The sequence below is a fragment of the Ictalurus furcatus genome, chromosome 18 (genome assembly GCF_023375685.1).
Source record: "Ictalurus furcatus strain D&B chromosome 18, Billie_1.0, whole genome shotgun sequence".
Lineage (NCBI taxonomy): Eukaryota > Metazoa > Chordata > Actinopteri > Siluriformes > Ictaluridae > Ictalurus > Ictalurus furcatus.
The window spans coordinates 20131681-20275859 of record NC_071272.1 but is presented as its reverse complement, the minus strand read 5'-3'; the positions used below and the strand labels follow the sequence as shown (position 1 = coordinate 20275859).

Genomic DNA, 144179 nt, shown 5'->3' with positions numbered 1-144179 from the left:
ACTTATCACACTCTGTGGGACATTTCCTGCCAACAGAGAGGGAGTAACAGCTAACCAAAAGGACATACATGCTTAGAAATAAAGTACTGAATCGAATTTAAAGGTGCAGTCAGTGAGTGTTAAACCTAAATATTACTGAGTGTAAGATGTGGGAAAATTTTCATCTCTCAACACTTTAGTAACAGTACAATAATATGATTAGGGTACAAAATATGTATTTAATTTCACTCGCACAATCAAGTTATGCTTATTTAAAAAAATATTTTTTTTTTGCTTCTTCAGCTTAGCACTCAAGGTATAAAGCGAGTGTAGCAGTTTAGAAGCACATTTTTAATAAATAAGCAAAATACATCTGTATGTAATAATTCAAATTATACCACAGCGCTATTGATGTCTGGATTCTGATTGGTCAGAAGGTATTGATTCATTTTGACAGTAGTGCAGTACTTTCTATAGTAACAGCTCATTCACAGGGACTTGTCTGGCAGATGCTTCACATAAATGGATTAAAAAACTTGTGTAATTGTTGATAAGGTGAACTTTTCTGTAAGGAGACATGTACTGAAAATTTATGGAAGGAGTGTCCAGTCTCAGTGCTTTGTAACACTCAGAGGTAAAGCTGTTTTCCGACATGGGAAAGTCTTAGGACAGAGAAGTTTACACTTTTTGGATTCTTGGTACAATGACAAGCTTCTTTTTTTTTTTTTTTCTCAATATCTTGAAGAGAGAGAATAAAGATGACTGAATGACTGTTTATAGTTGCAATAATGTAAGTGATAACAGGAACTAATTTTTTTGTGGACATTATACAACGTTAAACGTAACTATAAATGTATAGAAAGTAAGTCTTTCTTCAATAAATAAAAAAATTGTGATCTTTGATAAATTACTATAGTATAAGAGGAATAAAACAATTGGGGACATTGTTTCATAGGAAAATAATAGACTACTGGGTGGTATAAGTAACTTCACTCACTCATCTTCATCCGCTTTATCCTTTCTCAGGGTCACGGGGAACCTGGAGCCTATCCCAGGAAGCATCGGGATAGCATTTTTCCTTACGTACAACTCGAATCAGATCTACTGATATCATCCAAATCACTTCGAACATACAATCTCTTCCTTAAAACTTTAAGCCACGCCCACTACCTGAATTTGCTGGTGTGCAGTAACACCAAAGCGGAAGAAAGAAAGTGATTTGGCTTTGAAAGTGGCTGCTACTACATTTGAGGTGAGAGTGTGATGATTGAGGTATGGAGTTTTGCCAAATTTAAGCGTCCTTTACATGTTAAAGGTAACGATTTTCATAATAATTTGAAGGAATATTTCAACGCAGTCTCTAAGCTCAATATATGCCACTTGGCTTTAGTATAAACAGTAGGGTTTGAAGTAAAGACGGTAGAGTTTGAAGAGAAGTTGTGATGCCTTTGGAGGCTGTTTTGTGGTATGTTTATGTAAAAATTGTGGTGTAATACTTGTGGAAGGCATCTGCCACCTCAGGATGTACTTTAAGATCAGATTAATGAGGCAAAGTGCCAACACCAAACTCCATCAGGAGAGCTGATATGGTATTGGAGGATCAGAGAAATATTAGTATGTTTATACATTTAGTGCATAATGCAAAAATAGAGCATTTTCTAGTCAAAGAAAATTCTCCAAGAGTTTTAAAACCATTCCTGTCCATTCACGCAGTTATTATTGTTTGCACGTGTCTGTCATTTTTTTTAACGAACTTGGTTGGCTTTAATGATCAAATTAGTAATTAAAAAAATACCATGACCCTGACCAGGATAAAGCATTTACTAAATATTATCCAATGAAAGCAATAAATGTGTCATCATATTAACGAACCTTTCTTTGTCCCATTAGCTTCATATCTGACTGGAGCATAAAAACAAACGCAACTTTTTTGGTGATGTCCTGCAGAATCCCAGTCCTGATGAACACCTCTACAGAGCAGAAGCTATTACCCAGCTAGTAAAAGGCAGCCAGATACCAAATGCTGATAAATTTGGTTTGGCCAAATGATCACTGTTATATTTTAATAGTTATTGTTCAGAGGGTTCCACCACCCTTTTTTTTCTTCTTTTCTTTTAAAAAAACTTTAATACTGATGATGGTTTAAAAGGGAGACTAGCCAAGAGCAGGTGAGTACAGAGTGCCATTCACAGAGATAACCTGTCTGCAGAGGGATTTGTGAAAGGGGAGAATATGAGAAAGCTGAAGGATTTTTCCCAGCCAGACTCTGCCACTGAATGTCTCGCAGTGTTTTTCATTGTTTGCCGCCTCACAGGAGATGGCCGAGAGAGCCTGAGAAAAAGCACCAAACAGCACTATTTAACGGAATTCAATCTGTCCCAATAGATTCAAATCGCTAACTTACATGTCTGAGTGTAGATTCTATCTGGCTAATGAGGGGTCTGAATCCTTCTCTGTTACTTCAAAGGGGATGAAATTCTACCTTTCCTGCAGTGAGAACTGTCGCCTGGTCTCTCTCTCTCTCTCTCTCTCTCTCTCTCTTTCTCTGTGTTTTACCTTGCTGAAAGCAAAAAGAGAGAGTTTTCAGGCAATAAGGGCCTATTTGTTTCCTAAATTCAATGTTGAAAGCTAAATATGAGTAAATATACAGCCTGCTTTCAAAGCCCAGCATTTATTTGACACCGAACTTGATCCAAGATTTCAATTAATTTAAATGGCAAACACAATATTTAATCGCAAATTATTACCACGCAGGCATGACCTCAGTACCCGATCTGCCGTACAAATCCGCATTTCCACATATTACTCAATAACGCAATCAATCAATTAACAGATAAACGCTGAAGGTTTTCCAGGGGGAGCCTAGCCAGGCTGGTGTGCCAATATTTTTGAGAAATATAGATAGTCCAAGGGCACACAGTGGCTTAGTGGTTAGCACGTTCGCCTCACACCTCCAGGGTTGGGGGTTCGATTCCCACCGTGACCATGTGTGTGCGGAGTTTGCATGTTTTCCCCGAGGGTACTCCGGTTTCCTCCCCCAGTCCAAAGACATGTGTGGTAGGCTGATTGGTGTGTCCATAGTGTGTGAATGTGTGTATGTGTTTGTGTGCCCTGTGATGGATTGGCACCCTGTCCAGGGTGTACCCTGCCTTGTGCCCGATGCTCCCTGGGATAGGCTCCAGGTTCCTGTGACCCTGAAAAGGATAAAGCGGTATAGAAGATGTATGGATGGATGGATAGATGGTCCATAAATCAGGGCTTGTCCAATAAACATGTGATACAGATTTTTTTATTTTGAAAATGTAATGATACAAAAACTGAAATCATTAAGCTGCTGCATAATTAGCTGCCAGTTTATCAGGTCCAGTTATCCAATTAACATATACTGAACTGTCCATCATTGGAAAGGGATCACCAAAGGAGCGAAATTATTCAAGTGGTGGTGTGTTCTCAGCACAGCTGTGACACGTATGCTTGTTGGTATGCAGTATGGTGTACAATTAAATGCTAGAGCTACATGTTTTCCATGCACTGTGAATGTTAAAGAAATACTTCAGATTTATTTATTTTTAATTTTTTTTTACATAATCCCTCTCCACTGTATCTGTAGCTCGTGTGTGATTTCCCTGTACTAGGGGGTGTAATACAATTCCACTCTCTTTATCTGGTTAGTGCTCTAAATATGTGTATCTGTATTTGGATTCGAACTAGAAGTGGCTGTGGGTTGTTTTTTTTTTGTTTTTTTTTTGTTTTTGTTTTTTTAACCCTACCACTATGCCCCCATACGTCAACTGTCATTCACAAAGTATAACAACAAATAGCACTTTGCAGAACATAACTTTATATTTACCTCCTGAACGTCTACAGATTCTCAACCAAATCATATTATATCAAAATTGTGATATTGAGGTGTTTAAAAACGTAATAACGTTCCAGCACCATGCTCACTCACTACTACGTCAGTGTCACTGTTGGGACTGAGAAACACGACCTGAGTAGTGCTATCTGCTACAGTAGGTGGTAGTCTTAAGATGGGGTCTTTTCCCACTGATGGATGTGGGAGAAGGGATCCAAATAGATTGTGCGGAGGAGTTGTTTTACAATAAACGGTAGCTGGACCTGATCAAAACAATGTCCGATATTACAGCTTGTGTATATATGCTATAAATACATCTGCGTACAGTGACAATAGCATTGACCTTTTGATCCTTTGAACCTGCTGTTACCCTCCAAACCCATTCAATACAATTCAAGGAAATAAAAACACTGGCTGCCCAATGTTGAAAAATTTATAACGTGACTGTTCATAAATGATGAATGATGCATGGACAGGATTAGTTTTGGTTTCAGGGAAAGCGAGGCCTGGATGAATAAATGATCACGGTAGATACCAGCATCTCAGTATCAGCAACGCAGCCAGCACACACTGTTATATATATCAAGCCTGATTATATATTCTGCCTGACCCCACATGTACAGGCACCCTGTATTCAATTAACCTAAATCAAATCAACGGGCAAGTAAGAATGTATTTAAGGACATCTGAACTCTATTTCAGAAAAAGAAGAACAGTGTAATTATACTGCATAATACTATAGAAATTCGATTACCCCTCTTATATACAGTGCTGCCCAGAGACACTATAAACACACTAGGGTACAGGGGTCAAAGTTCAATACTCTGTGCTCTGTATTCAGCACACAGTAGTCAGAGTTTAATACTTAGTGTTCAGTACTTTATGCTCAGTACTCAATTCAATTCAATTTTATTTGTATAGTGCTTTTTTTAAATTTTATTTACAATGGACATTGACTCAAAGCAGCTTTACAGAAACATATAAACACAGGATACAGATTTTAAATGTGTGAATTTATCCCTATTGAGCAAGCCGGTGGCGACAGTTGCAAGAAAAAACTCCCTAAGATGGTATGAGGAAGAAACCTTGAGAGGAACCAGACTCCTCATCTGGGTAACAACGGATAGTGCGAAAGTACTCAGTAATCAATATTCAGTACTCATTCGTCAGTGTTCAGTAATTGCTGATCAATACTCAGTACTCAGTAGTCATTATTCAGTACTCATTCGTCAGTGTTCAGTAATTGCTGATCAATACTCAGTACTCAGTAATCAATATTCAGTATTCATTCGTCAGTGTTCAGTAATTGCTGATCAATACTCAGTACTCAGTAATCAATATTCAGTATTCATTCGTCAGTGTTCAGTAATTGCTGATCAATACTCAGTACTCAGTAATCAATATTCAGTACTCATTCGTCAGTGTTCAGTAATTGCTGATCAATATTCAGTACTCAGTAATCAATATTCAGTACTCATTCGTCAGTGTTCAGTAATTGCTGATCAATACTCAGTACTCAGTGATCAATACTCAGTACTCATTGCTCAGCACCTCAGTGTATACTTCTCAGGCCTCACAGCTCAGTGTTCAGTGTTCATTTTTCAGAGTTTAATACTCAGTAATCAGTACTCAGAGTACTCAGTTGTCAGTAATCGGTACTCAGTGTTCAGTGCTCAGTACTCAGTGTTCAGTACTCAGTACTCAGTGTTCAGTCCTTTGTACTCAGGATTCAGTTCTCAATCCTTAGTGTTAAGTATGCAATGCTCAGTATTGAGTGTTCAGTGCTCAGTAGTCAGTGATCTGTACTCAGTGTTCAGTAACGACCTTGTCGGGAAACTAATCTCAGTCTCCCGTGAGTTTGAATAAGCCGTTAAGCTTTTTGTAGGCTGCATATGTTTGTACCTTCAGGTGGTCTGTGAGTTTTATCAGGTGTTTTGAGAGATATGCAGTGGAGGAGAGGAAGAGAGGAAATGAGGCCCAGGTGCCACTAAATGGGAAGAGACTACAGGCGATTAGGACAGAAGTTCTCCCAGACCTTTTAGGACAAGCCTGGCTTATTTCTGTCTATATCAACACATTTACTGATTCAGTGCTGGGCCTGGAAATGTTCACATGATTCATGTTAAACTTAACATAACTTATATGTAAGTAGTTATTTATCCTTGCACTTTATGTGATGTCACACGGACTGTCTGTGTTTCATTAAGATTCAGTTAGATTTACACTGATATACTCAATGGGCCTAATACACTTCACTACATGCATCTTCAACAACAGCAGTGCAGTGCATCCTTCTTGTCAAGCTGCCTCATTGCTATGTTAGCTAGCTAGCTATATTATGGGACAACGTCAGAGCAGCATGTATTGATAACAATAGCAGAAGTTAGTTAGTTAGCTAATGTCAACTTCCCCTCCATATAATGACAAAGTTTTCACTCCTCCTAATGAAACAACCTTGGGTACTTACCTTACTCACCTGGATGTGAAGTATATATATATTTCACTCATCAGCCACTTAATTAGAAATACCATACTAGTATGGATTCATGCTGTTGATGCCAAATTCTGATGCTACCATCTGCACGGCACAGCAGAAATCAAGATTCATCAGACAAGGGTATGTATTGAACAAGTGAACATGTGCCCACTTTACCTTAGATTCCTGTTCTTGACTGACAGGAGTGGAACCCGAGGTGGTCTTCTGCTGTTGTAGCCCATCCACCTCAAGGTTGTAGCCCATGCATTTTAAATGTCCACTGGGTGTCTGGCTCAGGATTTGAATAAAGTTATGTTCTTCAACTTACTATTTGTTACTTATAGTTGATGAATAACTTTCTAGGCAATAGTAGCAGGGTTGGCATTAAAAAAATAAACAAAACTACAACAACAACAACAACAACAAAAACACCTTCCAGTACAGACCACATTGATTTCCAGCGGACGGAAAGCTTACCGTAACTCCAATAACCACTCTGTACAATTGTGATAAGCAGAAAAGGATCTCAGAATGCAAAACTCCAAAGCTTGAGGCAGATGGGGACAATAGCACAAGACCATGTAGGGTTCCACTTCTGTCAGCCAAGAACAGAAAGCTGAGAAGAAAAAACCTGCATTTGTGACATAGATTACAGCAGAGCACAGTGAAATTTTTTTTATTTGCATATCCCTGCTTGCTAGGAAGTTGGTGTCAGGGCAGAGGGTCAGCCATGATATGGTGCCCCTGGAGCAGAGAGGGTTGCTCAAGAGCCCAGCTTGGCGTGGCTGAAGCTTGAAGCCCAATCTCCTGATCAGTAACCCAAAGCCTTAACCATTGAGCCACGACTGCACACAAACTGACAGGCAACTGACAGAGGCAGCAGTGAACACAGACTCACCAAAACTGGACCACTGATGAATGGAAAAACATAGCCTGTTCTGATGAATCTTGATTTCTACTGAGGCACACAGATGACAGGGTCAGAATTTGTGTCAACAGTCCAGGCTGGTGGAGGTGGTGTAATGGTGTGGGGAATGCTTTCTTGGCACACTTTGGGCCTGTTAATACCAATCAATCATTGCTTGAATGCCACAGCCGACAGTATTTGCAAAAAACCTGCAGAAATTGTGTGATGCTCTCATGTCAACACAGACCAGAATCTCAAAGGAATGTTTCCACTATCTTGTGGAATTGTGGCTGTTTTGGGAACAAAAGGAGGCCCTAACCAGTATTAGTATAGCATTCCTAATAAAGTGTTTCGTGAGTGTAGATTTTCAGTCATTGTTGAAGCACCCCTAAAGTTCTTACAGCACTCGTCTCCATTTCTCTCATCCATGACAACATTCTTCACACGTCTGTTCTTTGCATTCTTGACACTAAGAAGCATTGTTAGCGGAGGCTATCGCATCCATTCTTAAACCTCGCATGCATACTTTGGGTCATTAGTGACCCATGACCTCTTTTCCTCCCCTGAAATTGTCTTTTTTTCCCCTCTCTCGAGTATTGTTAGTCAATAACATTGTCAAGTTATCAATGCTGGAAAATTGCAAAATAGTTAATAGTTTTCTTTGACAAATGTTTGACAAAATAACATGGATATTAGCTCAGTATGCGTTTAATACAGTCTAGTAAATGACAAACGATCTGTCTAAAAGTAATTATCAGCCACATTCAGTTATTTGTAGCAAAAAAAAAATTCTAATTCTAATTTTTTTATTTAAATGTCAATAAAACATTTTAAAATGTTTACCTCATTATTAATTTTTGTAGAAGGATTAGTCTTGGGTATAAGGATTTAGCTTGAGTATAAACAAACAAACAAACAAACAAACAAACAAATAAAGCCCTAAAGAGCTATTTCATCCTACATTCATAGAGTTGTATTTGGGTTTTGATCTAATTAAAAAAAATCATAATGAAATAAATTTTGTGAGCATGTTCCGAATGCCGTCTAACTTCCACCCCATCTTTTGTCCTTTTTTTCTGTAAACCAAATTATACAACAGTTAGTTCCAGTCCACTAATTTTATTGGACAAGTGGCATTCCAAGTGTGCTGATATTTAGTATAACACCACTGGTATGTTTCACTGTTTGTATCACTCTGCTTGTCTGTGCACACTACATTTAAACCATTTCTACATTCAATATGAGTTGTCAGTCAGTCTGTATTGCATGGCAACACACAACTCTTCATCCAGCTGTGGCTTCTTTGGGGACTATTTTGCATTCACGGTGCAAAAATAAACAAAATATTTGGTCATATTGTGTCTGAAATGTCAGTGACTTGATATTATTTTATGTCTATAGAACTGTTGTGTAAAAGCAATGTCACACTCGCAATCATGCTGTTGTACTGAATATCAGCACAGCTGTTATTACCTGTGGCTGAATCACATCTGTGCTGATATATAGTACAACAGCACTCAGTTCAGCATTACTGCTTAATTATTCTGTTATAGTCAGTGGGGTTGAACGAACACCTGATGCAATTTGCAATTTGATTATTTTGTAAAAGATCTTTTTAAAAATAAAATAACAATGTACACCGATCATCCTGTTCAAAAGTTTACACCCCCCTGGCTCTTAATGTATCGTGTCGCCTTCTTGAGCATCAGTGAATGTTTGCACCTTTCGTAATAGCTGTGTACGAGTCCTTCAGTTGTCCTCTGTGTGAAAAGATGGATTTCGACATCATAGAGCCGCTATTGGAAAGATGTCAAATATGCAGAAGAAAAGCAACGAAAAGCAAAGAATGTGCAGGACCTGGAGGATGTTTCTGAAGAACAGTGGGCAGTTTAACTGCTCAGGACAAATAAAGGATTCATGAACAACTCTCACAAAACATAAAAACAGTCGTTGATCATCCAGGTAACAACACACAGTATTAAGGATCAAGCGTATGTTAACGTTTGAACTGGTTCGTTTGTATAAATTCAGTTATTATTATATACTCTTGTTGACTATACAGTGTGTAAACATCTGTTATGAGAAATAGCTTATTTGAGGGCAGTACTAAATGAAAAACATGCTCCCTTTTTCATTTTTATGATCCCTCTTATTTTTTAAATTAAATTATTAACATTTTGCAGATTCTGGAAGGCGTATGTAAACTTTTGACCTCCACTGTATGTTCGATACTACATAGAAAATATTATTACAGTCTTACACAATGACCTGTGCTTGGCACGGACCTGTTTATATAGAAAGCCCTCACTAATAGGATCCCCATCAGAGGTGCACACAAAGTGAACCACTTGATTCTTGGTGTAATGGTGAGCTGTAATAGCCCCGGGTCTGGTGTATGCCGTCACCTTCATTGCTGTGGCTAACGTCTGCCTAGGTGCATACCAGCCTGCACTAGGTGAGGTGTCGGGTTCCCATTCATGAACATCAAATACTCAACAAACAAGGCCGAGGGTCAGGAAAGGTCTTTGTACTCTGGCTCTCAGACACGTATCCGGTTTCGTATCTATATTATCCTTGTAAAACACATCGTTCGCCACTTATAAATGTTCTTTCAGTGATTAGCTTTTATCGCTAACAGAATTTGGATTTAAAGACGAAACATTAACTTTTTTTTTTTTTTTCCATCATGCTGACCTGTTCAACTTATGTCTCATAATGACATGAGACAGGGGAGAGTTGAAAGGGTTGCACAGAGATCAGAGCGTGCAAAGGCTAACAAAAGCAGTTCAAGGCTCTGATGTGGTAAAAACATCTCTACAGCCAGACAATGAGTCCTCCATTCATAACCAAGCCCTAGTCTGTCTCTCTGTCTGTCTCTCTGTCTCTCTGTCTGTCTGTCTGTCTATTGTCCAGTGGGGATATGAATGAGTATGTGATATTTTTTTCGCCTCCAGGAACCGAGAATCCAGAAATGTTTTGCAAAGGATGAAGGGTTTGTAGCGCCATCACACCAGCTCACATTCGCTTTTGAAAGAATGAATATGAAGATGCCAAAAGTGCTTGGACCCCTCTGCACCACCACACCACCCATCTAACACACTGACCTCACCCTGACCTCAATATAAAACAATCAAAATTTTCCATATCTGTAATACACGGTGGTGAATGTATGTAGAGTTTGCACCACCCTTTGTTGTTCTTTACTGGATGAATAAAGATATCTCTATTTTACAGTGGATCATTTCAGCATGTTTTCTTATTGAATCTATATGTCATATTTCGATGTCTTCAGATGCTTGATAACTTCTCTAACCACCGTGCAGTTGTTGTTGGTTTTACTATTTTGAACAGTGGGCAAACTTTTCCACTCAACCTTATATGCAAATGACAGTCAATGACAAGACTTTATTGTTAAACTTCGCATTAGGTCTCAATACAATGTTGAACTATGATAACAATAACAGGACAAACACTACTCTACACACTCAAGAACTGTTTTAGATGCTACATGAATGCAATTTACACAACAGCGTGATATTCAGCATCACCCTTTCACATGAAATAAAATACTGCAAGCCCATTGTTTCTGAACATCTTTTGCAAAAAGCCAGTGTTGTCTGCACATAACATGCACATATTTATCTACATTAGCACAGTGAAGTAATTAAGTACAGTTTTATATTTAATGAGAAATATGCCTCATATATCAAATCTCGTGTCATTTCCTAGAATATGACGAGTAAATAAAGAACAAATACTCCATATGGAGAGAAATAGCCTTTGATGGTCATACGTATGCCATATGTCACATGTCAGCAGTATGCACAAACAGAAGGGAGCTGGAATTGTGGGGACAATTTCATGCACGTCTTACTGGATCTGAAGGAAGCTTATTAAGCACTATAAACAAAAAAGCTTAATGAATATATTTTTGGGGAAAAGCAGAAAAATGACATTTTCTGACAGTTTCATTTACAAAATATAGTCGCTAAATTGCTAAGTAAACTAAAAGTCATTTTAAAAATCTAAATTGCCTAAAAATTGTGATTTGACCTCTATATTAAATACACTACACGGTATGGTCAAAAGCTTATGGACGCCTAACAATAACACTCATATATGCTTTTAAACATCCCATTCCAGATTTAGAACCCCTTTGTTGTTATAATAAGCTCTACTCTTCTGGGAAGGCTTTCCACTAGATTTTGGACTACGGCTGTGGGGATCATTAGTGAGGTTGGGCAGTGATGTTGGGAGGCCTGGGGTGCAGTCAAAGTTCCAGTTCATCACAAAGGTGTTCAGTGGGGTTAAGGTCAGGGCTCTGTGCTGGTCACATGAATTCTTCCACTCCAGCTTTGGCAAAGCCAAAGTTTACTTATTGTATAATTAATATATACACATACAGCTCTGGAAAAAAATTAAGAGACCACTGCAAAATTTTCTTAAATCAGCATGTCTGCATGTATGGCAGCCACTCCATTCCAGGGTCCTTTGAATTCCTCCAAAGGCACACCTCATTCTACTTAATGAGGTACTGATTAGTTGATCACCTGAACCAAATCTTATTTAATGAGCGAAACTATTTTTTTTAAAAAAAGACTGCTGTGGTCATCACTATCCTCTTGCAATAAGACCAGCTGGATGGCAAAGAAAGTGCTAAAAATACCTCAAAAGTAATTGGAATTAAAAAAAAACAAAGAAAACAAAAAAACTATTGACAATGCCAAAAGAGTTTTGAGTGAGGAAAAGAAGGGTTCAATTCTGGCTTTACTGGCATAGGGATACAGTGAGCATCGGGTTGCTTCCATACTTAAAATTTCAAAGACTGAAGTTGATAAGAACAAGGTCAAGCAGCAGACATTGGGGACAACAAAGTTACAGACAGGCAGAGGACGAAAACGACTCTCCACTGACCGGGATGTCTGCCAACTCATTCGAATGTCACTCAACACCTGTAGGATGACATCAAGTGACCTACTAAAAGAATGGCAAGCCATGAAAAGCTAGAAAAAAGCCCTTCATCAATGAGAAGCAAAGAAGAGCCATGCTGAGGTTTGCAAAAGACCATAAGGATTGGACCGTAGAAGACTGGAATATGGTCATCTTCTCTGATGAGTCCAATTTTCAGCTTTTCCCAACACCTGGTCATCTAATGGTTAGATGGAGACCTGGAGAGGCCTACAAGCCACAGTGTCTCGCACCCACTGTAACATTTGGTGGAGGATCGGTGATGATCTGGGGGTGCTTCAGCAAGGCTGGAATCAGGCAGATTTGTCTTTGTGGAGGACGCACGAATCAAGCAAATATAAGGTTGTCCTGGAATAAAACTTGCTTCATTCTGCTCTGACAATGTTCCCCAACTCTGAGGATTGGTTTTTCCAGCAGGACAATGCTCCATGCCACACAGCCAGGTCAATCAAGTTGTGGATGGAGGACCAGATCAAGACCCTGTCACAGCCAGCCCAATCTCCAGAACTGAACCCTGTTGAAAACCTCTGGAATGTGATCAAGAGGAAGATGGATGGTCACAAGCCATCAAACAAAGCAGAGGTGCTTGAATTTTTGTGTTTGTGCCAGGGGTACACAACATCAACGTGAAAGACTGGTGGAGAGCATGCCGAGACGCATGAAAGCTGTGATTGAAAATCAGGGTTATTCCACCAAATATTGATTTCTGAACTATTCCTAAGTTAAAACATTAGTATTGTGTTGTTTAAATTGTTTCTACAACAAAACCCCAAGATGGAGCCTGAATTGTTCCCCAACTCAGGTTACATAACAGAATTCAACAGTGCTGTGGTATGAATAAATTTATTTCCAGTATTTTAAAAGACAGTATATATTAGCATCCTTGTCTGAACACTATGTCTGAATGCTATGTTAGCTAGCTACAGATAACTAATGGGCATATCATGTCTGGGTCTAGGAGTCTATCAGTTTGCAGTTTGCGTCTCCTTTCACGGTGTTGCATGAACAACAGTTTCTCAGAAGAAACAGAACATGTCAACATTCACCTACATGTTTACAAATAAATTAGAGGAGAAAATTGGGCAGAAATCTGTAAAAAATAAAAGACATTAAAGCATCTTTCTGCTTCAAAAAAATTAAAACTGACAGTATAAGGCACCATTATTGTCCCTGTAATTGGTGTAAAGGCACTTTTTAGTGGATTTCTTTGGAAGAGGAAGCTTCTTTCATCGTCTATTACTCTCTGGAGTTAAAATAAGTACTTAGGATTTGTTTTCTGGTTCTGAAATGCTAAACTATAAAGCTGTTTTTTTAAAAATTGTTAAGTGAGCGTCTGATGAAAATCGAGAGGTAGTGTGTTCCAGATTTTCGGAGCATGAAAACAAAAGGCCGCTTCACCAATTTTTCATGTGTTTTAGCCTTAGGATGTTGAGAAAGACAAGCATTGATCTTCAAATCTGGAACATGGGTCTGTAAGACCACATGAATGCGAGACTTTGGTTACAGTAAAAGTGCCTCTGATCTGCCGTTACAGATAAATGAACGGATCAGAGCCACAACCCGGATCAGAATTTTAGTGAGGTCCACATTGCAGAAATGTGTCACAGTTACTATATCACAATGATGAATGTGTATTACATGAAGCTGACTCTAGTTAGACTGTTTAATTTGATTTGAATTGAATTGAATTTTATTCGCTTTAAGTCCAATATTTTGGGTTATAAGACAGCTTAATTTACCTGTCACAGTGTCACAGTGAGCTGACTTCATATTTAAAAAAAAACAAAACAAAACAGTAATGAGATCTTATCATCATCTATTTTGTCAAGTTAGTGTAAATTAGAGAACTGAGAAATTCCTTGTTTTGAATATTTCAATTTTCAATGTAAATTTAATGTAAAATAAAATTATATATTTACATAAAAATGGATATTTTTCATTGAGCAAGCTTATACATAACAAATAATCTATTCTAGGAAAGACTTTAGGTGCGGTATTTAATAAGAATATTGGCATATAACCTTTACCAGTGGCTACGTTTTTGCAAAAACAGATGAGTGCCATGGGGCAGAAATCAGACATAGAAAAAAGTCAGAATGGGAAGAAATCCACAAATAAACCCCATAAGGTATGCTTATGAAACCCTCGGAATTTCAGCATAAAACATTTTAGATCACGTGCAAGAATGAATCAATGTAATGAACTTGGAGCTTTTCATGTCATACCCATATTCACATGCCAATGCATTGTGTGTTAGAGTGATTGCCTTTTCTGTGAAGCGCTCTCTATTCTTGGAGGAAAAAACAACATTCTAAGTGGTGATAGTTGGTGATAGGGGGTGCTGCGTTGTCTCAGATCAACAGGGCTGTACCTCATCCTGACAGGTCTTGCACTCCTCAAGCACCCTCCCTCTGTCTCATCACTCCCCCGTGCCGATCCGCTCCGCCTGGTACAGTCCTAGAGGCCCCCTTTTCCCCTTGAAACAAAGCATGGCCATATCCATGCCTTATTCATGATACCATGTTACCTGTTCAGACAGCTGTGAACAGCATTGGCAGGCTGACAGGCTCCTCAGAGCGGCGAAGGGAAACCAACGCTATCTGGCTGTCCATCCCTCACACACACTTCACTTTCTCCCACACATACACACGTCTCCTCCATATGTAACTTCAGCTGCTTTAAAATGCATTGGCTTTATGATCTCTCTGACCTGTGGTCAGGTTGTATATACAGTAAAAAAAATGACATACTTTCTGCAATCAACAAATCAAACAAAAGCAACTGAAATAGATCAACACAATAAATACTTCAAGTGGTTTCTCCAAAGTCAACGGAAAATGCAACTTATAATGACTTTTCCAGTTTCAAAATTATTCAACCCCCTGAATAGAATCCCTCACAACAGCACAAATATGCAAAACAGGTGTTGTCTCAAGCATACCTGGTGCAGCTAATCAAGGACTTCATTAGTTGCAACAGGTGTGCTTGAGCTGGAACAGATGAAATACCTGAACTGGCTAGAGGCAGAAAAAGGAAGCTATCTACGGCTGCAAGCAGATTTCTGAGAAGGCAGGTTGTGAAAAACCCACAAGTGACTGCAAAAGACCTGCAGCAAGACCTGGTGGCAATAGACACTGAGGTTTCAGTGAGCACAGTATGGCACATACTAAACGCAGAAGGTTTCCATGCCAGAACTCCAAGACGTGCACCATTATTGACCCAAAAGCACAAGAAAAGTCGGCTCAAACTCATGTAAATAAGCCACAGAAGTTCTGGGATTCTGTTCTGTGGAGCGATGAAACAAAACTGGAACTTTTCGGCACCATGGATCAGCGGTATGTCTGGAAGAAGAAGAATAAAGAAAGAACACTCTGTCCACAGTCAAGCATGGTGGTGGCGCGGTGATGCTCTGGGGCTGCTTTGCATCCTCTGGCACTGGAAACCTGCAGCGTGTGGAAGGCAAGATGGATTCATTGAAGTATCAGGAAATCTTAGAACAAAACGTCATGCCATCTGTGAGGAAGCTGAAATTTGGGAATCAATGGAGCTTCCAACAAGACAATGATCCAAAGCATACCTCAAATTCCATCAAAGCTTGGTTGCAGAAGAAGTCCTGGAAGATTCTACAGGGCCATCACAGTCACCTGACTTGAACCCCATAGAAAATCTCTGGTGGGATGTGAAGAAGACGGTTGGAGCACGAAAACACAAGAATATTACTGAACTGGAGCACATTGCTCATGAGGAATCGGCTCATAATTCCTCAGGAACGCTGCCCGAAGCTATGCGTCTCGTTTGCAGCAGGTCATAACAGCATAAGGGTGCTCTACTAAATACTAAAGATGCTTGCCATGAAGGGGTTGGATAATTTTGAAACTGGAGAAGTCATTATAAGTTGCATTTTCAGTTAAATTTGGGGAAACCACTTGAAGCATTTGTTGTGTTGAATTATTTCCATTGATTTTGTTTGATTTGTTGATTGCAAACAGCTGAAAGTCTGTAAATTTTGACAATAAACCATAAATGATTTGCAACGGGGGTTGAATCATTTTGAATGCAACTGTAAATCCAGCAGATCCTCTGGTGGAGTCGTGACCACACAGTTGCTCCAGACTGCTCCGTTCAACTTCCACTGTTTATTATGCGGAATCTTTTTTGTCAGAAACGAAATGTTCAATTCACAGTTACCATTCCCCTGTCTTTATTTACATGTATTTCATTAGGGCTGCACAACAAATGCTAAAAATGTTAATCCCGACTTGAAAACGCTTCAACAAAAAGGGACATAACATGAATGACATCACTGTTTGCATCAGTCGTTGAACTCATCTACACTCTCAGCAAATTGGAGCCTCATGGAATGAATGTTAGGTTTGGAGAACAGCTATTACATCAACCATTTCCAATATTAACTGGTTTGAGCACCTAAATCTTCAGAAGCACTTTGCTCGCACAACTGATTAATGACATTCATCTAAAATGTCATTTTTCTTGGGAAAATATGCATATAGTATATAGACAATGTCACAAGGCAGCTTTACAGAAATAGGGAGGTAGATTTAGATTCCTACATCAAGCCAAATACAACAACATGAGGAAGAAATCCTGAGATCAACCAAACTCAAAAGGAAACCATAACAGTATATAGTCATAAAGCAAGCATGACAACCCTGCCCCCTGCCTAAGTAGTCATAACTAATATACTTTCTTCATCCAAACAGTATGCCTAGGCCAGATGTTCTTCTGTGGTTCTATGTTGTGGTGTGGTTTGTGGAGCTGGTTGAACATGTTGTTATACCACAAACCAGTCTGATTTCATCAGACCAGGGTTATGGTGGGGTGACTAGAGTGAGCTGTTCCATTATACACAGCACTGAGAATATCTTTCACAATTCTGTGGTGACTTAGAAACTTTTTGAGCAAGAGGGGCTGTCCAAAATCTTTTGATCAGCAATGTATGTATATACTTTGTATATTAGGGGTGTAACATAATGCCACTATTTGTATCTGTATGTTTAGTGCTCTAAATATGTGTATCTGTATGTGAACTCTGATTTAAACCAGAAGTGGGTGTGGCCTCAACAGGAAGTTGTACTTGGTTGCATTTCCCAAAGTATAAACAAAGTAGTGGCCTCAAAAGGTTCTTTAGGTGCAGGCTCTTTATTAGTACCTAAAATAATGAAGACTAAAGCAGGGGGCAGATGCCTGACCCAGAAAAGGATGGGTTCCCTATTGAGTCTGGTTCCTCTCAAGGTTTCTTCCTCATGTCTGCTCGTAAGGGATCTAAATCAAAATCCATATCTGGATTTCTGTCAAGCTACTTTGTGATAATGTTCATTGTCAAAAGTACTATATAAATACAATATAATTGAACTGAATTGCACAGCGACTCATGTTTGTGTTAAGGGACATGGTCTTTCTTCATCCTGTGTGATCCCAGTCCTGATGTCTCAGTCAGATGCCTGTGAACATTTCTGGCAATCTTTAAAAAATAAAAAAATAAAAAACTAATAGTTTGCCTCATGAGTGTGCCTCAACAAATTATGTATCTAACAAATGATCTGTTCATTCTCAATAATGTATTTGTATTTGGTTACATCACAAGTATATATAAATAAATAGACAGATAGACTTAGTTGTCTAAGACTAACTCTCACCCCCACCAAAGACCATAAAAGACATCTAGCATTATCTATGGCTGCCAACACTGCGGTCACCATGAAATTGTGAGGAGACTATCTGATGCTTGGCACTGCGAGGGAGTGAATTATACTAAAAAGGTTTATGAGAGTCAGTGGGATCAGTTTTCCATGAGAGAAATTAGGTGCATTCCAAGAGCACACTGACTGACATGACAAAACACTCATGGATGTTTTTTCCTTTTTATTGGATCAGCCTGACCTGACCACACTGGGTTACACAGAGAGATGCAGTTAGTGGTCCATTTTACTCCTGGCTTAATTTGGCTTGTGTTCCAAAATGGTTCTTTTTTTGTATTTACTTGACGTCTCGTGTATGAAGTGTAAGACTCATGTTGTAATGAGATGAAACTACTTTCAAATCTGATTAAATTAGAATAAAAAAGCAATTGAATGTAAACATATGATTTACTATAATACAGTGCTGTTGGATTCTAGACTCTGATTGGTCAGAAGGTGTTGATTAATTTTCTATAACAGCAGCTCAGACAGTAGTGTATCTACAAATCACAGGTATATATTAATGTGCTCGTTTTAATACATGATCGTTTCTGTAGTAACAGCTCATTCACAGCGACTTGTGTGGTGGATGCTGTGCATAAACAGCTTAGAAAACGTGTGTAATTGTTAATAAGGTGAAGTTTTCTGTAAGGAGACATTTAATTAACATTTATGAAGGAGTCAAACATTTGTGTGTGTGTGTGTGTGTGTGTGTGTGTGCTTTGTCTTATTAACTTCAAGAAAGAGAAAAAAGGGAGGCTGGTAAGTTAAGGACTGGTTATAGCTGTTATAATGTACAAGATATTATTCTTTAATTAATAAGACATTGTAATCTGTTGGAGATTGCTGTTGTATAAGAGGAATATAACACTTCAGGATGTGCTGTTATAGTCAACTTCTCGGCGATGACAGTAAGTCCGATTCATCATACGACGCTCACTTGATTATTTTCCTAGAAAAGCATGACACTGAGTGTTTTATTCCTCATGCATTACATGCTGACAGTCATGAGCTTTTCATGGAGTGGGGGGGGGGGGGTACGACACTACTATAAGTCTATTCTATAGTGGCCTGTCAAGATTATTTATTTATTTAGCTAGTTAGTTATTTATTCAGAACATGTCTGGCAGAATTTGAACCATATTTCAATTGATTCATCATTTACTAACTATGTTTGACTTTGCTTAACTTGATTTATCATCTTACAAAAACATCCAAATCCCAGAGGTTAGTCATCTTGTTAGAGCTGATCTCATGCCCAGGATAGCATTCTTATTTGGGCCAAATATAGTTTTTAAAAAAAAACAACAATTTAAAAAAAAAAAAAATTTTATTGTTGTATTGTATTTTCACAATGATGATCAAACCACAGGAGAACTGACAATACCCTAATACCTCAAGCTTAATTCTTGGTTTTGTGCCAAGAAGAAAAAAAAAGTCAAAACTGTAAATAACTGGACTGTAACTGGTGAACGGTTTTGGGTCTGTGATTCAAAGAGGAAACGGAACGTATAGACAAGATGTAGGTGTCTGTGACATTCGCACTCACAGATCCACTGTTTACAGGCCTACAGCATAAAAAAGTGCACACAGCTAAGCCTAAAGCTTTACCCCATGCACTTATGGGATGACTCTGATTTGTGCTGAGTAGCTTGATAAAACAGCAGGGAATCCACATATGACCAGAGGGTGAACAGTAAAGACCATGTGTTCTCCATTGTATGATACTGTAAAAAAAAAAAAAAAAATTAGAGAGAGAGAGAGAGAGAGAGAGAGAGAGAAGAGTGACAGAGAGAGAGAGTATATGAAGTGAGGATGTTGAATTTCTATTACAGAAAACTATCAATGCTCATAAAAAGGTCCATGAGTGTGTATGGAAGAGAACATAGAAAGAAAATGCTTTCATTTGTGGTCATATTAGAGAATGTTTTTAAGAGATGAGAAGTTGCTTTCTGGAGTTTATGATCAAACTAATCATGTTTAATACTAAAGCTAAATATTTGTCTGATGATCTAAACAACCTGGATTTAAATGCCAAAAAATCGTACATCTCAGAACTACATTCGTAGGGGGAAAAAAGAGTTTCTGAGGGGTTATTTGCTTCCTTATGGGTTTTCTTCCAAAATCTCTGTTGTAAGAGATAGAAAGTTGTCTTGTTGAATCATGTGGCTACTTTTACAATTTCATCAAGTCACAGGCATCTGTGGCTCAACAAGGACAGAGCTTAAGCAAATTTGTGTAACCGATCACAGACTTGATATATGACCATGAGTCGTCCATACGGTTTAGCAGAAATCATTTTAAAGGCAAAACATAAAGGTTTAGCAATATTTGCTAAGCTATTTGACCATCTACTTAAACACATTACTGTGCCAAAGAAAGAAAGAAAGAATAAGGAAGGGTGGGCAGGAGAAAGGGACAGACAAAAAGAAAGAAAGAAAGAAAGAAAGAAAGAAAGAAAGAGGACAGAATAAATAAAGAGAGTGATAAAGAGAGAAATAAAGATAGAGAGAAAGAACAAACCAGTCAAAAATCTGACTAGCAAGCTATAGTAAGAAGTGTGGGAAATGTGTGGTAATAAATCTTCCCTTTCACTCACTCTTCAAGGTTAGATAATCCCTCCCCCCTTATGATGCTAATTTCTCAGCATCTTAAACAGCACCGACCTGATTAGGAGGCATGATCTCGCTGATCTGCTTTATCATCTCCAGTCGTACAACATTTAAGTGATTGTGAGGGATAAATGCAGGTGCACTGAGAAAAAAAAAACAGCCTCAGGACTCCGCATTGCATTCAAATCATGAGAAACACATGGTGTTAGCCCCGTGTGATGGTTTCTGTTCAGGAATAGTTTGAGGAACATGACAAAGAGTTCAAGGATTTGACTTGGGATCCTATTTCCAGTGATCTCAATCTGATCGAGCATCTGAGGGATGTGCTGGACAAACAAGTCCAATCCACCCCACCTTGCAACTGTCTTGGTGCCAGATACCACAGCACACCTTCAGAGGTTTTGTGAAGTCCATGCCTCATTCGGTCTGTTCTGGTGTTTTGATTTTAGATTATCATTACCTTCAGTTGGAACCATTTACATAGTGCCATCTCCTCCCCAGGTAAGCAATGCACATGCACCTGGCCACGTGACTCATTAGACAAGCCCACCTTCTTCCATTGCTCCATGGTCCAGTTCTGATGCTCACCTGCCTATTGTAGGCACTATTGGTGGTAGACGGGGGTCAGCATGGGCATTATGTGCTCTGACACCTTTCTACTATAGTCAGCATTAGCTTATTCAGCAAGTTGTGCTACAATAGGTCTTCTGTGGGTTCGACCAGACAGTCTAGCCTTTGCTCCCCACATGCATCAAGGAGCCTTGGGAGCACTTGACCCTGTTTCCAGTTCACCGGTTGTCCTTCCTTGGACCACTTTTGGTAGGTACTAACCACTGCATACTGAGAACACCCCACAAGCTCTGTCATTTTGGAGATGCTCTGACCCAGTCGTCTAGCCATCACAATTTGGCCAGTTTGCTAAAGGTTGTTTGCAATGAACCAATCAAATGAAAGCAATTGAAATAGTTCAACAAAACAAATGCTTCAAGTGGTTTCCCCAAATTCAACTGAAAATGCAACTTAAAATGATTTCTCTAGTCAGTTTCAAATTATTCAACCCCTTCAAGCATCTTTAGTATTTAGTAGAGCTCCCTTTTGCTGTTATGACCTGCTGCAAACGAGATGCATAGCTTCTGGCAATGTTCCTGAGGAATCTTAGCCCATTCCTCATGAGCAATGGCCTCCAGTTCAGTAATATTCTTGGGTTTGTGTGCTGCAACCGCCTTCTTCAAATCCCACCAGAGATTTTCTATGGGGTTCAAGTCAGGTGACTGTGATGGCCCTGTAGAATCTTCCAGGACTTCTTCTGCAACCAAGCCTTGGTGGAATTTGAGGTATACTTGGGATCATTGTCCTGTTGGAAGGTCCACTGATGCCCAAGCTTCAGCTTCCTCACAGACAGCATGACGTTTTCTCCTAGGATTTCCTGATACTTCAATGAATTCATCTTGCCTTCCACACGCTGCAGGTTTCCAGTGCCAGAGGATGCAAAGCAGCCCCAGAGCATCGCCGCGCCACCACCATGCTTGTCTATGGACAGAGTGTTCTGATCCATCGTGCCGAAAAGTTCCAGTTTTGTTTCATCGCTCCACAGAACAGAATCCCAAACCTTCTGTGGATTATTTATATGAGTTTGAGCCGACTTTTCTTGTTCTTTTGGGTCAGTAGTGGTATACGCCTTGGAGTTCTGCATTGGAAACCTTCTGCGTTTAGTACGTGCCAGACTGTGCTCAGTGAAACCTCAGTGCCTGTTGCCACTAAGTCTTGTTGCAGGTCTTTTGCAGTCACTCGCGGGTTTTTCACAACCTGCCTTCTCAGAAATCTGGCTGCAGCCGTAGATAGCTTCCTTTTCTGCCCAGTCCAGGTATTTCAATAATTTTCTACACCTAGCCAGTTCAGCTATTTCATGTGTTCCATCTCAAGCACACCTGCTGCAACTAATGAAGCCCTTGATTAGCTGCATAAATTGTGCTTGAGACAACACCTGTTTTGCATATTTGTGCTGTTGTGAGGGATTCTATCCAGGGGGTTGAATAATTGTGAAATTGGAGAAGTCATTATAAGTTGCATTTTCAGTTGAATTTGGGGAAACCACTTGAAGGATTCGTTGTGTTGAACTATTTCAATTGCTTTTGTTTTATTTGTTCATTGAAACAGCTCAAAGTCTGTCAATTTTGACAATACATTTGATTTGCAATGGTGGTTGAATAATATTGATTGCAACTGTGTGTGTGTGTATATATATATATATATATATATATATATATATATATAGTGAGAGAGAGAGAGGTACAAAAAAATAGAAATGGGAAATAAAAGCCTCTAAGAGAAGGAGAGAAGAAGTACAGTATCATGTCATCAGCACAGTGCATGCGCTCTGAGCAATTTGATGAGGAAAAATGGGAAACCCACACAAGCATGTCATGTTTTTCCTATAAATGGCCTCTAATGTGCATGTTTTACTTTGCAATTAAGACATCTCGGTTACAACAACAATGTGCAAGAAAAGGTCTTGAACCCTTACAGGCAAATGAAAAAATGGAGCCATTTATCTTCCCTAATTATTATCAGATTCCTGTTGAAAAAAGTTCTTTCAACTGCTCAAAGGGTTCAAGTAATGACGATAAAGGATGAGACGTTCTGATGAGGAAATAATAAAAGGGACAGCCCGTGGCTCTGAAGGAAAAGCTGATGGGAGTTAATGTAATTCAGATGGAGAGATTTGTTAACTGAACATTTGTAGGGAAGGGAAGAGGAAAAAACTGTTCCAGTAACAGTTTTAGTCATTCCAGTCCCAAACTTCAGGGAGAATATGGTAATGTTCTCACAGATTCTCAAGAAGCAAGTGCATGTGGGGCATGCTGGAAGAAATAAAGGATGGGCGTGAGACATACTGTTTGGAAAGTATTCAGACCCCTTCACTTTTTGCACATTATTGTGTTATAGATTTCATTTAAAATGCAATAAACAGATTTTTTTTTCGGCCATTAAATGATGAATCACTCTAACCAGCGTTTTGATTCTATCTACTGTTTGTTAACCCTTGTTTGTGTGTATTTTTCTTCTCTTGTCTTTCTTATTAGTGAACATAACTACTGATTTTATCTTTCTCGCTAGTGTTTTGTCTTTCTCTCTTCATAACACTCTTCTTTCCTTTTTTCTGCCTCTGTCCATCCATATACAGTGGGTTCAGACCCTTTCAATTTTTGCATACTTTATTGTGTTATATCCATCCATCTTCTACCACTTACTCCTTCTTCAGGGTCGCAGGGGAACCTGGAGCCAATCCCTGGCACAAGGCGGGGCCAGGCACAATCACATACCCATTCATACACTACGTGACACTTTAGACACGCCAATCAGCAGAATCCAGAGTTCCCAGAGGAAACCCCCGCAGCACGGGGAGAACATGCAAACTTCGCACACACATGGCCCCGGCGGGAATCGAACCCCGGACGTGTGAGGCGAACGTGCTAACCACTAAGCCACCGTGCACCCTATTGTGTTATATATTTAGTAAAAAGTGGATTAAATTGACATGCAATAACCCATAAAGTCAAAGTATAAACAATTTTTTAGAATTTGTTCTTGTAAATTTATTAAAAATCAAAAACTGAAATGTCTCATTTGGCTAAGTATTAAGACCCGTTATTCAGTACTTTGTTCGGTACTCCTGGCAGCTCTTCTCAATCTCAAGCTGAATGGATGAGGAGCGTCTGTGACTTGCCATCTACAGGTATCTCCACAGATGTTCTAAGGGGTTCAGGTTTGGTCTTTGGCTGGGCCACTCAACCACATTCAGAGACTTGTGCTGTAACCTTTCCAGTATTATCTAGGCTGTGTGCTTCAGGTCTTTATTTGTCTGCATTTATCTGTCCCTGAATTCTGACCAGTCTCCCTATTCCTGCTTCTAAGATGTGTGCCCATAGCATGATGATGACACCACAATGCTCCACCGTCGCAGACATAGAGCTTGGACTTTCTCTCTCTGCCTTTCTCCAGAATGCCTTCTATCTATCCATTCAACCATAAAGGCCTGATTGATGTCTGAAATGGTTGTCCTTCTGGCAGGTTCTCAAATATCCGCAGGTCTTCTGAAGCTCTTTTGGCTGCTTGGTCATAGAAAAGAACCCAGTGGCTACTGGGTTCTTGGACATCTCCCTCACCAAGTCCCTTCTAGCCCCATTACTGAAGCTGACCAGATGACCAGGTCTAGGAAGAGTCTTGGTGGTTCCAAACCGCTTTCCTTTCACAATGATCATGGAACATTCAAAGCTTAAGAAATGGTTTCCCAGATCTGTGTTTTGACACAATTTGATCACAGAAGACTACAGAGAATTCCTTGGACTTAATGACTTGGTTTTTGGTCTGACGTGCACTGTGAATTGTGCGAACTTATACACACAGGTCTGTGTCTTTCTAAATCATTTCCAATCGGTTGAATTTGCCGTAGGTGGACTCCAGTCAATTTCTAGAGACGTCTCATGGTAAAGCAAACAGGATGTACCAGAGCTCAGTCTGGAGTGGTGTCTGAATACTTATCTTAATGGAGTATTTACATTTTTTAGTTTTTAAATACATTTACAAAAAAATTCTAAAAACATTTTCGCTTTGTCATTATGGACTATCATATGTAGATTAGCATACAAAATCTTTAATAATAGATAGTAATCTTCTGCAGATATGCCTCTGAATGGTCTCAGACTTTGTTATACTAATGAATTACTTAAAAAACGTCATATTTCTGAATACCCCATTCATAGTGATCACTGTCATAGACGACAATAATATCTAGCTAGCAGCATATTCCCATCCAAATATTTGCATCAACAAATAAATAATAATAATTACATTACATTAAATACATAATGTCATTAATATTATGCTTCATTGTTTCCTGAGGGCTGCTGGTGGCCTGTGGGCCTCACAATGAAGAATACACACGTGAGTGAACAATGGCCACACTTCTTCCTTTTGTTTTTACTGCGTTACTTTGTTTCCACTGAGTCCACTTTGATGTACAACAGTGCATTCACTCTACCTTAAAAGATCTGCATAGGTAATTTTGGTATCTTCCAGGGGACGTTCTGATGCCACATTATCTCCTTCGCATCTGTTCTCTTGTGCCAAGAATAAACTCACAGAGAACAACTAATCCCTGCTGAACCTGGGGCCAAGCGTTGCAAAGGAAGCCTGGTTTGGTGCCAGATGCAACAGACCTCCTGGCACTTTCAGTTATAGATTCAGACTCTGTCCTGACCAAAAATAGCAATATTTTACTGCAGAGAGCGCAGACAATTAGCACACTATTATCCTAACCATAAACCATTGCTTTATAATCAGATTATAATGAATGTTACTCTCACTATCTGTTGTAGAGTGTCAGAATAAAATTTCTCCCCTTTCAGTGAAAAGTGGGCCTGGCTAATCTTGGGATAAGTTTGCGTAAGCTTCACCCTCACCAGTCACAAGGCTAAGCTTGCTCGATGGGCCCTCATAGCGTTTGTCAAAATGATGCATTCAAATTTGATCGTATTTTCAAGTCTGAGTGACCTAGGGAGTGAAAACTAACCCAGAGAGTGAAAAAATTTCATAGCAAGTAAAATTTCACTTAGCAAGTGAAATCTAACCTAGCAAGTTAAAGTTAACCTAGTAAGAAAAGCCTCACCTAGAACAAAAGCTAACCTAGTGAGTGAAATCTAACCTAGTAAGAAAAGCCTCATCCATCCACTCATCTATTCATCCATCCATCCATCCATTTTCTATACGGCTTATTCTACACGGGGTTGCGGGAAGCCTGGAGTCTATCCAAGGGGACTATGGGCACAAGGCGGGGGACAGCCTGGATGGGTGCTAACCCATCGTAGGGCACAATCGCGCACACATTCACACACTCATTCACACTTTACAGACAATTTGGAAATGCCAATCAGCCTACCACACATGTTTTTGCACTGCTGTAGGACACTGGAGTATCTGGAGGAAACCACCGAAGCATGGGGAAACATGCAAACTCCATGCACACAGGGCGGAGGCTGGAATCAAGCCCCCAACCCTGGAGGTGCTGGGTAAATGTGCTAACCACTAAGCCACCATGTCCCCCCAGAAAAGCCTCACCTAGAGAAAAGTTAACCTAGCAAGTGACATCTAACCTAATGAGTGAAAGATAACCTACTGAGTTAACTCTAACTCTAAACTAGCCAGTGAAAGATAACCTAGTAAGTGAAAGGCAACTAGAGAGTAAAATTTAATATAGTAAGTTAAAGTTAACCTAGTGAGTGAGCAAAAGCTGCTGTGTAACTGTATATTTGGGTGTTTGCTACATGGAGCTTGAACAATCCTGATTCTGTGCCATGTTTGACAGCTTGATAGACATCACAGTCAGTTTATTATGTTTTTGTTTCTTTTTTTATTCAAACTTTATTCCCTGGTACTTTAAGACAGATATATGGCATACATAGCCTTTAAAGTGTCTAGGAAAATCAGCATTAAGCTTTATTTTCACAGTGCCATGAACAAGCCAGTGAGCTGACCTTGCTAGGATGTGTCAGGAACACATTACAAGAGCCAAACCAAATATTAGTCCAAGCCAAGCTCAAGAAGTGTTTGCATCCCAGTAGCTGAAACCACAGAAGGGATGCGAATGTGCTCCACATAAACGGATGGCCGTGTGAGGACAGTGAGACATGTGGCGTACACAGCTCCTCAGTCGGGGGAGAGCAGACGGTTTGATCCAGCATCTGCAGAAAGAGATGCAAGCCCTCGTGAGCCACTTCCTCTTTGGGCTTTCTTCATGGATTGCTAACGGTTCTCAAGTGGCATGACTGGCCTTTTGAAGTCGCTTTTAAGAGCACAATTATTTCCCCCTGTCCAGACAGTACAGTCACTTCTCACCTTTTTAATAAGCCACTCTTAGACCAGGGTTTGACTTTTTTTTCTCCTCCTCATTCTTACTCCACAAGATGCCAAAGTGCTCCCATAAATTCCCGGTCACTTGGCTGTGAACATGCCTCACCAACCGCCCCCTAACCCCTCCGGCATCTTCCCGAGCCGGCTCTCCTGCTACATTTCAAGCCACTCTGAATGTGGCTTCTGTTCTTTTGATTCTTGACGTATCTTGTGCGACCGATCCATTAGCTCGCCAGATCATAGGAAGTTCAAACGCGCCGTCCGTGTGTTTTAAAAAAAAAAAAAAGCCACCTTTCCTGAACCAGATCCGAGAACTTTCATTCTTTCAGGTTTTTTTTTTAAAGCCCTGACGCGTTAAGGAAAGCAGGGAGAGAGAAAGGGATCTTGATGTACTGTGTCATTAATAACACAATCCCATCTGTTTTGAAATATATTTTACCCCCATCTGGTTCCATTTAGCTTCATAGGAACCTGATGTGGACCCCGTTAGGGAGACAGTTTGGAGCGTGTTGGTGGCAGGTCAAGACGGGGCACGCTGACACAGCCAGAAAGCTCTCAGGTTTGTATGGAAGACCCTTGGGTCAGAGCATAGACCACCTGGACCCTGGACCCATAACCCAGTTAAAACCATCATCACGATCGTGTTGTTCAAAATAAATAAAAATATACATTGTTTCCGTTTCATAATATATCAACATGTGGCTTGTTCTAATATGTTGTCGTTTCTATATGAGCTCAGTCACAGGAACTTGTGTAGTGGATGCTTCATATAATCTAATCCTAATAATAATCTGATTTTAAATAACGTTAATTTAACACGTATGTATAATCATTTACGTAGTGAAGTTTTCTGTGAACTGACGGTTAATAAACCTTTATGGAAGGAGTCTCTAGTTTCAGAGCTTTGTGATGGTCAGTAAGTTTTTCTACCATGAAAGAGTCTTTCTGCTTTCTTTTAACATGAAAACATGCAGGGTTTTTTTTTTTGTCTTATTAATTGCAAAAGAGTGAAAGAACGGCTGGTGTGGGAACGACTGTAAGTGATAACAGGAACAAACTTGTCTTACTAATGTTTAAATTATACGATAAACATTTAACATATTTGAAAAAGTGTACCTTTTATGCCTTGTGTACTTAAGGTAATTAATCTGAGGGTTTTATTGCAGTGTCATACTTTATTTGAGTTAATTAGCTGTGTTAGACTGATGGACATGATTTTTTAAGTCGGTAATTATATACACAGTCTGGCCAAAAGTATGTGGACACCCGACCAGCCCACCTATATGAGAGCTTGTTGGACATCCCATTCCAAAACCATGAGCATTAATATGGAGATACCCCGCCACCCCCCTTCTATTTTTCCAAAACTCAAATGTGAAAGTGCAAAATAAGAGTTATTAAAATTAAAATAATATCAAAATAAAAGTTTGAGTTAATAAAATAACCCAAAGGTGGAACTAATTCATTACAATGTACTTTATGGAACAATGCTTAAAGTAAAAAATGCACATAAAAGCTACAATGGTAATGTATAGCTGATACGTTTGGGAAGCTTATAACTATCCCTTCTGGAATTGTGCTGCTTTTCAGATTAAGAAACATTGAATTTGTATTTACAGGTAAAGTTTTCATTTTTTTCATTCAAAATTTTCATTTCAATTTTTATTTTTTTACAATACAGACTACATCCATTACATGTTAGCTATATTAGCATTGTAGCTCCAGTTAAACACTAAAGAAGAGATATTCCGACACTAAACATGTCTTGGTTGATTGACTCCATTCGGGGTAAAGTGGGAAAATGTCTACATTTCATTTTTGCCAAAAACCTCAAATATAGCAGTCAACAGTGTGGAGCTGAAGCATAATCGTGTCCACATGAGGGCCTCTAACATCAAATTTACAATGACTGGATAGATCTATCTTTCACTGGCTTGTCTGTATCATTCACACTCAGTGATGTCTTTCTACCAAGACTGAAGCATGATAAGGTTTTATCTGCAGAAAATAGCTTTTTACATTATGGCAGCGATAGTTATTCCCTAAACCAGCGTCTCTTTTTTCTGTCTCTTGAAATTAGGAAGACAAATTAAAAATGAACCACAAAGTGTCAACTCTTCTGTCCTGAAGACGTTCCTGTGCTGGAAAACACTGTCACTGGAGACTCCTTCCATAAATGTTAAATAAACGTCTCCTTACAGAAAACATTGCCATATTTTTCATATTGTCCATTGTACAAGTCACTGTGAATGAGCTGTTACAACATAAACTATAATGTATTAGAATTAGTGTATATATTTAAAAACAGTATACCCATCATGTACAGCTGGTAGGTGGAGCTCATTTCTGAACAAGAAAAACATCAACAAAAGCCTGAAATGAAAAAAGTAGCCATTTTTGTTTTTCTGCAATATTATGAATAATGTCTTAAGGGTGTCTTGAATTTATGAGTATTGCAGCTCCATCCATCCATCCATCCATTCATCCATTTTCTGTACAGTTTATCCTACACAGGGTGGCGGGAGAGCCTGGAGCCTTGCCCAGGGAACTCGAGGCACAAGGCATGAGACACCCTGGACGGGGGCCAACCCATCACAGGGCACAATTGCACGCACATTCACACACTACGGACTATTTGAGATACCAATCAGACTACAACACATGTTGTAGGGGGACTGGGGGAGAAAACCAGAGTACCCGGAGAAACCCCCAAAGCATGAGGACAACATGTAAGCTCCGTGCTCACAGGGCAGAGGCAGGATTTGAACCCCCAACCCCACAGGTGTGAGGCAAATGTACTCACCACTAAACCACCATGTCACCCAATACAGCTCTAGTTATACTTTAAAAAAATGAAAAATGTTTATAGATTAAGGAATGTTGACTAAATAAAGCCACGTTTATTTATTTATTTATTTAACTGAAATCTGCAACTTTGTATTGTTTACTATTCAATACAAGAAATAAATTAAGACGATTATACATTTTAATTTATTATAAATGATCTTTTTTGTGGTGTGTGTTGGCTCCTGCAGTATCAGTATTTGCAATAATGTTTAAAAAATGATATATTGTGCAGCCCTCATCAGTGGATGGATGGAGACGATTTTCCAAGATTATTTCAGCAAAGCAAGACAACATGGTCACACTGCCACCTAGTGAATCCTCAGCGAACTGCATATATAGGTGTCTACGGTTTGGCACTAACCTTGTTTATGGGCTATTTTGTTAACACAAAAAACAAAAACAACAACAACAACAACAAAAAAAAAAACAAACGTGTGAAATTTATTCCAAAACAAAATTCACAAATACAAAAAAAGGTTAGGGTTCTGAAGAATATTTCAAAATCTAATTTGTGGTTTTATATTTGAGGTCAATTGTCATTCAAAGAGTGGTAAGATGCATGGCATCGGAATATGTATGCATATTATAATTTTATGTAAGAAAAAGATCGGCCTCTGGATGCAAAAGTATTATAGATAGTGAAAATGAAATGACAGCCTTTTTTGTTTTCAGTCCTCCAGATTTACATAATTTATGTTCTGGATATAAATGTTTATAAACTAATGAAATCATTAATTATTAAAATCAAATTTTACTTTTAAAAAAAATTCCTTATTTAGAATTTTTACATTGAAGACACACGAACACATTCATATGCTTTATTAACTACGAAAAATAAACATGCCTCTAATATTATTTATTTCGTGGTGTTGTTGAAGAAAAATCTTTAATAGTGTTCAAGATCATTTTTGTTCAAAGAAAAAAAATGTGTGAAATTTATTATAAAACTAAAACTCAGTGTTAGACTACTTAAGTGATCCCATAATTCCACCTACATTAAAAAAAAAAAAAAAAAAAAAAAAAAAAGTACTAATGAAATAGAGCTATTTCTCATTCATTTCAGTTTTGGACCTGACATGAAGTCAAGCATGCTACAAACATCTCAGTATGAGCAGATCCGATTTGATTTCCTGATTTCTGGCTGGAGCAGATGGTCTGAACCTGTAAACCACGCTACTGGCAACTGAAGTATAAAGCTGACCTTACCGGGAATTCATCTTGGCACCACATCTGAGTAGAAAACAGGCCAATTTGTGGATTTCTACACATGCATAGTGAACACGACAGGTCAGTACGAGCCTGAAGGCACAGCTGTGCCACTCTTTACTAACTGAAAGGAAATGACACTCAGGTCGAAACTGGCAAATGTTACAATTTCTCCTTAAGCATTGCCTAAAAGAATCCATGAGCAGTGTATTAGGAGATATGAAAAGCACTTCAGGCCTGAGCTCCTGGAGCCTCGACTCGCTGCTATTCATCATTTATTGATGGTCCATCGCCTTGGGCTACAGGCAAACACATGGGTCCTATTGCAGTAATTGGTCTTCCTGGAAAGACTTAGTTGTAAAAGGTCTGACTATGAGTATTGCAGAATTATCACACAGGTAACAGAGAGAAGCACCGAACCCCAGGAAATTACTACCATTTAAAACTAATTAAATAATTGAAATAACTGTTCTTCTTGATGCGCATCCTTTCAGATAAACGGCATTTGTAACATTTGCAGAAATCCTAAAATATCAAAGTAAAACAATATCAAAAACACACTTGGGCCTCATTTGGCAAACTTTTAGATTAGATAGAAAACAGAAACAGAAAGCTGGAGTTTATTCGTTCTAATTAAGCGCAGTTCTTCACTTTCTCAGTGGGCTCTACATAGAACCTTTTAACACAAAGCTGCTAAATGGGAAACATGACCTGATGTGTTCATTTAGATGTCATTTTAATAAGAGCAAAATTTATTATTTAAAAAAAAAAAAGTCAGATTTGATTGTGTATGTAGTTCTATATTCGATGTTGATTTAATATATACACGAATTTTTCACTTTAGTACTTGAATCCTTCCTTAATAGGTATTTATCTGTAAGCAAATGAGACAACAGAGTAGTAAAAATGAAAGCAAGAAATGCATGAGAACAGAATATTTATCCATAATGAATAATTTACAATAGAAAAAAAAATAGCTTTCAGATTAAAAAAATTAAAACAACCCCCAAAACACCCTTAAGCTTTGATTATAGGTTAACGCTTGATCAGTTTGGTTGAAATTATTATAATTTGAAAAGCATAACATTTTTGTGCTTAATTAGGTTGGAAATTGTAAACACATGCACCTGTAATACGTTTTAAGTTTGAGATGCACCTGTAAAAGTTTAGATTTTGGGCCTAAATTATGTTTTTTTGTTTGTTTGTTTTTTTTTGTTTTTTTTTTTAAAAATAATCAACATATAGTGCCGTAATATTTCAAGTTGTCTGAAAAGTCAGGAACCAATGAGAGTAAAACTACATATACAGTTCCCTTCACTAATATTCGCACCCTTGGTAAATATGAGCAAATAAGGCTGTGAAAAATTGTCTTTATTGTTTAACCTTTTGATCTTTTGTTGAAAAATTTTTTAAAAAATCTCAATGGATATCTGCTCTCATGGATATCAACAACTGCAACCACAACACAGGTTTATCAAAATATATATATATATCTTTGTTAAATATAGGTGTGCAACAATTATTGCTTACTGGTTAATGGTTTACTGACCGCAAAATCAAGGTCCTGCCATGGCCATCCCAGTCCCCTGATCTGAACCCCAGAGAAAACCTGTGAGGTGAACTGAAGAGGCGAGTCCACCAGCATTGACCTAGAAATGTGAAGGATCTGGAGAGATTCTGTATGGAGGAACGGTCTCAGATCCCTTGCCATGTATTCTCCAGCCTCATCAGGCATTATAGGAGAAGACTCAGAGCTGTTATCTTGGCAAAGGGAGATAGCACAAAGTATTGACTAAAAGGGTGCCAATAATTTTTTTGTTGTTGTTTAACAAAAGATCAAAAGGTTAAACAATAAAGACAAATGTTCACAGCCTTACTTTGCTCATATTTACCAAGAGTGCCAATATTAGTGGAGGACACTGTACTTAATTTTATATTAATTCTTTACAACATTCACTCACTGAACACTTTATTAGTAACACTATACTAATACTTGGCTACTGAGATTCTGATCCAAGTTGACATGATTGCATCACACAATTCCTGCAGATTTTTCAGGTGTTCTTTTATGCTGTAAATCTCCTGCTCTACCACATGCTAACGATATTCTCTTGAATTCAGATCAGACTGGGAAGGCCACTGTAGAACACTGACCTCATTGTCACGCTCATGAAACATTTTAGACAACTTTGGCTTTGTAACATGGTGCATTATTTGGCTAGAAGTAGCCAGTAGAAGATGGGTAAATTGTGGTCATGAAGGGATGCACATGGTCAGCACCAACACTCAAATGGGCTATTGCATTCATGGGTTGGTATTAACATGCTAACGTGTGCCAAGAAAACATTTATCAAACTATTACACCATCTCCACCAGCATGGACTGTTGACACAAGACTGGTTGGGATCATGGATTCATGCTGTTGGCGCCACGATGTTTTTTCTTTATTGCACCATTCTGAGTAAACTCTAGAGACTGTCGTGTGAGAAAATCCCACAAGATCAGCAGGTAGTGAAATACTCAAACCAGCCCCGTCTGGCACCAACAATCATGCCACAGTCAAAATCAAGATCAGTGAACATTACCCAAACACACACACACACACACACACACACACACACACAAACAATTTCTGCATTGAAGACATATGAAAAAATTCATAACAGTTTATTACCATGCCAGGACAATTTCAAAAACATTACAAAAGCTGAAAAAAAAAAAAAAATCAAAACACAAAAAGTATTGTCTTCAAATCAGTTTTGTACTATGTACCCTGCCACTTATGAAGGATGACTGAGATTGAACAGAAAACAATGTGAAGACCTACAGACCTCCTGCCCAGATAATTTGGCATTTTCTATGTTTTCATACACCTCATCCTACTAATTAGCTAATGAACGGGCCCTGAAGTCAGACTGGAGTTAGGGTGTATGAGTGTGTAGAGCAGGGGAAATAAACCCCCATAGGCAGAGCAGAAGGACTGCAGGCCCCAGAACCAGAAAATAAATACAGCAACCTTTTCTTAAAGATGTCTGTAATGCTGGACAGTGGTGGTTCAGCAGTTGAAGTTCTATGCTAGTAACAAGAAGGTTGCGAGTTTAAATCCCAGGACTGCTGCTGTCGCACTCCAAACACTCCGCTGCTTAGCGTTGTGCTTGGATTGTCCTCTTCCTCACTAATAAGTCTTTCTGGATAAGCTACAAAACATTAACAGCACACTTTACAGCAATCAGACATAACATTAAAACTACTGACAGCAAATCAAAAACATTGATTATGTAGTTACAATGGCACATGTCAAGGGTGGGATATAAGAGGCAGGAAGTGAACAGTCAGTTCTCAAAATTCTTGTGTTGGGAAATGCGAATGGGCAAGGTTAAGGATCTGAGCGACCTTGACAAGGGCCTATTTGTGATGGCTAGACGACAGGGTCAGAGCACCTCCAAAACGGTAGGTCTTGTGAGGTGTTCCTGGTACGCAGTGGTTAGTACCTACCAAAAGAGTTCCAAGGAAGGACAACCAGTGAACCGGCGACAGGGTCACGGGAACCCAAGGCTTACCGATGTGTGTGCGGAGCGAAAACAAGCCCATCTGATCTGATCGTGATACGCGGGGCAATGGGAAAATTTGCATCCTGGCATTCATGTGGATGTTACTTTGACACCTACTACCTCCATGGCAACGGTATTCCAAAATGGCAGTGGCTTCTTTCAGCAAGATAATGCGCCCTGAGACACTGCAAAAATTGTTCAGGAATGGTTTGAGGAACATGAGATTAAGAGTTTAAGGTGTTAACTCGGCCTCCAAATTCCCCAGATCTCAATCCGACCGAGCGTCTGTGGGATGTGCTGAATGAACAGACAAGCCTGATCCATGGAGGCTCCACCTCGCAACTTGCAGCACTTAAAGGATTTGCTTCTAACGTCTTGGTGCCAGACACCACGTCACACCTTCAGAGTCTTCTGGAGTCCATGCCTTGATGGGTCAGAGCTGTTTCGGTGGCACAAGCAGGACCTACACAATATTAGGCAGGTGGTTTTAATGTTATGGCTGATTGGTGTATATGACAGAGGTTATTCTCTGTGCAATGCCTTTATTGCACATAACCGCACTCAGCATTCATCCCCTAGTTTAAAACTAATGACTTCTATATGAAATTTTATCTGTAACCATTTCTAGTAGCATCATATTTGTGATAATATTGACTACATTTATAAGAATTATGTTTACATGATATGTCTTCAAAGACAATAAACTGAGACTCTGTTAGCTAGCTAATATTACATAACTAACTAAACTTCTGGTCATATTGCCTTAATATTGAAAGTGTAGGGTCCTTCTTAAGGGCTTGATAGTGGGTCAGTACCAGTCCTGAATTTGAACTTACAACCTTCTGATCACTGGGAGCTGTGAGGACTTTAAATCCCCCCTCCCTATTTTTTTTTAATAAGAGCATCAGTGTGCTGTATATTCAAAAAGCACTTGTCCTACCATCATTATGAACCCTGTGGTGCACTTTACATTGTAAATATTTACAACATTAAAACCTAATACTGAAGAAAAAAAAAAATCGTCTACACCAAGTGCTTGACATGCAGCTAGTGTGTACTTCAAAATACTGCAGGGACACGCAGCCACTGTTAAGTCTGGTTTAAATAAGTGTGACAGGACAAACAGCACTTCCTAACAGGCCTTACGAATTAGCATAGGCACACGGCCACAATCTTTTTATGTCCTGGTTACAGCAGGGACTCCAGCTGGCATTGAAAACAGGATTGGAGAAAGAAACTGCTGCGTCTGGAAAGTGCATCTGTTCCATGGGCATTTCTCTCAAAGCTTCACGGGTGCTAAAGCTTCTCGCAGCCCTAAGCAACATTCTGTCAAATACATCTGCTAGCATCATATAAATCTATTTTCCTGTACAGAGCATTTCCACATCCCTCCTTCATCACAGTCTGCTGCGAGTAAACCACATACTGTAGCACAATCATCAGCTTGTTAGTTAGCTAGCTAAACTGCAGAATAGGATACTGAATATGTACGATGATCGCTAACTCTTTAGTATATTGTGAGGTTTACTAGACAACAGTCTAAACTTATCTAGCTACCCAATTCCTATCTATTTATCTAGCAGGTCATCAACCCAAAATACTGTCGCATCTTAAATTCTTCAATTTATGCCACTGGGAATCGAAAAAATTCCACACAGCCAGTTTATTCGACTTTAGTTTGCACTCAGCCAAAAATAAAGTGAGAGAAGGAGATCTTATTATTGTTATCTAACAAATACATCAGCACTCTGGCATAAAGGTCATTTGCCACAAAAATCTGACTTACAATGAACCAATATCGCCAATGCTAGAGGCAGAGTACAGGCTTAGCTAACAATAACTAACTAGGACAGATCATATCACTGAGCATGCCTTTGAATCCATACTGTATAATGTATTTTGATATTGTAGTTTAGATTTGTTTGCACTCAAAGTTTGTTTGTTTTTTTAAAATTGTCACGTTATCCAATATTAGTCACGTCAACCATCAGCAGTGAAGGTTATGGACATTTATACAGATGTTATTTTAAAATCCTGTCAGGTTAGCTGATGTTAGATATATATGTAACTATTGTTAGCAGTGAAGATCATGAACATTTATGAATAGGACTTAAATATCCTGTCGGAAATCCTGAAATATTAGCTTGCTATATAGCAAGCTAGCAGGCTAGCGCTAGCAGTGAAGATCCTTACAAATCTTAAAAATCCTGTCAGGTTAGCTGAAGTTAGTTAAATAGCTATTTATAGAAGTGAAGATCATGAAAATGTAGACTTAAATACCTTGTCAGAAATCCTGTCAAATTAGCTAGCTGTCTAGCACTAGCAATGAAGATTATGATCATTTATATATGATTTAAAAATCCTCCTAAGAACCTGTCAGGTTAGCCCATATTAGTCATATAGCTGTTGTCAGTTCTTGTTAGTTATATAGCTATTGTTAGTAGCTAGGCAACATGAACATGTCTGAACAGCTAAGTAGGTTCTGCTAATGTCCGATGAGGATGAAGTAATTTGGAGAGCTGATGTTGGATGGATAAAATATTAGCTTTGATTTGTCCAGACCAACAACTCAGGGTCAAGAACATGCAGACTGAATAAATGTGCAGAAGTTCCATTGTTTCACAATAACAGGAAGTGGACTCTTAATGTTATGGAATCAAACAGTGCTGCATGTTGACTAGCAAGTTAATGTTAGCGTTCCCACTCCATTTAGGTAGCTAACAGCAACTAGCAAGCAGATTAAGTGTTTTCATGTTTCTGGAACAATCCATGTAACTTTTATGAAGATTTCTACCATGGTTATGAGAGATGACACATAGCTGTATTGTTGTTGTCGCACTATCAAGTCACTTTTTCTTTACTCTGCACCTGATGGCACTGCTGAGATGCTAGCTCTAACACTAGCTCTGTACAGATAATGGGGGGGGACTACAATGACACCGTCACACACAGACTTCAGTGTTTTGATTCATGAGAAGTCTATCAGTCACGCTTTAAAAATTTATCAGGCCTTTTACACACTTTTCTAACTAATAAATAACAATTCATGACTTCATTATGGGCAAATTTGCATTATATCGAATAAAGGAAGGAATTCCACTGGGCTAAGTATAATATTCTAGAATTCACTCATGCTGATTTTGCCATATGACCAAAAAAAAAAAATGGGTGGAGCTTACATAAAATGTAAATCAGCCAATCACAAACTTGATCGAGTGACATCACCGCAATAGTTTAGCTAACAATCAAATGTTGCTACTTATTTTAAATAAACAATTGCAACTGTTTATTAGTTAGTTAGCCTGCAAGTATAATGTTAGATAACTGGATAGCTGGCAGCGTTGTGCTACACTGTGGTAGCAGGCTAGCTTTGCTAATGTTGCTATCCTATTATCTTGTGTAAACAAACGGTAATTTATGTGAACGTTAAGCTACGTGACTGAAATCGAAAAATGGTGATATCACTAGCTGATTAAATGTAACTTAAGCGCCGCCCTTTTCACGGTGTAGCATTTCATCTACATTTCAGTTCTCTGTTGTATTTCAAACGTAACGTAAACAACACAGATATGCAGGAGCAAGTAACAAAACTTGCACTGTGCTGAAAGTTTCTGTTCCAAAATGTATTAAAGCACACAAAAATAATTCCAATTACAACAGAACATGTATACTATGTACTCATAAGCGTCATATCAATGCTTCATTCTTTAATTGATTGTCTGATGCTTTCGTAACCAAGTGCTTGCTAAAACAAAAGAACAATTCCTTTTAATCCAGACAAATTCTCAATACAAGTGCAAGTTTCCTTATACCACGGTTATTTAGGCAGGCTCTGGAGGAACGCATCAGCGCCGTTATTTGTCTTCCGATGGTACTTTACACATAACCAGAATTTGTTTCAGGGCCTTTTGTACATCTTCATCCATCTGACCCTGAAATGTACAGAAAGGTTATTGTTAAAATTGAGTAATGAGCAGGCTCACTGCTTCATTTTTTTATTTATTTATTTTTAAATTAGACCAAATTGAAGTAGTTTGTTTTCCAGATTAGCTCAAATGCAGACAATGTTTGATGTTCAAATATTGCTTCTTTAGTTTTGCCATGGGGCCATGAGGCTAATGTAGCTCACAGGTAACGAAAGCTAACAGCCTACACTTTAGCATCGTGCACTACACCTGCATGTGTAAATCTGTACAGTATCTCAAACAGACTTGCTGATGTGGTTTCTGACGCTATATGGCACTATTTATAGATGTACATAAAAATTACATGTACAATCCACGTACATAGAAACTAACATCTTAAACTTTTACTAGCATCCCCAACATTGACTGGAGTGTGCAACGTTGATTAGCATCTGAAACTTTGACTAGCATCTCTAACATCGACAAGCATCTCAAGTGTTGACTAGCATCTTTTTTTTTTAGATAAATTGTAAGTGACTGGTAATTTTCCCTTTCATAATCCATGAGGGATGCAAACTTGACTGTACATAGACACTAGCATCTCAACTACTAGTAGAGCATAGGATGCCTAACATTAACTACAACGTGATACAGATGATAAAATGATGATTCAAATGATGTCTTGTGAGGTACGTGTGTAATATTTTTAGGCTACACTGGCAACTATAAGAATCCTTTACATGTTAGCTACCATATAGCTCCAATACAAAAGTAATAGCTCCAGTACAAAAGAAGTAAGCTTTAGACACGTCTCGGCTTTGTTACTTTCAAAGTAAAGGATAAAATTGTGTTATGTTCATTTTTGGCCAAACTGCTCCTTTAAAAGAGGAGTGAAACAAGTACAAACCTGAACAGCATAGAGGAGGTGCATTCTGTACACGGAAACAATTTCATGGTGCCTCTTTTTAGACTCCTGTTTTAAAACACAAATGCCAAAAAGGAATGTAATAAAGTTGAGATATAATTAAAGCAGCGCCATCAATATCTATTAACCATTTGATTATGATGATACAAATGACTAATCACAATTTTAATCAATACTCATTATTTTATATAAATGAGGTCAGTAGAACATTAAAAATTAGGTTTTTTAAAAAAAAAAATTTTTTAAAGTTATTACGCAGTTATCACCCAGGCCCGCACTAGTTATTACCCAGTTATCACCCAGGCCTGCACTAGTTATTACCCAGTTATTGCATTAGTTATTACCCAGTTATCACCCAGGCCCGCACTAGTTATTTACCCAGTTATCACCCAGGCCCGCGCTAGTTATTACGCAGTTATCACCCAGGCCTGCACTAGTTATTACCCAGTTATCGTATTAGTTATTATGCAGTTATCACCCAGGCCCACACTAGTTATTACCCAGTTATCACCCAGGCCCGCGCTAGTTATTACGCAGTTATCACCCAGGCCCGCACTAGTTATTTACCCAGTTATCACCCAGGCCCGCACTAGTTATTACCCAGTTATCACCCAGGCCTGCACTAGTTATTACCCAGTTATCGTATTAGTTATTATGCAGTTATCACCCAGGCCCGCACTAGTTATTACCCAGTTATCACCCAGGCCCGCACTAGTTATTACCCAGTTATTGCATTAGTTATTACCCAGTGATCACCAAGGCCCGCACTAGTTATTTACCCAGTTATCATCGCGGCCCGCACTAGTTATTACCCAGTTATCATCCCGGCCCGCACTAGTTATTACCCAGTTATCACAAAGGCTCACATAAGTCACTATAAATACATATGAATGTACTATAATTGGAGGTTTGATTATTAGGAGACTTGGGGTTCTGATATTTAGTTTAACGCCCACATGGTTGCGCTCCAGTTTCCTGAACCCTATTTTTTTTTTTTTTAACCCATTTGATGCTCTGTAGTGGGGTATTTTTGTATAAATATCCTATAATTTTTTGAGGCATGTTCTGATTTTGTTTTTTTTAAGCTTAATTTAAATTGACTTTATTTGTTTACATTGTAAGGTATTCTTATGCAAATACATAAAGAAACTGAAATACATTACTTCTGAGATGTAACCATGACCCATTTTGATCTTTGTTGATGAAGCCATCTGAGAAGTTAGAGAATCAATTCCGACTTATAATCTATCATAAAACTATGACATTTTGGTTAATCCCAGAGTTGGTTTATTGTTCCTTTATGTTTTGTGCTATGATGGAGTGATTGTTCTGATTAAAAAGTGGGCAGACTATCGACTTGTTTTCATTTGCTAGTGTTTATGGTTTTATAATTGGATAAGCTGCTACGTTGAAGTTTAACAATCCTGATTCTCGCCACACGTGCCTTTGTGTTTAGTTGCTCGAATGGCACAAATTGCTAGTTGCTCAGACAGAGAGCTGTCAATCAAGCGTGCTTACTAAATTATTAGGCCCCACCCATTAGGATGGTTCTCGGATGAGTTCTGCTGCTGTTTAAGTTGCATTTTGTCACATTTAAATGTATGTATCCCTTTTTTTGCGGACGTGTATCACACAAACATTTACTTTTATACTGAATTCTCTGGGCGCTTCAATATAAAAAGAAGAGATGATGAAAGTAAGAGAAGCCTTTAACTCACAGTCAGTTGGTACTGAAGCTGCTTGATCTGCTGTTGGAGAGAATCGACCTGCTGGCTCTGCTGTCTGCTTTTCGGGCTGCTTGTTGTGTACGAGAGCTGGGACAAGCTGTTCAGGGCCTCCTTCAACTTCCCCACCTCTTTTGACAGATCATCGATCTTAAAGAAAAGTAAACGTACACTACAAATGAGCAGGAAACAAAGTTTAGCAGCCTCTAGTGGTGTAGTCTAGTTTAGTGTTTGTCCTGTTAGTGAACCGAGCTGAACGTGTGCTCCAGTTCTGATCTGAGTGAGAGAAATGATACCAACATTGGGCCTAATTTAGTAATCTTTTAGAAAAGTTGTGGGTAAACGTTTGCACAAACCCGTAAATTACCAAGCGTGTGCATGGCCCAGCTGATTTGCATGTAGTGATGCAAGGTTCAATTGAACAGACAGCAGTGAGAACAAAACTCAGGGTAAAGCCTGAAAAGCAAAACGGGAAATTATTTTGACTCACTATTACTATTGTAATATAATTATTCCCTTAGTGTTACCTCATATTTATATTTGAACAACTTCCTGTTCCTAGTCACCAGGTGTTACTCAAAAAACGTAAAAAACTTATGGGAATATACTTAAAATATATTTTTTCTCATATGAATTCATAGAGGTGCCAATAATTGTTGCACACCTATATTTAACAAGATTTTTTTTTTTTTTTGGATAAACCTGTGTTTTGTTTGCAATTTGTTTGACATCCATGAGAGCAGAGCATTTCTGTGAATTTTTTTTTTTTTTTTTTTTAAACAAAAGATCAAAAGGTTAAACAATAAAGACAATTTTTCACAGCCTTCTTTGCTCATATTTACCAAGGGTGCCAATATTAATGGAGGGCACTGTAAATGCTTTAAACACAATACAAATAAGCACTTTAACCGTTAACAGTTCCAGCTCTCAAAGTGCAGTAATCCATGCTAATTACATGAATTGATGTCGATCAAGTCGCGGTTCACATTAGTCTTCTAACGTGTAAGAAGACTAAGGATACAAACGTTTTTCAGAATTTACGCAATTTACGTAAATATCAAGTTTGTGTTCATTGTAAACAACTGTAAACGCTCATACTAACGATTTACGCACAGGTCCGTTTGTATCCAGCTTGAGACTTGTATTTTTACCAGGAAAACCAACACATGAGTCGCGCCGACACTTTTGGTCTGATTCTGAAAGAAAATGTATTGAGCACTTAATTTCTAAATATGCTATAAACATTAAGGTTAGTACAGATGCTTTCCTGCTATTTTGTGCATACAGGCAAGATCCAATGAATAACGCCGAGTAATTATTTTAAAAAGCTAATGGTCTTAGCTTAGGTTAAGGTTTGTGACCACACAGCTTACACGGGTCTATTTATTTATTTATTTATTTATTTTATACATGACTAAAGTTAAAGTGCTGCTGAGAGAGCGATTTTGAGTTGATGAATGACGACAATCGTAAAGATGATTCATTCTAAAGGGAAGCCTATTCCTGCTAGAAATCATCATCATCATCATCATCTATGTGTATAGCACCTTTCTTTCATAAAATACTCAAAGTATTGTCCACAAGGAAATGAAAAAGACACTAAAAATATATTAAGACTCAAGTAGGGACATGAGCAGCAATAATAAAATAATAATATATAAATATAAATCGTCAAGAAAGAACATGAGAAAACTAGAATTAGAGAAAACAAAAATCAGAACATATTTTGGAAAAGAAAAATAGTCAATAAAAAGAATCTTAACCGGAAACCGGAAGAATCTTAAAGAGCCTGAAATGGGGAAATAAAGCAGGAATTAAGCATGAAAACTGAAATCATAACTAGTAGATGAGTGTCTGCATTTACCTTTTTATTCTTCTCTCTTTCAGAGTTCACATGGTTTTCCACCTGCTTTTTAAGCTGCGTGATGGCTTCCTGGGCCTCTCTGCACTTCCCGCTCAGCGCGTTATTCTCCTGCTCTCTCGCTACAGCAATCTTCTGCGCTGCATCCTTCTCACTCTTGCCATCCTTCACCTCCTGCCAGGCAGCAGTCACCTGTAGTGCCATCTCATCCTGCTTCCTCAGAGCATCCTGAAGAAGCTGGGTGAGGTGATTGATCTCACGCTGCAGGGACTCTCTCATCTGCTCATGTTCCATTTTGGAAACGCAATCATTTGAAGTCGTGTCCTTCTCCACAGTAGGTCTGTTTTGTAAGGCATCCAGCTGCGAGGTCTTCTGCGTGAGCTGTTGCTTAAGGACGTCCACGTCGGATTCTAAGCTCTTGATCGCGTTTCCTAATGAGGCCATAACCTGAGTGTGGTCCGCAATGCTCACTGAGGACTTGGCCTGAATTTCCGCATCCTGTTTGAGTTGCGAAATCTCTTTCAGTGCTGACTGATACTTGACTTCAGTGTCCTTTGAGGAATTCTGCATATCCTTCATCTTACGTGTCAGCTCTTGCAAGTTTTCCTCGTGCTGCTCTTTAGTCAAACACACTGCCTGTGAGAGCTGCTTGGTCTCCAAGGCTTTGGCCTGGAGCAGGCTCCGGGCTTCGGCAAGTTCATTTTTCGCCTCGCTGTAGGATTTCGAGAGCTCCAACAGCCGCTTCTGGAGTCCTTCAATAACCCCGCCCATCTCGGCCTTCATCTCATCAAAGTCTTTAGCGGCAGCCTCGACGGACACGGTGCCACGCAGGGCTTCCTGAAGCATCTTGATCTCGTCTTGAGCCTCCTCGTACTTCTCGATCAACAGAGCCTTCTCCTGGTTGATGTTCTCCACCAGGATGCTGTAGGAGTTTTTCAGTTCTCGACACTCGTCCTCTATAACCTGATGACTCGCACTCTCGAGACGAGCCTCCAGTTCTTTTATCAACTGAGCGTCGTGCATCTTCTCTTCCTGCACCTTGGCCAGCTTTGTCTTCAGATCTTTAACCTCTTGCTCAAGACAGCCTTTCAAAAACTGAAACTTTTGTAGTACTTGATCATCTTGGTTGTGAGATCCTGTAGGTACCACTCTTGCCCTCTCCACCTGGAGGGTTCCCAGCTCCAACACCACATCCTGGTACTTTTTCTGCATGTCTGCCAGCTTGGCCTTAAGCTCGGCAGTGCTTTCTGACGGTCCTTCATTTCCAATTTCCCCTGTATGAGAGCTGAGCTCAACTCTGGCCTGCAGGGAGCGGTTCTCCAACCTTGACTCATCCAGTTCAACTTGCAGGCTCTGCAGCGCATCCCTAAGCAGTGTGATTTCTTCCTCGTACATCACTTTCTTGGGCTTACTCGCTTCTTCATGCTTAAAAGCTGAGACATCAGAGAGCTCCTGCTCACTGGAGAGCTCAAATTCAGCATGGGTAGAGTGGTATGATGCGTTGGAGTCGATACTGTTTGGACGTGAGTCCTCCTGGCCTTCTTCACCTTGAGGAGGTGGACGCTTCTATTCAGCGAAGACGGAAAAACATGATACAACTAATATAAACTTAAAATACAGTACGCATCCTTGAAAGTTGCATTTATTACTGCGTTGGCGCACATCCAGTTGGCAAAACAATTCCTATTCAACCAAGAACCTCGGCCGCTATCGATAGAAGTTTATAATAATATGTAAATGCTCAGTAATACCGCATAAAAAATTTTTTTTTTAAAAATCATGAATGATTTAAATCCCCACATAAGCAATTATAGCACATGCATGGTTCAACAAACAATAATAATTACAGTGCACAAAATAATGCAAGCTAATCTTCCAGATCGCATCGAAGCAAAAAATTTACGCACACAATGTTCCTTATTGTTTAGCCAAGCTAAGTTTGGTTGCTTCTTTAGTGTTGCACTGTAGCTATGAGGCTAATCTAGCTAACAGGTAATGCTGCCAGTTTTGAATCGTGGAATCTACAAGTATTAATCATCACACTCTTGTCACAGATTGTTCAGTGTCTCTCAAACACTTGCAGATGTGGTTTCTGATACTGTAGGGCTCACTATTAGTGGAGGACAAAAACCTAGTCATACCACAAAATATGGAAACAGAATTATTTTCAATTATATAACTGTATGTACTTCTTAGCTACACTGTACAAGCATTGTAGTTTGAGTGCAAAACTAAAGGAGGACATTTCAGACACTGGACCGGTCTTACCCGATTGACTACTTGTGCAGTAAAAGGTACTGATGAAGTCTAATCATTACCTTGATGATCTGGGCAAGCTGCTGGTTCTCCAGTGAGAGTGAGGCCACCTTGGCTTGAAGGGCTGCAAGCAATGCTGAATTTTCACAGCGGTCAGTCTGCCTCAACACAGGAAAGCAAACAGGGCTTACTTTCAAAGACCTTTTTATTAGGTTTGTGGTCAAAAAAAAAAAAAAATCTCAATAAATTTCTATAAAAGCATACGACATGCCTGAGCACCGATTTTTTATTTTTTATTTTTTAAATTCATCACAGTGCCCAAATCTCTTGCTTAGAGAAATGGACTTCGAGATCCCCTGGCAGCAGCGACAACGGCCTTATTAAAGACAGGAGAATTCCCTGAGTCAACCTTCAAAGTCACTTTAATACTCAGGAGCGAAAGAGAGAAAGAACAAACGATTGGTCAGGACTGACAGAATCCCATAATTAAAGGCAGAAGGCTTTTAATTAGCACCTCTGTCTATGGTGTTTATACACATTGGTATAAATACATTTGAAATATAGCAGCGCAGCGTATTCGCAGTATTGCAGATGATCAATAGAAACGGATTAAAACGTGTTTAATGTGGAACATTTATGGAAGGAGTTTTCTGACACGGGAAAGTCTTTAGAATGGAGGGACTTCTTGCAAACATGACAAGGTTATTATCTGAGAGAGAGAGAGAGAGAGAGAGGTTGTAGCTGTTGTACCATAAGTGATCACATTAAATGTGACTATAAAAATAAAAAGGGTACAACGAGTCATTCTTTTAAACAATTGTAGCTGTTGGGAATTTGCTCATGTTCACTGAAGTTGAGGTCAGGGTTCTATGCAGGACATTCAAGTTCTTCCACACCAACCTTGGCAAACCACGTCTTCATGGACCTCGCATTGCACACAGCTGCACTGTCATGCTGGAACATGTTTGGGCCTCTTAGTTCCAGTTAAGGGAAATCATAATGCGACATCACACAAAGACATCCTAGATAATTGAGTGCCTCCAACTTTTTTGTGGTGTGATGGTCAGGTGTCCACATACTTCTGGCCACACGGTGTATTTAAGCAAAATGAAGTCCAATTTCTTGTGTACTTTCTATCTCTGTGAACTGTAGTGAAGTTTTGTAAAAGGTCTGAAGCATCACAGATGTGAGACGGTACTGCTGCCGTCACATTCCCTACAGCGAGGTCCTGTACCTGGCCAGGGTCAGCAGATGCAGCTGGTAAAATGGGTTCCAGAAAGCGTGAGTGGCTGATGATCAAAGCGTCTGCCACATGAGAGAATATTAAAGGGCTTGTGCTGTACTCGCCTTGGGCTCAGTCTGCTCCATAATCTGCTTCAGATCTTCAATGGTCTCCAGCAGCATACTCTTCTCTTCCTGGAGCTTCTCGATCTCCTCTCTCAACAGTGACACACTCCTCAGCTCCTCCTCCTGCAAAAACACCACAAATAATAATAATAATAATAATAATAATAATAATAATAAAAAGTGTTCACTCAGAATTTTTTTATTTTGTGCTCAGTCCTGCATGAAAATGGATCAATATGGTGCAATTGCCTGTGATATGATGTTCTTGTACCTTGTAATTGAACCTCTTGTCACCTTTACTTGACACCGGAGTTTCATTCGGGGTCACATACGGCGGAGACATGACATCCAGCGACTGAAAATGTGCAGAAATATGACAAGGTAATGCAATACTTCATACTCCTCAGATTGCTATATGAGCTACTGCACGATCAATTTAAAGCCCGATCAGGATGGAAATAGAGTTTTTCTTTTCAGATTTTCAGATCAATAAAGTTCATCTTTTATTTTACACACACCATCGTCAACAGACCATTTACTTTAAAGTAACACTTTGGCCAGAAATAAAATACATGCACACCAGGTCCTTTTACCCCAAATGCAGTCGATCAGTCAGGACATGTCTGATGTCTGAGGCTTGCTCTTTTAGCAGCGTAATGTATTGAACACATATGTAATGGAAGTCTGTCTCACCCAGATATTATCATAAACTCACTTAATGTTAGCCAGGGTTGGTAATGTTAGCGTAATGTTAGCCAGGGTTGGTCATGTTAGCGTAGTGTTAGCCAGGGTTGGTAATATTAGCATAGTGTTAGCCAGGGTTGGTAATATTAGCATAGTGTTAGCCAGGGTTGGTGATGTTAGCCTAATGTTAGCGAGGGTTGGTGATGTTAGCGTAATGTTAGCCAGGGTTGGTAATGTTAGCGTAATGTTAGCCAGGGTTGGTCATGTTAGCGTAATGTTAGCCAGGGTTGGTCATGTTAGCCTAATGTTAGCGAGGGTTGGTAATAGTGTAATGTTAGCCAGGGTCGGTAATGTTAGCCAGGGTTAGTAATGTTAGCGTAGTGTTAGCCAGGGTTAGTAATGTTAGCATAGTGTTAGCCAGGGTTGGTCATGTTAGCATAGTGTTAGCCAGGGTTGGTAATATTAGCATAGTGTTAGCCAGGGTTGGTGATGTTAGCCTAATGTTAGCGAGGGTTGGTAATGTTAGCATAATGTTAGCCAGGGTTGGTCATGTTAGCGTAGTGTTAGCCAGGGTTAGTAATGTTAGCATAGTGTTAGCCAGGGTTGGTCATGTTAGCATAGTGTTAGCCAGGGTTGGTCATGTTAGCATAATGTTAGCCAGGGTTGGTGATGTTAGCCTAATGTTAGCAAGGGTTGGTGATGTTAGCGTAATGTTAGCCAGGGTTGGTCATGTTAGCGTAATGTTAGCCAGGGTTGGTCATGTTAGCGTAATGTTAACCAGGGTCGGTAATGTTAGCGTAATGTTAGCCATAGTTGGTAATGTTAGCGTAATGTTAGCCATAGTTGGTAATGTTAGCGTAATGTTAGCCAGGGTCGGTAATGTTAGCGTAATGTTAGCCAGGGTTGACAACTCTCACGCCTTCAGGCTCGGTCTCATGCTCTTATGCTGCCCAAGTAAATCTCACACCAAAAATTAAATATCAAGCAAATGTAAAAATACAACAGTCACAAATCTGCTCATATGATGATGATGATTTTTTTCCATCAGTATCGAGTAGCTGTGGGGTTTAATTATACAGACGAAGCCCCGCAACTTCTTGATTGGAACAGTCTGAATTGGCTGGGTCCTGTACCAATCACATTTCCTCCCGTGCTGTGTAAGGTCACTGTATATAAGTCGCCGGAGACAGAGATGTTGAGACCAGAGTTGCCAAGTCTGTTTGTAATACGCGACTTTGGGCTGCTTCTTCTTTTTTTTTATTGAAGTCCGCAATGCATTGACAATGTCTGCTCACAAACTCACAATAATATCAGTGCTGTAGTGTAAAGTATAATTGCCCATCCTTGTCAATAAGCTGGTTTATAATTAATATGTTATGCAGGAACCAATTCTCCATGTACAATGGCTTGCTGTTATAAGTGATATTACCATTGTTCCAGATAAAACATCTATTGGGAAAGACATTGTGCTTGTACAAAAGTGACCAGTACAGTAACGCTCGTTTGTGATAACTAGCCGAACTAAGCCGTACTTGACGGTTAGTACCATGGATTTTTATAATGTTGAGGGGTGGGATGTGATGTCATCATAATTGTAAAATGTATTTACCATTCATTTACGACTGTACATTTTGAATGCTCTTCTAAATGCAAATTTCGTCATTGTTTTCGAGCACACTAGCTTAAAGATAACCTTAAGGCTAGCTTATTCATACCAAAAGCCTGCAAAGACAAAGGCATGTTGAGGAAGAATGTTAATGTATGACGTTATGTACATTTCACCCAATGATTCTCATTTCAGCACAGCGGAAAAAAAAAGGTCATTTGATTCATAAATCTCACTCCAGACAGGAAGCTAAAGTTGCCAACCCTGTGTTAGCTCAATGATGTGGCTGATGCTTTACAATGTTTGCTAGCTTGCTATCAAACTTTGCTTCTGTTTAGCAACGTATATATAAAATAGGCTAAAAAGCTTGATATTGCATTGTTTGGTTTATATCCTATAATACATCTTACTGAATATTAACTAGGTGGCTAGTGAACCTGGCTAGTCGCTATAGTCAAACAGTTACTGCCGGAGATATAACGTTAGCTAAGCCAAACCAAAACTCAATGCACAATTAGCATGGCTAATGTTGCTTATTAGTCACATGGCAAGTTCACTTTTTAAACAATTCAGAAGAATTTGCAGAGGAAAGTACAAATACTCATAAAATGAACAAAAATAGAATAGTTTTGACTGTCCTACAGCCCACATAAAGTTAGTATTCAGTGACACAATTCAGATGACTCAGACTTCCATTACTTGTTTGCCTCAGATACTAAACTTGTCTTGGCTGGTATTCTTAATTTCTTTTCTTTTAGCTAAACTAGTCCTGACTGGGGTTTTTTAAGTGCTGTGGAGGAGCAGAGACGATAACACACAGTGACAGACAGGTCATTACCTGCATAGGGCTAATAGGAGGAGGGGGTGCTTTTCGTTTTTTGGGGGTTGTGCTCCTCTCATCGTTTAGATTAGCCGTGTGATCATGCTGAGATCATGTGAGAAGGACAAACGAGGTTTAGTGGTTAGTGAGAATAATAACAAGTTCAATAACTGTGACTAAAAATAAAGAATTTAACAAGGAAGAAGTTTAAAAAAAAAATCTATAGTGTGATGCTCATGCGTGTTGCAAAAATGTGCATTACAGGCACTATACTGAGCTGAAGAATGACAATGATGAAAAATATATGAATATTTTGTGGATGAAGAATGTGTGTATCCTTCAAAAAAAAACAAACGAAAAAATAAACAATAAAACTGATAAGAAATTAAATGAAAAAGAAATAAACTGCATACCTGCTGGCTTCTGGGTGAATTCATATCTGCTTTTTTAATAAGGAAAAAAGGAACAAAAAATATGAATGAAAATAATTATGGGATGGGAGAATGAAATGATATGAAATAAATTGGCATGTCATGTTTTATTTATAATTATTCATCTTTTCATCATTCATTAATCTCTTACTCCAAGAGCAGACTTAACACATTTCAGTTGACCGCCACAAGATGGCAGTGTTGAGCCTGAGTGGGCTCGAGGGCAAGTCACTTGCACCTCTCACAGCTCAGGCACAGCGTCTCGAAAGAAAAAGATAAGCACAACAAATAACACAAGGGTGTTCTAACACATTTATCTTCCTTCCTGTCTACTTGTGATCGTCTCAGTGGTGAAGGAACACGCTGAGGGGATTCGTTTCATTTCCCTCTCCAGGAGCAGATCCGAGAGTCGACTCCAATCAATCAGATCACCGTTTCAGTGACAGGAACGCTTTTGTAGTTGCTCACCGGCTGACTCCTTGCTCGTTGGGGTCGACTTCATGCTTGCGTTGAGGCTGGGATTTGAATACTTTATCAGAAAGAAAATGTTTTGTAGTGGAATAAAGGCTTTGTGCGTGACGGTGGTCCGCTTTTAGCTCGACACGGCAAAGCTTCTGAGGCGTCACGAAGATTACAAATCCTTGACAGCCTTAATGGGTTGCTTTTTCATCAAGTAAACCTACACTCTACTTGGCTTTACTGCTATGAAAAATGCATTGGCACCCCTCTATCCTGTCCATCGGTGACAAGGAACCACCACGGAGCATATCTTACTGTAGGATGCTTCAACTTTTTTCTTTTTTGTTAAAAGCAGCTCTCGCACAACACGCACACTGTAACTATAAAGAAACACTCTTTCCAGTCCTAGCTAGCCTATCTGGCTCTGTAGATTAGATTTATCATCAGCAATACATATGAAATAAAGATATTTTTCCCCATGTAGCTTAGATGTGTCTATACGTGAGGAAACTAACACAGCTCAGATGTCAGGGTTATGACTGAGCTTTATTATAATGTGTATCAGAGCGGTCATTCAGATCCCACCTGGGATTAGTGTTACTGTGCATTTGACTGATGAGTAATCACCTGACTCGGCTGGGTGGCACTGCAGCGCAGCGGTGATGACGGCTCGGACCTCGGCGCTGCCCGACAGCTTGGCGTAGTGCAGCACGTCGTGTCCTAGCGAGTCCAGCAGGCGTAAGTCGGCTCCCCTGTGCACAAGCAGATCCACGGCTGGAACGCAGCTGCTCTCGCTAGCCAGCATGACAGCACTCCTGCGACGTTCACACCAATTATTAACCAAACCTCACAAGAGGACACTGCACTGATAGAACCAGCGAGCTGGACGAGCGGCCCCACCTGCCGTTCCTGTCACAGGCGTTGATGTTGGCTCCCCAGTCCAGCAGGATGCCACAGACCTCTGTGTGGGCGTGTCTCGCTGACAGCAGCAAGGGTGTGAAGCCGTCCTACAGGAAGGCAAGGTGAAAGATTAGCAACTAATTACAGGTGGAATGATATAACAGCATGATAGTATAAGATGATGAACCAGAAACCACTGTACTACTCAGTACTTCATGGTTTTTATTCACGGTCCCTTGTGTCATTTGTAATTTGTCTCTTGTGGGCAGGTAGCGACAGCGACTTTTGTCGCATGACGGCGCAGACTGTCAAACAGATTAGCAAAGCAAGCTAACTGTACTAGCTACGTACACTCACCAGGACACCAGCTATTTCCGCTACTTCTTTCCCAGCTTTATTTTTCTTTGCAATGTTTCTATGCATGTTTAATGGGAGGTTATACATGACCGGAGAATTATACTGTTTCTTCCTTTTTTGCACGTTAAACGGTAAATTGTTGCGAGTGAGGAACTGAAGTTGAAAATGTTGGACCAGACGCACCACGGGACCGAAGCGATCCTTCGAGCCAGTCGCTTCAATTTGTCGCTTTGCTGCGTCATAACTAATTTGCACGGAACTGAGAACATTATTCAAATACCGCTTTGTCGTGATGTTATTGAAAAGACGGCTCAGTGTTGCACACATACTGTACATAGAAAACGAAGTCAAACACAGCTTCCTAGTGTGAACGCAGGGTTAGAGCTGGACGATAATCCAAACTAAATGAACAGCTTCAGACACGGTATTAACATTCGTCTTCGGCGACTAGTGGCGTCTAGTGCAGGTGCGATTGGAGTCTAACACGTCTCGGAGACGAGCATCATTGCATTCTGTTTGTTATGAATGCTTATGTGTTCCAAAGCCCCAACAACCAGAGTGGATTCGGCCCAAGAACCCTTTCTCAAGTAAATAAACTGTCATTGAAAAATAAAGCCTCAAGTACAAGTACTACAAGCGGTCATCCACAACAAGTAGGGTAATAATGGAAAATCGTCTGACGTGTGCGTTAGTCACTCCACCAAAGTGTTGCGGATGTGGTTTCTGACTCTGGAAGACAGAGATATCTATAAACATGTACGTCACAGGGATAAAAACAGCTGTAGCACAATCAGGTTCTTCCTCAGCACAGAATTTGGTGTCACTCAACACCAGCATCAGGCCCAAGTAGGGAGCGTGGCCTAAAGTTCGAAAGCAGAGCTTTATAGTAGAAATTTGGATAATAATTTAGTTCACATTTGACTATTTAAAAATAAATAAATAAATAGATAGATAAAAAATTAACAAGGTCACAGCAATCTTGAATTCCGGATTCTGATTGGTCAGACGATGTTGATTCATTTTCTACGACAGAAGCTCTGAGCGTAGTTGTACTTCTTGAAATAAAGAGAGTTTATTTAGAAATTGCGCTGCTGTCTTTTGAGAAGCGTGCGCACTTCATTTCTGGACATTTTTTTTTAAATGTGAAAATGGTAGCTATGATTAAGTATACAGTATACAAGTATAGTATATGCATTGGTCATCTTATCCCATATTTCAGTTTCAGAATGCAAAGAAATCACATTCTGATTTATAAATGCATGACATTAATGACTTGATCCTTAGAAACATCTACTGCTTAGTAAAGACAGAATTTTTTTTTTTTTTCGTGTTAGTCAGGGGGATGGGGATTTGATTATCTGCTACAGCTTTTGGCAGCAAAAAATAAAAAGGATAAATAAATCTATGAGTAATCTTATAGACTGGACTGAAAAAGATGTAATGAAAGCAGTCAGGCAGATCGATCATCATCTGCCCTGGAGGTAACGGTGGTCTGTGCCAATTAGCCGAGAGCAGAAAACAGGAACACGACGTCTCATCAGAAGCATGTTTAGCGAGGCTGAGCGAGGCTCTTGGCTGCACTCGGGATCATCATGAAACCTTGAGAGCAACCGGCACCATAACAGATGTATAATACATTCCAGCATCGGCGATACATGTTAACGGCGAAGGATGTTTAAACAGACGAGTGCAATCCTGTGCGTCAATCAGACTGGCTTTCAAACCACATCAAAAGTTTTCAACTTCTTCCAGCAGGTTCATTTATTCCGAGTAGGCAGCATATACCAGTTCCTGATTCTCGAACAGCACGGTATGGATTACAGCAACAAGGTGTGAAATACGGTTTCATTTACAGACTACATGGCCTTTAGATCACACCTGCAAATATGTCTTGGGGTGTGTGTGGGGGGGGGGGGGGGGGGGGGTGTAGTTCAACGACATGAACTACCAAATTCCATTTTTAAAAATGCAGTTGAATTTGAAGTACTCCAGTATTCAAATGCATTTGAATATTAATGAGGCGGTCATTTTAGTTTTAGCGGCAAAAATAAATAAATAAATAAATAAATGAATGAATAATGATGGAACGATATTGTACATTCTTCATAAACTTTCATGTTGCTCTATATGCTCAATGGAGCACCATTTATGATTTTGCCATATAAACTTTGTGACCTTCATAAGTGTGTTATAGAAAAGAGCCTGTAGCCTATTATCACTTTCAGAACACAAACCTTGTCTGGATTTTATATTTAATTTGAAAGGTAGTCCAAATTTTTGAAAAATGATAAATGGCATGCATTGACTTGCAGCCAACTCTGTAGATGAAGTCTTTTCCTCTCTAACTGTAATATGACCTTGGCTATGAGGAAAAGGATTATAAAAATAAAAATTAAACCTATTATTATTATTATTATTATTATTATTATGACGACAAAAGAAATTAGGAAACAAGTTTTTACCCACTTACATTGTGACTAAGAGAAAAAAAAAAAATCTAATCTTGGACACAAATGTGTAAATTCTTTGCCTCTATTGAAAAAGTACTCTGTGAAATTTGATTTCACAGCCCTAATAAAAATACAAAGCAAGATGGTTTTCCATAATGGATATAAAATGATCATCTGGTTTGAATGAAGCCATTGGTCACACTGGAGGGAAAAAAAAAAATCATAACTACTATCTATAATAAAAATAATGATCCGTCAACACGCATAAATCATCCATTTCTATAACAACATATTCCCACAGATCCTTGCAAGAGCAAAATGTGAGGCGTATCATTATAAAGAGTGTTCTATAAAGAAAGATTAGTGTGGCGTCTGTACTGGAAAGAACTCCAGAGTCGGGACCAATTTAACAATCTGACATTTAAACTGTGTGTAATATTAGCACATGGGCTGAAGTTGCCAGAGAAAGTCATGGCTGCAGTTTGAAATGAACGCAGTAGGCAAAGGCAGGCAGTGATCCGAGCTATTTTCAGACCATTACACAGACACTGTTTTGTTTTGTTTTTTAAACCCTTTTTTTTTTTTTTTTTTTCAAATCTTGATGAGAAAACAGTTCAGATGTTTGCCGTCTTTACATGTGACGGTCAAGATTTACTTACATTTTTACTTATAACATACAAAACAAGAACATTTCAACAGCTCTATAGTGATGTGGTATGATAACGATAAATGATCAAACTAACTTTCTCCTAAGTGCTGTAACATTTTTTTTTTTTTTTTAAATCTATTTTAGGGGTCCAAGCACTCACTGCTGGAACAATATTGTAATGGAAGGGGTTTTCTTTTAATCTTTTTTATTACGCCTTGCTGTCGTCTTCTTCCACGGCATCTTATTCTGCACAGTCTTCTTCATTGCCAGTGTCTGCTACATCATGGTTGACGTCTTTCTTTGTCTTCGTCGTCATCTTCAACTTCATCACCTTCGCCATCACGGTTTTCTTGGTCATCGAGATGGTCTTCTTCACCATCTTCATCTTTGACTAGCAGACTAACAGACACTTGCTCAGTAGGTAGTACTCATTCCCATTACTCATGTGAGCGAGATGAGCCTGATCAGCCTGAAGGTGACACTAGAGCGCAGTATGTTTTTGGCCCAGAAGTCCTACACTCTGAGGCATAGAGACAACAATGCTCCTGCAGAATCGTAGGTTCCAACAAAAACGTTGTCAAGAATCCGTAAGCTCCATCCGCTTAGACTGAGCTAATTTGCATTATATGCAATACCTACTATCCACAGTTCTGGGATTTTTGGCCTATCTTCACAAAATTGTTTAAAATGTTAAGTAGAGCTTAGTTTACTCAAACTCAACACTAGAACCGATGTATTTGCATGGAACTAGAAAACCATGATTAGGATAAGAAGCTGAGGTTGTGTGCAAATGTTGGGGCGTGGTCATCCATAGCGGGCGTCATAAAGTTCAAATAAGTGTTTCTTTGGATTTGTAAATCCGGCCGAGTTGAAATTTGGTGTACCAATCTGTATTGATCTGTAAATGGAATTCTAAGTAAACATGACCTCCATCAGCCAATTAGTACTCAGCAGGTATTTCAAATCTCTGCAGAACTGGGATGCTCTCCAGCACTGGAGTTTGAGCATGTCGGCATAAGTGCTGTAAAGAAGAATGAACCACCACCACCACCACCATATGGTGGTCTCCTTCCACTTAAGGATGGACTCTATTCACTAATTCTACACCTACAACTGGTGTAATCGGTCTAAACTGAACTTGAATCCAAAAAATAGATCTTCTGTATGCACAAAATTAAAGAAAAGAAACTGTGAATGGTTGCGTCATTGAGCACTATCGTTTTTAAAACTGTGCGTGACTGTTTATAAGTGAGTACTGGTTTTGTTTAATCAAAACAAGGATAATGCCAGAGTTAAAGGAAGGGTTGGTTTGAGTTTCTTACCAAATACAGTTTGCGATATTTAAAAATAAAATCCTGGTGCACTGTTGTAGATTTAACAGTTGAAAGCATTGCTCCTTGGTGCTGCCTTCCTCACGTACTCCCACACATTTTTTTTTTTTTTTTTTTTTGTGTGTTGCCATCTGATAATAGAAACTTCCTTCCTTATTAAAACATTCTTGTGGTGTTTGTTCAAAATAAGAGATACACAGGCATGCTAAAGATTAGCAAGCTGGCATCCGCACTTCCACTATTTAAAAATAAACGCCAATATGTTCCAGATGCGCGCTTCATGCTCCGAATTCAGACTTTGCCTCAAAGAGGGATTTTAGTTGACTTGTGCAAAATGGTGAAGATGCAAATAATGTGCGAATTGTTGTGAAAAGCTCTGAGGTCGCAGCAGTGGGCCATGATTTCAAGGGGTTGGCTTCCAGCAGAGAGGACAGACGATGAGAGGGCAGGTAACAAAGCAATGATTCATGAGTAGGGAAAAAAAAAGCAACAGGACGCTAATGTACTAAAGCTCATCTTTGGAGAATGATTAGAAAGCAGGGACTCATTTAACACGTCTATAATTTTACTTCGAGCACTGCACCGTGGCACTTCCTTCGTGACTGACGTGAAAAAAAAGAGAATTAAGATCATTATAGTCTCTGCTGGGGACGTGGACTTGTTTTGACAGAAAGAACTCTGCAGTAAGAGGCTTTTTAATGAGAGGCAACTGCTGTGTCTTAAATATCTTAAACAAAACATCTGCTCATTTAGGGCTTCTCGCTCAGCTTTTCTTTTGTTTTAAAGCATCACTCAAACTCTGGCATTAAATAAGTAACGAGCACTTCGGTTACACCGGCTTCTTTCACTTCACCTCATCTAACATCGTCTTAGCTAGCTCACGGCATTAACATTTCTCACGTATTGCATCAGGAACCAAGTTTCATGCAATCATGCTAATACGAGAGTTGAATCATGACTGACGCAACAAATCCCAGCTCTTAAATTCATAACCGGCCTTCTCCTTCCAACAATTCAGAAAATGAGCAGTAGCCTAAATACCACTTGGCACAAAGGTGCTAAGCTAAGCCGGAATGACATGATGACATAAGTATTTGCTGACAGCTTGCACATTTATGCCAATCTGGTCAATTTACCCTGTTCTGTGTAGCACTATTCCATTTCAGTGTGATGGCTGAGGAAAGACACACTTGCCAGTATATAGTACACCATATTTTCAACACTATACTGTAGGGCACTTTGCGGTATCAGACACACACACATATGATGTTTAGTACTTAAACCTGGTCGGATTTATGCTAACTTCAGTGTTATGCTATTAGAAATTCAATATTAGAAATGCAATTAGAAAAAGCAAAGTGAAATGGCAAAATGAGATGAGAAGTACTTGGTAGTACTAAATTAATGCAAACAAACTAGCTATACAACTATTTGTGCAACCAGATAAAACTACAAATAAATTACTTGTGCAACACAAACTACCTGCATACAGCGGATAACCTAGCTAGTTTACTGGTAGTTCATCTGCATTACTTAAGCAGTTTATCAGATTAACTACCAGCAACCTACTTACGTCGTTGGAGAAACGATCAAACTATTAGGGTAAGAAAGTTAAACTAACAAACTACTTGTATAGCAAACACAAACCATAAAATCAACTACATGGGCAGTGCAGATAAACTTCCAATAAACTATTTGAGTAAACAGATAAACTACCAATAAATTACTTGTACAACACAAACATACTACATGCAGGCTTGTAGTTCATCAGAAAGTAACTCGGATAAACTACAAATGAACTAATCAGTACAATAAAGATAAACTAGCAGTCAACTACTTGGTTAATTCATACAAACTACCAATGAACTACTTTGGAGACGACAATAAATTACAAATAAACCACCTAAGGAATGAAGATAAACTAGTAATATAGTACATGAATACTGAAGATAAATAAATGTAAAGGTAGATAAATGAAGACAAATAAAATACTTATGGATATAAGATAACTACCAATAAAGTATTTGGGTAACCCGATAAACTACCAATTAACTACTCGGGTATGAGGACTGATTACCTGGGAAACGAAGATAAACTACATGGGTAAGACAGATAAAAATATCAATAAGCTCCTTGTCTCTTGTAGCTAAAACTACCAATATATTGCCTAGGTAATGCAGATCAACTATGGATAAACTACCTAGGCCAAAGTTAAACCATTATATTAAAGTGTAACCAGTATGCTGAGAAGTAGAAGTGAACAGGAAAGTGATTGACGGATACCCTTCATTCAATATATTCAAATGGATTGTGGCTGTATCCATGGCAATATAGGCATGGATCTAAAGGTTTCAGTAGATGTTTGAGTATTCAATTAGACTCTTATGCAATCTTGAATGGAAGAAAAGTCATATAGAAATAAAATAAAACATGCTCTTTATCATAACACTGAGACACCTCAGAGTTAATAAGTACACCAAATTAGAGTTAATAAGGTCAGTGAAGCTTGGAAGCTAACACATGTTTGAATATGAATTTCATATATTTGAAAACACACTCACCGTCCACTTTATTAGGAACACCTGTACTTTCTTGCAGTTATCCAATCAGCCAATCATGTGGCAGCAGCACAATGCGTAAAAATCCTGCCAGATGGGCTGGTTTGAGCATTTCAGAGAGAGCATTACACACACACACACACACACACTTTTTAATTTGATTTTAAAGGCAAGTCTTACCTCTAGCAAGTTTATATATATATATATATATATATATATATATATATATATATATATATATATATATATATATATATATATATATATATAAACTTGCTAGGGGTAAGACTTGCCTTTAAAATCAAATTAAAAAGTAAATGGGCCCCAAATGTGAAGCATCTGGGACTCCCAGGGACATGCAGACACTTTCGGAGTGGCCAAACAAATAAAAAATGACTTCATGTTCTACTCAAATAGCTAGTTTTCTCCAGTGATGTTAAACACTTGATGCTTAGTATATGCCAAGCTAACTATTTAGGCTATGTTCTAGCTAGAACTTTGCACACATTAAATTCCTGGCAATCGTTAGCAGCTAACAGCCAAATATAACTGCTTAATAGGAATATAGCTATTTCAGTAGAACACAAAAACATGTCTCTTCACTTTACTTTCAGAGTTCAACCACTCTGAAAGCATCTACTTTTCCCTGGAATCCTACACTCTTGGCCTAATTTGCATCAAATCTGTATTTCTGATGTTTGAATTTATGACTTTATATTTTGAATTATGTTGAATTTTTCTTTTAAATCTCAAAACCATAAGCAGTAATTAAGAATGAAATGTTTTAAAAGTCAAATCTTATCCTTAGAGAGTTCAAAACAAAAGTGGGGGAAATGGCAAAAATGTATGTTTATTAAATACACCACAGAAGTAATTGTGATGTTTATATAATACAAATTTTCATATAATACAAAATTCATATTTAAATATTTCTGTCAGCTTCCTAGCTCCATATTAAAGTAAATGACAACAGTGCAGAAGATTCTAGCGCGGATCGAGCGAGTGTACTGAGCAGAAACCACACAGGAAGGAGCTTGACAAGTGGCCTAATGCCAACAAGGAGGGAAAGAAAAAAAAGAGAGACAGAACCAGAAAAAAAAAAACACAGACATGGCAATCTCCTTCTCATGGAGACCTCGAGTCTGCCATTGGGAAACTCGAATCAGCACAAACCAAACAGTCCAACCCCAAGAGACGCGAGTCAGCGCAAGGCGGCGTGTTTGTTATTGCACATGCTTGAGGTAAACCACAGGCCCTTGGATTGTAATAATAAAGTGTGGCGAAGTGAAAGGAACTTTTCCAACGACATTTACATCTGTTTCATGAAAATTTATTGATGTTAAAAAAAATAAACCCATAAAAAACAAACAAAAACAATGGCCCAAAAAAAATAAATATGATTTTGTACATACCATATCTTTCAAATTCACAGGACACTTGTGTTCACACAGGAGTTGGACAATCACAACGTTTCCGTTGGCCGCTGTGAGAGAAAACACAATCAGTGCACATGCTTAAAAAATAAATAATAATAAAAAAGGACAATGCTAGCACTTAGCATATTTTGTGGACAGTGAGTCACTCTGGGGTACAAGACAAACCTCCACCTCCAACGTTTAATACTGAAACCTTGTTATCCACTTTAGAAGTCGCTTTTGCTTGGCTATGCCCATGCTGGTTTTTGGCTAATGGAGAAATCTTTATTTATTTATTTTTAGAGCCCTGTCCTGTCTGCAAGGTTAAATACAATTGCAATGAAAACATGGACATCTCTTGACCAACACCAGCCTCCTCCTGAAGAACAAATCTGCTCTGTTAGCTAAATTCTGGGCCGGGAAAAAAAAAAAACAAACAACAAAAAAACAACCAACCGTAATGCCATTAATGAGGAAGCCACTGCCTCCAATAAGTCTAGTCCTTCTGGTAACAAATTACTGTATCACCTCAAATACCATTAACCGGGAGAAAGCTGTTGAAGAAATTAAATATTTCAGACTGTTGACCTTGCAGTGACCCTGTCCAGTTCCTCGGCTGGTTACGATAATAATTCCATATAAATCCTATAAACAAACATTCAACAACTTGTTCTTGACATATCGTGCTAAAGAGAATCTCGGACAGAGAGATAACCCAAAAACATAATGCCTCCAGCACCTAGTGATGGCCTAGAGGCCATCATTCCTGGTACCAATACTATGGAGCTTGTGGTCTGATGTTTCTTTGGGTTCCCCACTCACAACTATAGTTCCTACCTGCAATTACTCTTTGACGTGCAAAAATGAAAGCAAAACTTATAACCGAAGTTTCATCGGATCTTTCCTGCCATTAAATGTGTATAGAGACATTACGAAGAAAGAAATTTGGAAGGAAGTAGCAGTATTATCGCTGCCACTGCATGTATGTCGTATAGTAATCTGCTAACAAAGCTAATGTGAAGCCTAGTACATAACATAAATCAATCAATGTCACACTGAATGCATTATGCAATTTCTGGTGCACTAGTTAGCGTTAGAAGCTACAGTATAATTATTATATATATATATATATATATATATATATATATATATATATATATATATATATATATATATATATATATATATATATATATATAAAATAGATAGATACATACATACATACACACACATATATGTCACTGGAACAAAAAAATTAGCAACAGACAGGTTACACCCACGAGAGACAAACTACAATCAACGAATTGCTTCTCGAATGCTACTCTGAATGTAGAGTAATGGTTGCATTCCTCATCACAGCCCCTCATTTCATTACCGTGAACATTCAGCTGTATTCAGTGGAAGAGACTGAGCATTCTTCTAAACAACACTGCACTCTACACCCAAGAAAATTGACCAACAGCAATTCTCATTGATTGAAAGGCAGTTTGTAAATAAAACGGAAGCATGAAGTGGCTGAAGTGTTCAAACTCTCCCGAGAAACAAGCACTAAATGATACCCGGTCAGCAGCGCTTGGAGGCTGGTAAGATAAAAAAAAATAAATAAAAAACAAAACAACAACAAAAAAAAAGCTCCATTTTGAGCAGGCGTAATGTCATTTTATCAGCACAGTGCTACTCTGACGCAGGAGAGGGTCCGGCTGGTGAGCAATTTCTCCTCTAAAAGGGAAAAATAAATATGACCTCCGTGACCTCACAGCTCTCTGACTGGTTCAGGTCCGGATTTAATAAATGCTTTTATTAGCGCCAAGGACAAACAGAAGTGCTGATGCTGAGAGACATTCCAGAAAAAGCAATCAAACCGGTAAGGACCAAACCAAGCAGGAGCCACAGACCATTCCACTTGTTTAATCAGATCATCCTGGATTCCAATCAACTATCAAGTGTGCTGCCTATTTAGATGAAATGAAAGCTTACAGCCGTATGATTTTTTTCCTGATAAGACTGAATTCCTTAAATTGTTCTTAAAACATATTCCTTAAAACCTTGAAAGTTTCTTACCTGCATGATGAAGAGCAGTCCTCCCACCGCTGTCCAGAGCATCTAGAACACATTTACTCTGTAGAAACAAAGAATTACATCAGGAACTTGACCAGAGGCTTACTGAATTCATCAACCTTATATATCTTGCTGAACTTCAAAACATTCCAGCATAAAACTAGCATCTAATATTTGTCCTGCTTTGTAGTATTCTCCAAGCAGGGCAATATAACATTATTTAAATATTTATTATGAAATATACTATGAATTTGTGGGGAAAAAAATTCTTAATTTTCAGTGTTTACTACATAACACTAATCACACTGGTTTCTGCCCTCAGGCTTACTCTGTTTGTCTGCTGAAGACTAACTCCGTTCTATGCCAGTGATTCTCAAACTTTTCAAGCTACTGTACTCCCTTTCAATAAAGCCATGCACCCATTTAATAATAGATTACTTGATTATAAAGAGTGAGACAATATGTCCGCCACACGTTAGTCCCAAAGGCAGCTGTATTTGTTTGTTTTCTCTGTATTGTCATTGGTAGAAGGTGGTGAACCAGTTAAAAATAATAATAATAATAATAATAATTCACTTGTTCATTTCGCATTTGTTCCAGTATATTTTTATTTGTGATTATTTTCAACCCTGCAGCTATACAATATTTTCAATTCAAACATTCAGTAATCAGTGTTCAGTAATTGTTCAATTTAAGTAATCGTCGTAATTCCTCCAAGAGTACTCGGACCCCCATTTGAGAAAGTCAGCCATTAGCTACGGTGAAATGCAAGGCACTTCAAAGGGGGAAAAAATGCCCACAGTAGCATTTCGAAACTGAAGTAATGAAATAATAAAAGAAATAATTCCTTTACAAAGGCAGCACAAAATAGGTGTTTTCAAAAAGAACAGTAAGTGGACACTTTGTCACATTGCGCTGATTTTATCCTGATGGGGGGGAATGGCAGCACCGTTAAAAAGGTCACGTCCAAGTGAGAAACTTTTCACTTAGTAATATTAAATTGTACCTGAATTGAATAAAATTGATGAAAGTAGTGGTGCAACAAACCTCTTTAATGTCGGATTCATGGGATTATCACTAAGTTAACTGTCCAGCATTTGTGCAGTCAAATGTGTCACAAGTAAATCTGGAAAATCAGACAAAACCCCTATTCAGATTGGATGGTTTTACATGGGGAGATGGGGTAATGCCATTATTACCGGAGTATCTCTGGGATTTTTGTTCCATCTGAATCTGACATGTCAGTCATTTTTACAGACTGTGGTGTACACATGACCAGGTAAAAATATATGTAGTTCAAATTGGCACATTGAATTCCTAACCCAGGTAAAGCCTTCAGAAGGTCCACTAATGGATGGGTAGACAAAATGGATTAAAGGGATGGATTGGATTGGATGGATATGTGGGTGGTATTGGAGAGACTGGTAGATGGGATTGGATTGGAGAGACCGAAGGATGGACTGAATCGAAAGGATGGATGGATGGATTGGGCTGGTTTGGTGGGATGGATTGACTTTTTAAATGGATGGATTGTATTGGAGGAATGGATGCGACAGTGTTTACACGCCAACTAATTTGAAACCATTCCATCACAGATGTTGAAGGTGATGTTAATAAATTCACCCTTAACTCAGCACTCATTTCTCGTTCATGTGTTCATGGAACCCAGACCAAAACAGGCATGCAAGTTCAACGCTGCTATAACAAAAAAGACTGCGAGTTCTGTTCAAAGGCCTGTTTTTTTGCCTTATTTTTTTCGTCTTACAGGATATCCATCCCAGCAAAACTTCAAAAAGAAGAGTGTCAGGTTTAAATAAGTTGCCTAGAGGTGGAGGTACAGCTGAACTTGGACTTAACTGAGCCGTGCGAAGATAAGAAAAATATTTCACAGCACTGTATGCATGTGAATACATATGTCAATACAGACTATTATCAAGGTTGTAGGTTTTCAAACAAGCTCCACAAACTTCAGTGTTTGATGTCCGGCATGAACAAATACCACGATTCCAACCAGGAATGCAAACAGAGCTTGACAAAATGCTGGAAATGTCCATGCCGATGAAATCATGAAAAAATAAAATAAAAGTGCAGATAGTTTGTTGTACAGGCCGAGCCCGAGCCCGAGGATATTTACACGTGTAGAACAGCACGGTTCTGACTTGCCTCACTTTATGATTTCAGATGGAAATCAGACATCCAGCTGGGATTGTTGATGTTTTATTATTATGGTTTAATCACAGACCAAATGGTAAATGGTGCACTTATATAGCACTTTTATCCAAAGCGCTTTATACTGTGTCTCATTCACCCATTCACACACACTCACACAACAATGGTAGCAGAGCTGCCATGCAAGGCGCTAACTTGCCATCGGGAGCAACTTGGGGTTCACTGTCTTGCCCAAAGACACTTCGGCATGTGGAGTGACGTGGGCCGGGAATCGAACCGCCAACCCTACGATTAGTGGACAACCCGCTCTACCGCCTGATCCACAGCCCCGCCAAATAAAATGCAGAACAGTAATTAAATCAAAATCGTTTTGAGCGAACATTTGAGCGATTTAATGCTCAAATAATACTTGGAAGTTAAGCTGTTAAGGGGCAGTGGTGGCTTTACAGTTAAGGCTCTGGGTTACCGATCAGAAGGTCGGGGGTTCAAGCCCCAGCACTGCCAAGCTACCACTGTTGGGCCCTTGATGCAAGGCCCTTAACCCTCTCTGCTCCAGGGGCGCTGTATCATGGCTGACCCTGCACTCTGACCTCAACTTCCTAACATGCTGGGATATGCGACGAAAAGTATTTCACTGTGCTGTAATGTATACGTGATTAATAAAGATTCATTATCATTAAGCTTACACATAAAATACACACGGTGCTAGCTTAACTTTAGCACATTTTTGGTTTATTAAAAAAAAAAAGATAAATGTAGCGTGAAGCTGTTGTGTCCGGTCCAACCAAGACACTGTATAATGTTTGTCTTTAGTGTTCTTCACCTGTATACTGGAATGATTTAAAAACAGACAGTCAGGTGTCACTCAGAACAGGATGGGTTCACTTTCGAGTCTGGTCCCTATCAAGGTTTCTTCTGCTCATCTCAGGGACTTTCCCCTTCTGTTATCTCTGGCTTGCTCAATAGAGATCTAAATCTACATCCGGGATTTCTGTAAAGCTGCTTTTGTCCTTTGTGGACTGTTAAAAGTGCTAGACATATAAACTTTGAATTGAATTGAATCACTTCATGACTGCCTGAACTGAAATCTAGTTGTATTTTGAGGTCGTTTGGGCAATAAACACCCAGCATTTGCACTTGGTGTCACCTTATGGCTTTATCAACAGCTGTATAATCCACATGACTCTTGGAGGATCGCGTTACGAAACACAGAACTCGCTCATGCTGTAAAACTTCATTCAGAAACAATGTGTGCATTATTTATTTATCACACTGATTTTCCACAGCACACTGTGATAAAATAAGCAGGAAAAGCATACAAGACAAGGCTGGGTCAGCTACCATGGAACTTTCTGTTGCAAGTCTATTTGTTGTCTGTAGGTTTGGGGTTGGAAAACTTCAGTGGTGGGAAGTCACACTGTATAATTACTTTCTTATTGTATTTAAATCTGTACAGTTTTTTTTTTTTTTTTTTGCTTTTAAACATTACTACATTTTAAAAGAAGATGCTTTATTTTTCATTACTAAATTTCTCTATAATAAAAATTTTAAAGTCATAATGTGACTTTTTTAAGCATCAGACAGCCTAAATTCCTAACAAATCTAAACTTGACCGTGAGAATGAGACCCAACGCCATCACTAGGCATGCTGCTATCGTCACTGGTCCGATATCATGCTCATTTACTTGGACTTGCAAAATTAATAAATAAATAAAATTGGATCCCACATGACGTACTCAAACAATAATGAACAGACAACAAAAGTAAAGCAGAAATGCATGACACTACTTTACCTGTATGAGCTTTTTGGCACATTCCTGGTGGTTGTTTTTAGCAGCAAGGTGTAAAGCACTAAAACCTAAAACAAATGGGGGGCGGGGGGGGACACACGACAACTGTGAGCTGCTTCTGAAACAGCTCAATTAAACACAACAGTGGTGTATGTGTGAGAAACCTGTTTTAATGGTATTTTGGATTTAACCAGTCTTTTCTATATAAAAGCCACAAGTACAAATAAGCACTATTTTTTAAAAGTATAGCAAGTACCTAAAATTAAAAAAAAAAAAATACTAAATGTTTTGTGGTAATTAAAATAATTGTCTAGTTCATACTTTGCATATTAGATTGAAAATACAAAGAACTTGTGTGAAACAGTACTTGGAAGTAATACATGGTGCACAAAATGGAAGTTGAGTATGTATTTACTATGCGAAAATCAGCAGGTAAATTTCAGTACCTAATGTTCTGAAGTAAACACAATAAATACTGTTAAACTGTGTCAGTAATTAAAACCCACGATGCATTTTAAAATCCAACAAGCAAGAATGTAGGCAAAAACAAAAAAGTGCCATTAAATACTATGCAACTGGAGAAAGAAGACATCACTTAGACAAACCTGAAGCATCCGCTACAGACACATCAGCTCCGTGGGCCAGGATGATGGCGAGACACTCGGCCTGACCCCGAGTCGCTGCAATGTGCAGACTGAAGGCGAGGAGACACACACACACATTTAAAACTTAATCAGGATTCAGTAACATATGTACAGGCTTTATTAAATAACATTACAAAAATATTACATGAGTACACGGTGATGCATGAATTAATAATAATGTGTACTTTATGTTTATTCATTCAGGTGACGCTTTTACCCAAACTGACTACCAGTTGAGACAGGATATATCCCAGCAGTTGCGTTAACGATTTTGGACTCCCTTCAAAATGAGAACCTGACAATCAAATCCTGTAAAATGAATGCTTTTGCATTGATCCAAGTGAATCAATGCAACTCGGACTCGAGCTGCAACACTATAGATGTTACACTACAGCTGTAACTATATTCAAAGACTGAAGCATCATTCGTCTTTTGTTTTGTTTTTAAAGTACTAAAACATTAGCTCTTCATTTTTAAATGATCTAGTAAGTGGATTACAGTCTGCTTCAAAACTATTGGAATGACAAGGCCGATTCATTTGTTTTTGCTGTACACTGAAGACATTTGTGTTTTAGAGCAAAAGATGAACATGAGAAGAGAGTTTAGAATTTCAGCTTTTATTTCCTGGTATTATATGTAGATGTGTTAAACGACAGAACATAGCACATTTTGTATCAGACTACCCAACTGATCGGTGAGCAAAAAATATCGTGACTGACAGGTGTTTCTTGTTACCCGGTTGTGTCCTGTTAGATTGATTGTTTAAACAATTAATAGCTACTCTTGGTTTTAGCCTTCAGTTTCACCTGTGAAGGCTGCATTTGTTGTTAAAAAGGATAAGCCAATATGAAGATCAGACAGCTGTCAATGGGAGTCAAGTAAACCCTTTTGAATCTGAGATAAGAGGGAAAATCAATCAGAGGCATAGCCAATACAACCATTTGGAATGTCCTGAAAAAGAAAGAGACCACTGGTGTACTGAGCAACAGATACAGAGTGGGTCGGCCAAGGAAAAACAAAAGCTGATGACAAACACTGTGAAAGCTGTAAAGACAAACCCAAAAACAACAATCCATGATATCACCAACAACCTCAGCAAGACAGGGGTGAAGGCTGTGTGAGATTTGGCAGCGTGACTGGGGGATTTCCCCCCTCTGGTTTAGATATCCCTGCCTCTGCTGAATTATTTTTTATAACCGGTGAGCAAGTGGAAAATCTTCTAGACTGGCCAAGTCAATCACCAGGCCAGCAGCATTTCATCTCCTGAACAGGAGACTGAACAGAGAAACACCCAAAACAAACAACAACCAAAAGAGGCTGTGGTAAAAGCCTGGAAAAGCATCACAAAAGAAAAAAAAAACTTGATGCGGTTCTTGCAAGCGAGGGATATGCGATCATTTACTTTAATTTACTTCAAGACTGATCTGTCCCTATACTTTTGCTCACCTAAAAGAGTGGGTGTTCTTATACAAAATGTTTTATGTTGTTTAACACATCTAGAAGTAAACACCAGAAAATAAAAGCTAAAATCCCAAACCCGCGTCTATCAGTCTTTTGATCTCAAACCCAAATGTCTTTGGTGTATAGCAGAAAAAAAAAAAATGAATTGGCCTTGCCGTTCCAATAGTTTCGGAGGGGACTGTATATGATTAGACAATTATAAATGATGTACTTTCATTTTCACTGCTTAAAATAAAAAAAAAAAACCTCAACAGATGGGATCTTTTTTGACTCTGATCTCTTCCTCATGCTCGTAGGAGATTTTTCAGCTGAATCATTATGTATCTGTACTGCGAGCGCTGTAAAAGTGCTTTAGAGATCCAATGAAATAGACTTTAAACCAAGCAAAGAATCCAGGCAACTTTCTCCTTTAATAAACATACTGATTTTTGGCTTTGCTGACACAATATCAGGACAGAAACCTCAATTAGTAATTCAGTTAAAGTGTGGATCAATAAGGGAAGCCTGTGGTTTTCGCTGTACTCACGCTGACTTGCCCTCGCCATCCAATTTGGTGGCATTTGCTCCCTTCTTGGCAAGGAGCGAGGTGACCTTCTCCGTCTCTCCATGCTCCACGGCGCTCAGGAGACGCTCGTCATTTTTGCTCCATTCGTTGGTCTGAAAAAGTGATAGCAGGTGGGTTGAGCAGCATTCACAATAACAGCACTGATGAATAGAAGGGTTTCAAATGTTTTCTATTTTTTTTGTAGAAATCCATCAATACAACCTACCATTGCACATATTACACATTTCTCATACTTATTTTTTCAAATATTATGCGCCAATTTCTACCAAAATACAAGCAGTTAATTTCCAGTTACATCGTTTTAAAAATCTAAATCTTAAACGTAGTTCTTTGTAGACATGGAGGGGTTCATCAGCGTCTTTTCTCCACCGATACCGTGCAAGAGTTGCAAATTCATTCTTGATTCATTGCAGGCCAGATGCAGTGCCGTTCACCTCTACAGTATTTTGTCCTATGCACAAATGGCCAACAGTCATTTCATTTCTGAATCGCACAGGATCAGTTTCATATCGCTGCGTCTTGCATTTCAATCATATTGCCATGCCCTGTGTTTTGTCAAATCGCCACATCTTGTCATTTTGTCAAATAGTAATACCTCATGTTTTCAACCAAATCGTCAGTCCTCGTATTTCCATCGAATGCAACCAAATCGTCGAAAACACCTCGCATAGCGTTTGTCAAATTGCCACATGCATTGTGTATTTTTCAGATCGTCATACTTAAAACATGCATGCAACTCTTTATGAATTTCTGTAAGCCATGCAATTATATTTATGTCCTTTACATGAACTGCCTCCCTTTCCATACACTTTACGGTATTCTTTATTTAAACAGTATTCTTTTTTTTCTTTTTCGTTTTTATTAAAAAATAAATATGCAAGACTACTATCCACTCGAGAAAATTGTGTCAGTGATCATACTAGCCACAGGCTGCCGAGTGGCGCAATAGAAAAGTGTTCTCCCTATCATCGTGAGCATTCTCCTAATCAGCTAATTAGAAATAAAATCAGGAAACCAAAACATCATGTTTCTAATATGGGAACATCATATTTCTAACACACTTTTCGGTGTTCTAGCAAGAAAGTAGTGACTACATTTACATGGACAGCAGTAATCTAATTATTGACCTTACTCTGAGTAAGATAATATTAGGATTAAGGTGTTTACATGAGTCACTTTTAGAATATTCCTTTCATGTTCCTGTGTTACATGTTATAGAACATAGATAGATTAACAGCACACGTCATTACGTCACACCGTCCGCCGTCCCTCCAGAATTTCACATATCAACATACAGTTAGTCTTCATTATAGTACCGTGCATATAGTTTTGGGTGTTTTTATTTTTAATTTTTACGAACGCTTCCAGTGCGGTTAATTATTTGTCATGCTATACGTGCTAATAGACGACTGCTTGAAGCCATGGGCTGCGTCCCAAACCGTGTACTTGCCTACTGTATAGAAGCCAAGATACATGTATGTCTGCTAAACTCTTGTTTGCCGTAAAACGGTTGAGCGCTGCCGTGTGTGTACGCGTCCTGTCGCAAAATGCGGTGAAAACTCTCACATGACATTAATAGTGTGATTAAGTTGTTTACATGTCTGTAATACACGTCGATAATGCGACTAAAACAGGAGTACTCCACGTGTCTTAATTCGGTTTGTGTTTACTTTGAGTATGACCTTAATCGGATTAAGGTAATTAAAAATTGCTGTTTACGTGGTAGTTTCTTAATCAGAGTATCGTCTTAATCGGGTTAATAGTGGATTATTGTTGTCCATGTAAACGCACTGAGTCAGCGCTTACTGTAAGGTGAGTCAACCTGCTACGTGTGGCATACAGATTTTTCTTTGATACAGGTTATAAGAGATCAATAAATGTTTCATCATGAAATTGTACAAAATATAAACAAAACATTTATCCCCAAATATCAATTGGAGTTACTTAAAAAAAAAAAAAAACACTGAAAATGCTGAAACATTTGTTCCCAATTAAATTATAATAAACTGTCTATATATAAATGAGGAATTGAGTATAAAAAGACGGAAAAAGTCAATGGAAGACGTGATTGCACCAGACCATTTTTAGTCACACTACATGACAGTTTTTGAGTTCATTCAAATTTAAACAGGCACAGAACTGATTGCATTCCACATGACGGCTATATACATGGCAATTATACAGCAGTACTTCAAAAAGTGAACATTTTTCTTTCACGAATTCTCATTGGATTGTCTTTAACAGAAAAGTCTCAAAATGGTCTTTTCTTGATGGTCGCCCCAAACGATATCTGGACAACTTTGGGCAACTTTCATGAGTGAATTATGAAAAATCTATAAATGCAAATGCTTTGGGTTTTGGTCAGTAATGCAAGACATTTTTGAAATTATGCCAAATGTTCCCAAGTCACCAGCCTTGACGACATGAAGGCTGAAGACATTTCATAATATATTATATATAGCACAATTTTTCAATTTTGACGAGGAAAGAAAAAGGAAAATAAGTAAAACCTAAGAAAAATGAAAAGTACCATGATATTTTCAAAATGTATCATGACGCAATTTATCAAAATATTAATATAATATCCACCCACTATTCCATTCATATTTGGCAAATTGCAAACGCAAGTTAATTTTAGGCTTTATGCAAGGTCACAAATCACCACACGGGAAATTAAGTGTCTGTTCGATTGATGTTGATCCAAACAGGAAAAGAACATGAATCAGCATGAAAGAACCACCACATCAGGTCATACAGAAAGCAAGCAAAAAAACAAAAACAAAGACTGGCTTAATGTCACAATAACCCACTGAACAGGAAGGAAGAAGTGAAAGCAACCCAGGGTCAAAGAATTGTCTTGTACAGAGCACTAAACACTGATTAAAGATAACCTGAACACATAGGCTTCAAAATGTCCTTTTTTGGTACTTGGATTAAAGGACATTACACCAAATGACACAGCATGTAATAAACACGAACTGAGAGTTGGTATATGACTTGCTGATGTGGCTCTGTGATTTATTTCGGACTACAGGACTGTTTATAGCAGGAAGAGGAAAGTAAACCGCAGGGGTCAGCCGACAAAACACGGAGGACTCTGTTAGTGTGTCCCTATTTATGGAACGCAACAGGACACGCCTCACTAATGGGACAGGGAAAACTTACCACTCTATTTTATACACGGCTTCACATTGACCTGAGAAAGTCAGCAGAAATAAAATCACCACATTTCATTTTGTTGGGACTTCAGACTACAGAGTATAACATTCCAGATATGATAGTCGAACACAAAATACCCTGAATTGTTCCATTAGTGAACATTGGATCACTTTTACGGTTAAAGCAGGAGCGGTACTAAGAAGAACGCAGAAGCTTTTGTGCAATGAGCCCTTTCAAAACGAGATGACAAAGGGAAAGTGAGAGTGCAATATCAGAGCATCTGTCAAGCAGGTAAACTGAGTCAAGATGAAGCACAAGTAAAAACTTGACTCATATCAGACGGGAAGTTTATATTGGAGAGTTCAAAACTCATGCACAACTCAATCTTTTCAAATTCATATGCTGATTGGCTCATCTGAAGGTTTTTTATTTGGGCTGGGGTGGGAGAGATAAAGAAGACTGCTCTTTTGACATATTTGTGAATCATAACTCATACCGGTGCTCTCTAATGTTAAAATGTTGGGCAAAATTTAAGCACCGTATATGATCCCTGTTCATAAACTTATAGACACTCCTGGAGAATATACAATTCAGGGTGTTTTGAGTTAACAGCTGGAGCAGCTACAAACACCAACCACTAAGATGGGAAACATTTGCTCGACGCGTCATGAATTTTCTGGTTAAATGAATACTAAGAGAGATGAAGTCATTGTGAGATACTGATGAAATACTGGTGGAAATTTTTGGTGGAAATTAAAATGCATCTTTAAATTAAAACAGACTGAATTGTCAGTGGAAATGACAGTTAAGTATACTTTTCTTTAAGCATGCTTCAGTATCTAGGAAAAAAAAAAACCCATTTACTTAAGCATACTTTAAGTTTTATTAAAGTAGTATTGAATTATAAGCTTTAAATAATGCACATAAGTAGACAAGACAATTAAATATAATTTTTAATATGCTTTAATATGTAAAAAAAAAAAAACATTTATTTAAGTGTAATTTGTTACGGCATACTGAAGAATAATTTGAAGGTATTATTTTAATATATACATTTTGAAGAAAAAAAAAAGAGTATATTTTAGGTGCAAAACAAAAGATGCAAACCTCAGATAATAAACGTGTCTTGGCTGATCAACTACATTTTAGATTGAGAAATGTTACATTTTACATTAGTTAACTTCAACCCCTTCAAAAGAAACTAAAGCAAACAAAATAAATAAATAAATAAATAACCCTACAACAGGGTTTTGGCCCATCAAGCAATCTTTCTTAGTGAAGCTAGTTGAGAAATTCTAGCTAGAAATTCTCTAATTGCAGAAAACAAAAACTTAAACATCCATGAGTAGCATACACTACTGGTCAAAAGTTTAAAAAAAAAAAAAATTATATATACATATATATATATATATATATTTTTTTTTTAAACTTTTGACCATATATATATATATATATATATATATATATATATATATATATATATATATATATATATATATATATATTTTTTTTTTTTTTTAACAGATGACGGAGCAAAATATTTCGAAAAGCATCCGATAAGTGTCCAGCGTAGGTGGGAACTCCTTTAATACGGTTTAAAAAACATCTCAGGGAGATTCCTCAAGAAGTCGGTTCAGAAAATGGCAAGAATACATTTCGGGAAATTCTAGGCAAAAAGGGGATCTACTTTGAAGATGCTAAAATACTAAATTATTTAGATTTATTTTGGATTTATCAGAACATATTTCCCTTAATTGTGTTACTCCAGAATTTTGATGACTTTATGAGGGTGTCTAAACTTTTAACTTTTAGGTAGTGTATATTTTAGCAATTTTCTATCAACATATGAAGATAGCAATTTTCTATCAACATATGATAGGGCACAGATGCTGAAATAGAAACTGTAAGAAATTTGAAGTTACTGAAGGCCACAGTGTGTTTAACGCAATGGAAATTCCAGTTGTCTATTTATATTTCCTCACATTGCTCAGCCTTTCGCTCCGCTACATCCCGCCATGTCTGAAATGTAGGTGTAATGAAACTTAGCCTGCACTTATGACCTTTCTGCGTCCTCTTTCACCTCACATCTGATCTGTGAGCTTGAGAAAGACAGCTAGCGGCAGTTTAGTAATTCAGCAGGTCCTCTGATTTCCACACAAGTCCTGCAGTCCTGTGAAATTCGGGAGTCGCACAGTCAAAGTCCTTAGAGTTTACAAATCTGATCTAAATCAGGACAATTTTTTAGTTTTCTACTTGCAATATGCCAGAAAAATTAGGGCTTAGTTACAACATGACCAAAACATTAACTATCAAGGATATTTTAAAAAAATAATAATAATAAGCTTTGGTAGAGTACGAAGCAGAGTCAAATTGATACTTTGGATTCATTTGCTATTTGCTTTGGTTTCACACGACACATAATTAAACAAAGCAATAAAAATGTTTAAGGGACATGTGGGGCGTGGGAAAAACTTTCATTCATGAAACATGGCAACCAAAAAAAGGGAAATAAAGCTTTACCGCAAAAACTACCCGAGTACAGAGAACACTGAACCGTAAATGTAAATGATTAGATTCACACACAACAACAATATGATGAAGTTGGCGTATAATTGATTTATTTACAGAAATATTAAGTGTGAGGTTTTATACCTGCTGTAGCCTCATGTTACTGGCTAATTTAATCCTGCAGGATTGCACACTGTACTTACTTCTTTCATCTGATGGACTCCCAGTAAAGACAAAGCACGCAGATACACAGAAATGCTTTCGGTTAGAAATGACTTGATTTATTATTGATGACTGCAGATGTCATCAATAATAAACTCTCCTTTGTTTTTGGCTCAGATACTGCACTTTTTCACTATTGCCTTTTCATAAATTCAAGTTTGGTTCATGCAACACTGGCTCCTAGTGGATATGTTCCTGTGATGCGCAAGCATGAAGGCGGACACCTATGGATGCAGAAGTATACATTGAACCTGGGACACGCCAAGTGTGCATGCGTTTTAATCTGCAAACCAGAGGTACCCGATTTGTGCACACTGTAGTTTAGTACCTTTAATGAAGCTGCACCACAGGAAAAAGGAAGATGTGCAACTCAACACTTTATAAACAATGTCCACTGAATCAGTGCGTAACACGGAGTGCGAGTCCCACCCTGAGTAATGTTCACCAACCCATACAGGAAACCATATCCATTCCTCAAATCCCACTTCTAATGTAAATATTTATCCTTACGCTTATCTCCAAACGTCCCATTTCTGGTGCGAATTAAGCTAAAAACTAACAATATTCAAGTAAACACTCTGATTTCTGGGCCCTGGTGCATGTACAGTAACTACAAGCCTCCATCAGCAACCAGTTATCAAATAGCTCTGTGACTCAAACTGCACTTAAACCTCATCAGGAAGAAGACAGAAGGACTAAAAATCCCATCAGGGAAGAGGGAAGCATGGAACAAACGGCCTCCACCCACCACTTAATGTAAACCTTTAACTGTTATCTGATTGAATTCTTCCTCAACACTGTAATATTTAAGGAACAGGATGAGACATATAAACCAAGAGGCCCATTTTTATAAACCCAAAAATGCCTCTCTTACATACACACTTCAAAAGATTGCAGAATATCACTTAGAATGTTTGGATACAAAAAAAAAGTAAAAAGGAAAGAATGCATTTCTTCAAGGACATCATCTAAGGAACAACACATTTCCCAAAAACAACCACACACACGGTCATTTACTTTAAATAGCTTCAAATCTAAAGTAATTAATATTATGTCATTAAAGTAAAAAGGTTGCCAAAAATGTTTGTTTTACCCCAAATATAGTCAATCAGCCAAGATGTGTTTGGTGTGTAATGTGTAGCATTGCAGCTACAACACCACTGTAGCTAAATAATGGAAGCTTATAGTTACAATTTAGCATCCTAAGTCATTACACAGTCACCCCAAAAGACAGAGTTTCGCTCAGTAACACCTTCTGTACATATTAAAACATATTTATCAAATGTAAACATCATTATCCAACTGACATCTAACATCTCCACCTTCAAACCACACCCCTGGTGTGCACTCTGGAGACCACCTACAACTTTATAAATATGGGCAAAAGAACAAAGTTGTAGATATACTGAGTGTAACACAGTGCTAGAAAAAATATACGGTGTTTGGCAGACACCCTTATAGAGAGCGAGCAACTTTTATCGCATTTATACAACTGAGAAGTTGAGGGTTACGACCTTTCGATCAGAAGAACCATTGAGCTACCATTACCACATCAGCAAGTCACATAGTCGTAACTTAACACAGGAGATGCAGAGGGTGTGTCCCCATAATTTAAAAAAAAGTCAGTTAAATATTTTTGCGTCATATTTAGTGGCAGAAAACGATGACAACTCTTTATATATATTTTTAAAAAAAAAAAAAAAAAAAAAAAAAAAAAAAACAGTTCGGCCCTTTTAACACTGTAGGTGGCGTCTGTAATAAAATCTCTCCTCTATGATGATAATTCTCAGATATGCAATAGTTTTAACAAAGAGCATTATGTATAATCACAGTGTATTATGAATGTATTGAGGACTACCTTAAACTACACGATTACATCCAAAAGTATGTGGACACCCCTCCTAACGATTGTGTTCAGGTGTTTCAGCCAGCCACTGCTAACAGTTGCATAAAATCAAGCACATACAGTGCCCTCCACTAATATTGGCATCCTTGGTAAATATGAGCAAAGACGGCTGTGAAAAAATTGTCTTTATTGTTTAACCTTTTGATCGTTTGTTTAAAGAAAAATCACAAAAAATAGCTCAGTGACTTCGAACTTGGCTCTGCCATAGAATGCCAGTTTGTGAAATTTCTGTCCTGCTAGATCTGCCCTGGTCAACTCTAGTTATATTTCTATTATAAGCATCTAGGAGGAACATGAGATCAGCCATGAAGCACTAGACCATGCAAACTCACAGAGCGGGGCTGCCGAGTGCTGAACTCCAGATTACTGCTCATAGATTTGGAATAGGATGCCCAGCAAGCTCAAATAGGTGTGATGGCCAGGTGTCCACATATTTTCGGACAGTGCATAATCATGATATGTGGGGCTTTTTGCTGGCAAATAATTTAATCAGCCTATGGAAAGACACCATTCCATCCAGTTTTTGTGCCGCTTGTCCTACACAGGGTTGTGAGGAGCCTGGAGACTCCCCCAATGGAATCGGGGCACAAGGCAAGGGGACACCATAAATGGGGTGCCAACCCATCACAGGTGGAATGACACTTTAGCTGTATTCTCTTTTTTCTGCTAATATCCTCCCAGTGAAACATAACATAGGTATATTACATAGTCCAGTGAACTAATATGTAAGTAGTAGTCACTGTGGAGATGTCAGCTAGTCACGGCAGGGGATTGGGAGGCATGCAGGTACTCATTAAACAAAGCAGACTAAATGCACTTTGTTAGTCTGAAAATATTTCAGACTAGATGAAGCCAATTCTACAGTCAACTGCACAGGACTATGATGGGAAAAGTCTTTTATTATTGTATTTCTTTTGCTACACTTTGCATGAGGTGAAGAGTAATTACACTCCCACCCACTCCTGAAGGAATTTCGCTTGCAGTTATTTTCACGGTCCTTTAAAGCTAAGCAAAACAGCACTGTGTGAAAGACTGCTCAGGAGCCGCAGGTTGCACATCGTTATCCGATCCAACTTACCTAGCACAGAGTCAAATCAGCAGCACATGTCACTTCAAAGAGTGATTTCCAAACACATTCATTTTAAGAACTGGTTCATCCTTAAACAGTGTAATATGATACACAGATGTATTCATTTGAACATTTATTGCAGCGATTTATTTACTTTAGTCATTAACATTGTAGCCTAAAAAACACTGAAGCTGGAAATGCGATTGTAGCCTTGGCGCAATCTGTGCATGGTAACTGAAGTGCAATTTGACACGTTCTTTGCTGCACAAATAAAACAGCCATAAGTATTGATGTCCTAAAACTATGAAAAAGATGACCAGGCAACTATGTTTTTGCCCTGTTATCATACTTGTCCCCATCACTATTCAAAACATAGCTGCACCCATGAGTGAATCTGAACAGCTTCACAAAGCAGAATGAGGTGATGCCACTGTGGGAGGATTTACACACGCACTTTTAGTGCACCATGCTAAAGTGGTCTTCTTACAGTTTAGCAACATTATCCTCATAGCTGCAGTGCAACACTAAAGTGGACACCGGACATGTCTCGGCTGATCGCCTACATTTGAAGGAAAAAGAGGGAAACTATTCGTTTAACAAAACCACCACTTGTGCTGAACGCTCAGGTTTCTGCGCCTGACTGAAAGCCAACTGGATCAAATGCTCACGAAGCAATGATACGGCTTGTGAACCAGTCGAGGGACTGCTCGGCTTTCAGAACGACAGCTTCTCATCTTCCCAGGCTGAGGCAGTGCAGCTTGAGAAATGACCAGACTTTGACCTGGTTAAGTCTGCTTCACGACAACATTCACTTGAGTGCTAGTAAAATTTCTGATTTGGTGGTAAAACCTTTTCATTCAAACTGCTGAACTCTCCAACACTGGAAATGAAATGTAGCAGGAAAAGCTAAGCCAAGATAATCATAATAATTATAATAAAAATACACCACACGTGCAATTACAATTGCATACAGTTGTAATTTAGCGGTATAAATTTTTTCTCCTGATTTTTCTCCCTAGTTTGAACTTGGGCAATTCCAACCCAAATGTTTTTGCCATCCCTCCCCCATCACTTACCTACTTAGGTAGCGATCATGCGTTTCCTCCAAGACATGTAAAGCAAGCCAACTTTCTGAAATGCTGCACTCTGAGGACAGTGCTATCTGCCCTCTTCCACATACAAGAGCTCACAGATGCCCATGATAGGCTAGTGTCACTATCATTAACAGGGGAGAGAGAGTAAGAAATCCCTGCAGACAGCATGGCCCATTTTGCTCTCTTGGACTCCTATTTGTGACTGTGGCATTGTCGGGTTTCAAACTTATGATCTCCGGAAGATAGGGCGAACGCTTTTCTATTGCGCTACTCAGGAGCTGAGCTGGCTGCTAATTTTAATCGAGTGGAAAATTGCTGATTCACTATTGCCATGAAACTTTGAGATAAATAAGCCAGTCTAGGAGTATGAGAAAAGAAAAATAAGCTTTATTCAGAGATTATGGAGAGCTTGCGGAACAAATAAAGGATGTACTTAATGCTTTCCAGTAGAAATAGCTTATTTCTTTAAAATTTTTGAATAAATAATTAGAGAGATGTGTTTATCTTAGTTGCTAATAATACATTCAGAAGCACTGACTAAATGAGAAACACATGCCAGCAAATAAAATAAAAAACGTATACAAAATATATGAACTAATTCTCATGTCAAAATTACGGTGGGAATTTTGAAAGTAGAATATTTCATTATTGCCAAACTTGGCACTAATCCGTACGATATTAAAACATGTGGTCGTCCTCTCAGCTTTCTGCATCGTTGCCATTTCCTCAGGGTTTAAGTGGGTTAAATCTCCATTAAATCTCATTAATAGAGCTACAGCCATGTGGCACGATGGTGAAAACGCAGGCAGACGCCAAGCGTTCTGCATTACCTCTCAGCTCTATGTTTGAGAATGGTCTCTTGAGAACCGCATAGAAAAGAACCAGGAAGGACTGCAGGGGAGGCCTGGAGAAAGTCTCGGTCCAGATAAACAACAGCTGTTAAAATCACTCCAGATTACCCAAAAGCCTCAGCCGTTTGTCATGAAGTTAAATGCAAAAGCAGTCCGAATCTCATGGAGAAGCCACGCGAGCCCCCAAAAAACTCACAGTGTAAAACTGCTGTGCTAAGACATCCCAGACAAAATGCTGCTCAATCTCAGACAGAGGACATTCATCATGTAACATGCATGCACATAACTGGAGCAGGAAATAAATGCACTCAACTTCCTGAAGTATGCAACTGGATATGGTTTGAGGAGAGTGTGTTTGAGCAATGTTTGAGCCATAAAACTATAATCTTCCATTAATTGTTAGCTATATTAACCTCGATCTCTGAACTCCAGACAGCAAACATGACCTGGCTGACAGACTAGATGGTGTACATAGGAACGCTGGGTTTCATTTATCAATCAAATGACCAAATGATGAAAAGACTGAAATTGCACCTCCCAAGCATGGTATCTTCCAATAATGCAGCTCAGCCATTGCAGCACATTGACGAACACACTTATTTGTCTTAATTTATGGATTTGATTTGGGTTGCTTGGTTTGGGAAGTCAAGGTTCACATTAGTGAATATCCGTACATATAAATTTTATACAAACTCAGGAGTGAATTGTACAGTAGGATGAATTTTTTTCCCCCAAACTAACTGGATTTTCATGAATACCACATTTCTTGTGTAAATGCCCCTGAAACACTAACAATTGGGGTAAATGTTTGCATTGCATTGTTTGCATTTTATTTTTGGTCAAAGTGACCCTAACGTTGGATTCACCATGCCTGATTCAGCAACAGTCCAGGTTCATCACAGTAAAAATCAGCATACAGTGCACAACTAGTTATTATACTCGCACACTAAAAATTGTTTAACTACCACAAGTATAGTAGTCCCTGTTTGACTACCACATTTACAGTCGAAAGTGCCAACACTGTTGTACTGTGTCACTTGTTATGAATTCCTAATGAAGGCCATATGGATCATGTCTGAGAACAAAGCAACTTTTCCGAGAAATAACAAGCAATACGGTGCCAGCATAATGACTAACAAACAAATCCTAACGATCCAAGAATCCACAAGCACATGTTAGAAAGATGGATTTTCTGCACTGAACTTCATCCAGCACTAAATATCCACAGTCACATCCCAGCATACTGACCCTCCTAAACACAACCCAAGAACATTTCGTGCTTGACTGTGTTTGTTCTCCCCCAAAACACCGTCCCCAAACAGCCTCCACAGACATTTTGGCGAAGCTGAAGAACTCTTGGGAGACATCCTACAGAGCCATGCTGAAGATTGATGAGGATCAGTTTACAGGAGACGTGGTGCAGCTCCAGAGAGCACACGATTGGGTCACAATCGTGCAAATCGCAAGCTTATGCCTGTAAAGGCAAAAGAATGAAGTGCTAAAAATAGATGTTTTTTTTCCCCTCGGCATGCACTGGACCATGTCTCACATTCTTCTGGAGACCTGAAGTGGTCCAAATACCTAATTTCCACAGAAATAGCTTTCACTGTTCTAAAAATAGACTAAAAAAAAAAGAATTTGAAAGTGTCTGATTAGCTTAAAAAAGTTCTACGGTAGACAAAATGTTTGTATACTCTGCTTCTCTAAACACATTTTGACTGCCACTGTGGTTTTAAATGCATGAACTAAGTGAAGATTCAAGAAATGAATACAATATATGGCTAAAAGTATGTGAACACTTTTGTTTTTACTGAACATCCCATTCCAAAACTTTGGGTATTATTATGGAGTTCTCAGTTTGCTGCTATAACAGCCTCCAGTCGTCTGAGAAGGCATTCCTGTAGATTTTGGACTGTGGCTGTGGGGATTTGTGGCCATTAAGTATACACGAGGTTGGGCACTGATGTCGAGCGAGAAGACCTGGCATGAAGTTAGTGTTCCAATTTATCCAACAGGTGTTTGTGGGTTGAGGTCACGGCTCAAGTTCTTCCACCCCGACCTCGGTGATCCATATCTTCGTGGATCTCACTTTGTGCACAGGCACATTGTCATGCTGGAACATGTTTTGGCAAGGAGTCACAGTTACTATAAAAGAAAAAATTTTGGTCAGGAATGTTTGAGTAACATGACAAACAGTTCAAGGTGTTGACATGGCCTCCAAATTCCATAGATCTCAATCTGATCAAACAAGTCGATCCATGCAGGCCTCGCCTCACAATTTACAGAACTGCTGCTAAAGGATCTGCTGCTAATGTCTTTGTGCCAGATACCACAGCACACCTTCAGAGGTCTTGTGGAGTCCATGACTCAACGGGTCAGAGCTGTTTTGGCAGCACAAGGGGGACCTACCAATATTAGCCAGGTGGTTTTAATGTAATGACTGTGAGATCTCTCTGACAACAAACAACCCACTGACATGGGTGAGAAAACATGATAGGAGTGACATTGAGGAGATGTACTCATAATATGCTTTTGAATGAGAACACCACAGTTCCTGTCCTGAGTTCCAGAACCGTGACTAATGAAGTGACATTTTAGTTCAAACTGCTGGTTCATAGCGGGGTAGACTAATCATAAATTCATTAGCTAGACTACTGAGAAGCCAAAAGCTTCAGTCCCATGTTCAGGAGGCCCAGAAAGCCGTAAATGATTTGGCTAGAAAGTGGTAGCCAACGTTATAACGTATGGCCGAACAAACGACTACACGAAATCCTGGGAAGAGGAAAACATGCAGCCATACTCCTTATACTCTCGTCATAGTTTTTCTTTGTTGCTTTGTTGGCTGTGAGATTTGGTGTTCTGTCATTTCATCAGAAATAAAAATATGATTTGAGTCTTGCTAGCACTTTAATTTTCTCACAATATATTTAACTGCAAGGTGACTGTATTTTGTGCTAGCAAGAGAGCTACATGATGGCTTGGCGATGCACTTTGTTTTGCTCGGACTCATCCGTGCTTCCACATACCAGCGTGTTCCCGAATCAGAAAAGATTGTCTGTCATCCGTGCAGAAATATGTCCTACCATCAGACAGCTCACACCTCAGCAGATGTGTGTAGTGCCACAGGCAGCGGAAGTCAGACACAGCAGTTATACCAGCGAGGTGCTTGGTACAATTATAAAGCGTGCTACTTTGAAACATAGCCACCAAATGAAAACTTTTGCTTAGTGAAAGTGAAAAGGAAATAGGGCTTATTTCATTGCTGTCGCAAACATGTTGAAGGCTGAGACGAAAGGTCATGTCCACACTAACACAGACACACTCTTCACAATGGGAATTTCATAACAAAAAGTTCTTTGTCCACAATGAAATGCAGAGACGGACATACCTGTGCGAATCAAGACATTTAAACCAGTTACACAGTTCCTGTGAAAAAGACTTGGCTTCCTGTGAGCTGCTTTGTCTCCTGATTTCACATCAGCCTTCTGCACTGTTGAAACCCTCACAGTCCGAGGCAGATAAGCTTGATTATTTTTTCTCACATTCATCAACACTGACAAAGTCATTAAACTGTGCGTTTCGGTCATGTCATCAGGTGGTAAACATCTGTCAGTTGGAGCATAAGTGCCAGCTCTGTGGATGCTCATGAGCAGGGGTTCTCAAACTTTTTGCAGGTAGGGACCCCTTTAACTATAAAATAAAATCTACGGACCCGTTCTGCACAGATGTATTTTATGAAGCACATTATTTAACTATGTACAACAATATTTTGTCTATTTATTGAAGCCAAATAGCTTTTTACTATTTGCTCCTGAGAAACATCTGTTTTAACTTAATGCCAAATTGAGTGATATTGAGCAGTTACTAGTGGGTCACTAACTGAACCTCAGAATGACCTCATGCATATGCCCTTCAAGTTTTGTGTGAATCTATGAACTTGAGAGTTACAACTGCTTACAAACGTTTTTGATAATTGCTGAGGTTCTCACAGCGAGCTGTTGAACAGTAAATTTGTGAAGATAAGCCAAAAATCATAAAGCAAGTTCGCAAGATTAGGTTTTGCATATTAGGCAAATTAGCAAACAAATCCAAGTGGGTGGAGCCAAACAGTGCTTGAAGCTTTTTTTGTTTTGTTTTGTTTGGGAGAACCCAAAGAAAATAAATGGGCAAAAACGTAAACACTTCCACTCTAGCGCCACCATCGGGCCGAGAGTAGTACCTGCTGACCATAGCTCTAGAGCTTGAGCAAAGCCCAATATATCAAATAGAAAAATCACACATTTCACATATTTCACAGCATTCTGCTTTTTAAAAGATCAGCAGTGACATAGGTTCACACAGGTTTGTGGCTTCTTATTAACACAATAAGCTTTGTTTTTTTTGTCTTATCAACATCATCAAGAGAAAGAAAACGGTGAGGCTAGTGAGGGAACGATTTATAAAATAAGCGATAACAGGAACTGTCACGATCATTCCGTAACATTACATGGAACTATAAATGGATAAAAAGTATTTGTCATCCTTTAAATCCAGAAAAAGTTGTAATTGCCGGCAAATTGCTTCGGTGTAAGAGGAATAAAACACTGTGTCGTATACAGAGTGTTTAATTTCAGGCCATCGCAAGGGGCTCTATCCCCGACTTGAGCAATGTCATTTTGATATTTATGAGGGCTGGGATGCGATAGTTAGGGAGTATGACGTCACGTATGAGCACTCGAATGGATTTCCTAAATTGGTGTCTGGCGTCTGAATGTGTAATGCGTCACTGAGGAGGCTCAGGCGAAACGTTTTAACATGTCAAAACTTCCCACAAACCCACGCTGTGGAATTTGGAGACGGTGATTCATACAGCAGCCTTAAAACCAGAGCACGAAGTATGTCTCATCGGGAGGGTGTGAGAGTCCCGGAGTCTGAGGACTCATTATTCAAGTGTGCTTTAATTTATTCTTTATGTGTCTTTAATGATTATGTTTAAAAAGCAGCACACGGTCATACTAGAGACAAATAAATAATGTAGGCAATAAATTGCTGAGCAGTCATGAACAGAATGCATTTTGCATTAAGGCTTTCAAAATAAACACCACTCAGTTTTTCATAGACCTGGAATGCACAATAAAGCCAATGAATTTGAATGTTTAGGAGCTCATCTAACACAATTCTACTGAAAATACAAATGCCTCCTAAACATTTTGGTGAAATGACTCATGCTGGTTAATACAAGAACTCTATATCCCTTTATTACCCAATGAACCAATACAGAACCCTTTTTTTTTTTTTTTTTTTCCCCTAAGAGTGTATTAACAGGATGTTTATGGTACATAGTCCAAATTATTTCATATAATACAAATATTGTCTTCTTAACACCTAGAACCTGTTAGGCGTTTAACAGTTCGCTATCTTGATACACTCTTCAGACAAAAAAAAGGTTCTTCATGGATTATTTAATGCTTCTTTTGGTAATTAAGGGTCCTTACATTCCTAAAACATCAACTTTCTCTCTGAATGGGAAACTTCAAGGGTTCTTCAGTGGTTTACTGCACGTCCTTAGCTCTGTATTTATTGCACTTATATATGAAGTACTTACTTATGAAAGTCTTAATATCATACTCTGTTGTAGGTAGGTAGGTACATCTTTAGAGGTTCCCAAGAAGAAAAACCAATTTCAAGAATGCATCGTATATACAATCATGTGGAAAAATAAGTACACCCCATAGAAATTGATGGCTTTTATGACATATTTGGACAAGCAAACATTTGATCATCTTTGAGTCAGTGCCTATTAATAAAGTTGATGTACTTGAACAATCCCACAAGGAACATTAGCTTTTTCCATCGTTTATTCAACAGAAATATCAATAGATGTGATATTCGTCTATGGAAAAAGTAAGTACACCCTTGTCTTCAGAAGCTAGTATTAGCCCCTTTAGCAGAAACAACTTCCTGTGGGTGTTTTTCATAATTGTCCACCAGGCTTGCTGGAATTTTTGACCATTCTACCATGCAATATTCTTTCAGTTGCAAGATGTTTGAGGGTTTTCTTGCATGTTCTGCCCGTTTCAAATCCCCCCCACAACATCTCAATGGGATTCAAATCCGGCCTTTGACTAGGCAATTCCATAAACCTCCATTTCTTCTTTTTGAGCCATTCCTTGGTGGATTTGCTAGTGTGCTTAGGATCATTATCCTGTTGAAAGGTCCACTTTTAGTTCAATTTCAACTTACGGTCATATGGCCTCACATTATCTTCACGCACTCTTTGATACGATGTAGAATTCATAGTTGAAAAGGCCTGGTCTTTGCCTATATGCTCATTGGCAAACGGGTTCCCAATTTGTAAGAGCGTACATTATATCTAGTACTGACTTGCAGTACCTACATATTTAATGCACTCCTTAAAAAAGAGGTTCCCCAAATGGCTCTTTAAAGCATTCATTTATGAATTGGATTTTCTTTGTTTCCCCTATCAGAAAGTGTTCCAAGTTTTCTTTAAAGCTCTGTTAGAACCTACATAGCTCTATATAGAACCTTTAAAAGCTCCACTGGAGAGACAACTGAAGAACCCTTAAAAGTGTTGGACAAGTCGTTGTGCTCATTTACATGTCCCAATAGGATCAGCGATTAATAAACCGGCCACAAGTAAGAAGGATTTCCATGCGTACAGACATTTTAACATTTTAGAAATTTGTACATCCATGTCTAGGGTTCTCCTACACACGGTCCTGTGAATGTGCTGAGGCTCGCTAGGCAGCAGCATGGTGTTATGCTACAGTCGTGGTGCTTTGTAAGTGGCAATTTGCAAGTTTTAATAATATCAATTCCCACCTCGGGAACTTCGACATGCAAAGTGCGGGGGAAAAAACATGCATGCCTGCATGAAAGCGTGTTTTTGTATGCCCTGTCTGAGCACATAAACTCAAAAGATTCTTTATCCATGTTGTTTTTTTTTTTTTTACAGTTTCAAGCCTGAGCAGCCTCTGGTACTGTCCTACGAAAGTGAACCTTAAACATCATGCACCATTTTGGACTGAAATTGCAGTTCAGCAACAGCAGCAGACAATAGCAAATAGCGTTGGCAAAAGCTAGCCAGTGGACAATGATGAATAACTATAGTAATAACTCTCATGTTGATTATTACCTTCTCAAAACAGCGATTAGAGTGGTCAACGTTATCCATCCATCCATCCATTTTCTGTACCGCATATCCTACACAGGGTTGCAGGCAGCCTGTTGCCTATTCCAGGGAACTAGGAGCACAAGGCGGGATACGAACCCATGGTAGTGCACAATCGCACACACAATCATACACCCATTAACATACTATGGACAATTTAGAGATGCCAATCAATCTACAATGCATGTCTTTGGACTGGGGCGGAAACCAGAGTACTTGAAGGAAACCCCCGAAGTACAGGGAGAACATGCAAACACAGGGAAGAGGCAAGAATCGAACCCCCAAGCCTGAAGGTGTGAGGCAAAAGTGCTACCCATGAAGCCACCATGTTAGAGAAGGCCAATGTTACAGATTTAACCAAATATCACATCTCTATTAACTGATCAAAAGCCAATAATGCTATAAACTAATTTACAAGTAGAGAAGGGCAACTTTGATTTGACATCACTCTGTAAACAGGGAAGGAACTAAAATTGGTAGTTGAGTAGACTACCCCAAGTTCACAAGTTTTCGGTGGTTTTTACCACCGAAGTTGCAACCTCTCTTCGATTGCATTGGTACAGATCCTGTCTCCTCTCAGCGATGTTCTGATCTGCTTCATTCTGATTGGTTGCCTGAAGCATTGGCTCCAGGTTACAGGATTAATCAGCGAGGTTTGTCCAGCTGTGCAATCCTGATTGGTCCCCAAACGGGACCTTCTGCACAGGAGGTCCACCAGACGGTACATTCTAACGAGCACCACTAGAAAGTCTGCAGGCATTTTTCTTGGTTTGCTAATTTTCTCAGAATTTTCTCTGAAGTGTGAGAAACGTTCATTAAAAATTATTCATTATTTTTGTTTTGTCCCCCCCAAATGAATGGTTTGAGCAAACATGGTAATGTGATTAAAAATGATTGGAAACCAAACTCAAAGTGAATACCCATCAGTTAGCATAACTTCACGTATATAGTGCTAACTGGGGGCTATTAACTTTGAGTCATTGTTAGCAGCTTTAGCATTTTTGCGTGACCTTTCAAGAATCTTGCTAATCAGTGGCAACTAGCTTTAATGAATGCTGTCATTTACTTTAGTTTCCCTTAGCAAAAGTAGCATTGTTGAATGATAAATGAAAATGATTACGGGTGTGTCTCAATCAGCCCCCTAGCTCCCTAGGTTGCGAATCAGTAGATTGTGTACTGGAGTTGGGGCACTGGTAAGGACCCTGGCTCACTACACATTGGGACACCGATAACTCAATTTCCAGCTACATGATTTCATACTCGTGTTGTAAAATGTCACCAAAAATTTTAAACCTAAAAATATTTAAAAGTTTTATGTACGTCATGTAAACGTGTTAGCTTAATCGCATGCATTACTGTCATGGAACGTCACGCAGGATCGTAGTATAGCTAGTGGATTTATTCATTTTTTTAATCATTAAACACTTAAGTCGTTAGACTCGAACAAACCGTATATAGAAAGTCAAATGAAGTTTTTTTAAAAATTGTTAACGCAAGTAATCATTTGAAAGCCACAACAACAAGCTACTTGCAGTGCATTTGTAGCCGGAAGTTGAGAGAGTCCGTCCCCCAATTTTTTCGAGCTGAGAGGCTTCAGAAAACATGATGTCATTTCCAGTACGGGAACATTGTGGGATTTTTTGTAGGGAGCAAACGTTCCAATGCACTGGAAGGATTTTGCGATTGAGACAGCCCTTAAAACTCCCTGATCAGTGCCCTAACTGCTAAACTAGGGAGCTGATTGAGACATACCCAATGCCTATAATAATAATAATAATAAACGTTGTTTCCAAATGAACGGCTAAACCAAACATGCTATGAGGCCAACAGCAAATGAAAGCTGGTAGCCACCACTTAATATGATGCACATGGAATCATGCTCATTGGTGTCTACCAACTTCCATTCACTGGTGGCCTTTCACTTTCAGTCATTTTTAGTAAAATTATCAGTTCTAGTTGAGTTCCATTAATATATAATTTAAAAGAAATGACAAATGTTTTAAAATATATTTTTGTTTGTTTGTTTAAACAAACATTTGACCAAATATGCTAATACAGCTATCAAAACAATGAATGGAAACTAGACTACATGCGTGTAATGCATAGAAAAGGAGCAGGTACATGTATACAAAATAAGATTTATTTTTGTTCGATTGTTAAAAATCAACCACACATGCTAATATGGCTGACAATGTGTGGATGGTAGGGACCACCAATTAGCACAACCCAGTGTGCATAATCTTAATTCACCTTCTTCAAATTAAAATAAGCTTCAGCACTCGTGATTCATGAGCTGTAACTGTTGATGCTATTTAAAGGAATTTATTTCCAAGCGCTCATATCTTTATACAAATGTATTCACACCTGGTCCAGTCAATAAGAAAGTTGCTATTTATGATGCCCACATCACAAGGCTAAGAGCGCAGGCAAAGCTTTGCCCTCTTTAAGGTCAGCACGGTGAAAAGCGTCAATCCAGGACAAAGGATAAAGAGGATTAGCGTCACATTGGACTGCAGAGCTCAGAGTGTGAGAGGAAATGTGATTCTGCGTCTTATAGACTGCTTAAACTACAGCAGTGTTGAATTCTGATTAAGGTGTTGATTAGTGATCTATAACAGACAGTAGTGCAGCTGCAAATCACAGGATTATTTTAATATGTACATTGTTTCTATAGTAACAGCTATATGTTCACAGTATGGAGACACTACACAGAAATGGAATTTTATAAAAATAGTGTAAACATTGATATGCTGAAGTTTTCTGTAAGGAGACGTTTATTCAGCATTTATGGAAGGAGTCGCCAATGTCACTGCTTTGTAACACGAAGGTAATGCTGTAAACAAGTTTCTGACAGTTTTCAGGGCAAAGAAGTTGACACTTTACAGTTAGTAGGTAACTTTACACGTGCAAGAGAGACAAAAAGAGAGGCTGGTGAGGGATGCAAGTAATAACAGGTGACTATAAATGGATACTATAAAATGTACGACGTCATATTTAATAAGGAATAACACACTTCAGGACAAACCGTTATAGGAAAAGAATCAACTTCAGGGTGGTAACCGTAACGCCACCTCATCATGAGGATTTTTTTTTTGCCGTATCACCCAACGCATATTATAATAAACATAAATCTACACAAAGGCATGAGCTAATTTTGCTTAATTTTGATTTCAAGTCATCTATAAACATTCAGTAAGAAGCTTTTTTTTTTTACCTCACTGATGTCTCCCTTTGAGACTATGATATCTATCAGTTCCTCCAAAATTAGCAAAATCAAGCAAACTCCGCAATATTCGGAAGAGCTTGCAATTTTTCCAAAGTTACCGCAGATTTCCACAGATTTGGGCCAAGACGCGTCATGTGACGTCATCAACGCACATTCAGCCAAAGCCCTCTTTGATTCACGTGCGTTGAACACGAGTATAGCCGAAAGGTCTCATTTACCGACAAACATCACTGCGAAAGACAGAAAGAAATCACAATTTTTGTCCAATCGCAATTTTAGCCAATTCAAGTAGTTTTCCGCAAAAACTCTGCAAATTGCTTCGCAATTTAAAAAAAGCTAAATCCTCAGTGAAATCCTGTACGGACTTATTCGTATGGTTGTGTATCTGATCTTTTTTCAAACATTTTGTTGTATTTGCCTCTTGTTTTGTCAGTTTGATTCACACAGTGGGTCACCATTTGAGATTTCCAGCATAAAGGCCGGATTCCCGAAACACATCTAGGAACTCCATCATCTTCAACTAAAGCTGTAGAAATCCATTAAAGAATGACGATAGGCTTCATACAGAATTCCAAGATTCAGTGCATCACTGCACCAGAGGAAGTGCAGAGTATCTCAAATGCTTTAAAGCACGGACACTAATGAATTGCTTTTGGCTTGAGTGCATTTCAAACGAGAAGAGATTTGAACTCAGATGGGAGGCTGAAATAATCAGACATTCCTAGGGCACAGGCCAGGAGGTTCAAGAAGGGGGGAAAAAAAACATCCTAATTAATGTGGCAGGGTTTAATGACCCAAGGTTTATATTCAGCTGTCCATCAGCCATTAGGTTAAAGAGATGCAATTAAAAAGAGTTCAAGCAGCATCGGAGACATTCCTGGCCAATGTGATGAAAAACTGAAGGAACAAAATGAAGTCGCTTTAGAAGAATAAAATATCATCATGTTCACTGTAATGTGCTTTAAATTGATATACATATGATGACGCATCAGTCAGGTTAATGTTGGTCTCAGGGACAATCTGCTGCCACAATATTCTCTCATTTCTACACGAACGTCACAATTTCTCCCCTTTTGATGGAAAGTGGAGGGGTAAAGCTCTTCCCTCACCAATCACATGACTCATGTGGTTTCTCTGGTCAAAACCATGCATTTAAGAGTCTCTTCTAATCTGAACAAAAGAACACACAAAAGCAAATCGAGCATAAATTGACCTAGTGAGTGACCATTAACCTAGTGAGGAACAGCTAACCCCAGCAAGCATAGCTACTATGTAACTGTACTGTATATATGGGTGGTTGCTACATGGAGGTTGAATCCTGATTCTGTGCCGCTGTATTTACTTGCTTGAGAGGCATCTCAGACAGACTCTTAATTTGTGGGTTGTCAATCAAAAGTGATCATTAGAATATTAGGCCACACCCATTAGGAATATCTAAAACTTGTCTGCTCAGTGAGCGTTTAGCAGCCTTTTTTTTAATTGTTTTTTAAAGTTTCTGGCTTGTTTTTTCTTCTTCATTCCAACATTGCCGGATTTGTTAAATAGAGCAATCGGTCAAACGGGATCATATTTGATACCACATTCCTGTTTTAAAAATGTACATCATGGTCTTTGGTGGGTCAGTTGCATGTAAAAGGTTCTGTGCTGGACCGAGGTTCTCAGCACCTCACAGGAGGTCATGTGCAGCAAAATCAACACAGCTCATATTACAAACCACACATACTCTCAGGATGCTACATTTCACATGAGCATGAAACCCGAGTCGATAGATAGAGGGCTGTGAGAAAGTTTGTGCTCCTTTTGGTATCTGTTTTTGTTTTGTTTTATTTTATTTTTTTTTTTTTTAAAACTTGTGCTAATAACAAACTAACAAATTTGTAGAGCCACATTCTGGGGGAAAAAAAAAAAACTAAATTAAAGAGATTTATGCAAAAAAAAAAAAAAACTGCTTGAGAAATACATTTTAACTTGACAGCAAACTGTGAGAAAGGTTGCTTCCTCCATTTCTTCCCATGAACACACTCCACCCCCCCCCCCCCGTACTTGGAATAGTCATAATGATCCATCATGACAACACAAAAAACGCAAACCATGAAAGAATGTTTATTTAATAAGGTTTATATTCTTACAATCCTATCAAATACATTTTCCAACAACTGAAGAAGAAGAAGAAGAAGAAGAAGGAGCAGGAGGAGGAGAAGATGGAGAAGATGGAGGAGAAGAAAAAGAAGGACAAGAAGGAGGAGGAGAAAAAGAAGAAGGAGGAGGAGGAGAAGGAGCAGGAGGAGGAGAAGAAGAAGAAGAAGAAGAAGAAGAAGAAGGAGCAGGAGGAGAAGAAGAAGGAGGAGAAGGCGGAGAAGAGAAGAAGAGGAAGGAGAAGGCAGAGAAGAAAAAGAAGGAGAAGGCAGAGAAGAAGAAGAAGGAGGAGAAGGCGGACAAGGAGAAGAAGAAGGAGGAGGAGAAGGAGGACAAGGACAAGAAAGAGAAGGCGGAGAAGAAGGAGAAGAAGAAGAAGAAGGCGAAGAAGAAGGAGGAGGAGAAGGCAGAGAAGGAGAAGAAGAAGGAGGAGGAGAAGGCGGAGAAGAAGGAGAAGAAGAAGAAGGAGGCGAAGAAGGAGGAGGAGAAGGCAGAGAAGGAGAAGAAGAAGGAGGAGGAGAAGGCGGAGAAGAAGGAGAAGAAGGAGAAGAAGAACGAGGAGGAGAAGGTGGAGAAGAAGGAGAAGAAGAAGGAGGAGGAGAAGGCGGCGAAGGAGAAGAAGGAGGAGAAGGTGGCGAAGGAGAAGAAGGAGAAGAAGAAGAAGGAGAAGGAGAAGAAGAATAGCGATGGACAGATCAGCTTTGCAGGATGAAGCCTTGTCATGGACCAATTTTTTTTTTTTTTCAATCACCACCATGAATTTTAATCAGATTGAGATCCAGACTGTTTGCTGGCCATACCATTGAGTTGATAGTCATTCTGAACAATGACTTCATCACCAAACCTATTTTCTATCAATGGAATGAGAAAAGTGTCCACAATTTCAACATTCACCTGTGCATTGACCGTTGAGGTCTCTCCTGGTCCTTTACATGACGTGAAACCCCATTTCATAAATGAGTGAGGAAATCTGATTCCAGATTCCAGAATCATCTCCTTGGCCAATGCAGCTTCGTGATTCATCACTGAATATCACTTTCATCCAATCATCCATACTCCATGATTGCTTCTCTTTAGCCCACTCGAACCTTCTTTTCTTCCGTTCAGGTGTTAGTGCTGCATTTCGTTTAGCTTTTCTAAACATAAATCCCATTTCATTCAGTTCTTACACTTACTATCACAAACACTGACTCCTGTTTCCACCCATGTTTTTCTTTTCTGGTGCACTTTCTATTTTCGAGGCATACTGCGTTCGTTTTCTATCCTGGCGCTTGCCATCTTCCTTGGTCTACCCGTATGTTTTCCTTTTATAGCCGTCCCATTTTGTTTATACTTCCACCAAATTTTAGACAGCCGACTGGGAATAACCAACATCTTTTGCCACACTCTGTGTCAGATTTCCTTCTTGAAGGAGTTTTTATAATCCTTCCCATTGCTTCAATTGTAAACTCTCTTGTTGGGGCCAGGTTTCATTTCAATTAGCCGAGTCCAACAGCTTGTTAAGCTGTGTAGGCGCGCTCAACTGCAGACTAATTTGCATTATTTATTTATTTATTTATTTAGATTTGTTTTAGAAATGCAAATTACAAGGTGATTCCATCATTTTTTTCCTCAACATTGAGTGATCCCATCATTTTTTCCTCTACTTGATTTGGAGAAAAATATGCCATTAATTAAAAACGATTTCATTAAATTTGTTTGAGGTATGGTTTACGAAGCCAGAATGTTCAGCAATTAAACAAAAATTGTGCGTCATATCTGTGATTTGTTTACTTGTTACGAGGTAAAAAAAAAAACAAAAAAAAAACAAAATGGTTGAACATCCTCCTTTATTCATATTTATAAAAGATGTCCGATACCGACATTCAGATGATATGTGACATAAGGCTAGTGTATGCTACCGTTTCAGGATTAATGATCAAAGCAAAGCAGACTGCAAACTGTACTCAAGAAGAGGAGTTACAGCATCTTCCTACTATATAAGTAACCTGAGAAAACATCTTAAGCATACTGTAAATCTCAGCACAAGGAGTTCATTACTAGCAACAACAGTTCTTACTAGGGCAAAAATATCATATGATACTTGAGGACATTTCTATGATACGCAATGCATATCACAATACATCATTTAGTTAACAAACTGTCTGCAAAACAGTAGTAAAAACCAAAAAAAAAAAAAATGCTAATCTGAGGTCTTTAATGCCAACAAAGACAAAGAAGATCAAGTAAAAAAAAAATAATAATAATTACCTCAAATCAACAGCATCCATACAGTACAATTTAATTTGTAATTATTCAGGTGCTTCACTGTTCTGTGCCTGTCTCATCAAGTTTTTAGGTGAACAGTGTTATAATTACAGCCGGCAGATCCCTACAGACAAAACAGACTTAATTAAAGAAGAAAACTCAGGAGCAATAGAGAGCAAAGTGACCTTTTACTTCTTTTGGGTTGCAGGCACTTTACATGCTTGTCTGTTGTGCTAGCGTCCTCTTCAGAATAGGTCAAAAGAAGAAAGAAGAAAAAAAAAACAACACGTCTCAGTAATTAGTAAATGGGAGATTTACATCTCTTGGATGAGAGGAGGGCTTTTTCAGCGAGGGATTTAGTCCCTAGAGCTAGTCCTCAAAAGTAGGCTTATTCCATGAATTATTAAACATTAAATATCGGGAAAAAATATTCACAGACTCATAACTGATAAATGAATGCTGGAGTTGCCAAAACAGATTGTTGCTCTTTCTCCCACCCGTATCTCATAAGGAAACACAACAGAGAGGAGTCTGGTATTGGAATAGGCAACCCCCCGCCACCCCCCAACACATCATTCATATATAGATAGCTAGATAGACAGATAGATAGATAGATATCATACTTGTATACTCATACTCTGTCTGAACAAAATGGCATTGATGGATTCATACTATCATTCACTAGCTTTACATGTAAAACTCCCACATTGGATTCTATCACCTCTTCTAGCATACTTATATCCTATTCTTTCATGCTCTTTCTGTTCTGAGTGGCTGCACCTCCTGCAAGTCACTGTCTAGCTGGACTTCTTTAAATTGGGATGTAATGTCATTTGTTGCATCAGACCTGGTGTATGACATATGTGTAAATTTCCTCTGATTTTCGACCCCTGACTGTGAATTGCTATTACAGGACTGTCATGGCGATCTATCAGGTTAAAGCCGACTTTTTTCCTAGTCAATAATCGTTTTTTTTCCTCTTCCTTTTCAACAAAAATCCTTTTTGTTGTAGCTTTGCGGTGATACAAACCAAATGTTTCATGCACTGCTAGCACACGCCATAATACAGCCTTATTTGGTACACATCTGGAGCCCATGTTTATTCACTTTGTCAGTATAAATTAACCAAAACCAAACAGTTGTTTTGTCGTTAATGAATAAGAATTCACTGGACACATGTTTAATCCTGTTAACGTAACTGGCAACCTGACTGAAACTTTACATCATGCACGATACATAACGAAATTAAAAAAACAACGACAAGGCCGATTCATAACTCTAAAGATGCCAACGCTTTTCTAAAAGTCATGATGGTGGATGGTTTATTCCATCTGTCTCATTGGCGCAATGATGGGGGATTAAATCATTTGCTTTTGCTCTTTTTATAAGCTATATAAGGATGCGCAATGTAGAATTTTGCACATGAAGGCATGAACACAACTCCAGTGAAAAATATAACAGCAGTGTAATACGTAAAGGATAAAACACAACAAACTGATATGATTATCAGAGTTACAGTGAAGTAATTTTAGTGTAATAGCACATAAAGTGTTTTGTTCCCCTTAAACAGTACCACTACAATCTGCCAACGACTGCAACTCTTAATTAACGAATGATACGTTGTACTTTTTATCTATTTATAGTTACATTTAGCGTTGCTACACAACACTGCTTAAAGTTAGTTCCTGTTCTTACTTTCACTATAGCAACTGTAAACACAGTTCCTCACCAGCCTCACACTTTCCTTTCTCGAAAATCTCCTGACGGAAAACATCACCATTTTAAATGAGTATGTACATTTTCTTATTAAACAGCACATTGTAATATGGTTATTATTATATGAATGTGTCCCAGTGAATGAGCTGTTACTATAGAAACGATATTAGAACAAGCACATTAATATAAACCTAATCATTTGAATTACAACCGGACTGGGCTAACGTTATAGAATATGAATCCACACCTTAAGATGTGAGAATTCAGAGCCATAGTATAAGTAAAATAGCAGGCACGCTCGTATTTCACAATGCATTTTTGCCTTTAATTTTCACCCCCCTTTATCCATTCATTTTGCACCACACCTTTTTAAAGTGCTTTCGTTTAAATCCATGCATCATAAGAGGCGGAGATGCTGGAAACGGGTCCGCCTGAACCGAAGCCAAGAGCCGTGAGATGAAAGTGCTCTTAAAACTGTAGTAATTATAATAATAATAATAATATTAATAATAATAATAATAATAATACAGAGATTCTGTAGCCTGCATCTAATATGTAAAAACCAGTATTACAGGATCGACTTGGCATCTGGCTGGTCTCATTATTTGTACTGGCCTCACTGATCTCCTGTTTTGCCCAAAGAACGAATGTTTGGCCCGAAAAGAAATTCCACAACAATTTTGAGCTTACACAAACCCTCCCCGAATAGAACCCACAGGATATTTTCTTTCTCCGTCTCATCACTGTTCTTTTTCCAAACCGTGCCCTGAGCCGCACGCTGCAGGAACGAGGCTTTTAAACTGGCAACACACTCAAAGAAATCAAATACAGAGGCTTTCTGTAGGAGCGTCTCAGCGTCTCGGCCTTCTTTAACCGCCGAGCTCAAATAAATTAGTTCAGTGTATTCACGGAGGGTTTACCATGTTACGCTGCCATATTAATTCCAGCTGCTGCTCAGTTGAACCGGGCCTGTTTGGAGCAAATCAACTAAAAAGAAAAAGAAAAAAGGTAATACTCTCGGGATATAACCTGAGCCCTTTAAAGGGAAAACGCGAGCAAGAAATCATGAAAACAGCTGGTTTACATAAGCATAATACTGAGATTCTTTGAGTCCACCTTAAATAATTCTATCTAATTCTCCAGCCTTCATAATTCTAACTAATACTTCTGATACTGATACTAAAATTACACTATTGCAAAAATGAACAGCACTGTTGGTTGGTGCGCTGTTAAATACTGGATTCTGATTGGTAGAATTTTCTACAAGAGCAGTTCTGACAGTAATGCAGCTGCAAATCGCAGGTTACCATTAATATGCTAATATTCTATTATAACAACTGACACATGGAATTAACCGCCGACAAATTTTCTGAGCTTTTACCATCGAAAAAACACAAGTGAAGAATTTTTATTCACGACCTCATATCGTATATTAACATATACAAAACATCTATCCATCCAGTCATTTTCTGTACCGCTTATCCTACACAGGGTCGCAGGGGAGCCTATCCCAGGGAACTCGAGGCACAAGGTCGGGGACACATGCAGGACTGGGTGCAAACCCATCGTAGGGCACAATCGCACACACATTCACACACCACGGACAATCTGAAAACGTTGATCGGCCTTCAGCGCATGTCTTTGGACTGAGGGAGGAAACCGGAGTACCCAGAGGAAACCCCTGAAGCACACGGAGAACATGCAAACTCTGAGGCGGAGGCAGGATTTGAGCGAGGCAAACTTGCTAACCATTAAGCCACATACAAAACAAAGACACATAAAATGGTCTAATCCACATCATGTTTGATTAAATGTGACAAATTTATGATAAATATGGGGGGGGGGGGGGCATACCGTGCTTAAATCAACAACAAGGCGGTGTAATGAAACATGAGTCGATAGTTTTCACCTCCCCAGCAGAGTTTTTAGACCGATGGTATTCTTAGACTGTGACCTAGTGAACCAGTACCAGGATGTATTAATTTTATTGATAGAGACTTCAAAGCACTTCTGTGAGTCGCTCTGGAGAAGGGCGTCTGCCAAATGCCATAAATGTCCACAGCAATTTGTCAATGGCAGTAACGTATTATTTATTAAAGAACGACGTGTCATACTTTTTACAGTAACGTGATATCATGGAACATCCATGAAACAAGTTAGTTCCTGTTCTCACTTACATTCTAGCAGATATAAACAGTTGTTCCCTCACCACCCTCATCATTTTATTTCTCTTGAAGTTAAGAAGACAAACACACAACTTGTGATGTTACCAAGAAACCACAGAGTACTGTATAAACTCCTCTGTCCTGAAGACTTTTCAATGATGGAAAACGTACAACGATAGCTTTAACTGTTACAAAGAATTACGGAAAAAAAAAATCTGTTTATGATTACGCTTCGATTATAATGGAACATCCACAATACAAGGCCCTGTAAATTAGTTGTTATTTCGGAAACAAGCGCATTGATATGAACCTGTGATTTCTGCTTCTGACCAATCAGAATCCAGAATTCAGCACAGTGGTATAAAAGGGAATCTATAATAAGCCCTGCATCACAGCTGCAAGGTTCCTGATTCGATCCTGAGCTCAGGTTACTGTCCATGTGAAGTTTCTGTGCATGTTCTCCCAGCGTCCATGTGTGCGGGTTCTCGGGGCTCTCCGGTTTCCTCCCACCTGCCAATAAGTGGATTGAGGTGTTCCAAGTGTGAGAATGGGTCTGCATAGTGCCCTGCAACGGTCTGGCATCCCATCCAGGGTGCACTCCCATCTCACACCCAGTGTAACCAGGAAAGGCACCACATCCCTGACCAGGATGAAACGGATACTGAACGAGAGCAAGTGAATTTTTCTTTGGATCTCAACTAGTCGCATGTCTGAGTCACAGCGATAACGCTGGATGTTGTTTCTGTTCCAGGTTTCGCTTTTTATTGAATGCTGTGGCTTATTAAAATTACATGCAGAAGGCCGCCACAATCTTTACACTGTGACCAAGCCTGAACGGCGACAGCCTCGCAGGCCAAAACCAACATTATTGTGTTCAAATTTGAGCCCAGCAAATTCCCCTGCAGTCACTGTGGTGTGTGATGACACGTCATTATGGTTACTGAAATAACGGCTGAATCACCCGCAGTGGAAACAAGTCACTTCCTTTCAGATACTTTTCTCCCATTTGTTGGAAGACAAAAAATTCCCAGTGTAGCAAAGACACTCCCAGGCATAACTCAGCTCCGAGACACACACACACACACACACATTCACACGTCTGTCTCGAGTTGTTCAAGTGACAGGAAGCTGGTATACACTGCATCTATTTTACTTTTTAAACAGGTCACAGACGCCTCTCTCCATTATAATAAACAGTATCAAATTCACAGTGGTTCATATTCATTTATTTACGCATGTGCCAATATTAAATTTTCATATCCGAATAATTGCCTATTACCCTATCAAATTAAAGTTCAAATTTACTAGAATATTCCAGTACAAGCGAGGCTTCTGTCCTTCATATATTATTCAAACTTGTATTCAGAATATAGGGATTTGAACAGGAATTGCTTTCTTCTTCAAATACGTCCCATTCCACATGGGACAGAATTGATCTCACTGCACACAAACACACAATACTGTGATCATTTTGTCAAATGGCCACAAGAAAAATGAGTGCATACTGAATATCATGGATTATCCCAACAACACTGATGAATTCTTTTGGATTCTGATTGGTCAGAAGGTATTGATTAATTTTCTAACAGCGGCTCTGACAGTAGCGATTATATGTCGGTTTCTATTAATGCACTTATTCTAATACATTATCATTTTTAGAGCAACATAACCCAAGGCTAATACTAAAAATATTAAATGCATGCTGGTATTTAGCAAAGAAACACTTAATTGCTGATCTGGGGACGATTTCTGTAAGGAGGTTTATTTAAACATTTATGGAAGGAGTCTCCAGTGTCAGCACTCTGTAGAAGTCAGAGTTAAAGCTGTAGCTTTAAGTTTTCTGTCATGGAAAAGTCTTCAGAACAGAGGAATTTACACACTGCATGTCTGTCTGATTAACTTTAGGAGATAGAAGGGAAAAAAACAGTACAATGTGTAGATCTGGAACTTTTGAAGGGTTCTTGGCTTTTGTCCATCCTTAAAGGTTTTATGTAGAACATTACAAGAGAGGGTTCTCGATTAGTGAGAGCGTCAAAGGAAACTCCTTTTTAAAATGAAAATTCTCCTCTAAAATGGAAATTCCATGGACACTTACTTGGAAAACATTTTTATTTTTTTATGCTGTTGCATTAATGGTCATTTTGGCTAGTTTTGATGTCTAAAATAGCAGTGCATCCCTCATGCTTACCCATCGAAAGAACTTTTGAGGAACCCTTTTCCATTACGGTGTACCATGATTTATTGCAACGTTGGAAAAATATCAAACTGCCCATGTCTAATGTCAAATAGTTTTCTTCTAGTAAACCAGTAAGAGGTATAACATGATAGCGTCAGCTTCCTCCTCCTGAAGACCACCAAAAACATTCATTCCATCCAAATACACACTCAAAAGACCAGCCGATATCGAGATACCAAGAAACGCCGGAAAGTCAATACTTACATCAGTCTTCCTGAACTTCGCTTTTAGGCTTTTCATGTTAGTCCATGCAGATTCCAACAAGTCCAAACAGGTCTGAAAATAAATCCCAAGATTGTTTATTGGCATTCTGCCATCCGAAAACCAAGCACAACAACAGAAATGAACATTCGATGGAGCTGATTAAGTATTAAATACAATCGATTGCATTTTATTCAGGGAATGGAAGCATCACTAATTTCTAGATAAATCATGATTCTCTAGAACAATTATGAGTCAGTACACAAAAGGTTTATGCATGAATGTTTTTAATTAAAATGTCTATTAAATATGCATATATAAACACATTAAGCCTTTTTCATATATCATATTGGATACAAATTATAACATTAGGTTTTAAAGGCAGGGGAAAAAAAAAAGTGTGAAACAAAAAAAAAAAAACCTACTAAACTATTTAAAAACTGAACTGCCCCTAGATGCATAAATAAATGTTTTATAATCACATTGTGGCATCATGAATCGATATCGAAATGGATTCATGAAACTCGTAGACATTTCAAGTCTGAATTTTAAATTTAATGTGCTTCCAAGAGCCCCGAGTACACAAGGAGGTTAATGGGACTCTAGGGAATGGAAATTATTCAGAGTGAGGAGCCAGTGTGCTGACCTGTGAAAGGGCTCACAATTCATACTGCTGCCCCTGGGCTTAATGATCCGTTTTGTTTGCTTCATGCGGTGGAATGTTAATCCATTTATTTACTGTCTAATTGTCACTACATTTAGCAATAAACTAAACATACACATGATTTGCATATTAATAAACATGGGTATAATAAGCATTGATTATAGGGATGAAAGAGTTACCGGTTTCACGATTAAATTCCCAGACAGTTAGTATTACCGCGTCACATTTAATTAAACTGTGTGCGATCATCGTGATTTATAAAACTTGTGGTAAATGCTGTCCACACACACCCAGCATGAGTCTGACGCAGGCACAGCATGCAACATCGTGTTCTGAGCGTGAAGACGGACTCTACAATTAAACCCCGAACGCGTCTGCTCAATTCAGCATGAGCCGAATGAATCAGAGTCGCAGCACAGATCAGTAGGAGACTTCATTTAGCACATGACGAAAGTGAGGCAGAAAATTTGGCTTAATATAAGAGAGTTTGTCATTGTACTGTTTTGTTGTTGTTGTGTTTTTCATTAAGAATAATAATGAACCCAACGTTAAAGCAATTGCCGCTAATTCGAAAGCGAAAGTGAAATGAGCACGGACACATGGGTATAACCACACCAATCCTCACGGACCAGGCAAGGAGGGCATTAATCAGAGAGGCAACAAAGAGACCAAAGATAACCTTGAAGGAGCTGCAAAGCATCACAGCGGAGATTGGAGTATCTGTCCATAGGACCATTTTAAGCCGTACACTCCACAGAACTAGGCTTTACGGAGGAGTGGCCAGAAAAACGGCATTATTGCTTAAAGAAAAAAAAAAAAAAACATTTGCTGTTCACTAAAAGGCATGTGGGAGACTCCCCAAATATATGGAAGAAGGTATTCTGGTCAGATGAGACTAAAATTGAGCTTTTTGGCCCTCAAGGAAAACGCTACGTCTGGCGCAAACCCATCACCTCTCATCACCCCGAGAACACCATCCCCACAGTTAAGCATGGTGGTGGCAGCATCATGCTGTGGGGATGTTTTTCATCAGCAGGGACTGGGACACTGGTCAGAATTGAAGGAATGATGGATTGCACTAAATACAGGGAAATTCTTGAGGGAAACCGGTTTCAGTCTTCCAGAAATTTGAGACCGGGACAGAGGTTCCAGGAGGACAACGACCCTAAGCATACTGCTAAAGCAACACTCGAGTGGTTTAAGGGGAAACATTTAAATGTCTTGAAATGGCCCATCAAAACCCAGACCTCAATCCAATTGAGAATCTGTGGTATGACTTAAAGATTGCTGTACACCAGCGGAACCCATCCAACGTGAAGGAGCCGGAGCAGTTTTGCCTTGAAGAATGGGCAAAAATCCTAGTGGCCAGATGTGCCAAGCTTATACAGATGTACCCCAAGAGCTGTAATTGCTCCAAAAGGTGGCTCTGCAAAGTACTGACTTTGGCAAGGGGGGGGTAGTTACACACACTCAAGTTTTCTTTGTTTTTTTTCCGTTGTCTTATTTCTTGTTTGTTTCAAAATAGAAAAAAAAATACCAAGAGGGGTGAATACTTTCACAAGGCACCGTATAACCGATCATTCTGCATTCTTATAACGCTGTTCTATTTTAATTGTCATCAAAAATATATATCTTAATTTATGTCACACTTTCGATGTGCAAAATAAATCAGCCAATACTGCGAATTGCACGTCTGTGACGTCATCTGGCGACTTCTTAGGCATGCATTAGCTACTTTCCCTGAAGAAAGAAAAAAAAAAAAAAAAAAGTTGACAACATTGTTTCCCCACCATCCTGTGTCTGCAATCTGAGCATGCCACTGCACAAAGTCTACACACACACACAAAAGTAACATAAAAATAACTTTGCTGGTCTAGCATAGCGTTTGGACAATAAGTGCATGTAGAGAAGTTGATAGAGAAGCATGCACATTAACACACACACACAAAAGTAACAAAAATAACTTTGCTGGTCTAGCATAGCGTTTAGACAATAAGTGCATGTAGATAAACTGATAGAGACGCATGCACATTAACACACACACACACACACACACACACACAAAAGTAACAAAAATAACTTTGCTGGTCTAGCATAGCGTTTGGACAATAAGTGCATGTAGAGAAGTTGATAGAGAAGCATGCACATTAACACACACACACAAAAGTAACAAAAATAACTTTGCTGGTCTAGCATAGCGTTTAGACAATAAGTGCATGTAGATAAGCTGATAGAGACGCATGCACATTAACACACACACACACACACACACACACACACACAAAAGTAACAAAAATAACTTTGCTGGTCTAGCATAGCGTTTAGACAATAAGTGCATGTAGATAAGTTGATAGAGAAGCATGCACATTAACGCGCGCGCACACACACACACACACACACACACACACACGCACACACGCACACACAGGTTCATTGGTATTCCTAATGCAGTAGAGGGGAGAGTGAAGTTTCCTCGGTTAGCCTGCAGATAAGCAAAGCAAACAACCGTGTTTTCAGCACGAGCGTTCCTGAACAAGGCTAACACTGTGCTCCAAATGACACCAATAAACACAAAGTACATTATAACACAAGGTTTCGATGAGCTGCTCATTCAGAAGGGTTTCCAGTGAACAGGATGTAACATGCTGTCCAGCACTAATCAGATTGCCCGCAACACTTAACACAGTGTGTGTGTGTGTGTGTGTGTGTGTGTGTGTGTGTGTGTGTGGTGTTGTTTCCAGATTCCCGACACTCACCCGCTTTACAAAAGTTGAACTTGGACGGTTTTGTTGCAAACACACCCCGATGAGACCCAGAGCTTCATATGGCACTGACCATGCTGTAATGTACTATTGTTATTATTATTATTAATATTATTATTATAAGAAGTCTTGTTATCAAACTATAGAGACACGCCGCAGATCCTAACCTACAGCTCAGCCCATTCAAATGGCCGGAATCGGAGCACAGTCGCCTCTCATTGTTTCCCCCTGCAAAGGGAAAGCGGTCACGTCCCAAAATGGCTCCATGATCCTTGGAGGAGTGCTCTATGTAGTGCACGAAATCATGCCTTGTGCACACAGGGCACTTTGTGTGCACGTTTGGGATTCAACCTGTGACGTCATCCGCTCCATGGCCTCGCGCGCGCGTTTCAACCCGAATAGTCATCTGAAATTATATAGGCTATATAGATATATATAACAGTCAAAACATTTCATTTATTCATAACACATATACTTTTGCTTATAGTCGTGACTGAGTGCCTGAGGTCCTAATCTCTCTTTAAATAAATAAATAAATAAATAAATAAATAAATAAATGAATAATAATAATAATAATAATAATAATAATAATAATAATAATAACAACAATAATAATAATAATAATAGGCTAATAAAAAAAAATACATGTAGCCTAATAGCTTAAAATTGTGAACTATTAGTAGAGTCTTTTTGAGGAGACTCAGGCAGGTGCCTTTCCTCTTTAGATATTGCTTATTTTTTAACTGTTTAGTGCTAAGGATCTCACCCAATTTTATATATATGCATTCATTGTATAATAATAATAACAATACTACTACTACTACTACTACTACTACTACTACTGCTACTACTAATACCACTACTACTACTACTACTACTACTACTAATACTACTACTACTACTACTACTACTACTAATACTACTACTACTACTACTACTACTACTACTACCACCACCACCACCACTACTACTACTACTACTACTACTACTACTACTAATAATAATAATAATAATAATAATAATAATAAAGTGTATCCTAAGTATTATTATTATATTTCATATAAATACTCTCACTCTCCGACTTTTCTAGCCTATCCGTAATACTTTGAATGTCAGTTTTGTTTGTTTATTGTCTAGGGTACTAGCCATTAAAGTTTCAAAAAAAATTCCCGATCTGTCCCAACTTATCAAACTGTCCATTCATAAAGGTCTCCATAAAACAATAGCGAGAATTTGTCGTGCTATCTTGTCTATTTTATTACTCTGAACTAACAAGAAACCGCCACCAGCATAAAACTACAGGCGGCATATTTCAACAGGATCAAACATGCCTCCAGCTTTAAACTATAGCCTATATTTATATGAAGAAGCAGGAATGGACAGGCAAAAGTGAAGTGCGCATGCGCCTTGGTCGGACCTCTCAACAGGTAGGATAGTTTGTGTAGACACCTGCTGTGGTGCAAGAACTCAACCTTCTCAGTGAATCTGCGATAAAAACCGAAGCAGCGTGTTTGCGAAGTGCGCCACAAGGTGGATATGCGAACAGTGTGCAATTTTACTTGCACACTGATTATCTAGTGCTAAGCGTGCTCCACAGTTTTGCAGCCTGTTTAACTGTAAAAGAAATTCCACATATCCCTGTACAGATTTATGAACGTTTCATAAACATTATTTGAATAGAAAAATAATAATAATAATAAGTATAAGAAGCCTTTATTTGTCATATATACATTACAGCACAGTGAAATTTTTTTCTTCACATATCCCAGCTTGTTAGGAGGTTGGGGTCAGAGCAAAGGGTCAGCCATGATACAGTATGGCAACCCTGGAGCAGAGAGGGTTAAGGGCCTCGCTCAAGGGCCCAACAGTGGCAGCTTGGAAGTGCTGGAGCTTGAAACACCGACCTTCTGATCAGTGATCCAGAGCCTAAACCGTTGAGCCAGCACTGCCCTATGTATATTAATATGATAGTTATTTATTAGTCATAGAGTCAACACATAGTGTCTAATCTGACATTATTTATAGATGATATGTTCTTGAATTACTGAGGTTTGGTGACCAGTCAAACAGGCTAATAATTATAAATATAATAACTTTGACAAGGGTGAGTTCCACCCCTCTAACTAAATAAAAAATAATAATAATAATAATTTTTTAAAAACATGGACCACTTGCCTGTGCTTTATGTCCACCCTTAGAACTACTATTTAGTGCATTTTTCTATATTTTAAAGAGAGTGCATAAAACATTAATAGGCCTACAGCATACTAATAATAACAAGAAGAAGAAGAAGAATCACCATCATCATCATAATCCTGTACATAGTGTATATAGAATATAAATATAATAAAATGGAATTATAATTTTACAGAACAGATTCTCTCAGAACCCTTTTGCTGATATCATTAGTGCCTTTACCACATAGTGAGCGCACCAAGGGATACGATAATGAGCAAAATCTCCCTATGAACATAATAAGAATCGCGTTTCATTCACTGCCCTCTGTGCTGATGTGGGAATCCATCAGATAATATGTAAATGGGATGCAAGTTAATGGCCATCGATAAGAATATCAATGTACTAATTATTTACTGAATTCAGTATAATCTAGAATTAGAAAGAAGTGTTCAATTGAATTAAGGATTGAAACAGAGTTGTTTGCTACTGGAGATTTAAATAACTTTAGGTTAAACAATTCTATATTCTGTATGGAAAATATCAAATAGCACCATTTAATACATATTATCCAAATAACAACAAACATCTCAGCCTGCCGAGCACTGTGCTATGTCTAATATTTACACACTGTGTTATTCGCAAGTGTAGCCAAGTGTGGAGATTGATCAAAGGAACTTTCATGAAAGTCATGAAAGTGAACTGTCCTGTCATATCTACTGACATTTCAATCATACTTTCATCATTCTGGGCCATGTCTCTTCTTTCTTATCTTCTCAGGCGCTGTTTAATCTTTAGATAGATGGATAATATCTTGAGGAAGACTTTCGGATGTCATCCATCTTTATATTTTACAACTGTCAGAGGTCACGAGGATCACATGGGCTTTGGGACATAAAATATAGCTTTTGGGGCAGTGCATTTGGAACATATAATAGAGCTTTGAGACCAGATATTTGAAACCATTAATAGAGCTTTGGGTCCTCCAACAGGGTTTGGAACCAGGGGTTGTGACCAGGTTGTGGGTCCTTGTAGCGAGGAGGAGGAAGGGGCCAGGTTGTGAGGATGCACACCTAGAAGTGAGTTGTTTCATCAGTGGGAAAATGTGATAAAGGAGCGATGGGAAATGCCAGAGAGAGAGACACACATGCACTTTGTGTTGGAGTTATGTTTGTGTGTTTTCTGTTATGTTTTGTTCATTATTAAACTTTTACTTTATTTACGTTCAGCCTATTCCCACCTTCTCCTTGCGTGTCTTTGATGCTTGTTACATTGGTGCCAAAACCCAAGAAGGAGGAGGGGCATGCTGCTGGAGAGACCTCGACAACTCAGTGCCAGGTATGCGTCCTCACAGCCTGGCCCCTCCCTCCTCCTCGCCACAGTCCTCCAGAAGGATTTAGGCATCAGGCTTTGAATCTTCTAACAGACCATTGGGAACTGGATTGGGGATGTTAACTGGCTTTGGTTTCTCCGGTAGGTCTTTAAGAACAAGTTCTGTCAACTGACTTTAGGTCCTCTAACAGGACTTCAGGAACTGGGTATGGGTTCTCCAATAGGGCTTTGAGAATGGGCTTTGAGAATGGGCTTTCCGTTCTCCAATAGCTGTTCGGATACTGGTTTTGGATGCTCCAATAAGACTTATGGATCATGGATTCTCCAATAGAGATTCAAGTAGAGTTTTGGGATGTTACTTAAGATTTAACAATATAAAGTCACACTGAAGTGCACTCTTCTGAGCTCTCCCTCAGCACACTGTGCAATGTTCTCTACCACAATAAAGCCAAAGTACACGGTTCACGTTATGTGCTTAAGTAAACACTGCACACAAACAGATCTCTCTCACACACAACAATGTGCTTTAATCCAACAATGCAGCATGATGTGAGGTACAGTGCCTCCAGAAAGTATTCTCGTGAATACTCTTGTAAACTCAAATGACAGTTCAAATCTGTAATTACTGCAAAAGGAAAATTCACACTGAGTGGGTGAATACTTATCGATTAAGCCATTGAAAATGTTCAAATAATTCTAAATACTTTATTTCATTGTATTTCTGTAGAGAGTCACTTTAAAATGAGCAGAGGGGAAAAAAAAATCCATTTCTGATATGTTTAAATTTGATGTTGCAATACAGCAAAAAGAGAAATAATCTTTGGGCGGTGAATACTTTCTGGAGGCACTGTATATTTCCAAGTCCTATTTAGCCAAGGTCTCGTTTTCTCTTAACTTCTTTAAAACAATCACTCAGTGTGACGTACTCCACTGAAATATAAGCCAAATTGGTTAGGAACAGTGTATGGAAATCTATTTATCTGAATTTATTCATGGCTTGAATAATAATAATAATAATAATAATAATAATAATAATAAATGTTTACAGTGTCACAGCTGTTAAATAATTGTCCAAATTGCCTCATTAACGCCAGCCTTAAAGTCCATTTCCGAGTGTTACCTTTACAGCCGCTCTCTAAGCCTTTAACAATAGCTTTCATTACAGACAATTTGCCCTTCAGTGCAGGGAAGAATGTTCTCTCCTCTAAAATGTTGTTGATATAAAGCCAAGAATCCTGTTTATCAGCCTGTGAACTGGGACAGAAATATCCACTGTCCTCAATATGTCAAAGACTTAACTCTCAGTTCAATATTGATGGACACCTACAGTATATCGCTCACAACTCCATAGTCCGTCTTACGGGATTTATGATTATAGACAGGCCTTATCATTTAGACATGAGGTTGGAATTAATCTAAAATGCATTACGCTTTTCACTTCCACTTCTTAAATATTGATAGATCACCATTATTTAAGGATTGAAACAGTTTTGATGTCCTGTGGAGTGTTGGCGGATTTTTAATAATCTACACATAAATGGACTTGAATCTTTAGAGACCTCTGGAAAAAAAAATAATAATAAAATATTTCGATGCATTTTGTATTATTTCTATGATCCAATGTGTGTTGCTGTCTCTTAAGAAAGATCTGTTCAGCACATCTGGAAGGGAGGCATCACTGTCACAGGTGGGTGATGTTGTCTTGCAGTTGCTGATAGCCTGAATGCCCTGCCGCGCCGCCATCTTGGATCAGTTTTGACAGCTACTAAAAATTATTCAGAATATCTGCAGTGCAGCTTTTATTAGTAGTAAATCTAAATATCTACTAGAAATATCAACTAGTCAATATATCAGATCTGCATTAGAGGTGTGATCTTTAAGAACTAAGATCCTGAGGAATTCAACAAAACAAGCCACAGGAGCATGTGGTCACTCTACGTTCGCCCAAGCAAGCACAAAGCGTCAGCTTTCCTTTCTTTTTCATGTACATGAAGAATACAGAGCCATAATTTCAGCGACAAACAACATTTCAACTGAGGCTTTCTCAATTCTATGCAAACTAGGTACGATGGAGTCATAAATCCAAGGTGACATATCAGACTATTGATTAGGCATACGCTACTTTATCCTTCGTTTACAAGGACTCACCATTTCTGTTATCTGCAATTCAATTTTGACAAGTCAACTGTGGCGTGTTTCTGACTAGTGATAATGTATATTTAAGATATGATGAGTCATAATTATAGGGACCTATAGAGCTTCCATTTCTACTAGTGAGGTAAGTAGTAAGACACACTGTTACAGGAAAATAATCAATAATGTGGAGGCCAAAGTTGATTATTTTCCTATAGAAGTGTTTTATTTATTTATTTATTTATTTATTTTATACCACAGTAATTTACCAACAATTATTTTTTTTATTATTAAAGAGGGACACATCATAGATTTTGGTCCATTTATAGTTGCATTTACTGTTGAATGTCCATAAACAGGGCACTTATATAGCGCTTTTATCCAAAGCACTTTACACTGTGTCTCATTCACCCATTCACACACACTCACTCACACACCAATGGTAGCAGAGCTGCCATGCAAGGCACTAGCTTGCCATTGAGAGCAACCTTGAGGTTCAGTGCCCAAGGACACTTCAGCATGTGGAGTCATGTGGGCCCGGAATCAAACCACCAACCCTACAATTAGCGGACAACCCGCTCTACCACCTGAGCCACAGACATCCCATGAAACGTCCCCATGAAACGTCCCCATGAAACGTCCCCATGAAACGTCCATGAAACATATAAGTTCCTGTTATCAGTTACATTATAGCAGCTATAGTATAAATGGTTGTTCCCTCACCAGCCTCTCTTCTTTTGTCTAAGTTAAAAAGTGACATGTTACAGAGACACTGGAAAGCACACAAAACTTCACCATATTAATAATTACACATGATATTTTTAAAAGATCTGTTTATGATTAGACTTAGTTAATGTCCACCATACAAATCCCTGTGAATGTCATTTCTATAGAAACCTGTGACAGCTGCGCTACTGTCAGAGCCGCTGTTAGAGAAAATTAATCAACACCTTCTGACCAATCAGAATCCAGAATTCAACCGCTATCTGAAATCAAATGTACTTATACAGACATACATAGAACTGGAACTTTAACTAGTCAAAATGAGTGTAAATACAGTATGTTGAAGTGGAGATTTTGCTAGTCAGAACCGATTTATGCTCACTTGATTTGGAAGCATATTAGGCTAAAACTTGTAGGCTTTATTGATTCCAGTGGAATGCTGAAGGGCGTTTTGAGGGGGTGAATGCATTTTAATTGCTAGTTATCCAGTAGGGGGTAGTACAGTCCTGTCATCTCTCACATTTCAGTCATGTCTCTCTCTCACTCTCTCTCTCTCTCTCTCTCTCTCTTATTTTCCTCAGAACTTTGAGATAAAGGACGCCTTCTGAAAGCCATCCATCTTTATATTTCATAACTGCTAAAGGCCATAAAAGTCACAGGAAGACCACAGTACTTGGACCTGAAACCTCACTTAGATTGATTAAAGTCCTTTACTGAGCAAGGAACACTGCAGTGCAAAATTGTCTATAGTAAATACAGGGAATGGCACTTAAAATAATATATCAGAGTAGATTCCATAGCTCGCTCACTCAGATCTCAGGAGACCATCTCTGCTGGATTTTGTTGAATTTCTACCTTTAAAGGAAAACTCTACAATGAAATACACGAAATAAGTTTATGTTGAAATACTTGTGTTGAATATTTGTGTTGAATTTTTTTTAAGTGATTATGGTGCAAATATTTGGGTCGGTGGTGTTTTTTTTTTAAATTTTCTTATTATCTTATATACTTCTCTTCTTGCTGTAAGAGGTTATTTTCTCACTCACCCTTTCCCAGTGACATTTGATGTGATATTAGTGAGAAATCCAGCATAGAATTAGTGGAGACAGCACATTTGATTCAAAATCCCAGAATGCACCCTATATGTGGAATTATTCTCACTCATTTCCATCTGATTAGAAAAAAATGAACTGTCAACTGTCCTGTTGAGTGTCCTGTGAGTCTGTGCCCACGAGTGCCTCAGATTCTTATTCTTGGCTGACAGGAGTGGAACCTGATGTGGTCTTCTGCCGTTGTAGCTCGTCCACCTCAAGGTTTGAAGTGTTGTGCATTCTGAGATGCTTTTCTGCATATTTTACATGCATATATTTTGAAATGTATTACTTTTCCATTTGGGATCCTTTGCATCCTTTTCTTCATGTGAATGAGGATCAACCAACATGATTCTCATATTAATTATGATCAATTACATTCACATTTCTATTCATTCATTTGACAACAGTGAGCTTTCAGTAGGAAATAAAAAATAAGTGTCGTAAACACAAGCAAGCACGTTTCACAATGCCAGAAAGTTGTTATGAAATATTTTTATAAAGAATAAGCAAATTCTCCAAGTGAAGGATTTTTTCCTGAGCCGATTTTGAAAGAATTTTTCACGTTTTTAGGCTGCTCGTGTTCTCAGCTACTCTGTGGGTGTCTGAAATTGGCCATGTGCTGTCAGCAGGAGGCTTTGGCTCGTTTGTGTTGGGACCCGAGCAGACGTTTCAGTGAAAGAATTGTCAGGATGCACCCGAGTGTAAACCCACAACAAACAAACCTCTTACGCTACAGGTCTTCAGACAGTGGTGTAGCTGCAACTCACATATTTATTTATTTATTTATTTATTTATTGTTTCTATAGTAACCGCTCGTTCAAAGTGACTTGTATGGCAACGTTTGTAATCATTCATACAGTAAAGTTTTCTGTAAGGACAAACTTTTATTTTTACAATTACACCTGATTTTCCACAAACGTTTGCACGTGTATTTAATATCTGTGGAATGAATCTCTGGTGTCAGTGCTTGTAACATAGGTTTCTTAGTAACATGACAAGTTGCGGGGTTTTTTTTTTTAAATGATTTTTATTTGATTAACTTCAATAGGGTGGAAAACAAGAGTCTGGTGAAAGAATGACTAACTTGTTTCACAGACATTCCACAACATTAAATGCAACAATAAAAGGACTGAAAATATGATGTGTTGTTTGTTAAGAAATAAATAATTGCACTCCACTAATTGCTGTGCTCCTGTATAAAATGAATAAAACACTCGGGGACCTGCTGTTTCTTCAGCGTGGTAACAAAACCATTATGGTGATTCTTTTTCTGTAACAGCACCACACACAGTGTTTTATTCCTAACTTACAGTATCTTTTTTTACGTGGCTGTTACCAGTATTGCTCAAAATTACCAATGAAACCTGTGCTTCGGCAAAGACGTGTCTAAAGTTTGCACTAAATGTGTGTGTGAAAGTGGTATCTCCACTTTGTGGAGTGTCTCAAGCTGACCTTAAGATGTGGTTTCTGACTCTGTAAGACACACTGTTATCTAAAAGAAAACAACACACATGAACAAAAGGACAAAATCACTGAGAAAAACAACCACAGCTCTATATTTCTTCAAAAATGAAAGAGGCAGCTTTCAAGACCCCAAACATGTCTTGGCTGATTGAGTACATGTATAGCTAAGCAACCAGTTCTTTTCTTTCTTTCTTGTTTTTTTTTTTTTTTTTTTTTTTGCTGTACTGTTCAATTTCAGCTATATGTGTGAAGTAAAAGATGAAATAAAACCAACAAGCAAGCAAATATACCTCATGTATATGCGGACAGATACTGTATATGACACGATATATATACTGCAAGCACTGATAAATGTTGTGTTTCTAAGCCTCTGTGCTGTTGGATTGCTTTTTAATTATGTTGTTGATCCAGTCAATGTGTCCCTTTGAGAGAAGAGTATAGACACCAGGTTTTTTGGGTTCGCCACAGCCATTTCCTCCTGACACCACACCCACAATGTTTTTCTTACACTCCAGAGGTCCGCCAGAATCCCCCTGAAAATACAGCATCAATTAACACAAGTTTATATTAACACTCTCAAAAATACTTTATTGTTCCTATAGTAATAGCTCATTCACAGGGACATCGATGATATGGTTAAGTACGTCCTGTCATGTTTTGTTCCTTAATTAAGCTGGCCATAGGTGAATATGTTGTAGTCAAGAACTAACTGATCTGTCAATTTTGGTTGATGTTACATGTACCCCTAATTGTAGAATGGCTCGACTTACCCAGCATGCATCTTTGTCCCTCTGCTTGTTTCCTGCACACAGCATGTTGGCAGTGATGGTAGGGTTGCTGTTGTAGTAGCAGTTACACAGTTCCCTGTCCACCACCGTCACCTCCACCTCTTGCAAGGTGTCACAGGCCTTACGGTTTTTTACATGAGTGGTTCCCCACCCTCTTACTTCACATTTTGTCCCTGCTGGGATGTCTTTGCCTGATTTGGGAATCTTCTTAACGTCTACCTTGTTTTTCTTAAGCTGGACTTTGTCTTGGAGCTGGGAAAAAAATGGCATAAAAATCTTAATGCACTGTGACTTAAGCCGGGTTCACACTGTACGATTTTGGCCACGAAAGACTATTAAAATCCACACAGTGTGCACCCGGCTTTACAGAAATTCTTTTGACAATTTATTCTTTACAAGAATCTTTACCTTCAGGAGCATGATGTCATGAACCTTAGTTGTAGCACTGAACTCTGGTGGGATGTGAAAGCTCAGGACTTTCACTCGCATAGCATTTTTGTCCTTTGTCAGAGAGTGAGCACCGAGAAGCACTTCGATTGGTTTAGATTTAAAAAAACTGAAACAAAATTCAAACGGTGGTTAAATGAAGCATATTGTACATTTTATTCACTCCCAGAAAAAAAAGGTGCTAAACCAGGGGTTTTCAAGTAAAGAACCCCCAGGTCATGTTGCTTGATTTATGAATGGTGTCATGAGAGAAACTCACAATGTCCATTAATTTATTTTGCAAATACATATTATAAATGTTCGATCTAACTATGACGACGTTATTGACGTTATTGGAAGTGACATTCAAACTTAAATGCATTTAAATTAAGAATGTATACGTCTCTTTTTTGCTATCATGACACTCTGTACTAGTATAAGAGTTTAAAAATAAAAATATACAAATTTCTCTGTTCACCTACCATGGCTAGTTTATTTATTTATTTATTTTTTACAACATCGAGTGATTCTGACTCAGTCGAACAACACCAGCCAAGAAAACAAATACACGTATATGCCTAAACATTAACTGAATATCGATTTAAAACTGTGAGATAAGCATTACATGAGTTTGTAAGTTACACATTTATATTACTGACTTATGATAAAATGTACAAATGGTACAATAGCCCTATTTTAAACAGTATATCTGTAATTTAATGGCAAGGATTGTGGTCACAGAAATAAATAAATATTTCTGCATAAATGTTTAGGAAATTTTGTGCTAAAATATATCCAAGCTGGTTGTACATCTTTTGTTCAAGGTCATGTACGTAGACATAAAGAATGTAAATTTAGCCTTTAAGGTCATTTAAATGACATAATTCAGCTTTAAAAACCAAAAAGACTTTCAATCAAGGGTAATTTTATGAACACCAGCAAGTTTTATTTAATTATTGAAATATCTATGAGCAATTAACACTTAATCGCACTTAATCTGCTGCCAAAACCTCATACTTAGATCGTTGTCGTCGCTGTCTTCACAAAATTAAAAATAGAGTGTGAATGAGAAACCACGCACAGAAGCCTCCGATATTCAGTTATATATGTTATATCTACAGTAAAATGTAGAAAATGTTAAAGCTAAACAATAAGAACGAAAATTGTTTTGCTCAAAACTGAGATCATGATTATTATTGTTATCTTTTTAATTGTCTTTAAAATTGCATTTTTTAAAAATAATTTTAGTATTTTCCAAAGAAAACGGGTTCATTTCATTTTGTACCCTCTTTCTTCAACGCTTCACTCTTTCCTCAAGAACGTGAAGAACCGTTTTTTTTCCCCCCAAGAGTGTATCAGAGAGGGTTGCAAGAAAGTGGAGAACACATAGCTATCAAAAGAACCCTTGCGAATCCTCGAAGAATGCTTTTTTTCTAAGAATGTATAAGAAAAGGGTTCCAAAGAAGGGAAGAATACTTAATTATGAAAGAAACCTTTGAAGAAAAGTTTCTTTCTTACATCTTATCCATTTGTTAGGATGTGAACCACACCTAACTATGAACAGAACCACTGAAGAACCATATTTAAAAGTGCAACAGAGAACGTTCCACGCAAGTGAAAAACACTTAAATGAGGAAGGAAGGAAGAATACTTCATTCTAAAAAAGAAAGAAAGAAAGAAAATCACTAAAGAAGCTTTTTTCTAAGAAGTAAAAAACATGTAACAATCAAAAGAATGCTTGACAAACCCTTCAAAAGAAATCTTCTTCTCTAAGTAGTAAAGTACACTATCTAAAGAATCTATCCAAAGATATTTTTGAAGAACACCAAGTGCACTATACATAGCCTAACAATGATTTAGTGACTGTTTCATAACAGTAGCACAGAATAAAACATTTAAAAAAAAAAATAGTTTGCGCACGTTTTGCAGTGTGCAGCTGTCAGAACCCACTGCTGATGAATAAGAGTTCCTCCACAGATGTGCGATTTCTGGCACTGGACTGAGGCCATCCATGGTTTAGGTTTTTTGACCTCTCGGCCTCCTATGATGAAACTGCCTGAGCAAGCTGTAAAAAGAATGAGTGGCATTACAGAGGCTAAAATGGTTCAGTGGGGAGATTTCAACGATTTCCATAAATAATAAACAGAAGAACTTTACCTGTTGCTTGAAACAAGGTGAGAATCAGAAGAAGGGAACGTTGTTGCACGTGCATGGTGTGCTCTTGAGTGCAGAAATGAGGACTGGATTATGAGCAATGAAAGTAAAGCTTTAAAGATGAGGCATAGAAGACACGGGAGGAAACTGCATATCGTTTGTGGTCAGCTTTGTGGGTGTCGACATTCTCACGCATACAGATGTGTTCCATGTGGGCTTGTGATGTGATGTGATGCATGCAGCTTGCATAAACACTCGCAGGTATGATATGTGTGAGTTTCCAAACCATCAACAATGAAAAAAAAAAAAAATCACATCTTAAAAATTTATTATGATTGAGCAACCTGTAATAAACAGTTTCCATGGTAACAGCAACCATCGCAGCAACTTATATTATGTTTTATTACTTTTTTCGACAAGCCAAATTTGTGAACACTTTAGATTTCTCAATCTTTGTTGGTCGACCACTCATGGGGAGGGTAACAATGGTCTTGAATTTCCTCCATTTGTACACAATCTATCTGACTGTAGATCAGAGGAGTCCAAACATTCTAGAGATGGTTTTGTAACCTTTTCCAGCCTGATGAACATCAACAACTCTTTTTCTGAGGTCCTGAGAGATCTCCTTTGTTCACGCCAGGATTCACTTCCACAAACATGTGTTTGATCAGACTTTGATAGATCCCTGTTATTTAAATAAAACAGGGTGCTCACTCACACCTGATTGTCATCCTATTGGTTGAAATCACCTGACTCTGATTTCACCTTCAAATTAAACTGCTAATCCTAGAGGTTCACATTCTTTTACCACAGATATGTAATACTGAATCATTTTCCTTAATAAATACATGACCAAGTATAATATTTTTGTCTGATTTGTTTAATTGATTGATTAATCCGTTTATCTACTTTTAGGACTACTTTAAAAAAAAATCTGATCATATTTTAGCTAATATTTATGCAGATATATAGAAAATTCTAAAGGGTTCACGAACGTTCAAGCACTACTGTATCTAGAATTCTAGAGGGTTGTTCTGAAGCTTAAAATTTATTCCATATTATTCCATTATTCCATACACTACAAAAACAAAACTCTTATTACTGGGTGTCCCTGGGGGGGGGGGGGGGGGATGGGACCCTTAAAGGTTCTACCTTAATTATCCAATGAACCCTTAAAGAACCCTTTTTTTTTCAAAGACTTTCAAAAGAATGCCTGGAAAAAACAAGAGGATAGAAAAAGAATGTATCAGAGAAGGTTCCAACGATTTAACTATCAAAGGAACAACTGAAGAATGATTTTGTCTAAGAGTGCATCAGAAAAGGTTCTAGGGAAGTGAAGAACACTTAGCTACCAAAATATTCATCAAAGAGCCCTTTTTAAGAACTGAAGAACACTTCTTGAAAAACATCTATTGAAAAACCATTGAAGAACCCTCACTCTAAGAATATATAAGAGAGAGTTCCAATGATGTGATGAACATTTTTAACTATTAAAGAACATTTCGAAAGAACCATCGAAAGAACCCTTGAAGACAAAAAAGCATTGCGTCTGTGTATTACTGTAAATGTATTACTATTGAGCTCCCTGTGGTAAATGGTTTCAATTTTAAAGAGAAATATAGATGAAACTGAAATCAATTCCAGAAAAGAAATGGAGTAAGTGAAGACCCCAGGCCACATGTGACATGAGTTCCCTCCTTCTGAGATTCTCCTCCATCATCAGTGTCATTAATCTCTGGATGAGAGAACGTGCCATATGTCGTGAGAGATGAAAGGTGAAGCCTCCAAGAAAGCCCCCCTGCGCTAGGACAGCTCATAATAGAGTGCCCACTTGTCACACTTCTGAAAATGCTGCAAAAGCTGCAAAGCAGAAAACACAGAAAAACCGCTCTGTTGCTCAGCTTCACAAATGTGTGAAGCTCAGCAGGAAGGGGAAAAAAACGGCAATAAACCTAATCAGGTCAACACAGAGAGCACGGCGGAGAACCCTCTGCCCTGGTGATTTAATGGGTAAAAAATAAGTACAGTACAAGCTTGTGTGTGAAGCTGAGAATCTTCACTTATTGGCAAGGCTTATCAATCTGATCAATAACTTATCAATCTTATTGGCAAGGCTTGTTCCATCTTATTTCTCATTAAAAATAAATAATATACCCATAGGCATCATTTTTTCCAGTGTAGTTCTTGTCAGCTTCAAACGTTTCAAAGTCAGCTAGAGCTTACAGGAGAAATCGCAGAATAAATCAATAATTGACCAGTTTACACTGACATATACATATACATATATATACATATATATATATATATATATATATATATATATATATATATATATATATATATATATATTTATATTTATATTTACTACAGCAAAGCCATTCTGCTTTTTGTGTTGACAATATATTAAAGAACCATTTGACTTTTTTGTCCGCATAAAAGAAAAGACACACATGCAGTCTCAGCCTGAAGAGAAAGTACTATAAATAAAAAAAAAGAAGAAAAAAAAGTGTATTATTTCAGACTGTATTTTTTCAGGTCAAATCTATATTACTATATTATTAGCATTTTATCATGCAGCCTATGTCTCGTTCCTCACTGATTATAATCATCCCTGTACAATCCAGAGAACAAATGCGTGACAGCCCACAATTACAGCTGCCAAAATGACAGGAATGATGGTGATTACATTGATTTCCAGATATTTCTCTTGTTCCTCTTCTTCTTCATCTCAGGTTTTATCCACCCATTGTTGCTTCACTGTGCTAATGTTTTAACATGTAATTGTACTTGGTATCATTCTGATCAATCAACGTGTCAACCTGCGTAGGATTCTGATTCTGGCTTTTCACACTTAATCACCTTTATGATCAACTGCAAATAAATTCTCTCCTGATGATCAGAACAACAATCAAGAGCCAATCACAGACGTCTGAATATGGAAGTTAGTGCTCCATTCTTATGATGCTGTGATTTCAGGCGTAAAGAGTGGATCAGCTGGATATTGTGGTCCATGTCATGTCTGAGACGCGTTCTTAGGGTGAATAAGATGATCATCATCATTCCATTTTGTATGTAAGTTCTCACCAAAGACAAAAGTCCTCATTTGAGGAATGGTACAGTCCGGGATTCGTGAGCAATACTCAGGGAACTCCAAAAAAACACGTTCATTTAAGCTGTTTTCCCTCAAGAAGGAATAATCCTCTTCCTCTTATTTTCTTACTGGCTCATGCGTCCGAGATTTATCTTTTTTTAATTATCACTCTTAGATCGTGTGGAGCATCCACAAATGATAACGTATTAGACATATTTGCATCAAATCTGTTATCTGCAGCTGCACTATAGTCAGATTTGGGGTTACTGAAAATCAGTACGTTTACACGGACGACAATAATCCACTATTAACCCGATTAAGACGATACTCTGATTAAGAAACTACCACGTAAACAGCAATTTATTATTACCTTAATCCGATTAAAGTCATACTCAAAGTAAACACAAATGGAATTAAGACGTGTGGAGTTTTCCTGTTTTAGTCGCATTATCGACGTGTATTACAGACATGTACACACCTTAATCACACTATTAACATCGTATGAGAGTTTTCACCGCATTTTGTGAGAGGACACGTACACACACGGCAGCGCTCAACCGTTTGACGGTAAACGAGAGCACGGCTGCGTCCCAAACCGCGTACTTACCATTTATATAGTAGGTGAAATACATGTATCTCGGCTACTATATAGTAGGTAAGTACGCGGTTTGGGACACAGCCTACGGTTTCAAGCGGTCGTCTATTTGCACGTACAGCATGACAAATAATTAACCGCACTTGAAGCTTTTATAAAATTAAAAATGAAACAACCAAAACTGTATACGGTCCCATAACGAAGACCAACTGTATGTCGATACGTGAAATTCTGGAGGGACGTCGGACGGCGAGGCGTGTTGATGTAATGACGTGTGCTGTTAATCGATCTATGTTCTATAACATGTAAAACGTGAACATGAAAGGAGTATTCTAAAAGCGACTCATGTAAACACCTTAATCACAATATTGTCTTATTCAGAATAAGGTCAATCATTAGATTACTGCTGTCCATGTAAACATAGTCAATGACTCAACGTCATCTGATCAGTCAGAATCCAGAATTCAGCAGTGCTGGATTCTAACCCTATCTGTAATGATGTCACTTCTGTGAGCACGTTCTCGCATGTGTGTGAGGACATTGCACATAGAAAGCTATTTCTAAAAGCTACATGCACATAATAACAGCTCATTTTGCGACGAATTCTGTTAAGTCATGGAACCAGGCTTTTTTTATGAATAATATCCACGTGTTCTGAATCTCTTGAGAAGTAATGGAAGAACAGCACCACAGGAATAGCTCGACTATATCTAATATAGATTAGAGCTCTGAGCTCTGAGTGGAGAGCGTGCCGTGAATCTGATCTTGTGGGACAGGAAGATGAACACGCTAAAGTGGTAAACCATTTATGTAAGGATGATGATAAAACAGCAGGAGCTGATAGAGAATCTCAGATGGAACGTCCAAGCCGAACAATACCTGCCTAGCACAGCATAACCCCCAGCCACCATCTTGCGCTGTCAAAGCTTAAAAGCATCCTGTCAGACTCAGGGATACAGGAAATTGTTTTGAGCTTTTTTCTATAACGCATGGAACACTAATACAATATGTTCCTAAAAATATGTCTTTTGTTGTTGGGTTTTGTTTGGTTTTTTTTTTTTTGGTCAGAATTGAATAATTAGGAATTTGCTACAGAGTAGGTGTCAGCATTCAGAAATGAAAAACACAACATGACAGCAATTAAAAATCACAATAACAACAACAACAACAACAAAAAAACGCCAAAGAAGTGCAGACAGGTCTATGTATTTATTTTTTGCTCTTGAGAACCACAGAACCAGAATCTCAAACCCTAATGGTGCTCCCTAATTACTTGAACTGACCTCATGTGTCTAAACTTGACTATATTTCATTATATTTCATATGCAGGATGAGACAAAATTAAACACACCCTTACAAAGAAGCTCTTGCTTTTTACACTTAACAAGATTGTATTACTTTAAGGCTCAGGTGTGGTGCTGGTTTAATATCTGTATCTATTCATACTGTAGTTACATATCTGCTAAGTATAATGCATGCAATTACCGAGGAGGAAAGGCCAGTAAAACACTGCACGTTGTTCAGTAAATTACATTTTCAATAATTGAAGCATGAGATGAGGTCTGAGCAAATTCAGTAAACTTCAAAGTATTTGGTGATTTATACAGGTGGAAGAAGAATAAGGACATCGGCCTAGTTATGATGCCCAAGCAGTTATGGCAATTATGCAATAACATATTTATTGCTTAGGGCCAACCATTTGTTTTCACAACTAGAGCATAATTTTAATAAGACTGAGGCTATAAACAAAAAAGAATAACAACCAGAGAAGTGCAGCGATGAAGCATGTAGTCTGGTATAATGGGAGGAGGAACACACACTAAGGGCCATCTAATCACTGGGCACCGCAAGGGGGGAAAATATTTCGCCTATGATTAAATGGCCATTAACTTGTGTTCTTAACAGGGGGGTAGAAGTCATTTTAAAAGTGAGAGGGACACAGCTGTCAGAAAGTTACTCTATCCCTAACACTAGGAAAAACCAAAGAAAAATGCTCTTTAAACTTATTCCTATTGAAAAATTCATTATAGTCTCCTCAACCACGAGTTCAACATGACATGAAATCCACATGGCTGCTCACAGCATCAGCAGCAAACAAAGTAGCACTTCTTTCCTTTTAAATTGAAAAGAATTATACTGTATATACTAGTATTTGTTTTAGAACAGTCAATATACAGACATATTCTCTTGTTAAATCCACCACATTTACAGATCAGGGAACAAATATGGAGGTATCTATGTTTTTCCTCTCATTTTGTAGCTTGAATGCACCAAGGTCGAACATTTCGTAATTCCCAATTCAGAGGTATTCATTAACATACCAAGCATAAGACTCTTTACCTTGTCATCTTTCCTCTCTTTCACATGCTCCTTCATGGTGTTCTTCGTAGAATTCTTTCTACTGACAGTCCCTCTCCAACATCCTAACAATGCCAAAGCATCCAGAACTCAGTTCTTTATATCTGAGAAGATACAGGTACAAAACTAGCCCTGACATTGCTTTTACTTGACATCTCACCTGTGAACATCCTGACATATCAAATTATTTTATCTTTCTCCACAGATGCTGCCATGGCTTGTGTTTTCCACACCAGAACAAAACATAAACAAACTGATGTAGACCAACAGATTAATGAATTAAGCTTATAACAACTAGCTTATCCCACAAAAATACGCAAGTACATAATAAATTATCAAGTTTGTGTGATGTACCTGTGCTTGTATGAATGCAGTAACTGAACAGCCAGTGAAATCTGTTTATACATTCTTCATTTATTTCTGTCCGTTACTATTCTTCTTGAATGTATTTAACCTATTCTACACTTTTACACTTATCCTCCTGACCAGTCGATGGATTTTAGATGTATTTAGTAGATATTTTTAGAAACAGACCGATATCCCTGCGATGACTTTTATTTCAAGTGTGGTTCACCAACTTCCCAAACAGATATGTCAGCCTAAACAATTCAATAAATCCACTAATAGGCTTCCACTTACCTTGTTTGCTTGAAAGATGCAGTTGTCTTTTAACTGAGGTGTAAGGCTGGAATCTGGCAACAAAAAAGGGATGGGTATACATTAGTATGCTTGTATGTTCAATATTATCATTCACTAGCTAAGCCTAGCGAATAAAGGAACTTTGTTACAATGTAATTTAAGGTGCTACAGCCAATTTTCTTTTTATTTCTAACGTGAACAATGAACCTGGAACATCGGTGGCTTAGTGGTTAGCACTGTTACCCTGCACCTCCAGGGCACGGGGCTTGTATGTTCTCCCTGTGCTTTGGTTTCCTCCCCAGTCCAAAGACATGCGTTGTAGGCTGATTGGCATTTACAAATTGTCCATAGTGTATGAATGTGTGTGTGCCATTGTGCCCTGCAATAGGTTAGCCCAAGCACTAGTGGCACAGGGTCACGTTATAGGAGAGCAGCAGCAGTAGATTAACATGCTCACCAAAGAGCTAGCACAGCTCCGGGCCATGGCTCCAGCTATGCCTGCGCCAACTGTCTCCTTACCCCCTCAGCCAATGTGGCCTCTACGTCCATTGAAAGTCCCGAAACCACAGTCCAAATGATTATCCCTCCAGAATACCAAGATTATAGCGAGGTGTTTAGTAAAACCATGGCCAGTAGTCTCCCTCCTCGTCAACCCCTACAACTGTGCTATAGACTTTCTAGCTGAAGCCACACCCCCTTTTTTTATAGAAATAAATTTTTATTGAATCGGATTATTCAATCAACAATTTACCTCACACACACCTGTGGGTGATAGGTGCATAGGAAAGTTTAAAAAAAAAAAAAAAAAAAAACATTCTTTTACTTTTATTACAATTTATTCCTCCAAGTCTTATTTGATAAGATCGATTTTTAAAAAGCATTCACACTTGTTGTCTTCTGATCCTGAGTTAAGTGCTCTTTTTCAACACCCTCTGCTTACTGTATGCAAATGGGCTAAAAATTTGAGAGATTATTTAGTACATGCCTGGTTTCAGTCATCTCAGAGACTACATAGTCCAATACAGAATGGAAATTATCCATGTGGTAATTGTGCTCAGTGCAATACTACATTCAAAACATCCTTTTCTGTCATCTAAGAACTGGTAATATATATATATATATATATATATATATATATATATATATATATATATATATATATATATATATAATTAATTCGGTCATTACTTGTGCTTCCACTCATGTGGTCTATCTGATTCGGTGTCCTTGCGGTCTCGGTTATGTTGGGAAAACATCACACCAACTAAAACAAAGAATTAGTGAACATAAGAGTTCTTTTAGAAGAAACGATGTTAATTATTCTGTTGCGGTCCATTGTCTCTCTTTGAATCATGATGTTTCCTGTGCCACCGAGAGGGGGCGATATAGAAATTCTGCAACAGAGACATGAGTTATTTTGGATTGTTACTCAGACTTTATCACATATAGGCATGGACGATGAAGCATTGTTTAATGTGAAGCTGTAGAGTTAGGTTTATTTGTCTATGTAATTTATAAATTTTTCATGCAACCCTTTTATATGATGATGTGGCTACAATGATGTATTACGTCACTGATTGTGTTTGGTAATGACGGATCATTGCAATGATTGGTCATGTGTTGATTTTAAATGAGATTGTAGAGAAGAGATTGTTTGTATATACCTGATGTAGGTCAAGAGACCGAAACGTTGTGAATAAAGCTATTTTAATACGTGTGCAAGTACTGTTAGTGTGCGAAATCTTTTCATTTTTGATTGAATTGGATTCGAAAACTAAGATAGCTGATTTTTTTTTTCTGAATAACTGTGCGATTATCTATCCATCCATGCCATGTTATCCACTATTATGTCTGGCATCCTGTTAGCCCAGTCTGTAGTCCTGCTCCCGCCACAACCTCCATGCTTTTTGCTCCGGGAGTCTGACTCCCTATGATGTTTAATTATAGATAACAGGATGAACGACACTCAGCACGAGCATCATTTAGCACGTGCTGCAAGGAGAAATAGAACGGTCTCACGGCTTCAAAAGAAAAATGTTGAAAAGTTTGCCAAGAGCTTTTGAAGCTGCTCTTGCGAGACAAGGCTGTCTGGCTTTGCTTTGTGAATTTGAAGCCTAATGATGGCTGGGAGTCCGAGAGCATGTATTTGTCCCTCTGTATGGGTTAGAAGATGGTGCACTCTTAAATCTAGAACTCTCAATAAACCTTTGTGTGTCAGTCTCAGAAAGGTTTTATTTCCTTATATCAAAGTTCCATGCTGGAATATTCTAGACTAAGGTGACCAATTACACCTTATTGACTACATAGTGCCCTATTTAATAAACCACTTCTGAGCACGGTGTTAATTATCATTCTTTATGCACATGTAGGAAACCGATGATAAATGTTTACATCTAAAACTGTAGGCTCAGGATCCACTGCAACCCTGACTACGATAAAGGTAGAACCACTTTAGGAAGCTAAGAACAATTGAAAGAGCATTTTGGACACAGATGATGTTTTATTCAACTAAGAAAGAATTATTTCCGAATGTGCAGTATTTTTTTAAACCATAAAAACACACTAAAGTTCCATAAAAACACTAATGATTGAAACATTTGTCACACAAGGGTCACTGAAGGAAACGTTACTTACTTAAGGTTATTGTTCCTACAACTAAAAATGTCCTGGCAATGCTGTAGGAAAGTTTAAGAACATTATGTAAGAACACCCTGAGAACCTGAGAGGTGAAGCATTGTAAGAATCGAACATTTAATAATGTACTGCTTGCCTAAAATTGTTAGCTGAGAAGTCATGAAAAATACACTTTTAGAAAAATGGTTTCTCACAGGTTCTTTGTTAGGGGTAAGGGTTCTTAGCAACCTAAACAAAGTGTTCTACTAGGAAGTCCAGCATTTGGTGATAGGGACATACTCAGTTATATGGCTATAGAATCCTACAACAGAGTGTGTCCCTATCAGACCACAGCCACTTTTTAAATGCTTCAGTATAAAGCCCGAATTATCCAATGAACCCTTAAAGAACCTTTGAAGAATGTTTTTTTCTAGGAGTGTTTCAATAATGTATTTAATAAGGTCATTGAGAAACAGAGAGAGCGAGAGAGAGAGAGAGAAAGAGAGAGAGAGAGAGAAAGAGTTCCAGCATGAACCAGAACATTTTCCACCATGGGTCCTGTGCCGTTTCTCAGTGCAGTTTAATCTTTTAACGTGTCAGTGTAGCTGCAGGTTTTCATTACAACCGAGCAAGAGCAAAAGCTCGATTCATTGAACCTGAAGGCCTCTTTGGTTTAATGAAAACCTGAGGATACACAGCAACTCATGGAGCACACTGGTTGCTGGTTGTAATCTAGGGATCCGTCAATACCGTTTTTCTTCAGAACGAGTATACGTACATGTTTTTGTTACTCACCAGTACTGACACCGAAATGAATAACCTTAGTATTAACCAATCAGAGACATCCTTTTATTCATTATTATGTTTCAAGCATGTACACTACTAGGTTCATTCTTTATAGCTCATTGTAAAAGAAGTGCTTATCTAGCTACATCAGTTACCTTGGATCGAGTAGGGTTGCAGTGGAGAAGAACAGGTTTTATTCAACTTCATTAAAGTGTTTCTATACAGCTCTAAGTAAAGCCGATTTTATTGTCATCATTGCTTCAGAATCAGTGAGAGATAGAGGCTCTCCAAGAAAAATACTGATGCTAGTAATGGAGGTCTTGCTGGGTTTTTTTCTGGACTTTCCACCCTATTTTTTTCCCCCAATTTGGTTACTTGCTAATTCTCACCTACCAGACAGCTCTCCCTTCTCATACAACAGCTGTGGCACATACACAATGTACATACAATGCGTTACATCACATAGTATCACATGATATCGGATTTTGGTATCAGATCAGTTTTTATGAGTATGAGTAAATGAGTATGATGCCAGACCAATACCTGTTCCCAGCATCACTATTAATGCTTCCCCAATTATAATATACGACGGTAGGCAAGTGTCTCAATACAGATTTTGATCATCTTCAACAATATACAATCGTTAATTAGCCATAACGACATAATTATTAATGCAGCTAACCTTAGTAACCAAAAGGAAACCTTTTGACACTTCCAGGTTTATTTTAAATAAAACCTGCAGTTTGTGTTAAAAAAAAAAAAAAAAAAAAAAAAAAAAACCTTGTCGGGACGTTTGATCTCCACCAAATTATAAAAATTGCAAGTCAGCCTCAAAGCAAAACAGATTCCCAACAGAATTCTCCTCGTAAATTAAAAATCAAATAAATTTATACACACTGACTTTGCTGGATTACAAGATCAAGACCGTTTATTTATGCATGCAATATAGTTTCAGAGAAAATATGCTAAAATATCTCAATGACTCAGTAGTTCAGTTTGGCACATTGATGCATTTTCATTTTGTTTTTCTAGGATGCGTGGGAACCTGATTTAGGACATTTAGGTCCTAAAGTACAGCCTAATGCATTTGGAGAATGCAGAGAAATTGTCAAAATCAGATCGTACTTACCTCCTTACCATTGGCCACAAACAGCCACACAATTTATTAAATGGTATTTGTATAGAGTGTTTAATAACAAATAGGACGTAGATTTAGAACCCCAATGAGCAAGCCAGAGGCGACAAGAAGTGGCAAGAAGAAACCCCCTGAGATGACATGATGAAGAAACCTTGAGAGGAACCAGACTCAAACCCATCCTCTTCTGGGTGACACCAGATTTTTTAAAAAATATATAAATTTAAAAATTAGATTATAAATAATTACAGTATAGCTATAAGAGTGAAACGATTAAATGTATGAAAGTCGTATAAATGCTACAAGATTGTAAGTATATACATATTGAGAACATGAGTCATGGCTTTAAGCTAGAACAAAGCTGGTGAAAATATTATTGCCACAATTGCGCATGGCTAATCTCGGGGAACTGAAATTGTGCATGTCTGTTCTCAAACCTGACATACCTTTCTATGATAAAACTCTTCCAAGCCTTGACTAAACAGTCGAACTGTTGAAAATTTCCTCAAAGCGCGTTGGGCAGCGGTGCGCTGGAGCGTAAAAGCGCGCGTCCAATCCACAGCTACGCGCGTCCATAAAAACGCGCCGCACAGAACGGAGCGCAAACCATAACGCACAGATCACACCGAGAGGTAGAGAGAAGGAGAATGGGACAGATCCGAGCTCATGTCTGCTTCACAAGCGCGAACGATTGATTCCCAAACTCCACACGGGTCTCTTCGGAGCACAAGGAATGTTCTAACATCATTGTTTTTCACTGCTGTAATCCCGGCTTTGAGGTGTGTATCAGTTCCATGGTGTGTCTGAACTGTTTTGTTCCAGGACGAGATTGTGTGCGGACATGGAAAGTATGAAACTACAAGTGTTTCACGAGTTAACACAGAGCACGGAGAGGATACGATGAGCGTCGGAGATGCAGCACAGCTCGGGAATGCGCGACGACATCACGGAGCGGAACGCGAGTTTCATGCTAAACAGAAGCGCGAACCACTCATGGACGGACTTCCCGGAGCGCAGCGACTTGATGAGCGATGGTTCAGCCGTGTTGCGCATCCTTATCTCCACTATTTACTCGGTGGTGTGCGCGCTCGGTTTGGTCGGCAACCTGCTCGTGCTGCACCTCATGAAGTCAAAACACGCGTGGAAAAAGTCGTCCATTAACCTGTTCGTGACTGGGCTAGCGGTGACCGACTTCCAGTTTGTGCTCACGCTGCCGTTCTGGGCGGTGGAGAACGCGCTGGATTTTACGTGGCCTTTTGGCAGGGCGATGTGCAAGATCGTGTCGTATGTCACAGCTACCAGTATGTACGCCAGCGTGTTCTTCCTGACCGCCATGAGTGTGGCGAGGTACCATTCCGTGGCGTCGGCGCTGAAGAGCGGACGCAGGCGCAAGCGTCCGTCTGCGTGCTGTATCAGCGCCGTGATCTGGACGGCAGCAGTTGTGGCCGCGTTACCACATGCCATTTTCTCTACCACAGCCACCGTGTCCAACGAGGACCTGTGTTTGGTTAAGTTCCCCGACCCTAACGGCGACGCGCAGTTCTGGCTCGGCCTCTATCACGCCCAGAAGGTTCTGCTCGGCTTCCTGGTGCCGTTTGGGATCATCTCAATGTGCTACCTGCTTCTGCTGCGCTTCGTTACGCACAAGCGCGCCAATGCGTCCAGCGCCAGAAGGCGCTCCAAAGTGACCAAATCGGTCACCATCGTGGTGCTGTGCTTCTTCTTGTGCTGGCTGCCTAACCAGGCACTGACCACTTGGGGCATCCTGATTAAGCTGAACGCCGTGCATTTCAGCTACGAGTACTACACCGCGCAGGTTTATGTGTTCCCAGTGACCGTGTGCCTGGCGCACTCCAACAGCTGCCTCAACCCACTGCTCTACTGCCTCATGCGGAGAGAGTTCAGGAAGGCGCTCAAGGAGCTCTTCTGGAAGATCGCTTCGCCCTCCAGTACGAATACGCGACCCTTCACGGCCTGCAGCAAACCAGAGGATGTGAAACAGAAGCGCTCTGTAGTGCCACTCAGCACACCCGACCCTGGCCTCGTCTTCTACCCACCCGGTGTTGTGGTGTATAACAGGAGAAATGACCTTCTGCCGAACAGCACGTAAACTGTACGCAAAAAAAAAAAAAAATAATAATTAATTAAAAAAAAACCAACACAACTGATCCTGGAAGACATTTTAGGCGTTATTCTTGGTTGACTCAACCCCAGAACTCTTAAAAGGGCCTCCAGGAAATATTACCAAACGGAACTGTGTTGGAACATAAACTTGTTGCTTGGGGAACATTCACAGATTGCATGTCAGAAGTATGCAAATTCACATGGGCTCCCAAACACCTTTTGCCACATTTACCAATAAACAGCAGGGTAGACAATATTGTATTCTGAATGAATTATTAATTAATTACAATCTTTTTTTTCTCTTAATAAATGGTATTAATTTTTTGCTATTACAAGTAAATAATCAATCAGTTAAAAGTAAATTCATTATTTTAAGTGTCTTTTTTTAAAAAACCTTTTTTCTTTAAAATGATTGTATTAATTAAAATGCAGTAAATGTAAAAAATCAAGCAGCTGCTTTAAAAAACAAAACAAAACAAAAAAAGAACCTTTATTATTCCACAGAGGAAGCATTACGGGTGTGTACAGTCTGTTTTTGCATCAGTTTGTGGTCGTAATCCATGTGTTCATCTCGATTATGAATCAAAACGCAGTCAGGACCGATGTGTGTCTATGATGTGAAGTTAATCAACAATGTGCTTTTAGGAGAGTGAAAATCATCAAATGTTTAAATAAAGCAACTACACATCAATGGTTTTGTATTTCTCTTTTGAACCTGTTACTGTCAAAGCTACCTCTTTGGAGGTGCTCATCACTCATTGCCTAAGTTCGTTATTTCATTAGCATGAGAAAGAGACTAACGTCCACACCTCCAATAAATGTTCAATAAACAATGAATATTATTTAAAAAAATATATTATATAACGTTGTGTTTATGGACCTGTTGCTTCCAAAAAGAGACTTTATTTAAACACTTGAGTTGTAATTAAAAACAAATTGCATGGAAGACAGGTTCAAGTTTTTAAAACGTTTATGTTAAGCTCTTTGAACAACCAAACAGATACATTTTATTCTCATAATTCGATGTAGAACTGGTGACCTGACCAGGCACAAAATTAAATTTTTTATATAATTCAATGTTTAATTAATTCTTACTAACTGGATCACATTCAATATACATTTCAGAGATTTATTTTTATTTATTTATTACTTTTTTCCTCCCAAATTCACACAGATTAGGAATTATGGACGTCTGCCAGACAGTCGAGCTGCCCGTTTAAGATAACAGTAATTTAATTGTAAACCTTTCCAGTTGCTTAGATATGAAATTAGAAATGTTTTTAGGTTAGTCTCCCACACACACTACACAGGACAAGACCATGGCTATCATCTTCGAAGAAAATAAATAAATAAATAAATACAACAAAATAAAATATGCTATATCCTAGTTAAAAACTTTATTCTACATATTTCAATGAAAAGCTCACCAAAGTTTAACCCAAAGCTGCTCGGATTTTGAGCTCGCCTAGTTTGTCGTTTTCCCTCTTTGTTAAATATGGGAAATGAACCCTTGAGTTATCTTGACAAAACGTTATTCTCATGAAATCGCTCCTAAATTTCATTCACAGTTGACTGACAGCAGGCACTGACCTCCTGCTGCTTAGTGACCGTGTGGTAAAATGTTTTAACACAACTCGTACCTAAATACTGGGGCATGACTTTACGGTCATACCTTCAGAACGTCAAGAGTGGAAAACCAAGGTATGAGTTTTATCATTGTACTAACGTTTGACATTTTAGCCTGATTTCAAGATATATTTCAAAAACTGAAGGCTTCCCCTTGTGAAAGTATTATGTCAAGAACATTCACTGTAATCCCTTGAGATAAAGGGAAAATATTGAGCTGAATTTATGAACACTATATACCGTACTACAGAATATGGGAATTACAATGATATTAATTAAATTTACATTTACATTTATTCACTTAGCAGACGCTTTTATCCAAAGCGACTAACAAATGAGAAAAATACAAGCAAAATAAATAAGGTTCTAAGTTTCCACCGAGAGCCACTGAGACACTGACCTGAATAAAGTACTTACAGAAGAGAATGAATGAATTGTAGTGATTTTTGTTTGTCTCAATTGTGTGTGAAACCCCATGACCTCAACCATTAATGACGGTATTGAAGGAACTAAAATATTGATCTTCACTGTAGAATGTTCTGAGAAGAGCTACTGTCCCGGAGAGCTGTGGAGGTCAGTTTGATGTTTGTGAAGAGAGAGACAGATCACTGTGAGGTGATCAACGTGGTGCACATTACACATAAAATATGTCATATGGAACCATGTGGAGTAAAATCTAAATCTCAAATAGTCACAAGTATGAGATTTAGATGAAAGAGACTTGTAAGAGAGTCATTGTGTTTATTTCATTGTTTTCAGTGTACATGTTTAATAAAGACAGTAATGAACAGGCAGCCGAAAAGGGACACGGTTGAAGCCGACAGAACCACCACTATCACGCTACCGGCCATATTGACCAGAGCTCCGAGTCCAGCTCCCACTATGATCTGAGCTAACTGCACCATACAAGTCAGAGCTGCGCAGTCCATTCCCGTCCCTCTGCTCTGCAGAGATTCGTCCTTCCCACTCTGCTTCCTCTTCTCCTGCAGGACAGAATGGAAATCATCATTCAACATTAATTAAATGTATTACAGCTATAGCAAACAAATACACAAAAAAAATACATAAGGTTATAAATGTTTTATTGCCATACTTTCACTCAAAAAAGAAAAAAAAAATCAATATTATGACAAATTATTACGCAGATTATTTTATTAAAACACTTTGGTCATAGAAAGAAAAAATATATTTTTTTAACTCAGCATTTAATTAAAAGTACGTCCTCGTTTTATTTCTACTGAATTATTCTGAAATCCTTTCAATTGTTTGATTAATTTTATTTATTTTATATTTGTTTTATTTTGCTCTATATTTGTATATTTTGTAACACCTTAAGTTTGGTTTTGGACTTATATTTCACTTTATCTTTGAGTTTATCCCATGCATATTTTTATTTGATCCTGTGCATTCTATTATAACCTTTAACATTGATTTTTTTTTACTACGTCAATGTACAGAACTGTGATCTGTGATAAATATGTACAGTTTTACATTTACATTAGATGATCAAATATTTGCTTGTCCAAATATGTCAAAAAACAAACAATTTCCATAGGGTGTACTTATTTTTTTTTTCCACATGATCGCAAGGTAACAGGAATGTTCTGTAGACCTTCCAGCAAATGTAAACGTAACTATAAACTGAAAAAGTTTCCTCACACTACCTCAGTGTAGATTATTTCCCTATAATACCACAGCACAGAGTGTTTTATTCCTTATATAACAATCTTTTTATGCATCAAAAAGCAAAACCATTTCAACCACACCATATAAAAAAGTGAAAATAAAAGGACTTTCGATCCAGCATGACCGCAGTGAGGTTTGAAGGAGAGGAATGTCATGTAAGGATGGTGCGCCTTGTCCTTGATTCAGCTGTCAATCATTTCAATAGCCATGATTTCTCCCCTCTACTTTCTCTGAGCACAAGAACGATTGAATGTGAATCTGCGCTGCTGCAGTGCACATCTAAGAATGAGATGTTCCAGTCAATGATGCATCTAGGTTCAAGGAATATCACTGTGACAAAGCAATCTGTACTTCCACAGTTGTATATAATGACTACACACAATCGCCAGCACACGCGCTATCAAGCCCAACTGCCTCCAGTTCGGCTTTTATTCTGGCATGAATTAACTGCCCACGTTTCCACCACACACACACACACACAGACACACACACACACACACACACACACACACACACAGACCTCCTCCTCCTTGTGGTACTCTGAGATCAGGTTGAACGGGATGGTGTAAAGTGTGCTGGACATCACGCCGAACACACAGCACAGTGTCAGCGTGGAGATGATATTGGGAAACAGACCAATCAGACTCGTGCCCAGTCCAAACACAAAGTAGCCCATGAAGTAGAGACCCTTCAAGCCAATGTAGGGCAGTAGCAGCCTCTGTATGTCTGCACATGCAAAAACAAACACATCATAGCCATAATCAAAGAAGCAATAGGCAAAAATAAATATACAGAATATCCCCATAATCCCAAATGTAGCTGGTCAGCCAAGTCATGTGAGTGTCTCAAGTTTGCTTCTTTAGTTTTGCACTGGAGCTATGAGGCTAAAGTAGGTAACAGGTAATACGTTAGCATCATGCTTCAATTTGATTTAGATTTTTAGCTTATATGGCGCATCTGTCTGAGCTGTTACTACAGAAACAATAACGTATTATAATCAGCGCATTAATATTAACCCATCGTTCACGTTACAGCCGGAACTACAGTCTGAGCCGTGCTGTTCTACAAAAATAATGACCAATCCTCTGACCAATTACATTCAATCATTTAGATTCAACTGTGCTGTGAGATATATATATATATATATATATATATATATATATATATATATATATATACATACCATAGCACAGTTGAATCTAAATGATTGAATGTGATTGGTCAGAAGGTTGTTCATTATTTTTGTTGATCATTTTATATATATATATATATATATATATATATATATATATATATATATATATATATATATATATATATATATAAAATAATCAAGGAAGTGGATTGTTTTCCTTCATCAGTATGTCCACAAGTGTTTTATTTCTCTTTTATCACAGCAATTGGCAAAACAATAAAAATATTCTTTATTAAAGAATCATCTTTCAAGTAAAAAATAATAATAATTTTAGCTTAATTTAATGCCGTGGAACAGCTGCAAAAAAACAAGTTTGCTCCTGTTATCATCGACGTTATAGCAGTTATAACAGTTGTTATAACAGTTGTTCCCTGACCAGCCTCTCTTTTTCTAGTTAATAAGGCAAAAAATGCATTTTGTCATGTTACAGAGAAATTTTAGTACTAATATAAAACCATAACACTTTTAAGATATGATGTCCTCAGAGTGCAAACACCTTCATTAATGAGAGATTGAGTCATTCATCGTGTCACGGGTACAACAAGATTGAGCTTTCTGGACAGTCTAAGCCCCACTTTAACCTCACAGCTCCAGCGCAAAAATTAAAGAAGCAAACTTCAAACCTCAAACATGTCTTAGCTGATTGACTTTGTAGTGCGCAAAGGTGGTGTTGCTTTTTTTTTTTTTTGGCTGAACTTTTGTTTTGCAAATCTGTTTTAGATATAATCACCGCTTCTCCTTTTGATGAATGGCAACTCCAATTCTCTTATCTCTCAAAAGAGATCCCTTTTAATGTATTCTGTGCACACATTAGGAGAGCAGTGACAGATCACAGCAAGGTAAATACTCACAGGAATAGAGAGCAGAGGACACAGCATTGATGCACAGCCCCCAGCAGCCCACCTCCACCCCTCTCTCATAGGTAGCATATGCGGTGGTGTTATGGGGAGCATACGGGTTTCCCTTATACACAATCTGCAAGAAGAAGTAACACATATGACCAGAAATTTAAGAGCTATACAATGTATTGTGTGTTACCAAGTGATCAAAATATCTAAATGCAGGGAAGGAAACAATAACATAATTCATAAAACCCTACCGAGATTTATCATGGCTCTGAAAAAAAAAAGGATGTCTGTGCTCTGTACTTGAATTTCTAGGTTAAGTGGATTTATTGACACAATGGAGTGTTGGTTATCTGACACAATCCTAGACTTTTGTTGTCTTTTGAACAAAACTCATTTGTGCTGGCATGACAACAAGTTCTAAAGCTCCAAACCTGCTCAAGAGAAGGTTTATTCAATGTTAACAAGAGTAGATTATATATATCGATGTAAAATTGTGGCCTAGTTCATTTTGGTTCATTCATACACTTAATTTAATGTAATAACTGAACAATAACAAAAAAAAAAGGTTACAAGTTATTGTTGGGGCTAGTAAATTTCTGTTAGAGACACACTGACATACTGCCATGGTATATCATGAAATTATTGTAAGAGAACTCTATTTTGCACATATGTTGTTTTTTTCTTGTTGTTGGGATGGGTTGTTTTTTTTTTTTTTTAGTATTTTCTTCCATGTGGTTCTTACATTTAGTTTGTGGTAAACTGTATGAACATTTTGTTTAAATGTAATAAAAAGAGCACAATTTTATTAATTCTAGAGCTTGAAATACCAAATCGCAAGTATGTCTGCTCTGTTATGTACATCTTAGATAACCTAATAGGCAGTGGTGGCTCAATGGTTAAAGGCTCTGGGTTACTGATCAGAAGGTCAAGCCCCAGCACTGCCAAGCTATCACTGTTGGGCCCTTGAGCAAGGCCCTTAACCCTCAACTGCTCAGTTGTAGAAATGAGATAAATGTAAGTCTGGATAAGAGTGTCTGCCGAATGCCGTAAATGTAAATGAAATAGAGCTATTCCTATACAGCTTACATGTGCAGTCAAATAATGGAATGAACCTGATTGCAGCAGGATTGCACGGTATACCGGTACTACAGTAGTATCGCGATACTAAAGCCTCAAAATACCGCCGATGCAACTGTATCGTCAATAAACTAGCACCTTAAGTAATGTTGTATGTGCGGCAGTGAATACTATTTTCGCTAAAACAACACATCTCACTGCTTTTGCAGAATATAAAAGCACTTCAGTGACACTTCAGTCAACCTAAATTCTTTACCTTAATCTTTAAAGATGACCTGTTTGCTACCGAGCGAGCTAACGTTGCGGTAACCGCCGTGTGTAAATACTACAATTAGCCTTGTTTGCTTGTAAGCGAGCTAACGCTATGCTAACCGCTGTATCTGAATACTAAAATCAGGGTTCGTACAAGGTGCTTGAAGTGCTTGAATTTGGCTTTTTGTAATTTAAGTACTGGAAAACCTTGAAAATAGCCATTTTTAGCCATTTTCTATCTAGTGGTGCTTAAAAAGTGCTTGAATTATAAAAAGACAATAAATACGAAATCGTGTTTATTTTCAATAGAACACGAATACAATCTCTTAACTTAAAATATGCCTCCCCGCTGCAACCTTAACTACTTTTCGAAGAAGAGAGTGACTAGTACTGGTCCGCGAGCACGGGATCCTGCTTTCCAGCTGCAGACACACCTCTGTCTGTGGCTATTCTGTTCAGTGAGTGGAGCAGAGAGGAGCAGCACGTTCATTCACTTCTAACTTTCTCTCTGAGTGATTATTTTACATTTAGCCAAAATCACAGCACAGCCCGTCGTTAAACAGATGTAAAGGACTGATATTATATGTTAATTAGCGCATGAGCTCATCTAGCAACGTTTAGCAATCTTCCATTGAAAGTTGCTGGCAACAGTGCTCCTGCCATTCACCTTGACGTTATGGTGAAGACGAAGCAATGCCTGGGAAATTATTTCTCTTGTTTGGAATTTAAAAAGAAGAAATAAAGAATATGTTTGAATGACATCTCTTGTATAATCCTTGAAAGAAAGAAAAAACGTAAGCGAGTTCATTTCCAAATTCAGTTATTTATTCCTAATGTTGTGTTCATTCTTCGCTGAGGACAATTTCCATTTGCATGAATTCATTCTTCTAGGGAACAATAGATGAAATATGTGGCATATTGAATTCGATGCTGGACGACTGTATGATTGTTCTTGAGTTTTTCCAATAGCCAGGTCTGTCTGTTTTCATTTATATCTATGTATTTCTGTAAATTTGGTTCATTTTGTAGATTTGAATTATGAATTAACATAATATTGCATGGTATCGTGATGCTATTTAGTATTGTAATACTTCAGCTGGTATAGTATTGTAAGATATGGTTATGGTATCGTCACAACCTTATATCACAGTTAAACTGATCTGATATTCAGTACTGTGAAGAAGTCTTGGGCACTTGTCAATGGTGGATTGGCCATCTGCAGACAGCCAGTCCGCCCCATATATTATTTATATATATATATATATATATATATGCATCTTATTTCCTTTGGCGTGGGTAAGTCACCAGCAGCACAGCCCAACTTGGTGGGGAGGGGGCGGGGTTTGTTGTTCATCTCCCTCAAAATATTTCTAATCTCACCCTCTCAAAAATGTCTTTGGTCTGCTCCATTGCGTATCTTGAAACACACCCTCTTTCATGTCTATTTCACACAGGCAGTGACATTGATTTCCACAGATGAAAAAGGGAAGGCGCTGACAGCTCTAGCATTACAGTTCATTCTCTCTCTCTCTCTCTCTCTCTCTCTCTCTCATAAACACAAACTCTCTTTCTCATACTCATAGTCATGCTCTTTCAAATATACACTTTCTCATCCACATACACCCAAACACACACATACACACACACACACACACACACACACACACTCATATGGGGCGCTGTATCATGGCTGACCCTGTGCTCTGACCCCAACTTCCTAACAAGCTGGGGTATGCGAAGAAAAGAATTTCACTGTGCATATGTATATGTGACCAATAAAGATTCATAATAATAATAATAATTATTATTATTTGCCTGTTTTACAAATATGTCTTGATATCTGTTCATTGCTACTTCAAATAAATATGTTTAAATAGCATTTATGTTTCTGTATTGTGTTATATTTTTTAAGCTAGTAAGAGGTGTTAAAAATTGGTCTAACTATGAATGAGCCGGTGTGTTATGATGTGACGTGTTGTGGGCCGGGTGTGGTGGTCCACTCTGGGACGGAAAGTCCAGGGCCACTTTTTGGTCCAAGTTCACGCCTGGCACCTGTGGCAGCACAAAAAGAAAGAAAAGCGCTCCTCACACAACTGTCCCCGTGGTGCTGAAAGAACAGCTCTGTTTCAGCACTACTTCTGTTTTGAACAGCTCGACAGCATGTGGCTACATAAACACACACGGCTGGCGGCTAATGATCACAGCGGCAGTTCTCCACCGTCCTGCATCCTCCCGACGGGAGAGTGTAAAAGGGCTCTCCCCCACATCCAAGTGAGCTACTGCTTCCATGACCCTGCTAATCCCTTTCTCGCTGTCTCCTGCAGAAGAAACTGGATCAGAGGAAGACTACGCTTCCTGCCTGCATCTCCAAAAACCCCTGGTTACTATTTTTTCCCCCCATTAATTTAATGGTCATCTATTTGGAGACCCCAGCAGAGATATTCTGCCCTGTGCACAACACACAGTCAATACGGTCTATACACAGCAGCAAATTTATTTAATTCATTCAATTAATGAATTTCAGGCCAGTTTGTATAGAAATAGCATTTAAATATGAGCTTATTTTGGAACTCAGTAGGGCATTCTTTAGGTCGAGCTATTAGAGCAAAAAAAAACAAAAAACAAAAAACAAAAAATGATACAAAAAAAATATAGTGTGCCTTATCGGTTAAATATGGATAACGTAGTCATATACAGTTACATCCGTAGTTGGAGTTTAAATGATTTGTTTCAGTTCAGCCACAAATGAGCTCCATCTCACCTGCCCCATAAAGTCAGTGAAGAAGAGCATGTTGCAGAGGAAAGCAGTCCAGCCCAGCAAGTGGCTGATGCATAGGCAGCGGTAGTGACTGGGCATGTTAATCATGGCAGACAGTAATGATTTCAGAGTCATCCTCTTCTGTACCTGCAACACACACACACACAAACGCAATGGATGGTAAGGTTTCTTAATCAAATCTGAAGCCGTGGCGAGAGTCTGAACATTTATATGCAGAGTAATTACAGAAGGTTAAAAACCCTGCCTAATAACCATGAAAAAATGCTAACAGTTATAGAAAATAATTAAATAATAATACAAGTTATCCAACCGAAACTGGACAGTTGAAGATTGGTAAAAAGCCAGACGATGTTTTTTACAATGTATACGTATATATGTATATATTTGTACAATGTATTCTTCTGCTTTTGTAGCCCATCTGCCTCAAGGTTTGGCTTGTTCTGCTACTGAGATGCGGTTCTGCTCACCACGGTTAGAAAAAAATTGGTCATATGAGTTACAATAGCCTTCCTTTCAGCTTGAATTAGTCTGGCCATTCTCTTCTGACTGCTCACATCAACACATCTCTGCCTGCAGAACTGCGGCTCACTGGATGCGCACCATTCTGTGTAAACTCTAGAGACTGTTGTGCATGAAATTCCCAAGAGATCAGCCATTTCTGAAATACTTAAAAGTCAAAGGCAAAGTCACTGAGATCGCATTTTACCCCATTGTGATGTTTGATGTTAACATTACATTTTTGAGATGTATCTTTATGCTTTAATGCGTTGTGCTGCCAAATGATTGGCTGAATGATGCATAAATGTGCAGGTGTACAGATGTTCCCAGTAAACTAGCCGGGGAGTGTGTGCGTTAGCATTGTAGAATTTTACCTGTCTATACCAGCAGCTCTGACAGTAGTGCAGCTGCAAATCACAGGTTTATTGTATGTAACGCACTCCTTCTAATAGATTGTCTTTTCTATAGTAACGTCTCATTCACAGGGACTTGTGTGCTGGAAAATCCACATTAATCGACTTTTAAAATGTGTGCAATGATCGATTAAGTTTTCTGTGAGGGGACGAAATAGTCAAAGCTAAAACTGTAAATTTAGGTTTTCTGACACAGGAATGTGTTCAGGACAACGCAGTTTACACTTTGTGTTTTCTTGTTTTCTTGGACAACCTGTGCTTCTTTTTCTTTTATTAAATTAAGACAGAAAGAGAGAAGCTGGTTGTACTGTTGTACTCCAGTAATAGCTAGCAACAGCAAACCGCAGCTTATTTATAGCAAGCTATTACGAGTAGATAACCACGTGGGTAATTTCAACCAATGGAAGAATTACAGTCTCCAAAATTGCAAAAACATTCAATTTGGCTAGATTTGATACACAAGACAATCGCTATTTCCTGCACAAGCTGACCATTTTGATTTTTCATCTGCGATCTGGATTCTCTTCATAGAGTATATTAATATATATGAGTGTTTGCTTTTAAAGAGCTTTTCCAAAATGCTCTGGGGAATCAAAAATCCTTGCGAGTTTGTTGTGAGAAATAAAGACTCAGGCAAGCTTCAGGCCATTACCAAGTATCTCCTGATAATAATAAAAAAAGGAAAGTAACTGAAAATATTGGAACGGCAAGGCCAATGCTATTGTTTTCGCTTATACGTCGAAGACATTTGAGTTTGAGATGAAAAGATGAATACGAGACGACTGATCAGAATCTCAGCTTTCATTTCCTCATATTTACATCATTACATTGCACCTTTTGTTTGAACCTACCCATTTTTTCAAGTGATCCAACATATCGGAACATGTTTGTTAAATATTGGTTTGCATCAATTATTGGCACCCCTATGAATTCATATGAGAAAAATATATTCGAAGTATATCCCCATTGATATTTTACATTTGTTTAGTACACCTGTGTGACTAGGAACAGGAAAATGTTCAACTATGATTCAGAGGCCAAATTCCCTTGGTCATTCATCACAATGAGCAAGGCCAAGAAAAACAGTTGAATATAACAATTGTTTGATATCCATGAGAGCAGAGTATTTTTGTGAATTTTTTTGAACAAAAGATCAAAAGCTTCAACAAGAAAGACAATTTTTCACCGCCGCCTTTGCTCATATTTACCAAGGGTACCAATATTAGTGGAGGGCACTGTATTTAGATCACAGGAACTCACCACATAAGCATGTCTGAGTGACATCACTGAAGAAACGGATGTGGTTTAAGGAGGATATTTTCGTGAACCTTGTAATCTCAAGCCACCAACTATGTCTTGGCTGCTCAAGCACATCTGCAGTAAGGGGAAGTATTGTGTGCATTAAATCATTTTTCGTTGAACTGTCACTCGAATATGACACAACGGTTAAACCATTTCATGCTTATCATCCTCTGTGGCTGCTTGAACTGAGAGCCGGAGCTTTATGAAGCAGAAGAAGAGCTCTTAGCGACAGATGGTCTATTGTGTAAGACAAGTAGCTAGTTAATCAGTGAAAACAGAAAATATAACAGCGTACACAAATAGCGTTCAGATGAAGTTACTGGTGATTGTGGTTGTAGGCCGTTTTAATTAGATATTGAATATCCTCGTAGTGCTTGAACAAACACAAACAGCAGCAGTGTACATGTGATTCGCTCAGAGGGCACATTCTGATTGCCATGTATTCCACGTAATAAGGTTAAGACGGATGCAAGTGCATATAAGGGCTTTTAATAAAGAGAGAATACAAATCATGACAACAGCGTGGTCAAAAACAGGCAATGGGTCAGGCGGTCAACAAACAGGCATAGACGAGGCAAGGCAAGAATCGAGAACGAGAAACAAGAAACAAGATCAAAGAACATGAAACAAAAAGAGGAACAGGGTACAAACACTTGGTACGGTGATAACACTCAATACTTCGCAAAGTCGTTGTGTTCAAACAGTCTCTTTATACTGTGGTTGTGAGTGCTGTGAATTTGATGCAGGTGTGCGTGATTAGAATGAATGCGAGTGTTCTGGGAATTGCAGCCCATGGCGGCCATGTTTGTAGGCCGCAGAGCAGGATGGGAAAGGTAGTCACTGGTTTGCTGTGACATGACACTGAGAGATGGAGGTGGTTTCATTATGAGCAAGTCCAATAATATACCAAATTCCCAGCAAGTCACAGTTCGTCACTGTATTTACCTGGATGTGGGCGATGCACAATGCATTGCATGTACCCATGTTACATCCCCAAACAGAATTTCACAATTTGTGCCTCAATATCTAATATGACCAAAATTAATCCATACTTAATCATGACATGATACAATCACATCACCACAATTACACGTCTCTTATGGTCTGGACTGAACTTTTTTTACCTTAGTGGTTCCAAAACGCTTTATACGGGTTCTCATTCAACCATACACACCAATGGTAGCAGAGCTGCCGTGCAAGGCGTTAGCTTGGCATCGGGAGCAACTTGGGGTTCAGTGTTTTGCCCAAGGACTCTTCGGCATGTGGAGTCACTTGGGCCGGGAATCGAACCGCCAACCCTACGATTAGTGGACAACCACCTGAGCCACAGCCCCCCACAGTCTTACCCCACAGTGCTGCTAATTCTGAATTCTGATTGGTCAGCGAGTGTTGAGTAATTTTCGATAACAGCAGCTCTGACAGTATTACAGCTGCAAACAATAGCGTTATATTAATGCACTCATTCACAGGGCAGCACTAACAACTTGCTCACAAGAATTTGTGCGGTGGATGAAGACTGAGGTATTTAACAAAGAAAAATTAGGAGGAACACCTGTACACCTGCACACTCATGCAGTTATCTAATCAGCTAATCCCGTGGCAGCAGCGCAATGAAAAAAATCATGCAGATACAAGTCAAGAGCTTCAGTTACATCAATCATCGGAATAAAGAAAAGGTGTGATCTCTGTAAAATTGATTGCGGCATGGATGTTGCTACCAGAATGGGCTGGTTCGAGTATTTCATAAACACCTGATCTCCTGGGAATTCCCACACAACAGTCTCTAGAGTTTACACACAATCGAGCGAAAAACAAAAAACATTGATGGAGCGACGATTCTGTTCGTGGAAATGCCTTGTTGATAAGAGAGGTCAGAGGAAAATGGCCGAGCTGCCAAGAAAGACATAGTTACTCAAATAATCCCTCTTTACAAACGTAGTGAGCAGAAAAGCATCTCAGCATGCACAAAACATCGAACATTGAGGTGGATGGGCTACAACAGTAGAAGACCTCGTTGGGTTCCACTCCTGTCTGCCAAGAACAGGAGTCTGATTGGCAAAGACTCATCCAAATTGAAGATTTTTAAAAAATCACCTGGCTTTTTTCTATTCTTCAACGGTCCAGGTTCGGGTGAGTCTTTGGCAATTATAGCCTCAGACTCCTGT

At 38.6% G+C, this 144179-nt stretch overlaps 4 protein-coding genes across 5 annotated transcripts in view; 1 reads left to right on the top strand and 3 right to left on the bottom strand.

Moving 5' to 3' along the window:
• Positions 1 to 38612: 38612 nt before the first annotated feature.
• rai14 (retinoic acid induced 14) lies at positions 38613 to 105085 on the bottom strand. 2 transcript variants are annotated; one of them, XM_053648039.1, is made up of 18 exons: positions 104703 to 105085; positions 101286 to 101357; positions 69337 to 69467; positions 67311 to 67399; positions 66709 to 66773; positions 62750 to 62807; positions 60686 to 60756; positions 51929 to 52035; positions 51656 to 51843; positions 50552 to 50580; positions 50157 to 50243; positions 47300 to 47383; positions 47029 to 47151; positions 45744 to 45839; positions 43429 to 44991; positions 41559 to 41714; positions 39823 to 39888; positions 38613 to 38942 (listed from the first exon to the last, which is right to left on the bottom strand). In XM_053648039.1, the coding sequence occupies exons 2-18, from the start codon at positions 101319 to 101321 to the stop codon at positions 38865 to 38867; spliced, it is 3027 nt and encodes a 1008-aa protein (XP_053504014.1). In that variant the 5' UTR covers positions 101322 to 101357; positions 104703 to 105085; the 3' UTR covers positions 38613 to 38864. The 2 variants fall into 2 exon arrangements, with proteins under 2 accessions (XP_053504014.1, XP_053504015.1); XM_053648040.1 differs by having other exon boundaries at positions 50552 to 50577; positions 104703 to 105084.
• Positions 105086 to 113065: 7980 nt separating this feature from the next.
• Positions 113066 to 117372, bottom strand: LOC128622807 (granzyme K). The gene is made up of 5 exons (XM_053649561.1): positions 117001 to 117372; positions 116764 to 116908; positions 114826 to 114973; positions 114400 to 114669; positions 113066 to 114162 (listed from the first exon to the last, which is right to left on the bottom strand). The coding sequence occupies exons 1-5, from the start codon at positions 117053 to 117055 to the stop codon at positions 113992 to 113994; spliced, it is 789 nt and encodes a 262-aa protein (XP_053505536.1). The 5' UTR covers positions 117056 to 117372; the 3' UTR covers positions 113066 to 113991.
• An 11209-nt stretch (positions 117373 to 128581) lies between these two features.
• Positions 128582 to 130382, top strand: rxfp3 (relaxin family peptide receptor 3). The gene has a single exon (XM_053649591.1). The coding sequence runs from the start codon at positions 129128 to 129130 to the stop codon at positions 130322 to 130324; it is 1197 nt and encodes a 398-aa protein (XP_053505566.1). The 5' UTR covers positions 128582 to 129127; the 3' UTR covers positions 130325 to 130382.
• A 1111-nt stretch (positions 130383 to 131493) lies between these two features.
• The window catches only part of slc45a2 (solute carrier family 45 member 2), a 21930-nt gene continuing 9244 nt past the window's right edge, over positions 131494 to 144179 (bottom strand). Inside the window, exons 4-7 of the mRNA XM_053649070.1 lie at positions 139784 to 139927; positions 135697 to 135820; positions 134171 to 134376; positions 131494 to 132947 (exon numbers count right to left, since the gene is read on the bottom strand). Coding sequence (XP_053505045.1) covers positions 132720 to 132947; positions 134171 to 134376; positions 135697 to 135820; positions 139784 to 139927 — 702 coding nt within the window. The 3' untranslated portion in view covers positions 131494 to 132719. The remainder of the gene's footprint in view (positions 132948 to 134170; positions 134377 to 135696; positions 135821 to 139783; positions 139928 to 144179) is intronic.

What these genes read in the sequence shown, in the direction of transcription:
- rai14 (XM_053648039.1), bottom strand. Translation starts at nt 101,321, where the DNA reads ATGAAAAGCCTAAAAGCGAAGTTCAGGAAGACTGAT. An exon ending in GACTGCTCTTCATCATGCAG is followed by an intron (nt 60,757 to 62,749) that starts GTAAGAAACTTT and finishes TTTCTCTCACAG; the next exon opens with CGGCCAACGGAAACGTTGTG. An exon ending in AAAGAGAGAAGAATAAAAAG is followed by an intron (nt 41,715 to 43,428) that starts GTAAATGCAGAC and finishes CTTTTCTTTAAG; the next exon opens with ATCGATGATCTGTCAAAAGA.
- LOC128622807 (XM_053649561.1), bottom strand. Translation starts at nt 117,055, where the DNA reads ATGCACGTGCAACAACGTTCCCTTCTTCTGATTCTCACCTTGTTTCAA. An exon ending in CACCTTGTTTCAAGCAACAG is followed by an intron (nt 116,909 to 117,000) that starts GTAAAGTTCTTC and finishes TTCTTTTTACAG; the next exon opens with CTTGCTCAGGCAGTTTCATC. An exon ending in GGGACAAAGATGCATGCTGG is followed by an intron (nt 114,163 to 114,399) that starts GTAAGTCGAGCC and finishes CTGTATTTTCAG; the next exon opens with GGGGATTCTGGCGGACCTCT.
- rxfp3 (XM_053649591.1), top strand. Translation starts at nt 129,128, where the DNA reads ATGCAGCACAGCTCGGGAATGCGCGACGACATCACGGAGCGGAACGCG.